The following is a 144,179-nucleotide window of genomic DNA, read 5'->3' as shown; positions in this document are numbered from 1 at the left end:
CACACATACTACCACCACCACCACACACACACCACCACACACCACCAACACCACCACCACTACACACACACAGCCACACACAAAACCACCTCACACACCACCACTACACACACCACCACCACACACCACCACCACTACACACACACATCACCAACACCACTCACATACAACCACACATACCACCACCACACACCACCATTACCACCACACACCACCACCACACACACACCATTACCACACCACACACACACACACACACCCACACACACACACACACACACACATCACCAACACACCACCACCACCACCACCACCACCACCACAACCACCACACACACCACCACCACACACACCACACACACACACACACCTACACCACCACACACACACCACACACACACACCACCACACACACACCACACACTCACACACATACACACACACACACACCACACACACACACACACCACCACTGCACACACCACCACTACACACACCACCACTACACACACACCACACACACACACACACACACACACACACACACACCACCACCACACACACACACACACACTACACACACACACACACACACACACACACACCACCACCACCACACACACACACACACCACAACCACCACACACACACACACACACACACACACACACACCACACACACACACACCACCACCACACGACACCACCACTACACACATCACCACCACCACACGCCACCACCACTACACACACACATCACCAACACCACTCACATACAACCACACCTACCACCACCACACACCACCACCACACACACAAAACCACAAACATACCACTACCCACCACCACCACCACCACACACACATATCACCACACACACACCACACACACACCACACACACACACACACAACCACACACACCACCACTACAAACACCACCACTGCACACACCACCACTACACACACCAGCACTACACACACCACCACCACTACACACACACACAGCCACACACAAAACCACCTCACACACCACCACTACACACACCATCACTACACACACCACCACTACACACATAACCACACACACCACCACCTCACACACCACCACTACACACACCACCACCTCACACACCACCACAACACAACCACTACACACACCATCACTTCACACACCACCAAACACACACCACCATCTCACACACACACACACACACCACCACACACACCACCACTCACATATCACCACACACCACACACACACCACCACCACACACGCCACCACCACCACTACACACCACAACTATACACCACCACCAACACCACTACACACCACAACCATACACACAACCACCACTACACACACCACCACCTCACACACCACCACCACACACACCACCACCTCACACACCACCACTACACACACCACCACCACCACCACCACTACACACATCACCACACACACCACCACCACACACACCACCACCACACACACCACCACCACACACACCACCACTACACACACCACCACTACACACACCACCACCACACACATCACCACCACACACACCACCACCACACACACGCACATGCACAATCATATATAAACACACAATTTGTATACATTAAGATTTATTATCAATATGTGATTCCTAATTACAAAAAGTTGACGTTTGTTTAATTGTTTTTTGTGCTCACAACAGCCAGGACAATGTCAAGACGGCATACACGGGTAATGGAACCACTATAGAACGCTTATATAGTGTCATCATATTGAAATGACATAATCTGGGTACGGTAGTATGACACCCTAACACAGTAATGCTATTCTAATAATGGACGAATAATCCCTATAACAACCTATTCATGCTGTGCGATAGGCAGGGCACACAAAGTACAAGTTCAATGACATGATTGTTACCTTCTGAAATTTTACAGAGTGTTGCAGACATTTCGATACTTCAATGTAAACAATATGAACAATTACAGCAAACAAAGGGGTCCCCCATGGTAACAATGGCCGTATACATGGTTGAAAAAAAGTCTTGAGAATGTTATAAAACGTTAAATACTAAGCCCCTTCCAACGAACATCACATCTATATGTCAATATGCTAAGGAAAGGAACCGTTTAATAACCTATCAAGGGCAGGCTAGGGAATCACCTATCAGAATGTAATATTCTTTATGACTTTCGCAGAAAACTCAGTGAAAATAATGATAAATTCTCATACTATTTTATTGCATTGATATGTGTAGTCCTTACCGGGGAAGCACTACCAAGAGGAAACAATGTAAGTTTTACGAGATATCATTTTTTACGGTGATTAACGTCTTTGCAATAGTCTGGGTCATCTAAGGGACATTGAAAAGAATAGGCAAAAAGAGCAGTCTGCAGGGCAGCAGATCATCGTGATATCGCTTAGTAGAAGATACAACAGAAATCCTGCATTCTGCACATTCTACTTTTAGTTGTAGCACATGATCAGGGTGTTGGATATAGCAGACCTTACTTTCTGACTCCCATAAACATAAAACGCACGAAAACCACTTCGAACTGCAAGGCGGACACCGCAATTTGTCATCCACTCCGACATGCATTGAGATTTAACAGGCGTATTATTTCCTCACTCCTTCACGGGTCAAGTTGAAATACAAATACGATAATGCAGTTAAACAAAGCAAAAACCAATAATTCTTTTCGATCAATTTTGCGCAGTTTCCCTATACGCTGCGTTACTGATTTATAGATACACTTTGCCATAATTTAATAACCACTCATATTTAAGATAGAACTTAATTTCGTTCGCTGTATTTAAAGAAAAATATTCTACAACACCATAACAGTACAGGAATGTTTTATGCATCAAAGGAAACTATACACAGACGATAGTCTAGAGTCTTTTCATTCGAGATGTGCTCCATCGGGTTCATGTAAGGTGATATTGCAGACAAAAGGAACGTCTCTATCACTTCTTCTTAATTAAAGGTCTTGAACAAGGCTGGCTCTTTGTGGTTAGGCATTTTCATCCATTTTAAAATAAGCCGATCTGTAAATGCATGGACATCGAAATGGAGAAGAACTAAAGGTCTAAGGATCTGATCACCGCACTATTGCCCATTTAAATTACCATCAAAGACGAGCCATGTTAACAGTTTAGAGAGCAAGCATATGTCCAGAATGTGATTTGTCAGTCTTCAAACATGGATTCTGGTGTCTGTCGAACTATGTAAAAAGTGGCCTTTATCATACTAGTCGACTCTTCCTCAAAACATTATATGCCATGTCCGGTGATCACGTGCCTATTGCAGCCTTGCTTGTTTGTGCCTTCCAGTGAACAGAGGACTTTATACTGGTCTACCAGAGTGAAGTCGCCTGTTGTTTAATCGTTTGTTGACGCGGATGTTTACCTGTTACTGTGGTGAATGGAACTCTCACAGGCAGTATGCATAGGAGTATATCTTCTTTATCTGTAGTGTGTCGAGGTCTGCGTATCTCAATTTACAAGGTGACTTATTCTAACATATTACTGAATCATTTATTATTTCTCAGATCTATGTTGATAATATCTTGTTGTATTAGTGACTCACACACTGGTTATCTGCGTATTGTTCCACATCATCCAATGTAGATACATTAAGGTTAAGTTACATTAGGTTCTGTTTACAACTGATTGATGAAATAAGACCACGAACTTCCAATGTTGGCGAATGTATTCTCTTTAAATGGAAACAAATTAGATTTTGATTTTCCCTCGATCACTTTGGATTTTCCCCTATCGCCTCCTACTGTTCACAATTTAGGCCCTTTGCATCACTGTCAGGTCCGAGAGGAATGACACGTGTGTATGGCGCAGTTTAATTCATTGTTAAGCTATTTTGAATCTAACTCTAAATTGTTTTAAAAATGCTATTCACTTGTGTGCCTTTTGTACAATCTATATCAAGGATTATTTTTTGTCAAAGGCTTGGTTATTCAGGCAAATATTGTAGAAAGGGACGTTTCTGCGTCAACATATCTCCATCGTCCGAATGGTGACGTCACAATGCAGTCTCTGAATATGAAAGTTAATTCAATTATCTAAACTTGACGTTATCAGAAGATACATTACATATGTACAATACTCACAAACATTGCATTGTTATGTATGATAAGGTACATAAGTAAGGATGCTTGTTAAAAATAAAAACATATTAAAACAAATTGCAAATCTTGGCAATGAGGGATGCATTGGTTTATTGTTTAAACCAGCTTCAATACTGATAACTTTCACACTCCTGCAAGAGAGAGAAACTACATAACTGGTGTATCTCAATGAAAGTCGTTAGATACTATTCTGACTAAAATATTTTCATAATGTTTGTTTTTTTCTGAGACAACAATTGACCTGCTGCCCGGATTTTCCAAGCCACCCTATCTTAAATGTCCGTGACGTTTGCTGTCTACCTAAACACTCGCCTACATATGACCCGCGCAGTCTCCTAACATATCTGTTCTTATATGATACAGGCTGTTGATGTTTCTCTACACGCCCTATCTCGAATGACTCTAGTGTTGGTGGCTCCATACACAGCAGTCATCACGAGACACCCTTCCTTAAACGACCTTGTTTGGAAGAAATCAATTCTTAACGAAACGAACAAATTTCCTTCCATATTTCAAGATATGCATTGCCACATCGAAGCGCCATTCACCTGTATTGCTTTTCCACAACCCGTAGACAGGATAGCAGCGACACACTTCCCTTACACAAAATATGAGGTCATATTTATACGTTTTCTTGTAAAACATCATCATTTAGTTATTTGACCATGTTTACTTATTGATAGTCAATTAAAGGATTTAATTGTTAATTTGACAGTACAAATAAGAACACAAGCGGACATTTACAAGCAACTGCTAAAGAATAATTTAGGGATTAAGATTTAAAATGCATTTCTTTGTTTTTGTCTTTTTTTTTTAATTTGAGTTTACTTTTTCATTGTATTAGAAATCTGAAAGGTGGTAAAACATGTTTATTTCTTTCAACCGACACACAAAAATCACATCGTCCATCACATGATAAACACAGACCCGTCAGTGATATGAAGAATGAATGAATCTGATATCGGTGCTGAATCACAACCACAGTCCTTGATTACAATACGTGCGATACCTACTTTTCTGAAGACATCGTCTACATCCGTACATTTCATTTGGCTGCTACAGGTGTTGTCAAGGATATACCATTTCGTTGTCTTTAGTAAGCTATTCACTAACGCGCCGATTCATTGCTGGAATGAAGTTTTCGTTCGATCCTTTTCACACTTGCAGAAAGTAAAGTCCGTCGGTTGGTGAGTATAAAGTAGGGGATGGTGGAATACAGAACATTTTCGTCCTTTAGATTTAGTAGAAAATCTCAGGACTCCGTCAAATATTTGTCCAGTTTTTCGTGGATATTGTCCTCCTCATTAGCCTTATCGATAAAGGGCATAATCCCAGCAAAATGGATGCAACTTTTACGATAAATACATATGCAAAATTTACGATTTTATCTTTTACGATTATGATTGAATTGCTTAATTTCCTCCAAAATTAAAAAAATGCAAACTTACCAATGATAAATTAAGATCGGACTCGCAATATATGCAAGGTATGTTCATGTGTTCTCGGGAGGCTGCTATATGTTCGCGTACGCCTTTTTGCGAAAGTGCAACATTATGAACGACTCTTTAGCGCTACCAAATAGAAATATGTTACTGAGGGCCCCTAACAAGACACCCCTACTCGGTCACGTGATACTGACATCAGTAAACGTAGTTTGTACACTACCACAATGTTAAGCATTTTGCTAGGAATCTTAAATATCATTCTACATACTCTGGTATGTCATGAACAAAGCAACAGTGTGTCATATGAATATGTATTTTGTTGCGTGCATGCCATTTCATACCTTAATTCAGCTTGCATAGCTATTGAAACAGAGCTACATTTGTATGCACGTGTACACACATATATTGTGATTTGTTGGGCTTGATGAAGTCATATGTCATGTAAATCATATATCACTTTGTGGATTACACTGCAAAAAAAGACCAGATGTTCAAACAGGTTCGATACTTTTTGAGGAATTAAGGTTAAAAATAACTACATGCACAGCTCGACTTGTGGCATATAACCAACGGAAATCTCATTAAACTAATGACAATCCCCTTGTACATGTACAACATGTACTCTTAGGGGATGACATGGTTTCGTTACATAAGATACAGGTATTGCAGTAGGCAACCTTGCACATCGCTAATCAATTTTTAAAATTGTAAGTAGGCATTGACTAAGGCGTATTGATGTATAGTTCATCGCTGTTATTGTTCCTGACTCGAACAAAAGAGTGTTTCTAAGATTTTGATCACAAAAGTGTAAACATCTTCAGATCCATGTTCTTAGTCTCAAACGTGCATGGATAAAAGACATGTAGTAATGTTTAAATTGAAGGTTTCTTTAGATTCTATTGATACATTGTACACGATCGCTATCGCGTTCACGATGGAAATGTTGAAAACCGTGCGAATACCTTGTCGAAGAGATTGAGTAAGTTCAGTTATTCCACAAGCTTTGTTAAGATAACAAGACATTAACAAATACAGATTTGACGGTTCTCCAGAAGTGATGGTGTAGGATTGATAACGTCAAGTTCATGATGATGGATAACATAGAAAGAACGATAAAACCCACCAAACTCTCCAGAAAAGAAGTTCTTCTTAAACTTGGAGATGGGAATATTTAAAACAAACATGATGTATAGTTACTGCTAAAACGTTCTAATGATTTGACCTTGAAGACAGCATACATTCTTTACAACTTCACGTAACATTTATATTTATTGTTTAAAAACTAAAAAATTATAAGGACCGTTTAGTGATACTGCAGCCGTCTATGTTAAGTGCAGATCTGTTCCCAAGAAAATATTGACAAAACATTACGCCTGTATGGTCACAATGTATTGACATCAGATTAACCCGTTCTTGCTGCAGTGTATGGTGTAGATTTAACACCTGTATGCATGTGCTTTAATTTCTGATGTTGCTAATTTTGTTGCCGTTGTCGATAAATAGAATGAATAAACAGAAATGTGACCAAAATAAGCAGTTGATATTTTCCGCTGTAACACTGTGCAATGTACTCAAATGTAATCGACAAGCTTCGGTTGCTCAAATGTTGGATAAAGTTTATTTGATTAGCGTGAAATAAAAACAAGATAGAGAAAAATTCCCACATTTTCTTAGCTTTAGATTAATTAAGAGCTTGCATACGTTTTGATAATGATGTTTAGAAAAGTAATTCTTTCTATATACAACAAACTTGACTATAACCATGGCGAAAACACGAACACACAGGCTCTCATAAACCACACCAACAACAACAAAAAAACAATCCTCAGAAAAGTTGTCCGAGTACTGAATACCGTCCGCGAAAAACGAAGTAGGGTTGCCTGATTTTCAGAGGAAATATTTGGAAGCGAGACCACGTTTACATTGATTATAATTTGAAAATGTACTCTTTACCTAGTCGATGTCAAATACTTCCAAACTCATTGTAGATTGGTAAATATTCTAGGAAAATCTCCCAGACGTAAACCTTGCTAGGATGGAAATTGATTGGGGTTCGGAAGGGATCCATAGTGAGGAGATCGTTTTGGGTTTGGATGTCAAGCTACGTTTTCAGCCCAAGAAAAAATAGGTAAGTAAAAAGTAAAAAGCAAGATTTTAATTTGATTTGGCATTAAAATACACAGTGACGATGAATTCGCTAACTATTGACAACTCCATCTTTTGGTTGAACTTGGACATTTTACTTAATTTTTTTCGACTGCATTTTATATGCCTCGCGTGCGATTCTCGGGGAAATTCAAATCCCTATCCATTTCCACAATATATTGAATTTCAGCAAACACGTTGTACACTATACAATTAATGTTAACTATTCTCGTCTGAACACCAAATCCTGTTAGAAGATTGTGACAATATCCCAGTGGTTGGATTAGCAGGAAATTCCTCGCATTATCGATATATGTATCATGTCGGTATCCACGCAGACAAAATCGACGAGCTTCGCTGTTGATAATCTCACTCTCCATTCCAAAACTTTAAGAAACATGAGATGGTCCTTTATTTGCTGGGCTTTACGATACTATTGATGTACTCAGAACATCGTATTATTGGGAATAACAGTCGACACATTCCCATCTTACACGTGGTAAATGTTTAATTGAAATGAAGAGCACTCGGCAAATTCTTGTAGTGTGATGATCGTGAATTATAATGGATAGAATTTCGGGGCTACAGCCTATAAATCCGATATTAAGACGTTTTTACCGCTTTTAGCAAGTAATCGCCCTGTATACATCTGGTTATAGATATTTAAAATCATTATAAGATCACCGTTCAGGAAATCGTGTATTCGCGAATATGTCTGAAGAGGCAAGCTCGCAAAATAACGTTTTCGCGAAACCTAAGTGATTTAGAGTATACAATCAGCGTTGCGTTTCGACTATATACATCATAAAATGTGTACGTGTGTTTTAAAAGCGTATAAAAAATTGTGTGTACATTAACTTTTGCCCTTCAAGTTATTCAGATTACTTTAGACAAGCGATTTAGCAATTTGTCTTAAAGTTGGACATCCAATGTGTCCTTTGTGAATCCTTGCGTTTGGACACGACATTTTGTTCGTAATAAGATCCAGCTTGTGTCCTCGAGGGGATCGTAACCTTGCTCACTCTTTACTCACTAACCTATGAAGAGATAATTCGCCAAGCGTTGAGCACCGCATGCGACCATTATACGTTCTGGCTTCTTGATTTTGATAAAATTCGCGCACCATTTATGCTCAGGGGTAGCAAATGCTGCCTTTGATAAGCAGAGCTCTAAGAGAAAAAAAAACGTATCGGGCTCATAAAATTGCAACTTCTTTGGGGTGATAAATCGGATGAAATACTACCTACGACATCAAGCCACAACTTTATATATTTCCCTAGTATTTTCATTATACCACCGACACGATTCTGTTTTATTTGTTACGTGTGATATATATTTTTATGGTTGCAAACTTCCAGACAGATGTCTCTCGGCAGAACGCTAGAAATTCTGTACTTCAAATAATTGTTCTAACGTTGCGACTACATGAGTAAAAACGGCTAGTTATCATTTCAAGTAAAACTGCACGAAGACTTATTTGGATGAATGTTTGTCTTCCTAAGGCATGATTGAGACAAATTTATCATAATGTTTTACTATTAAACCATATTGTGATAGTATCTGGCTTCTATCCTTAACCTTTTAATTTTTTTTTTTTTTTTTTTTTTTACAATTTTCTAGGAAATTTTTTAACAGTTGATTTTTTATAAGAATTTGCTTTGTATGTGTCTATATATAAAAATTAACACAATGCACCATCATTATTCCAATTCATATATTGTATGAATGCATGGATTGTATCTACAGCGTGTATATATATATATTTATATATAGACATTACATATAAGGTTTGCTTGCCTTGTTAATGTTTTTACATTTCAGTGCAGTTGCACTATTAAGATGAGTGGTCCGTAATATCATCCCTAATGACCTAAACTATTGTGAGGACGTCAAATCCTCGGTCACTAATGGATATCCGACTTCAATTTAAATCAAAAACCTTTTCATTCCGTTAAGAGCAGTTCATGAACTGCTAGCCGTCAGTAATCACATCCCATACATTTCAAGGAACCTCGAAGTAAAACGTGGCGTTATTACGTCAAATAAATGTTCAATAAGACGTGTCAATCGACTTGTATTCACACCTTGTAATGTGTTAAGGTGACACATTATAGGTGTAACACGTGATAGCACGCGCTGAAACGTGATTGCACATGGGGATAGACTAGTGTGAGTAATGATGTTTTGTGTGAATGGTCAGTCAAGTCCGGCTCTTTGATAAATGACCCTCTAAAATCAGCTGGCTGAACGTGGTACGTGCATTCTTCTTTGCAACACCAGTATACAGTTACAGAATGTTTAAGATGGAAATAGTCAGCTTTAGACATTTTAAGGCCGACTCTCATACATGTATTTATTTTCTCTTAAATTTCGAAGATTAAGACTTGTAAAAATGAATGACATCGCTCTTTTTGTAGACTTTCTAGGATACATCAGCAAAGCCAAGAGTTTGAAGCTTTAGAGGCAAACACAACTGGTCAAAACCAATGTTAAGATATGCATGATTAGTTTCAGTAACACGAACAATTCAACCAATTTAATAGGTTTTCATATTTGATGAGTTCAAAAGATCATGTGTATATTTCAATCTGGTGTTTAATTGGCATGTACGACCATTGTAATCCTTGATGACTTAAGTTCACCAGCAGAGTCATCCTTTTCAATAGAATTTGTTTTCCTAAGAGGTCTATATAACAGAATCGTGTCAGTAAAAATTGAGAATTGTAAATCAGCCTTTACTTGGATTATGTCGCAATCTAACCTTGCTAAATAGCAATAAAACATACACCTTATATTATCAAAGATAAAAGATTTGAAGATACATGTACAGTTTTTATTACAAATAACAGCCAAATATTACATTATTTTGAACAGTATATCATTGTTGAATCAATTTCTGAATAAACTTTACGTGAAACCTGCAATTGTCATATTGCCAGCGTGTGTTGATACGTCTGCTCTGACGGAATAGTATTTGAGGCTGGAAAATTGCGTAGGTTAGACAATAAACGCTGGCTATAGCAATCGGGATACAAGAGTGTAATACGCGATGTGTGTAGCTAATGTGAAACCTTTTTGTATAAACAGTAGTGCTGAGAAAGACTTATATCCAGGCAGGTTGGATAAATATGGCTAAGAAAACATAAAGCCTACTTCCTGAATCACATATCGTAGAAAAATAATAATTTGCATCTTCGATGGGATTTTATAAGCCTTGGAGGAGAATACTGGCCTTGCTCACAAAGGAAACACTCCATGTTTTGCATAATCATTATCGAAAGAAATGCATGACAAAAACAAAAACACACACAAAAAAAAAACAAAAAAAACAAAAACAACAAAAAAAAAAAAAAAAAGAAAGGAAAGGAAAATCGAAACCAAATAAATAAATAAATAGCAAAAAATAAAGGATAAAAATCCGCCCAACTGCGATGTAGTGATTATATTACCAAAGGCCATCTGAATGGTTTCAGATCTCCCAAAGAATCGATATTCCGGAAAATGTATAGAAGACAAACGAGTAAATAACGCCATTTAATTCAAATCAAATTTACAATTATACAATTACAGCCAAATAATGAATTCACTTGCATCATACCGCTGTCTCGTCCGTACTCATCCATCATTGATATTCTAAGGTGATGTTGGGCGGGAATTGCACAAACCACATTATTCTAAAACAACAAGATAATACCAACGGGTATACCCAATCATCATCTGAACTTAAATTTGATAAAACGAGGTCAAAATAGAAACAAAAACAGAAAAAAAGATTTACACGGGGACTCCTGAAAAAGTGCAAGGGAATAAGACCAGGTGTCTGTAGGAGACGACAACAGCTGTTTAAATCTCGGTCAATTCTAGTAGGACATTAAAAAAGAAAAACAATGACAAACTAACAAGCTTGAAACACTTTCCTCAAGTTCATCGACCTGCATCTTTTGAAACTCTGTGTTATCGGTTTAGGTAAAATTAGGTAAATTGAAATCATCACGCTTATCATATAGCTTGTTGGAAAGTTGTCCATATAGGTTTCGTTTTGGGAAAATATCGAGATCAGCAGCTGATGTAAAATAGTCTGTCTGACTGTCTGTTTAGCTGTCTGTCTGTCTGTCTTGATTTTCAATTTTGGTCGATGCAATGTATACACTATTCTGTTGTCAACTTTAGCATGCTTGTTCCTTGTGACAAAACCTTTCCGGTATTTTAAAAAATGTTGACCATTTGACCTTGACCGTGACCTTTGACTTACATTTGAAAATTATCTTACCTATTGCTACATAAGAGGTATGGCTTGCAAACTCAAGTCTTATGTGGTGCTTATTTGTAATGAATTGAACATAAATTCATTACCACAATGGACATGCAAGAGCATAGTATTTCATGACCACATCTTGTCTCTTTCGTTATTATCGATATTTTTCTCTTGTTGGATGGCAAAAGCACAGAAGAATCATTTCTTTTTCCTACCCATAATACTTGAGTGTATTTTCTCGATATGATATAGAAATACAATAATACATTTGAGTAATGTAATAATACTATATCTTCCCCTTAATATTTAGAATACCGAAAAATGTTAGACTCGGTCAACAATTGGGGACATGAACTTATTCCTGATATACAAACACGGGACAAACTGGACAACGCGTTAAGCTAGAAACAATTTAATGAAATAGCAACAGATTAACGTTTACATGGCTCTATACTTTCTCAGGAATCAATCCATTGAGTACAACATGGAATACATGTACTTACATATAGATAGCAGATTTTGATATGTCAAACATGACCAGTATCTATGTGTTAATCAGTAGCAAGTGGTGTTTGATGTCAGTGCGTTGTTCAGAATAGTTTAAAAGGTGCTATTCAATCTTACATCAGGTGAACCAGTGCATCTCGGACAAAAGTAGTATGCAATACTACAAAGTTTAAATATGGAAGTATGTATTTGAATTCAAATCACTTAGAGCCACGGATAAAAGCAAACCCTTACATTTAGTCTCTTAAAGAAAGACAATGGACCCTGTTGGTCCAATGTACGTATCACATTAGATAATACATAGAACAAGGCTTGACCTACCAGAACAAATCATAACGATGTCATGTTACATTGGCAACGTTACACGATTCCTCTGCCGATCCCAGACATATCGATTTTAGCCTGAAGATCAATGTTATCTATCTCTGCAATCTCAGATATCGATTTCGCTACTCTCTTTAAGGTAATTAACTTATCGAATGAATTACCTTCCGTGTCTTGTTTGTTTAAAACCGTAGAGATCTTAAGATATTATTCGTTTATCCACTTAATCTGAAGTCATGCTTGGGATGTTAAATTGATTACTACACTTCCATTACAAACATTAAAATTAAAAAACAAAGTGAATAAAACATGAAAATCAATGACATTTCCATCCTCTTAGTATACCGACGTTTAGCTAGAAGACGACTGTTTGCAGGCTGTATAAAGGCATTATCGTATATCATCACCGACAAAGGTACAGTCGACCCTGTCCCCAGACAGAGACGTACCTTAACTATTCCTTCAGTTCTTATCAAATGCATATCCTTTCTTATTGGTTCTGTATGTTGTGGTTATCACACATAGAATTAACACTTACGGGGACCGGAAACGACGCCTCATTGAAATAAACTTCCGGTTTGTCTTTTGGTACGCAATGAAATGTACATAAGTATAACAAGAGAGAAGCCTTAGGAAAAACAGTAGCATGCCTCGGGTCGTGAGATTCATTGGAGGCATGTTAATGATGTGTTATTGGAAAAGGAACGACTTTGCCACTTCAAAAATAGCTGAAATCAAATCAGTTTATATAACAGAAGATGTTTCAAGAATAAAATGTCAGGACGAAATTTGACATAATGTTGGAATAGGTTGTCTGGTATTGAGAGTTGGATTCAACCTTGAGGCAGACTCATCTCTAGCGACTCTCACGCAAGGTTTTAAATGCCAAATGCCGCCTTGACGATAGAAAAATACAAATTATCATTCTTATTTCAGAATTTCTTCGATTTATTTTGATATATGCGTTTTAATCAGATAAGAAAATACTCACCGATTCACATTTGCAGATGACATATGACATTAAACACCCTTCCAATATATTTCATTTTCCATGGACGATTCATAAACTTCAACTAGTTATCGCTAACAGTTGCATGATAAAAATTTTAAACAAATAATTACGATAATTTTAATTCTAATAAAAATTTTGATTTCTAGATATTTATAAAAATATAGGTAAAATTACGAATGATTAGGTGTTAAAATATTATATTATTTCAATATAATCACGTAATGATCATATCGTCACATGACATACCTACCTGTCCAGTATACTTATCTTAGGCCTCTAATTCCATGGTGAGCTTCTAGCATTAAACCTAGTTATACAACTGTACCATTTCAAATGTATGTTTTGAACAATCTTTGAAATAGCAGACTGTAGAACCTGCTGGTGAACTTACAGTCCCCGATGTTTACCGTAACTTGCATGTCACGTTTTGAACTCCTTGGAATAAGGGCACTGTTAATAATATACACAGGTACTTGATGCTGTTCTAAAAATATCAGTTATATGGAAATTACGAACTTTATCTAATTTTGCGGTTGCTGCACCTCCTCGTCTCGATTTTGATTTTTCTTTCGGTTACTTTGAATTTTCCTTAGTCACCTTCCACGCTTCAAAACTTAGATCCTTAGCATCAATAACGGGCCCTAGAAGGACGAAATATCTATAGGATGCAGTTTGTTTCATTATTTGTCTCTACCGTATCTAACTCTAAATTATCAAAAGGTGCTATTCACTTGTGTGTTTTTTGTACGATATTTGATATCGCAACATGAAGACGCAATCATATCACTCACGCAAGCAAACATTGAGATAAAAATATGTATCAATCATTCATTAATTCGACACAATGGGGCACTTGACGTTGTCTGAGATTATCAGACATATAAAAATTACACAATCTATTGAATTATGAGAACAGTTTACCAACCAATCTAGATTTCGACATTTCTTTGGATTACTAGGCTTCAAATTTAGGCCCTTATCACCACTGTCTAGTTGTAGTACGGCAAACGGCTGTAACATACAGCTTAAATCATTGTTTGACTCTATTGTATCTATATCAAAAATACAATACAGTTCGCATATGGTTTTCTTACCATTTAATTCTCAGCATGGGAATATGGGAAACAGTGAGTGCCTATTTCAAACTATTAAAAAACTACCACTGCCTTTTTTTTTTTTTTTTAAATATTACACCTGGAATGTTTCAACCGTCATTCGGGCATAGCATACGCCATAGTTGATTTGGTTTTTGGGGATTTGATGCGGTCATTGATAGTACTTTGATAGTACCCTTGAATACCACATCGTGGACAAGGTGTAATGGCATCTGTCCTAGTCGTATTATTCTGATGTGTTCAAAAATCAATGTACTGTCACGGAAATGAAAACTGAGCAAGGTTACATGGAATGACTGATAACAAGCATCACTGATTTATAGCCAAGCCGTCTGAATTATAGTTAGATGTTCCATCTAATATGTCTCCTCATTCAGTATATGTTATCAGAGCGGATTTGGTTTCTTGGCGTGAACACATATACGTGAGGAAAAGTATCGAAATTTTGTATAATATATTTGACTTTTTACTGGTGTATTCCCAGAGATTCACCGCTAATTTCAATATTGCACTATTGTTAGTAACAACTGTCTGTATTACGTATGAGTGGTGAAACAAACTGGCCATGAAGACATCGTCAGTACATTCGGCATCCTACAAACCATCTGGTCTTATTCTCCTGGTACACTTACAAGAGTATTCGTATAGTCTTTCTTTAATTTGTTTTATCCCCTAGTTTCATTGAATTTGATTTCAGTATTTTCTTGTGTTGTATCACTAACTGTTATTTTCAGGAAAAGATTTGAAAAACGGATCAATTATTTCATTAGTTTTAAAAATTAGCAACGTTTAGACTTTACAATATGATGGTGAGATGGAAACGTTTAGTAGATATTTGCAGGTAAGACAATTAATATGCAGCAGCGTTTAAATTAATTTATTTGTATTTGTATTCACGGTCAATGTAGAGCATGCATTACCAAGAAAAATTGACAATACGCAGACGAAATGATGAGAGTTAAGGTGACCATATATTCAAATCTATCTAATATCACAGTTGTGTTTATTAGGGCCATCCATTAAGATGAGGGTATCCAATAGCAATCTGACTGCCAGCTGAAGTTATTTACTCAATAGGTAACCATGTACAACGATAATACAACCATCCAGATTTTAGATAACTTTGTCACCGTACTTTTAGATCTTCGAATTTTTTTTATGAAACTTGCTTACTACATATATATCAAATTGCACAAAGTTACAGGTATGAATTTTTATTTGTTCGTCAAATTCCTCACCAATTCGACTGCTATTGTATCTGATTCCTTTGCATGCAACATGGTAAGATTTATACGCTGCTGCAATCTGTAAGCAAATTGGTATTTTTTATTGTTCTTATTAAATATTACTTTTTAGCACGATTCATTATCCTTGGAAGGAGGCATATGATTTTCAGGAAAGGAGCTCTTTCAGGAACAAGGGAACTTTTTATTTTTTTAATCCTATTCCATGGGTTCCTTCAAATATCACCCACTTTTATTAAATTTGGTGCGTGGGCGAATTTTATTCTTACCGAGAGAGATCCGTAGTAAGTATGGTTATAACACTGATTCCTCTCACAGATTATTACATCGGAAAACACATACTTAATGAGGCTGTTATGATATGACTGACTGGTTATTTTCTTTATGAAATCTGATTTTTCTTCTAAACGAACAAAGCATACATCGGGAGGTAATTTTTCAAAAACAATATATGACCCAAGATCTTGTCATTTTGTTTTGTACCGACTTGCAAGTTTCTAATTTGTCCTTTCTTGTATCCACACCCTCAGAAGGACATGAATTTAACCTTAGCAAAACTATGGAGTCAAACTCGCACCTGGATCAGACAGTGGTAACGCATTATGTCGCAAGCTGCTGACAGATGTTTAACGTTATACATTTACGCTCAAATATACTCTGATTGAACTCGTGTTTTCGGCGGCACGTTCATTTAAATCTCCGTACGTTACTTAACAAAATCGTACAAGACAGACTATTTATCGACCACCAGTGTGAAAACTGAAACGAAGCCAACGACAAGATCATAAAGAATCACACCAAAAAAGTCCTCAATTACGTCGGAATTGCTTTTAATCCCCACCAATCAGACTGGTTATACTCTTAACACGCTTTTGAACTAAATATGACAACAGTATCGATGACAAATACATATTTTCTATCGCTGTTACAGATTATTTTGTAAAGAACATCTTACAAGAGCGTGAAAAGAATATATCTGGTGTATCTCATCAAAGGCGACAATTGAACATAGAAATTCTCCGATATCATCTTTTACAAAATAACAGAGGACAAGTATGCTTTGAAGTATGCGAAAGAGTGTTCCCTGCAGAACTGGAGGTTTTCCTTTGTGTCTTCTAACGAGGAGATACTGATGAAACTACCAATAGATATGCGGCTAAAATAGCAACATTATTGATCTTCCTTCTTGACAACCATCCTCATCTGATCTTGGCTGTGGCGGGGAAGTTCAACAGTGTCAAGTTTAAGAAGAATGTTCAGGTTATCGTAGTCATGATTTGTTTGATCCTTAGATAGAAAAGACTAACAACGTCCGTAGAAATGATTGATATTGTCGAAAGTAAAAGGAAACACAATATTTTGTTCGTTACTTATGTAGATACTCATTTGTATGGCTTCAGACGAAAGGGTTTTCTTTTGTCCTAAGTGAAGATTCCTAGAAGTATAAAACAATGTCGTTAAGTCTAACTTATTATTAATCTCAGCTGCGACTGATTTTAGATTTATATTACAATGTACTATTTGCTAGTGTGTCTATTGTTTAATATCCTAACAAGGACAGTAACAAAGATATCAAAATAAACTCATTTGGCAATTATATTTTAATCTGATGGTTACATATCTATATCATTAAACACTAGCCACGTCCCCATGGCAGACCTGAATCTAAACGAGAAGACAATACCATGTCTATCAACCTCCTGACCCATGATGACTGGCATGGACAAGTAGGATCTTTCTGAGAGGCTGGTGGTACGTTCGCATGGATACTCGTCTAGACAGAAACATGCAGAGGCATTTTACCATGATCGTACTGTCTTCCAGCAATCGTGTGATTATTTCTAAAATCAGAACGAAGGTCTGTACTCAAACGACCGTCCTTTACTTTAAATAGTCTATTGTTAAAACAAACATTACACCACGTATATTGTAGTCGCAATGTTATTGTAAAATTTATAAACATATACAAACGGATTCAATTTAATTAATTTTGTTTATTTATTCTCGCAACCCTACTCACTCCAAGATTGCCATTTTATTATGCAGGGTCACATATCAGATTACGTAAAACCAGCTGACGTATTTTGGTATGATTTCCCTTCGTTTTTTTTTATGGTATTCGACATATGTTTCTTTGGTTAACCTTTCTTTGAACTGTATCAGGAACGGTTTAAAACAATTGTATAAATCAGCATTTATTTTTCTGTATTTCCGGATTTGAAACAAATCACATCATAATATAGGTAACGAAATAATCATGAACAACTTGGTTTTGTGATGTTCATAAAGTTGTCTGAGTTTTGTACTAGACAGGGTCAATCCGGTTCCAAACATATAAAGGGTTTTGTCTTGGTTATCAGTCGATATCGCCTGGCCGTTCACCGTTGACCCTCTACCAACAGTATATCGACCAGAATGGAAAATACTAAGTATGGCTAGCTTGACCAGGATTTAATATCACTTAACTGAAACGAAACAAACTTTTGTCAGACACAGAATTAAGATGAAAACAAAAGTTTTTATATAAAAATTCTATCTTTTGTAAGTTCCTTTATCGTTTCACTTGCATACATTTTACACGTGAGAATATATAAACAATATATATAGTCATAGTACTTGCCATCTTGTAAAACGCAGGACGGAAAGGTCAATAGCTCGCCTGAATGTTCGTCTTCAGGGACACTGTTCTATACTATGCGTAGCAGTGTTAGACGATATGGTTGATAATGTGTCCTGGCGGCAAATGAAACCAATATGAAGGTAATTATGCTGAAGAAATGTCACCAAGCACCAGTAGAATTAACATATCTCATCATAGATCCGTGTCACTGATCATGTTAATGTTCGATGCTACACACCATTGACCACGTCTGTCACACATGTTTCGCTTAACGGCGCGTTTGATATAGATTTCATCACAAATATCGTTCTTATGTATTAATAGTTATTGACCTATTTTACCGATGGCGACGTTAACAATGAATACTTGACTATCTATAAATTATCCAATAAATAAATCAAAATGTTCGATAAATCATTGACAAAGAGGATACGAATTATTTTCTATATGTATATTACGGCAAATATTAAAGAAAGAAATGCTTTCATTTAATCACTATATATTGTTTACATATCATACCAGATTAATTGTCATACAAATTATCTTAGTGAACAATAGTCCAGTTCGTGTTATGGTACTGTGTGGTTTTGGTTTTAATGAACGACGTTTGCTTGTATACAATGTCATCTTTATAGAGATGTGGAATGTTTTGACCTCCGAATGTGTAGAGTAATGGAGCGAGAAATGGGTCTACCTTTAAATCAGAAGGAGACGCCTTTTATGAATCTATAAATTAGCCTGTGTTCATTCTTGATGTATTCTATTATATCGACCTGTAGATGAGACACAGGAATCTAATCCAACATAGATCATCACAGGTGTTTGTAGCGCTACTTGTGCAGTAGTCAGTTGAGTAAGTTCCAAATTGATTGTGATGTCTTTGATACCTCGTCATTCCTTTGCGACCAGCATACACTGTATAGCACGTGACAGTAGGAATCTGAGGCAAAATATTTCAAAATGTCACTGAAAACCAACCAGTATTTTGAAGAGGTTTAAGTTTAGTTGTGAATAGTTAATGTTTGATTTATGACAGCGAATGTTAATACTATTCACGGAAAAGATAGTGTAGATAGTCAAATGTAGTGTGTAAATGCTCCAGAAATATGAAATGAGATGAAAGTCAAGCCTACTAGATATTTAGCCGCCGAGGTAAAGGATATTGGATGGTGGTGATATAATTTACGGAATCATTTGTGTTTGCAACAATTCAACGAAGCTCCACAGTTTTACTTTTTAGCAAAATAGCATACAATATAATATATCAATAATGATGACCTTGAACAACCCAGCAACTCGATGGATGAAGCCGCTAGAGTACAGACCGTACTGTACCGCCGAAGTTTGGGCCCCTGTTTCGTTTCACCATTTTTGTCCATGAACAAGGAGAGCAAATTTCGGGAGGCACATTTTTTGTCACGTATATCATGTTCTTATTATATCCTCATAGGGCGAAATGAACATATAATATAAACTTTATTATTTTACAACAATTTCGAAATAAGCTTTAAGCGTATATCAACCGCCCGGATGGAAGCCCGCGAGGGTTTTTTTTTTCTGTGGGTGAAAACCGTACTACCCGGTGGTCAAACACCATACCTTTTCAAGTCCGTTCCGGGAATCGAACCCCAGACGCCTAGGTGGAAGGCGAGTGTAATACGTACCACCGCGTCACCTGACCACCCAATTTGCGAAATCGTAATTATTGGTACATTGGTACATAAAGCATTAAGCATCAAGACATAACCATTAATTATGCGCTATATGTAGTTTAGAAATTTTGCATTTGTTACATTAACATCATCTAAGTCCCTTATCCGAACTTCGGAGAAGTTGTAAATATTTGATGAAATAACCCTACGCGTCTGTTTGAATTAATCAGTGCATCTCAAACCGAGATATGTGATCATATATTTTGTTTTTCAATCCAATGTTCGAGATATACATGACATTGTGTCTGCTTTTCGATTTTTTCCAACACTGCAACCAACAGGTTTTTAAAAAAACCCTCACTATTTCCGTAATCCTATCGGAATTTGTTTCTTGTGTTAGTAGCAGCATCTCTTCTTCACCCTATCTATTACTTTGTAGTTGATTCACTAACCTATGTCCTGTTTCGAATCTCACACTTTATTATTATTATTTATTTTTAAGTTTTTTTTTTAGCTTTTTTTCCATAGATGAAAGAAGAGACATTAATAGAGCTGTTTGCTATATCTAACACCGATTGTTCCTTTGGTGGTGGAAGTTTTTTCCTGTGAGGTAACGATGGATACTCCAAATAGAAAAGTTTAAACCCGCCACACGCAAAGCTGTCTGTCATCCTGCAAGGTTGAGTACCATCAAATCCATCTCGCCGTCTCAAGATCATTTGTGTTTTGTTAAAGTCGATATTCCATATATAACGACATTAAAATTAAAATTTAAAATTCATTAGTGGAAACGCGACTATAAAAACGGAGACAAAAGTCTTACTTTACTGTCAGGAATAAGTCTCTGCTATTAAAAATGCATGTGATTTCGCCTTTACACATGTGCAAAGTGAAGAGTGAATGCCATTATGAATAGGCCTCGAAGCAAGGGTGTTTTTTTATAATGCTAATCATACATCAAACGCTAGGATTCTTTCTAAAGTGGATTTCTGTCACTTCTCAAGATCTCTTGGCTTCATTAAAAAACATGACTCCCGATGAAGAAATGTTCTTTGACTAATCTAGGCAATTTCCAGCTCAGCTCTTCAAATATCAGGGTATCAAGGAGATCAATCCAATCATTGTAATACTTTTTTTAATCGAATGGAACAAATACATAGTTTGAAACAACATAAGCTTGGATGCATTCAGCTATTCCAAGAAACGTGAGTAGTTTTGAGGTTACCGTAATTACCAAGAGGCTACCACATCTTTCACTCGATAATCATTGTACAATGGAACTAAAATCGCATCCTTGTTGTAGACATTATATGGTCGTAGATTGAGCCATCGTCTGAGTGTAAAGTGTTACAACAACTGAAAGTATGTTTAAAGTAACGCATGCTAGGTTAATTATGGAATTTAACAGTCTTTACAATAATTTTTTAACAAGACATGTTGTAAATAAAAATCGGAGCGACCAGCGACTTATCCGTATCCGTTTCAGTGAGAAAATTCATCATTTCACCAATAACTTCTGTTCGAAGCAACGCCTCCAGATGAGTATTGGTGAAAAGGATTGCTTTATGACACTCTTTAAGATGTTTGAATAAAATATGGCTTTTCCAACAGAATGTCTGCAAAAAAAAAGCTTTTGGTTGATCTAGATTCAGAAATTGACGGATGCCAAGGACAGATGGTAACGCCGGCTTTCGGAGTTGACAAAATAGATGACCATGTGGTTAATCGAAAATTTCGTTTTTACAAGTTTACTTCAGGGTTCCTTGTCGGTATCATGTTTATTATTTATTTCAAATGTGCACGCACGGGATTCCACAGACCTTCCCTGCAATCTTGTTTGAAGTACTTTTACTGTATCGTTCACGACTAAAAGGGTAAACAGACCCATCCTTAAAACGTGAGCAAAATACAAGTAATTTAATGTTCCCAACTGAGAACAAGGAACAAAAACATGATGTTCTTATTACAACAGTTATCACATGGATATATATTTTTTCCTTTCCATGCTTTGTGGTTTTTTTTTTTTTTTTTTTTCTAATTTTGAGTCCTTTTCAACACCAGCACTCACATGACCCACACTGGGGCAAGGATGTGGAATCTAGGACAAAATTGTAACGAAGGCATTCCGTCAATTTTATGAGTGATGCAGATAGGGAAGTTCAAACACTCCGGTAAACGTAACATCATTGAGGAATTTTTTAAATGACACGTCCAAATATCTATAGAGTTCTTTTTCATCTTCTATGGATTCCATCATCAAAGTTTCATTACTAGATTAAATCTGCGAGTTCAGCATTACATTACTCAACATGTAGCTTCAGGCTATAGGTTCTATTGCTAAAGAATTGCTACACTGGATTTCCGATTTTGTCACTAAAGTGCTAAAGTGTTAATATTGATATGTAATGATGTGGTTTTCGTTGTCTTTTTGTGAAGTATTTTATACAAGAGTAAAAATATATTCTGTGAAAGTTTACACTGATCAATAATGAATTTACGAATTAACAGTTATGAGGTACAAAATGACAGTGACTTGTTGATTTAAAAAAAAACAAATGAAGAGTATAAAAACATCTCAGACCTTCTCCCGATGTCAAGTATGATTTTATTGAATATTCTGTTTACTCGGAAATATTAAGATTTTTTCTGTAACAAGAATGAAATTATAAGCATTGCATTTGTCTCATAAAAACAAACATCTGGATAAAGAATGACAAAAACGTTGTAACTGTGATGTACAATCTACTGTACTTTACATAAGAAATGACCGTCCGGAAACCGGTACTGTTAATAAACAAGTGTGAATTCGGTGTTCTAGACAGTGTAAACAATCCCGTTGTTAAATGAGGATTCTAAGACTATATATCCAAATATAGGTGTAGTGTAACGAATCACTCGGTACATTCAATATGTTATTTCGTGATTCCACGTCTAATTGAATTTTCTATTTTGGTCAGAATGTTGTCTCTTGGTCGTTAGTAGACTTAGGTCTTTGAACAATAACCATTCTTATCTGATTGAATGAAATATAGGTATGTAGTGTGAGCGAGAGGCAAACCACGTCTTCCCCAGTGTGCTTCAAAGGAAGAGTTTCATTTATAACGAGAAAGAACTATTTGTTCGTGTAGTTACACTGAAAAAGACGTCTATTACTGAATGTGTGTTCAACGTCATTGGTTAAGATCACGTTACTTCCATTACAATATATATATATATATATATATATATATATATATGTGTGTGTGTGTGTGTGTGTGTGTGTGTGTGTGTGTGTGTGTGTGTGTGTGTGTGTGTGTGTGTGTGTGTCTGTGTCTGTGTATGTATGTTATATATATATATATATATATATATATATGTTAGATATCTAATACGAGTATAAGAATTTGAAATTAACCTAATATCTGCAATATTTTCATTTCTTTGTCGTGTCAGTACTTATATTTGACTCAATATATTTTCTATCATTGCATTTATATTTATTGTATACACAATTACCATCTAGTGTAACAACACAGTTTCATTAAATCTTATGTCATTTTAATGACAGCAGCATGTTAAAGACGAGTGCACTGCAAATAGAATGGACAATTTTTAACTAAACTATGCAATAAATGTGATGATTTCAATATCCTTATCGCGAAGTTTACATTATAGATAATAGCATATTATTTCCCAAACCTAGACCGTTTACATGTCATAGGTGTTTCAATACTTAAATGTTTGTTTCGTAACTTAATGATTCCCATGTCGTTAACAACACATAGTTACCAGTGAAAAGGGTTGATGAAGACGACTGGGAAGTTTAATGGTCTCCACAACGATCTTACAGGAATGAAGATGGGTGTGTTCGATTAACGTAAATACTGTTCGGTTGGATGTTTCGTGGCTGTGAACATGGTTCTCATTTCAGAACGTGCTGATATCGTCGATGAAGCCAAAAAAGGGACATTTTTTTCCGGAAAACCTAATCTCATTCTTGTTCATATGTAAAGAAATAATTATCTGACTGCATATCTCAGACGCTATACCGGAATCAAGAATTTTCCTGTTAAATAAAACAAACAAATACATACGTTTTGGGGAAAAAGTTACCTTTTTGTAATAATATTTGTACCTACATGTATGTAGTTATCCTTTTTGACAGTCGATCACACACATCGCACACATTCTCATTCCGACATGCTACATTAGAGCAACTCTCTTTCCCTAACATTCCGATGCACATTTAAAATTTGAATTTAGATGGAAAGGCCACATTAAAAGCCTGAAACTATTGATGATTGCTATCTCCTAACGCCTGTATTTTTTGTCCTGTAATATGGATCGCCTAGCGCCTGTATCACTGTCTTGAAATGTGTTGGTTTAATGAAAGCAATTACTAATTATGCTCAGTAAGGGGAATGGAGAGCACTGAGTTCGTTCCCTGGTGGCCTTGGAAAAACGCCGAGTGTTTTCTGAATTATCCCAAGAACAGTAAAAAGTAAAGCTGTTTGAAGGAAAAAGGATTTTGTCATAGCTTTAAATGTTATGTTACTAAAGAATCTGCGCGGGAAGAGTTTTTTTTTTTTTTTTTTGTTCAATGCAACGAAACAATCTGACGAGAAACTTTTTCGTTCGAAAAACAATCTTTAACAACAATTTATGTTCTCGGAAATATGGATGTTTTTAACGAAACCACAGCGATATTCAACATGCACTAACAGCTATTCCTATATTGCATTTCACACTCTTAAAATACATGACGTATGACTTCACGAAATCACGGCTATTCATAGAATTGTTTTTAAATGTTTTTTTTTTTCTCTCTCTCTCTATTGCAAGTGTTCTACATCAATAAACAGTTAGAACGGGACACGAAGTCGTTAATATCTTCATGTTCAATCCCAAAGGTCCGGTTTTCTTGGTTATTGAAGTTTAAGAAATAAAAGCAAATAGTGTCACCACATTAGCTTTTAAACAAATAAGCTCTATTATTATTATTTTATTTGTCCATCATCTTTGCTTTGAGGTTTTACATAATGATTGGGAAAAGCGAGCGACAAAATTAAATTAATTCAAAACAATATAAAATGGTTCAGTACACATAATGGACGTAAAAAATTCAGTATGCTTTATCTGAATGCATTGTCCGAAAATATTGCGCAGTTCAGAAAGGCCATTTATACCTATTCATACGACAAGAATAGTTATTTCTGTTAGTGCCCAGAGCTCTTTAATGATAGAGCGACTGACGTGTCATTAAACTAAAACGCTAGAGTAGAACAATTCCCAATGCCCTAACGACACAGGTTATATTCAAAGAGGATGCATAATGTCAAAATGGACGAAATAGATAATTCCAATGACGATTGAAATAGCGATACTTTCAGAAACTGGCTAATATAATTTAAAGACGGTCTGATATCTTAACGGAAAACTTTAATTTGTTAATTGGGTTTGGCGATATTGTACAAACAATGAGTCCTTAGTTATGTGTATATCAGTAGTGTAACAGAGAACGCAAAACCAGTATTATACAATAACCAGCGGCAAGTGAGACTGTGAAAGATTATACAAGACACGAGGAAAAAAAGCGACATATTATTAATAGCAATCAATAGGTGACATGAAATTGATGTCCTAAGGTCATGTAGTTTTACATTTTCCAAGGACAACTTAACTCAACTTTACCAGAGAAAACAACATCAATCTCATTTAAAAGCAGCTCAGCTCAATGTTTTTTCATGTTTGAACGTATATAACTATCGCGTCTATTTTTCATGCTATCATCCATGCAATTTCTCCAAATAAATTAAGAGCAAGGACTTTAACAATGCCGCCAGCATGACACATGCAGTCAAACCAAACTTCAAAGTATTCAAAATGTTGTTCAGCAACAATGATATATAATCAGTTGACCAAGGCCTTCCCACTTTACTTACAAAATTACCCGCAGTACACCGTCCCCTGAGGACATGAGGTAACGGTCCGACAATTACCGCTGACACTATAAACGACAGCGTACCTCGGAGACTTTATAACATTATCGATACCATATAACTAATGACACTTTGCTGTACCGAGAACAGCGGTGTCCCTCTATTACATAATATTACAGTTGCCTTCAGTAATACTCCCTCCCAAAATTGATCAATAGTCTTAATAATGCAATCTGCTTATGAAAAAATAAAATTCAAGCAGGCAGTATTCCAGATGAAAAGAATATGCTCGGGGTGAGGGGGATATCGGGACGTATCTAATTGTTGATTAATATGTCATCTTGTTTTTTTTTTTTTTTTTTTCGTAAAATACTGAAAAAATATACAGTTATGATAAGGCCATGAAATTGTATCAAAACACCGAATTGGATTTATACTGAGACAATCTACGACAAGGTATACAACAATGGCACCAGCAAGCAAACTAATGACCATCAAACACGTCCAGCTTCATATCGCACAAAAATTGAGAAATATAACAACAGTAAACCTTCCCATAATTTTCATTATCCAGCCTCTTTCGAAATCCTGGGTTGCGAGTTTCCCTATTAATTAACAACGTCTTGCATGAAAATCTCGATAATGGGAGCAGGCTCCTGAATATCGAACCAACTGCAACATGTAAACACCATAGGATACGGATGTAGAAAAAGTTGCTATCCGGGAAATCACCATGCTTATCGTATAGCTTGGTGGAAAGCTGTTCATGTTGGGATATGGACAGGAGACGTAAACATATTGACGCATGGCCAGACTCTTGTATTAACTCGGTGGCATGAGTGAGAGGGCGATGGACCCTTTCTGGATTCTCGGACTAGTAAGAGGGACATCGAGTCGTGAAATTGGCTGTGTTTGCGGAGGCAACATATAATTTGAAATAGGAACTATTGGGGGAATAGAAAGGTAATGGAAATAGAAAAGAAAATATCTAAGTACATATAGATCCGAACAGTGATTTTGTTTACAATCAAAAATTCATTAATTCATAAAACAAGGTTTGAATCATCAAGCTTAGATAGTACAACTCGATTTATTCCTTGACTGGTCATGACACATTGGGCCTCTGCTTATTACAATTGATTTAATAATTTTCATTAATTACATATACACATTTTCTGTGTCAAATGATGTTCAAACATTGCCCATATATATATATACATAACAATACCAAAGAAGTGGGTAATGTCAATTTAATTTATACATATTTTTTTTTAAATATCTGTAAAGAATGCATTGAATTTTTTTTTCGTTTTTAAGTGACCTGTTTCTTTATGATTTTCAAAAACTTTACAAGTTAAGTGTTGCAATCAATAAGAAAAGATCTTTTAAAGAAATTATCAGGTTTTTGGCGTTTCACCAAAAAACTAATTAGTCGTTGGCATGCTAAAATTTTCAACGTTCACAAAATCTTTTTTACATAGTAGCGTAATCAATATGTAAAAGCCTCAAGAATAATTTACAGTTTAATTGTAAAAGGGTCGAGCCTTTTTAAACCAACGAAGGTCATGTAACTACACTTTGCACCTGCTCTCACGAATTATTGCGATCTGCATCCGACATCTTACACTTTTTTCTTCCTACTGACTCACTGATCAAAACGTTTCCTAAAGCAATACTGTTGAGTATTCGCCTTGGCGAGAAAGGTCATGATTTCTATCTCATGGTGGAGACAATTCCAGATTTATAAATTATCTAATTTGAAATTAATGGCAAGAACTCAATAATCCTCCTGATAATATGGAATATAATGTGACTTAGAATGATGCCATAGTGTCAAGATTTTCGATATATCATGGTACTATAAAACAAAATATCAACATATCACATAATCATAACCCAAGCTTAAATTTACTAAACAACAACAAGAAAATATCAACATGTATGTCAACGTAATCATAACCCAAGCTCAAATTTACTAAACAACAACAAAGAAATACCAGCATATCAACGTAATCATAATTCAAATTGAAATTCCACAACATCAGGGCAAATATATACAAACTAATGATTTACACGGAGACTCCTGAAAAAGGTACAAGGAGAATGAGACCTGGTGTTCCGGAGGAGTAAGCGTCTTCTGCATCATCAATGACACCCGCCATATAAACCTTTGTCAATCCAAGTATATTATGTCACGTTCTCAAAAGGTAACAAGGTATACAACAACGGAACCAACCTGCAAACTAACGAGAATGAAATACGTCCAGCTTCATGTCGTACAAAGAAATGTAATCTCAGTGATAGATTTCTATGGGATCACTATGACAACCATAAATTTTCCCCGTAATTTTCGTCGACTTGCATCTTGTGTTACGAGTTTGTCAGTCAGTTGACAATTTCTTGAACGAATATCGTGATACTGGGAACAGGCACTTGATTATTGAATCAACTGTGACATGTAAATAGCATAATTTGGAGATGCATGGATACCGCTATTCAGAAATGGAAAATTCACTATAGACAAATTGAAATCATCCCGTTGATCACACAGCTTGATGGAAAACTGTCTACGTGCCTACTGTGTTAGTTACGTTGTAAATTGAAATAAGCAGCTGATGTAGAAGTGTCTGTCGTATCTTTGATTTCCTGTTCTGGCGGATACATGCTATGTACGTAGTCAATAAATTACGTGTTATTTTAGGACAAAACGTCATTAATATATCAGAAAATGATATTAAACGACTGTGCAAGGTCGTTAATTCAGCCTTGTATGAAAACAAATATTAGCCAACCAACAGAGGGGCATAGTTATTTCCTATATGTATGCAATGGTCAGTTGGAAGATCTTACTATCAAACTCAACGAATATGTTGTCAACCAGGCATTTGGTCATTCTTTATGATTACGCCCTGCATCTATTTCATCTTTTATTTGAACGCAAATAAATCGTTTGACCAATTCATCTCTTCAAACTTTCTGAGATTTTCGAGCATGTAAGAAGTATTGTATAAAAGCTAAGGTAACAATCTAGAATCCATCTAATGCATAAGCATTCCTGGCTGGCTATGGCAATGCTAATCTTGCAGCTACAGTCATCTTTTCTAGGGGGGATTCTTAAGCAGGTAAACATTATGTTGCCGGTTCTTGCCAGGTTGACCCTAGGGTTAGGGTTAGAATGAACGCGAATTTATCTATTTCCATATATGTACAAATGTAATATTGTTATCTGAGGGCTTACTCAGCATCATTGAATTATTGTGGTAACGTCGAACCCTTCTCTTAACAGGGGAACTCTCCCCTATGGCATGACAAGGAAATGGCATACAGGTAAAGCGTGGGCCTACATATCCAGGATAAAAGAGATATGTCTCTTTGTATAATACTGATGCTTGTGTGGATAATGAAATTTCACTGCAGAAACATACATTATTCCCTAAAAATCAAATCCATAATTGTTAATAAATGATTCACAGGCAACATTAATTTTTTTCGGCAACAAAATACAAGTTCAAGCAGCGGTTTTGTCGGATAGGATTGAAGAAAAGTGACTATACTAAATTTCAGGATCCGTAAGAGATACAAGAGACTTAAATTCGTATAGAAACTTTGGTAACGTCACCAAAATGGAATAGATATAGGGAAGTGTTCTAAGTCTCTCAGTTAGAATTATAATCGTCCGTTATTGGATTACATAAAAGGAACTTTAAGTACATGTATATTTTATGAACTGCGTCACTATTGATATCGATGTAAACTTGATCGGATCGATTCGGGTGCCGCTATAATCTAGATATATAAATACATATACTGTAGATATACAAGATAATTATACTACATAACTATATATCAGAACCGTTGATAAATGCAATAAAATACAGCTAATATTAAGTAAGTTAAAATTGTTTTTATAATCTAGGTTGGATTTCTGTGATATACGTTTACGCCTGTTCCTAAAGATGTTTATTTTTTTTACCTGAAAACGAATGGCTATTATCCGGTTTACTTATCCACGTTAGACCAATACCAGTGTAGGACTATACATACATTATATGTGCCTCGAAAAATCAGTAACTGCCCTAGAAAATATTTCTAAACATTCGAGACCTAATTTACGTGTAAACCTTTGGATCTGATATGTAAATAAGTTTAAAACATGGTCTATGCCTATGATAGGTGATAGGAAATCTACCTTTTATGGAAGAACATGAAGTAATCGTGAATCAAGATATTTCGTCGGCAAAGATTAAAGCTTTATATTAGAGGAAAATCTATGCCACTTAAAGTTTCTAAAAATACGTTGCCCCATTCGTAAATGTTTTCTTTAGGCCTTTAAACATAAGTACAAATTAAAAAGAATGATTCTGTTATAGTGTTTATCTAGGTTATCAAATTACATCTCTCTTAAATTAATAATCTAGGTGATAACAGATCAACGCAGTTATCGATGTTTGCTTTCGCTGCCGAGGAACAGCTTCGATGATCCCGTCCAGGAATTTCACGGGAAGATATGTAGAAAAAGTATTAAAGTCGGTGAAATGTCCTTGAGACTAAAAGCTTGAAATCTGACATCATATCTGATATTTCCGGAATTATAAGCACGCCCTAGTACCAATGGTATGTAAACCTTCTCTTCTGTGATACATATAAGGCGAGGTCTGTTGCAGATTACCCGTTTCAGTAACATTGCATTAGGATTCTAAAAACTTCCGACCAAACTGTCGGTTTCAGCACTATCCAATGAACAATTTCAAAACCTATCGTCGAAATGTATTCGTAAGACAGAATAAACGGCAGCCATGTTGTTTCAGTAATTACGAAAAACATCTACTTGAACAATATGATACATCGTATCAAAATAAAAACCAATTATATCACAAAGCAGTAGTCAGACCACTTACACAGTACCTGGACTTTGTCTCCGTGTCTGGTATTACATAATCTAATTGGACTCAGCATTGCCCTATCTGACCTTTAACATTATGGGCTGGAGTTAAATTCCTCCCGAGATAACAGTAATGTCGAAATCAACCGTAACATTCTAAATGTTTCTTGAAAATCAATACGAAATTACATTGAATTAATATAATAAGCAATGTATCGCGTGCCATGATTGGATTTGCACGCACCAAAGTGTTCCCAAGACATAAATTTCGCATATTGGCACAAAAATAATCCGTTCTCCCAATTGCCTTCTAATATTTCAAGACGATAAGCTGACAAGAGTGATATCGCGATGATTTTATTTACTTAAGTGGAGACTCTCTTCAGGTAAGATGGACTTATAAGGTAATTTGACGATTAAGTCAAAGAAGACATTTTGCAACACGCTGGCCGACATGCAATAGTGTACCTCTATTATATAATTCTTTCGTTAGACAGATATGCGGTAGATATCCCGGACCATTTGTACAGTATATGATATGGCTCGTTTTGTGTGACCATAACTTTCCATAACCCTGTTATTACATATAGTTAGGTTTTAGAGTATGCAGTCTTCTAGGACCTATGATATGGTTTAAGTATTGTGAAGAATGTTTTTCAGTGTACTGGAAATGACACAGACGAATCTGTTTCGAACAACTATACAAAACACGTCAAAGCATGTTTTGACACCAAACTACTACTTTGAATGAGGACATAGAATATCAACATGTAGAATAGTAGCGAAGAGAAATCGATAAGACGGAAGAGCGCCAACAGATGAAACTAGAAGGCAAATTACGTCATCGAAAATACTGCAAACAACATTTAAGAAAGATCACCATTAACAATGCCTTATAACACAAAGCTAGAACATGCAAGAATCATATTAAGTGATTGTTCAAGGGCACAACTTCACAAAACGAAAACCATAATGTAAAGTCACAGGCTCAAGGGAAAGTTATTGCTTAACTCGACACTAATAGAAAATGTCGGAAACAAAGGACAGGGAAATCGGTTAAAACGATGTCCCATGGTAAAGTACATATGTATATTTGTAACAGACACGGAGAAAAGTAAGGGGAATTGAGGGCGAGGCAATCGGCACACAACATTAATTAACAGGCACGGTTGACAAGGAAGTTACTAAAAATGGCACCACCAGAAGATGTAACGATCTTGAATGACAAAGAAACCGCTTACATTTGCACCAAACGGTAATTGTAAGGGACACGGAAGACACGAAACTCTTTAACAAATCGCTTCAGTGTAACGACTCTACGTTTGTGCGTTTCGTAAAGGACAAAATCACAAGACGGATGTACATTGTGATCGAGGCTGTACGGACAAGGAAATGACTTCAACTGACAAATCGGCATGTGCGACAGATTGAAAAGTCTTGAAGTTCAAAGAGACACCAATATATATATATATATATATATATATTATACATATTCAGATATCAGATATCACTGGCGAATGATCAAACATACTAACGATTTAATGTCATGAATAAATACTTCAGAAATCTCAACCGTGAAATAAATGTTTGATAACAACTATTCCGTATGCTTATGTCCTTAATTATCTACATTATGTACTTCCATATATTTCATACCTACATATATGTACGATTCAGCACTACGCGGGCACGTTAAGAAGACAACAGAAGACGGGTAACCACAGGGGAACACTAGGAGATACTTGTAAAGAAGGTAATGTAACAAGACAGCTGTCGACACTGTAAAGACAGTAATACACTTACTATCACAGAGGTTTGGAGACCTGGGTTTAACGTTGAATCTGAAAAAGGACGCGACAAATTACATGATCATTGTTTCATTCGGAGTAAGGGAATATATTTGTACTTTTGTTTTTCAGAAATTGCACTTTCGAAATTAACTTCTAGATTTAAAAAGTTTAGCTATATATGTACACGTCCAATGTAAGGACACACTGACTCTAATTCTCAAAGAACCGTCCGAAAGATAAAGTACTGCTGTAGTTTAAAATGATTGCTGTGCCCGTGTAGAGTACATCTGCATTAGCAACAGAGCACCACCATTGAAACAAATGCCAGCCCCACTCCTTTCTAGTCATAAAAACAGATGTCGCTTTCTCCATTGCCTCTGAGACTATCCCAGGAGACAGCACACAAAACCCGGCTTTTTTCAAACTATATACCCTATACAAGGCAATACTTTCAAAATATGTTGAAGGATACAGAAGTATTGACTTGTTCCACGGTTCTGGTTTCTGAGGCAAGGTTTTGACCGTTTTGTTATAAAGATACAAATCGGAATGGTACTTTATCAATGACCTATGTGACTCATAATGTACATAAAAATAAAGCCAGATACAAAATTTAACAATAGACACTGACTTCGAATGAACACGTAGGGAGATTCAATGATATCTCCTTGCTTGTACACTTGTCATTTAACCAATTCGGTTATTATAAGCATTTGCCAATGTAGAACGTATTTTACAAAACATTTTGGATGTCCAATCAGATCAATCAATGATCTAATAACGGACTCATTCCAGCCACCCGATTCACATCCCCAGCCCGTCTCACTTCCCCCACCCCGTCCCGATCGCACTATCCGACTCTCTACCAACAGACTCACTCCCCACCCCGTCCCGATCGCCTTATCCGACTTTCTCTACCAGCAGACTCACTCCCCATCCCGTCCAATCATCTATCCGACTCTCTCTACCAACAGACTCATTCCCCCGACCCGCCCCGATCGCCTTATCCGACTCTACCAACAGACTCATTCCCCACCCCGTCCCGATCGCCTTATCCGACTCTCTCTACCAACAGACTAATTCCCCCACCCAGTCCCGATCTTCTTATCCGACTCTCTCTACCAACAGACTCACTCCCCCACCCCGTCCCGGTCGCCTTATCCGACTCTCTCTACCAATAGACTCACTCCCCCACCCCGTCCCGATCTTCTTATCCGACTCTCGCTAACAACAGACTCACTCCCCCATCCCGTCCCGATCTTCTTATCCGACTCTCTCTATCAACAGACTCACTCCCCCACCCTGTTCCAATCCCCTTATTTGACTCTCGCTAACAACAGACTCACTCCCCCACCCCCTCCCGATCGCCTTATCCGACTCTCTCTACCAACAGACTCACTCCCCCACCCCGTCCCGATCGCATTATCCGACTCTCGCTAACAACAGACTCACTCCCCGACCCCGTCCTGATCGCCTTATCCGACTCTCTCTACCAACAGACTCACTCCCCCATCCCGTCCGATCCCCTTATCCGACTCTCGCTTACAACAGACTCACTCCCAAATCCTATCCCGATCTCCTTAATCGACTCTCTTTACGAACAGACTCACTCCTCCACCCCATCCCGATCGCATTATCTGACTCTCTACCAACAGACTCACTCCCCATCCCTTCCCGATCTCCTCATCCAACTCTCGCTAACAACAGATTCACTCCCCGACACCGTCCGATCCCCTTATCCGACTCCCTCGAACAACAAAACAGACTCACTCCCCTACCCCGTCCAGATCTCCTTATCTGTCTCTCTCTACCAACAGACTCACTCCCCTATACCCGTCCGATCTCCTTATCCGACTCCCTCGAACAACAGACTCACTCCCCCATCCCGTCCCGATCTTCTTATCCGACTCTCTCTACCAACAGACTCACTCCCCCACTCTGTCCCGATCACCTTATCCGACTCTCTCTACCAACAGACTCACTCCCAATACCCGTTCAGATCTCCTTATCCGACTCTCTCTACCAACAGACTCACTCCCCCATCCCTTCCCGATCTCCTCATCCGACTCTCGCTAACAACATATTCACTCCCCGACCCCGTCCGATCTCCTTATCCGACTCTCTCTACCAACAGACTCACTCCCCTATCCCTTCCCGATCTCCTCATCCAACTCTCGCCAACAACAGATTCACTCCCCCATCCCGTCCGATTCCCTTATACGACTCCCTCGAACAACAGACTCATTCCCCTGTCCCGTCCCGATCTCCTTATCCGAATCCCTCGAACAACAGACTCACTCCCAAATTCCATCCCGATCTCCTTAATCGACCCTCTCTATAAATAGACTCACTCCCCCACCCCGTTCCGATCTGCTTATCCGACTCTCGCTAACAACAGACTCACTCCCCCATCCTGTCCGATTCCCTTATACGACTCCCTCGAACAACAGACTCATTCCCCGACCCCGTCTGATCCCCTTATCCGACTCTCTCAAACAACAGACTCACTCCCCCACCCCGTCCGATCTTCTTATCCGACTCCCTCGAACAACAGACTCACTCCCCCATCCCGTCCCGATCTTCTTTTCCGACTCTCTCTACCAACAGACTCACTCCCCCACCCCGTCCCGATCACCTTATCCGACTCCCTCGAACAACAGACTCACTCCCCCACCCTGTCCCGATCCCCTTATCCGACTCTCGCTAACAACAGACTCACTCCCAAATCCTATCCCGATCTCCTTAATCGACTCTCTCTACGAATAGACTCACTCCCCCACCTCGTCCCTATCGCATTATCCGACTCTCTACCAACAGGCTCACTCCCCCACCCCGTCCAGATCTCCTTATCCGACTCTCTCTACCAAAATATTCACTCCCCAATCCCTTCCCGATCTCCTCATTCGACTCTCGCTAACAACAGATTCACTCCCCGACCCCGTCCGATCCCCTTATCCGACTCCCTTGAACAACAGACTCACTCCCCCACCCCGTCCCGATCTCCTTATCTGACTCTCTCTACCAACAGACTCACTCCCCTATCTCGTCCCGATCTCCTTATCCGAATCCCTCGAACAACCGACTCACTCCCAAATTCCATCCCGATCTCCGTAATCGACCCTCTCTATAAACATACTCCCTCCACCCCGTCTTGATCGCATTATCCGACTCTCTACCAACAGACTCACTCCCCCACCCGGTCCCGATCTCCTTATCCGACTCTCTCTACCAACAGACTCACTCCCCCATCCCGTCCCGATCTCCTCATCCGACTCTCGCTAACAACAGATTCACTTCCGGACCCCGTCCCATCGCCTTATCCGACTCCCTCGAACAACAGACTCACTCCCCGACCCGTCCCGATCTCCTTATCCGACTCTCTCTACCAACAGACTCACTCGCCCACCCCGTCCCGATCACCTTATCCGACTTTCGCTAACAACAGACTCACTCAGCATGCTTAAATCGAACGACAGATCGGTGTTGATGCATTGTATGTTTTTAGATAATCATACTTATGACTACAAACTCACACAACCTGGAACTCCCTAGAAGTTGTATGGCGACAAAAACAATCGTTTAAAAGATATCAACTGTGACAGTTTGCTTTCCAGAAACCAAGCCAGATAATAGTTACCAAATACAGAAAACCAATATATGTGTACATCGATTTGTTTGCCTCCTGCGGAAGTGATCAGAATATTAAATGATTTAGCCCTCCCCATGGACTAGAGGCAGATCCCTTGCCATACCCTTAGCGGTTTTATTTCTTCTGTCCTTCCTGCGATACTGAATTCCACGTATGATTTCGACTTGTCTAATCATGAATTTGATTTCTAGACAGAGACATGTTCCTGGTAACGGTATGACGAACATCACACGATGTATACCTACATCATCTCGTTGATTTCCTTGTTATTCCCATGAGTACTTTTACAGGGTTTTCTTTCATTAGACATTTAAATGAATATAACTGTAGAGCGCTCCATATAAAAACACGCGAGGATGAAGTGTTTTGCTAGTTAATTCCGCGCCAGAAACGTATTTAGTCTTAATAGATCATTTCGAATTCCTGTGTCGTTGTGTGAAAATGACATCTTTGTACTATATTTACATGGAAAGCAAATTTAGAATTATAGGACTTGAAGTTCAAGTAAAAGAATTTCTTAATAAAACGATTCTGTAAACCATCCGCTGACGATCAATTATTGCTACCATTAATTACTAAATCCAAACTTTATCAAAGGATGCCACGTACTGAAAAGGTAACCACGCAACGATCTTCTCTCTCTAAACAACGCAGCCCTTAAATTATACAGAAATTCAATTTGACTATTTCAAAACAGATTCTGTTAAATTTTGACATTGCATGTTGTTCGTAATAAAATGCGTTCCAAACTATATATCCACGTCATGTTTAATACCGGGATACATAGCCAGATTATATCTACATGGTATTAAAGTTGACACTCGCAAAAGTAATTTGCTGCCGATGTCTATAGAATGAGAGTTAGTTTACAATCATATCAATGCTTTCTCCCCGTGTGACGAGTCCCGAAAGGATAAAACATTTGTATGATACATTTATCAAACAAGTTGACTCTGCTGTATCTGACTTTAAGTTTGTACTGAAAGGTACTATTGACTTGTGTGTATTTTGCACAATAATTTACCATTAATCATCACATTTGTAAATAGTATATAATAACACATTGATTTTTACATGATATTGTGATTAATTTTATTTTTCAGCAAGATTAAAAAATTTTTGTTACATCAGATATCATACAACTATTAAGTTGTATACCCACACATATTCCTCCTGGTGTTGGGATAAAAACCTTGGTGTTCCCGTTTAGATCTTTCCAGAGTTCTCAGAATGGTTGCGTGATGATAAATAACATCATTGAACATCTTTCTAGAACTTTATAACAATTTTGATATAAACATAAAACCATTTCTTACACGTTGAAGACGTTATTTATATCATTAAGATAAGGTGAACCCTGGCGTGTACATAACTTTGTCAGTATCTCTGTGATTGCTTCAAGCAGCCTTCAGGTTCCTATCATAATTCAATTTTATGGGATAGCATAACAGCTTCGTTTATTAAGATCCAAGTGGAAGTCGTTGTATCTTGTGTAACACAGATTTGATGTTAGCTGAGATTGGGTTTTCCCATAATCACTGTTAATACATTTACGTTCATAAATCCATTAATGTTTGTTTCTAATATGTTGGAATGTACACGACAAGAGAGACGACCACCCATTCGTGTTCCTAAATGTCTGCTAGGTGTATATACATGTGATTGTTAGGAATAATAACAAAGATACTGATAGCGATCAACAAAACCACACAAAAAGAATACAGATCGACAGTAACTCACTGTTATGATGGTAAATACCTCACTGCGAAGAACACATTCTGATGTAAGACCCTATTTATTTAGTGCATGAAATGAATAGACTCTTTAATTCTACACTATACATACTGTATCGGCAACACTCACTAATGTAGTGATGATAATATATAGGTATGACTGATAATTAAATGATTAGGGGATAAAGCTCTATATTAGGTTTGTTGGTGTTAAATCTCTAGTGATTATACATATTGTTATAAATGTCGTATTTTCTGGCTTTTGCCGCATTCGAATCACTATTGACATAATGTAGGAAATTTTAGTTAGGATCAGACTATTCTATTCCATATCGATTCAAACAAATAAAAGGTGTCAATCCATTATAGGTTAATTGCAATATTGAACGATTTTCTCGGAAATAGTCCGTGATGTCGGTAAAATTCTAAATCAACATTTTATTTATTTATTTTTTTTTTTTTTTTTTTTTGTCACATTTTTTCAACGTACTCGAGCGGGTTTTTTTAAAACAGCCTATAAGTATTGTCCAGTACACGCGAAGTACACGGAACATGTACAATGTACACGGAACATGTACAAAGTACACGGAGCTTGTACAATGTATACGGAACTTGTACAAAGTACACAGAGCTTGTACAATGTACACGGAACATGTACAAAGTACACGGAACTTTTACAAAGTACACGGAGCTTGTACAATGTATACGGAACTTGTACAAAGTACACAGAGCTTGTACAATGTACACGGAACATGTACAAAGTACATTGAACTCGTACAATGAACACGGATCTTGTACAATGTAAACTGAAATTGTACAAAGTACACAGAACATGTTTAAAAGAAAAACGTACATACAGGAAAAACAGATTTTAATACAAAGTTAGAGTTAGATGCAGAAAATTCAGGTTGTAAAGCTGTTTCGTCCCTCAAGAACTCGTCTGTGAAGCTAAGTGCTTAATTTTGAAACCAAGGAGGCGACAAGGAAAATCGAAAGTAATCAAAAGATATTTCAAAGTCTAGATAGGGAAATGCAGCAGCTTCATTATTCAATTCATTCCGGAATTTTCACATATCTGATAATTTTAGATGAACATAAAATGCAATCCTGAACAATGTCACTATTCGAGTAAATTATAACGTGGTATGCAAATTAGAGCAAACATTGGGGACACAGGCGGTGTCTACAATGCAAAGCAACGCCTTTGCAATCTCAAACATTGTAAAAAAAGTAGTCACTTAATTTTAGACCATATTACTTCCTCTACATATCATTCTATTGTAGTTTTCACTAACACTTGTAATACTTTTAACTGGTCTTTGCGGTATTCCAAACTTGGTGAAGAAAAAAATACGTAATGTAGACCAAGTTTGGAAGAATCTCACTCCACAAAATACGTAATGTAGACCAAGTTTGGAAAATCACAAAGGGACCAGTTTGACACTGAATCTCACTCCACAAAATACGTAATGTAGACCAAGTTTATAATATCACAAAGGGACCAGTTTAACACTGAATCTCATTCCAGCAAACTGCTCAGTACCATAGTTATGTGTTATGGTGTCTATATATAGACTTCTTTATACATAATGTCATGATACTTCCATAACAAATAATTACGAAACACTTTTTTATTTCTATGTCTGAATAATTATACACTATTAAACCACTATTGTCCCTGGGATAACATGGATTGGTCACTAACCACGCGTTGTATAATGTATTATATACTTGTACACGTGTAAATGTATCTCACCAGCAGTGAAACATAATATATTGTGTATACATGTACAGGTACAAAAAAAAACAAAAACAAAAACAAAAAACAAAAACAAAACAAAAACAAAAAATACTATCCAGTCAATCATAATCATAATCCAAACTCAAATCCAATGAAGCTATGGCAAACTAGGAACAAATGAAAGACAGGGACTCATGAAAAAGTACAAGGAGAATAATTCCAGGTGTTCCGGAAGTGAAAGCGGCTTGTGCTTCATTAAAAACACCTGCTTACATTAACCTTGTCAATCCAAGTGAGTAATGTCGCGTTCTAAAGTGAGAACAAGGTATAAAAATACGGAACCAAACCAACAGGCAAACTAACGACGTTTGTACGATGTTATACTTTAAAAGAACTGTTTTCTTGTTTTAACGAGAATTAGATCGTTCAAATAGAACTGTTTATCGATGTTATCTGCCATTGAAACAACATATATATATGTTTATAGATGCAGTAGTTCAAACGGTACAGACATATCGTACATTTGGACTGACATACTGTGTATTATATAATACAAGTTTATACTGTATAGACATTTTACATGTAGTTTATCAAACGAGACATGCGAGATAGCCTATAAAATCACTTATGCGGTGTATCAACATATTTGATATATCATTGTAGGCAAGTATCAGATATAAGGAATATGTCACTTACCGATCAGTCTCGTGCAATATCCGTGAATGATGATTCGTATCTTAAGGAAATTATTTCACACGCCGTTATAAAGTTCACACCAAATTCAGTGTCCAACAGTGAATTCGAATTAAGTGGACGATTAAGAAAGATGTCCCTGCTGTGAAGAAAGAGAGAAAATCCTCGTTAGAAAGTTCGGACAATGTGCGTTAATGATCGGACGGTATACACACCTATAAATCGTCCAGGCCAATGTAAACCCTACCCGTCTTAGGTTCTTTTGGGGGCGAGGATTATTATGTTTACAAAATGACCATTTATCAAGATATGGACGTCTCTTACCTTCGCGGGTCGTTATCGCGTCCTGTCTGTGAAATAATCGGTCACATGTTTTTCAAACTCGAAATGAAAGCTCATTTATATGATACGTCAAGATTTCACTCTGTATAAATGAAGAACGTTCAATTTTTACAAACTGTTTGTGTAGTAGTATGGACTCAGATATTCGTCTGATGATAAATGGCGAGTCTCAGAATCATCGAATTCTAGACCTTTGCACCCTTCCTCTCTCTCTCTGCACGTGCAATATATAAATATTGCATGAAATATTGCCTGTACTGTTCCATTGCTGTGCTAGGAATAAAAGGAGACGGATAAGTATTATGTACTTATTTCTGAATCCTATCATTTTCTGTAATGTATGTACAACTGCTATGTAATAAATAAAGTTAGAAGAAAATGGCGAGGGTTGACTGCTTGCATTTAATACAGTACATTTGTATATATAATATATATATATAGAAGGGTCTACTTTCTGCAGACTATTGCGCACATGCTTTAGACACAGATATCAGCTATTATTTTCGCATGTACAAATCCTTAAATGTACCTACTGTAAAAAATATCTAAGTTGAATTCCCATCCTTTTCAATTTATACCGATTGTTGATCTATAAATTTAATACAGCATTACATACAATTTCGATGTAAATAGAAAATTTAGGTTGGTGAGAGAAAGTTTTTGTTAGACATATTTTTCTTATTTTCCAGACATGGCTTTAATCAAGTTTACTCCGTTATAATCATTGCATGGTTATTGCGTATATACACACGCAACGTAAACCCAGTCATAAAAATCAGTATTATATAACACCATGTGTGTAACACCGTGTGTGTGTAACACCGTGTGTGTGTGTGTAACTCCGTGTGTGTGTGTGTGTAACACCATGTGTGTGTAACACCGTGAGTGTGTAACTCCGTGTGTGTAACACCATGTGTTTGTAACACCGTGTGTGTGTGTAACTCCGTGTGTGTAACACCGTGTGTGTGTAACTCCGTGTGTGTAACACTGGGTGTGGGTAACACCATCTGTGTGTGTAACTCCGTGTGTGTAACACCATGTGTGTGTGTAACTCCGTGTGTGTGTAACACTGTGTGTGTGTAACACTGTGTGTGTAACTTCGTGTGTGAAACATCATGTGTGTGTAACTCCGTGTGTGTGTAACACCATGTGTGTGTAACACCATGTAACACAGTGTAACTGTAACAGATACAGAATTGTTAACTTGACTGTGTGTGTGTGTGTAACACCGTGTGTGTGTAACTCCGTGTGTGTGTAACACCGTGTATGTGTAACTCCGTGTGTGTAGCACCGTGTGTGTGTGTAACACCATGTGTGTGTTACACCGTATGTTTGTAACAATATGTATGTTAAACCATGTGCGTTACATGTAAGTAATAAACGACTTGATGACTTTTTCCCACATTTGGACGTTTATCATGAAATATATGGTCATGGAAAGACTTTACAGTTTAAAGTACGTGTTTAATGATGTTTAAAGAGGCTTTACAGTTAATTTTAAATAACTTTTACCTTTTGAGATGCAAATCCAGCTGTAAGTACTCATTATATCAATTTAGCTACAGAGGGATTCACGTGGGGTCAGAAGTGATTACAACTGTAACAACAATCTCTGGCTGGTAATTTACGAGATATCAGTCAGCATTAAGTCCATTTTCACCTAAGTCCATCACAATTTACAGCTTAATTCTTTCGATACGGAAAACGAAAGTATTCATCTATTATATTCACTACACAATGGATGAAAAGACTCTGTTTTGATTGATCTTCAAGAAAATTCAGTTGTGTTTACTTTAAAGACGGGTAGATCAATAACTAAGGAGAATGGCTAAACACACCTGATATACCATACTACGTGTTCTATATAACAGCAATCACTTCCTACTTTATCAAGGATCGTGACGAGGTTTATTTACAGACAGGTATCTATATAACCTACACCCGTGTCATGTGCTTCAAACAACACTTTATTATGTCTATCTATATTACATACACCCGTTTCAGGTGTTACAAACAGCACTTTATCATGTGTATCTATATTACCTACACCCGTGTCAAGTGTTACAAACAACACTTTATCATGTCTATCTATATTACCTACACCCGTTTCAGGTGTTACAAACAACACTTTATCATGTGTATCTATATCACCTACACCCGTGTCAAGTGTTACAAACAACACTTTATCATGTCTATCTATATTACCTACACCCGTGTCAGGTGTTACAAACAACACTTTATCATGTATTACCTACACCCGTGTCAGGTGTTACAAACAACACTTTATCATGTATTACCTACACCCGTGTCAGGTGTTACAAACAACACTTTATCATGTCTATCTTTATATCTACACCTGTGTCAGGTGTTACAACAACACTTTATCGTGTATCTATATAACCTACACCCGTGTCAGGTGTTACAAACAACACTTTATCATGTATCTATATAACCTACACCCGTGTCAGGTGTTACAAACAATACTTTATCATGTCTATCTATATATCTACACCCGTGTCAGGTGTTACAAACAACACTTTATCATGTATATGTACATCTATATATCTACACCCGTGTCCGGTGTTACAAACAACACTTTATTATGTATATCTATATATCTACACCCGTGTCAGGTGTTACAAACAACACTTTATCATGTATATCTATATATCTACACTCGTGTCAGGTGTTACAAACAACACTTTATCATGTATATCTATATATCTACACCCGTGTCAGGTGTTACAAACAACACTTTATTATGTATATCTATATTACCTACACCCGTGTTAAGCTGATTAAAACAACTTTTCCCGCATTACCTTTGTTCTTAGATAATGAAATGAAGATGCTGATTATTGCGTTATTTTGTACAAAGTTTATGTTAATGGTCAGCATTCTGGAAAACATAGACGGGAATTAGTGTGTTATAGTAAAAAGGTTTCAGTACCGGGGTGTACAGATAATGTAGTACGTATCGATTATTATATTAAAAAAAAACTCACCCCTAGGATGATAACGAACATCTGCTACAACAAATAGAGATATTTATAAATTGTTTTATGATTTGAAATGTTTTTGGTTTCCCCTGTCATTCGAATTAATCCCTAGAGGAATGTAAATGATATATTTCGCGGGCAACTTCTCAGCGCCATTTCTGCTCTTAGGGAACGCACAGGTTAATATTCGGCCTACGTTAAGGATGTGAAATTATATATGTATTACCCAATATATTTCATGTTTAATGAATTAAACATTTTTCAAACACAATCAATACAAAATGTACGTCATCACACTGCCGGCATACTACTGTACTAAGCGACAATACGGAGCCAGTATATACATGTACAGTGTACATCTCTTTATATAGTCACAGGCGTCATGACTTACAGAACATCGTGGTGTAAAGTGTATGTTTTATAAATATGTACTGTAGAGAAACGTATATAACATAAAGTTCTAGAGGTGTGACGTGTATAATATATTATTACTGAGGTGTTACGTCATAATATATAATTACTGAGGTGTGACGGGTGTATTATATAATTACTGAGGTATGACGGGTATATTATATAATTACTGAAAGGTGACGGGTTAATCATATAATTACTGAAGTGTAACGTTATATTATATAATAATTGAGGTATGACGGGTATATCATATAATTACCGAGGTGTGACGGGTATATTATATAATTACTGAAAGGTGACGGGTTTATCATATAATTACTAAGGTGTGACGGGTATATCATATAATTACTGAGGTTTGACGGGTTTGTTATATAATTACTGAGGTGTGACAGGTATATCATATAATTACTAAGGTATGACGAGTATCTTATTTAGTTACTGATCTGTGACGGGTATGTTATTTAGTTACTGACGTGTGGCTGGTAGGTTATATGATTACTGAGGTGTGACGAGTATATTATATGATTACTGAGGTGTGACTGGTATGTTATGTAGTTACAGATCTGTGACGTGTTTATTACATAGAATAACTTGTAAGTGCTTGAGTGGATATTCGATGGGCGTTGTGGTGTTGTGACGTGTATGGTTCAGTGTACCTTACACCTCTAACACATCGCATCAATGTGGGATTTTCTTTACAAGTTTTACTTCATTACTATTACAATTGTACATTGATCATATATATGTATTTAACGTAGGTGCTTCTTTCGATGCTGGAAGTGTAAAAAATGACCTGTCGTGGAAAGCATTGCCTGAACATAAAAAAGGTCGTTTTGTACAACTTTACGAGGAAATAAGAATATAGAATTTATATAGTCGAGAATTTACGACTGTGTTAAGTCGTATCATCCCAAAAAGTTGTGAAATAATTGTTCCACAGTTCCAAGATCACTTTAACTTCTCAATAAATTCTCCTTTGTGACCTTTTAGGTTATAGATGGAGACAATGAGAAGAATAAATATATCACTTTTGTACCAAAGGTTCATGAAGGCGACCAGAATAAGCAACCTATCACCACTAGTATGATCCACATCTCTGACGTCTTTACTTGGTATACATGTGTCCACTTTACTCATTCAAGTCATATCATGATATATAATATATTGTAAAGTTAATAACACCGTCCTGACAATCAGGCCACAACTCGAGCGGTTTTAGGGTACATTACATATACTTGTGTATATTGAGAACAAGAAATAAAGAAACATAGCCATGAATGTTGATTGATATGACAAACAGTTACTGAGGTGTGACGTGTATATTATGTAGTTACTGAGGTGTGACATGTATATTATGTAGTTACTGAGCTGTGACGTGACATGATATGTAACAGCATTGACAACCAAGTGGCATAAACATTTATACAGCATTAACAATATCTTTATTATACCAAAACCTTGGACCAGAAATACCCCTGTGACTGCATAACTGTTAAAGATGGCAGTCCCGATCCAAATATCCACTTGTTTAGGATGCTTACAGATTCTATTTACATTTTACTTTTAAGATATTACATAATGATATGGCAGTTAATTAACTGGTGAATTACATCGTTGCGATATATTGGAATTCTGAACGGATTTTTCGCTGATACTGAAAGAAGTGTTAAATAAAACTTTCATGCCTCATAATCATCCTTGAAAATCATAAATATTTTGTTTTCATTTTTTTAATTCAGTAACTATTCTTGTTTTTGATTAATGTGATAAGGTACAGCTTATTTTGTTGTACTAAATTAACTTGGATAATATCTAGGGACACTGAAACCGGATGTAGAAAGTCTTTCTATAGCTCAGCGTGTCATATGATCATTACCAATGCAGATATTAACATGACGAAACGTAGGATAACTAGCACGTTATACAGGACGATATCAAACTGATGGACATTTGGTTCTTACAAAGAAATAATTTGATGCTCTTTTCACCGCAGGATATGATAATTAATATATTTGTAAACATCAGCTCCTATCTGAAACTTCCCTCCTCCACAGCTAAGCGCAGTTTTGTATGTGTACTCAGCGGCCTTTAACAATTTGTGTCTTGAATAAACGATTTACAATACAATTATTGAATTACCTCTGGCTTTGTTGAAATTGCCAGTTTTTTTTTTTTTTTTTTACCTAGAAAGTCTTGGATTGTACGATTTGGTTTAGCGTATATGATTGGTAGCGAAGTGAAATCAACAGAACCTAGTTCGTATGTAGTTTATACTGAACACGGACATGCAATCCTCGGGTGACTTAAAACACAAATTACATACAACACTACCAGTCAATTACACAACGTGCTGAAATATTAAAGGCTTCCAAACTCCTGAAAGCATTTTCTTGTAGACATAGGTATTTTCTCATAAATATTCCACAGGAAAGCGTGCTAACGGACGGTGCAGCTGTGCAGTGTTAATCAACAAATTCAGGCTCCCTGAAACTCAGTGCAACAACAATTTAAAAGGATATTGTTATAAACCATTGGATTATACTGTGACTTTATACTGTTGTTGGAAGCTCTCTAAAACGTTTCTATGTTAACGACAAGTACATGTAATGCACATTGGTACATGTAGCTGAAACTGACCAAAATTAATTTAATAGGAATCGATTTGTCTCAATTTTTAAATCCATACGTCATGTTGTTGAAAAGACACCTCTTGTACATGTATCAAAATAAACCTAATGTACACAATAAAATACACCATCAAGTCTCCAGCGGAATTAGCAGTAATATCCATTCTAAAAACATTTTGCATTATTTCCTTATCCTTTATTTTTTTAAAAGGTGACAAAAAAGGACTATATCAACTTGACTTTTTTATACCATGTTCTTTTTATTAATCCAATAACTGTTTATTTGATTACAGATCTGTAAATATAGTTAATTCTTGCGCTATATTCCCGTAGGAGACGAACAGGTTGTAAAGGAGCCCCAACCCTAATACTTGTCTATCTTGTCCATCAACATTAAATGTAAGAAATATAAAAACTCCTCCCGAGAGAGCTTATCGTCAAAACAACGTAACGTTACACCGTGGCCAACCGCTGTCTACAGATGGTGCGTCTTGTCTGCAGCACGTGCAATTGTAGGAAAGGCTGTTAAGTGTACGGTGTTTTATGGCAATTTATACAAAAGCTGCACATTAATCACACATAATATGTACTGTACAAGAAAAATCTGCAACACGACATTGTATAGCTAGATTCGATTACGTATTAAAAGCATGACGCAACATACGAACCTACTGAAGAACGAGAGCATGCCATATGGCGCACTATGTGAGTCCATCACATTTACCAATATGTCGAATTGATTAATTATCGATTATTTGATAACCACTGCCAACTATTCAGCCTGGGAATTCGATAGCCATTTGTATGATCAGGATTCGAGAGAGGTTTGTATGATGAGGATTACAATGATGTCTGTGTGGTGAAGTTTCGAGAGAAATTTGTAGGGTGAAGTTTGGGGAAAAGTTTGTAGGGTGAAGTTTCTTGAAACACTTGTATGGTTAGATTTTGAGAGGAGTTAGTTGCATTTGGAATTAAAGTGACATCCTTAAAATAATCTTTATAAATATAAATATAATATATATATTTATATATATCTTCAGAAATAAACTATTAGCCATCTTATTTTGACTGACTAATTCGTAAAACGATTCATCTACTATGTGAAAATTAAATGTCACTTAGAGAAGAGCACAGCAAACGTATACTTTAAAACAACAGAAAGCAAATTAAGAAATCAATAGATACGAGAATTGTATATTTGTCAACATGCCAATGAAGATTTTATCTTCACTTGATGACTTCATAACTAATCGAAATATTTACTGACGAGTCTTAATTAGACAGATCAACACGTATTTGTACAAGTGTTTAAATAAAAACACAAATCAAACACATAATGTTAGTCTGTGCCAATGATTCATCCTTGAAACGCCTGTTTTTTTTTTTTTTTTGTTTTGTTTTTTTTAAGTGCTGTCAATTCGCTCCTGACAAGGCAGTGATTACTCTTACTAAAACCTTACTAATTCCGAATGCCGTTTGATGAAGGTGTTGATAATTACTATCAAGGTCGGTGGTAAACAGGATCTTTTGTGTGGAAGAGATGGTTTTATACTTAACTTTCACGATATTTTTCGATCGATGTAACTTGGATCATGACCTGCATTACATCATTACATTTACTCTACCCGTATATACCCGTGTAAACTCCATCACCATGGCAACGTTTGGATACACATAGGTATGACGAACATTTGCTTGATTTTAATTCCTGAAAGACAGAGCTTGAAAATGATAAAACAAAATCATACAGATACTAAATACAGTAATGATATTTTTTTCTATTTGAGTTAGTGATTAAACACGTATTTTTTCTTTATGCGATGACAATAGAATACACATGACGCGTGTTGCTATGAAGAAATAAATTTAATCAGTGTCTATCAAATATGAAGGGTTATAATAATTAGCCCAAGATCGCCCACAGTAGATAGAAAACATAGGAATATCAGCATTAATTATTGATTTTTTGGCATGGTATTCAAATATCACAAAAGATCATATAGAATTCAAATTACATTGTTGTAAACAGGGGTGAAACACGATCAATGGAAGAGTGGAAACTCAAAGCATGGTTATTGTATGTGGAATTTCTTTCAATGATTTAGTTGTGTGATCTATTTCAAAACTACATATTTCGTATCTACGTATGCTTTTACGGCAGCAGTTGTTGAGTAATTATGTGATTTGTTGTAAAATGCCGCTCATTTATATGTAAACCTGAGAATTTCAGAAATACATACAAAATATTAAATTAGTCCGTGTATTGCCCTTCCGGTCAAAGTTCCCTTTGACAGCTAATTAAAACACGTCTACGGTTTATATCAAGTGTGATTTAATTGTGTTTTTAACATAGTCGCAATGATAAGTGAATGGCTTCGTAGACTGATGACACCTTTCTGTTGTGAAAGAAATAGTGAAATAGATATTTGTAATAATACACGCATCTGTCTTTGTTCCATTATCTCTAAAGAATAGGAAAGCTGCATTTTACCATACAAATCGTTCATACATGTATGTCGCGGTATAAGAAAGGGATCTTTCCAACTGAAGGTTCACACAATGTCGTAAAACCCGAGGCTTAATAGAATTTACCATATTCTGTGACCTCGATGGTGAAATCTCCCATTCTTCATCCCAAATATTAATGAAAGAATCTCTCATTTCTCATACTAAAATATTGTAGAAAATATCTTCAAACGTCGACGATGTACGACAGAGGACGCCATAATAAACAAAAATAATATTTTTCATTACAGAATTAATTGGCAAATTGGCATAGAAATTCAATTTTCCTTACATAGATTTGGCAAAGAAAGTTTGCCCTAAAAAATTAAAATGAAATATAAATAGAGGTTCTCAAACGCGTAACCATTGTTTATAACGTTTATCAAAATCCAATTAGTTAGCATTGAAATCTAGGGATGGCAGGAGCAGTAGTGCTTTATAATGTTCTGTTTGGGTATAAATTTCCAATAAAGGTACACCTATGTTAATTGATTTGTTAGCAATTATACTAGATAGTTACTAAACCTTACCATGCGATACAGTACAGGTATCCTACATTAATTTGTGTGTACCAGTATATTTCTTCGCTAAGTTGTTAGTTAAAAGCTTTACAACGTGCATGCTTTTTGAAAATATTTTCACGTGACTTCTGACAGAGTAAGACATGGACAAATGAAACATCTCGGTTCAAGCTAACACTGCAGTAATCTGATGTTAAGTAGTTCAATGACAGAGTTCAGAGGTTAACCAATCAGAATTGCCGGAGGTCAGAAACGACCAATCGGAGGCTTTCGAAGTGTTTAAACACCGGGCTGTGTAATACAAAAACAATAACTCTCTGCTACTAATTTTAACACGTGTCATATCAGTTGTGAAGCATAAATAGTTTTAGGATAAACAATCATTGCAAATAACTAATTGTAAACAAATGTGTAGGCATTGTATCAGGCGATGACGCCAAAGAACACGTCACATGTCTACTTGCGCATGCCTGTATTGTACGGGTGGATGTGTATTACAAGACCAGAGAACCTTGATGTATTGACATGCGCAGACCAGTACAACATGGCTAGTGATGAGAAATATTTAACTAAACGGAAATATCTCTCATCTTCTTTATAAATGTTTCCCGAAATCATCAGACATCGCCATTGGAAGCCGAAACTTGACCTCTCTATGATATCAAATAAAAAACATTTCAATATTTTCCGATGTAAAATATGTACTGTGATGCATTTAGTATTAAGCAGGCGTGTAATCTTGATACTACATGTATGTACTGTGATGCATTTAGTATTACGCAGTCGTGTAATCTTGATATTATATGTGCATGTTTAATTATTAAAACTATTTATATACAATGAATTATGATATACCCATATTGCTGTGATATTATTTCGATTTTCTCGTGTAAACATTTACCTCATCGATATGACATATACACCCGGCCAAACATCTCACGTGAGGTCGAGGGATTGGCTGAGGCCAATCTAAATACTGCATGCACTTGTACGTCTTGAATCATTGATGATAATTTTTTGTAGATGTAATTGATTAAGGAGTGGGTTTGGAGGGGGAGGAATATATGTTAGATAAGGCCTGTTTTATGACAAAATCTGGGTGTAATGCGAGTGATCAGCGATGTTTGTGGAGACATAATAAGGAAAGGTCTTATGGTAATTTTCAGCAATAAGATATAAAGAAGATAACGACTTTTTGACCTATACACAAACAAAAAATGTTATGGTATAATTCACTTCTTTCACTTCTGCCCTTTAAGAGTCTTTGTACACCTGGGGGCATTATACTATACAATGTAATAATACAGATTAACCAGCAACAGTACGAGTGGAATACGTGATGAAAACGACGGGTCATGTACCTGTAAAACTTTACTTAGTGCAAGTTATGTACGGAAATGTAGCAAGGGGAACATAAAGTCACTTATAGAAAACAGCGTTTTAAGCTAAGGGTTCGATTGTTATCACTTTTCTCGGTATAAGCAAAATATCCACACATTACTGTCGAATAAGTGCTTGCTGAATCCAAAACTGCAAGTGTGCTATGCTTAAAGACTCCGCAATATTCCCCTACTCATCCATACGCACGCATCTTTTACGTCAATGGTTTTGAAAATTTTCAAAATCATCCATACACATGCACATTTATGAAAGTCCCAAGGAGTATCGTTTATTTGTCGTGTTGTAATGTCACAGATTACAATGGACACGGATTCTGATAGACTCTATTCGTTTGCAATCAAGAAAATCATGTTAGCTTTATAATCACGTTGACGTCATCATCACATGGTATACATAAAAAGTCACTTTTGCGAGTACATGAATTGGAAGCAAATTTAACACATTTCAATATCATATAGATTACGTAAAACGAAACTGTGACTGGTATTTAAGTCGAAATGAGGAGGACAAAATCAAACAGAAGCTGATTTTTTTTTTGTTAATTCAATACTTACGTTGTAACGTCAGTGCCTATAGTTTGACGTAATAATCAAATAATGATAGTTGATGAATAACCAAATATATTGGAAAATCACGTGATAACAGGTCAATCACATGATCAATGATATAACGATCAATCGATAATTTATCGTTACATATGTGCATACAAATCTTCAGTAAACTTAAACGTTTAGCTTATTTTCAGTATTTTTTAAATGGGGAATTACATTTATCTGAAATCTATCGAAAACAAAACTTTGTTATTCAAGTGTCGAACGGCATCTTAAATCCATTTCATTACAGTTCATTGGCTACGAAATTATGTGCAATTTTCACAATGTGCCACACGATTAAAAAAAAAAAAAAACAAGAACATACCGACATGTTAACGGAATCACGATCAAACATCGAATACGATGAAACTAGGGTAAAATCTAAACAGAGAGATTTACGCGCAGACTTCAAAATGTCCACGGAAAATGAAACCATGTATCCGCAATAGTAAGCGTCTTTTGCTTCGTCGATGACACTTACCGTGACCATCTAGGTCAATTCTAGTAAGTCTTTCGAATTTCACAAATGAGATCAAGATAAACGCTACAGAATCACCAGGTATTACTTGTAGTGTCTTATATGTATCTGATAAAGAAATAGAATCACCCGCAGTGAGATGATCATTACGTCTGCAAAACATAATCTTCATCAACCTGCATCTTTCAAAACCGTTTCTTATAACTTTGTCTTTCAGATGTCGACATTTTAAAATTGTTGTAGTACAACGCACAAAGAAACTACTTCCAACACCGTTGCTAATAATGTTATATATAATGTGTATGAAATGTCTTGTTTTCCGAAGTAAATTTACAGGTATGCGAAAATGATATGTTAGTGTATCTTAGAATGTTGTTACTGCTATCGATCTTTACGTTTGGTGACAAAAACAGTGTTTCTGTAACAAAATGCGACCGTATTCCCTTAACGTTCGGTGTCACGTTTAATGGAGGACCAGAGACTATTTGAACGTAAAGATCTATACAACAACAGACTCCATACCGGGACTGAAGAAAAACTCATTCAGCGAGCATCTTTAAACGGCATTAAGGATAAAATAGTAATTTATATACATTGGAAATATTAGAATTTACGATCTCAAACGCTGGTCATTGTGTTGCGGTGTCATATTGACTGACCTTCATTCTCCCAAGGTCACTCTACTGGCGTCAAAAACCGAACCGCCCTACCAGGATAAAACGATCATTTATATGCAATGGACATAACATAAGCTAACAAATTAATCTGTGATTTGATGTCGGAGAGTTTACGCTAAATAACTGTCATGTAAAAACAGGATCTTGTTAAAATGGCGCCCACCTACCGCTATACACTACCGTAAACGACTGTAGCTCCGCCAGGCGTGTATCGCTATAGCCTAATAGATCACACGACCGATGGTAGATGGCGCCTCTGGAGAATAACTTGCCTTTACCAAATCAAAATTTCGCAACTAATCGTTTAGCATTCTAAGAAAAATAAGTATGCTATCGTAAGCAAGTTTCATCTATACAACTACCTATCTGAAGGGGAAAAGTATCGACAGGATGTGACTCAGGAGGAAATATGTTGGGTACAATGTTTATCTCAAAGCTGAGCAGACTTGAAATGGGAAGCCATTGACGTTTAACTTCAATCCAAGGACATATAACGTCAGATCCTCGGCTCGCTCCCTTCCGATTGGAAACCCACAAAACGCAGGAGTCTATATCTCCATAGCACACTCGGCAGACGACAGTTATTGCATCGTCCTTCCGTGCCACATGTAAAATGGGATGTGGTAGGTTGTCTTCTCTCTATAGGGCTGTCAAGGGACCGACTCGTGTAGATACTGTCTTGTTGTTAAAAGGGCTGAAGAGAACAAATTATCACCGTTCTGGTTAAATTCACAGATCAATGGGGTGTACAATATTACAAGTTACATATGTGTATTATACATGTTCATTTTATGCATTGCATATACCAAATCAAGCTTGCTTTTAATCTATTGTAAATAATTCAAATATTTGTCAACAGATAAAAAAAACAGAAATCAGCAGAAATGAACTGTGTCATTTTCATCCATCGCAATAGCGAGATTTCGCTTTAACGATGACAAGAGAACGTGAAAAATCATCTACATCGGATAAAACACAACTGATAAAATGGCAATGATTACTTATACAAACTGTTTGTAGGTATTTCTGAGTTTCTGTGATACACTGATACATAGGGACGATATTACGTAATTCTGTAGGCCATGTTTCACTTATCTGGACACAGCAGTGGAAGCACCCAGCCGTGAAGAGCCCCGAGACATGTATAAGGAAACCCGTATTCTCAAATCACGCCAACAAATGGCGGATCTAAATGTGATTCTCTCCGAGTTCAATATAGTAGACGATACATGATTACATTTAGTCTGAGAAAGGGAAACTCAGCCACGGTATAATTATTTGTCCTATCACATTTTCTTATTTTATAGACTTAGATGTACGTAAACAACAGCACAGTTGGAAACTGCTCTACAACCATATACAATGTACATCTACATTAAAGTGTACCCTGAGAGGTCAGCTATGTTGACCTTGAAAAATAGTTCTGCACATAAAATACACTATGCCGAAAACGCGAATGCCATGGAATGTTCCGTTACTGAGAAATTGCGACTTTTCTAAAAAAACACACCTTTGACTGAGAGGCGTTGACCTCGTTTTCGGGCACCCAAACCCGTGACGTCATAAGTTCAACGCTTTTGTTGATGCAGCCATATTGTCTTTACTGTGCTACATGTGATTGTGATCTATTTTGGGATTTTCCGTGGTAATTTCTTTGTTTATTTACGTGAAAGTACTTCACATCTTCGCAATATCTAAGGTAGTGAACGAGGGGTCGGTGAGTTAGCGCTTAAATCCGCTAAAATGGTTTCCTATCGAGGAGGGAAGCGGTGTGTATGGTTGTCCTAACACTAACACGGATGGGGTGTCGATGCATGACGTCGATAAATAAAACTGATTGTTGTTTAAATAAAAGTATATTTGTTAGGTTGATATTTTGTTATTAATTCTACAACTAAACATTTTAAATTGATAGGCTAGCCTATGACTTGGGCGGTCATAGGAATATCATTCCTTCGTAATCGTGAACGCCTAATACTCGGAGAAGGCCTAGTCGTGAATGGGTCACGGGAATTTTCACCACGAGAATTTTCATACTACTATTATATAGTATAGAATAGAATTATTAGAATTTATAGAATAGGTTATGTGTGTATGTTGTTTGTATAAGGTGTATTTGGTTTTTAGATCTTCCAGCAGACGATGTTGTTAAGTTATTAATTTTGCGATCGTAAAAATAACAATAAGATCACCTATCTTGATTTGAAAACACAGTTCACAGTGTAGAGATGTCATCTAAACTCATAATCACACCTGTGCCAGGTTAGGTAATTAGCACCTCTGTGGCTGGAAAAAACAATTGTGACCCTGTGAGGCGACAGGCCTGTCGGCTAACAACAGACGCGTACCAGTGCTAGGGTAAAAACCAGTCAAATAATTGTTTAAACTTCTAAAACATCAAATTATTATTATTAACACAGCGGAGGGTGTTATAATTGGTTGTTGACACCCTATCTATATATATCCATAGTGCTACGAAAATTCCCTGGAAAGAAAAATTCCCCTCGGACGAAACTTCTTCGGTAAGAAATTTCCGACACCTCGTGAATGTATGCATAGTCTTGCACAAACGCGATTTCCCGACGTCAGAAATTGTTGATCGAGACTTAAAATTAGTCCAAAACCACACCCAATTTTATTTTGTTTCTTTGAAACGACGATTCACTGTTCGACTACTTTCACGACTACTGGTGAGACCCAGTGAAGCGATCGTCACTTTTCGAAGGGTCATTTTCCTCCTCACTGGATACATCGTCTTGTAATTCCAGTTCAAATCGGTAGGGCTGGATTCCGTCTTCAGACATATCATTCACACCATAATCAGACTCCTCAAAACTCATGCTCAAATCGCTCTCAGTTGCGGTGTCCTTGTCACTGTCAGTCATGTTGACTGCCATTTCTGTTGAACTTATGACGTCACGAGTAGAAGAGCCTCGATTCCGCGGAAATGACGATTCGGCTGATTAGGTCTGGGCGGACAGGTGAAAATCGACAACTTTGAGCTTTAATAACTCGACACTGGGGCGACGGATTTTGACGGGGTTTTCATTATTATTATTTTACGGCATTCTTAACATTATATCTAAATATAAAATTACTCTCAGGGTACACTTTAAGCTTCGGCTGTCAGCTTCTACTGATCTGTTGTACTAAGCTCGAGTACATCCCAAGTACAGATGTACTAAATGCACATTTTATTGTCGCTATGAAATAATTACTAATTTAATGACAAAATCATTATAATGTAATACCATCTCTGTCCGTAAGCTTTGAATTACTGAATTCAATAAGATTTATTGTTTGACGCTCAGTACTGAAGCGGAAGCACAAGAAAACCAGCTTAGCCAGTGAAACAGGATGGAAGCTTGTCTAAGTTCTGACAGTTCCTTATAAAGCTCTCTAATGCGCTATCACGTGACCCTAACCATCTGTCGATATCTTGAACTGGACTCATTTAAAAAAAGCAAACAACAACAGTTTTTCATGAACGTTATTGTATCAAATACACAACCTCACACAGAAGAGAAATACACAATGATAAAAAAAAGTTATAAAATTGGACAGTCTTGACAATGAGTATTTTATCGCCTCGCCATCATCTTATGTCTATTTTCGTGTACAATTAAGAAATGTTTGTTGACTATTTTTTTTACATTCTGTTATTTCGCTATACCTATTTCATTTGTCCTTTTGAGTCGTAAAGTAACATACTTAAAAGGGATGGGATTATGATGACGCACGCGATTCTACTCCTTCAGAACATTTATTTTTTTAAAATGACTTTTTATGCAATAAAAACAGATGTTTCAAGCAAGATTAGAATTCACAATGTGGTTTCCACCACCAAGAATACACAGCTATTGCTTGTAGAATAATTACATTGTAATGTCGTATTCTGAGAATACATCTATATCTGTTTCAAATGCCAGGCAGTATTGAATATTGTTTTCAACACCTGGCCAAACGCACAGATCGTCGTCGCAATGAAAGAATAAAACTGCAATCAAATGTCTACATGTACACATGTACCCAATATTCGCGTGAGCTAAATATAGTAGTGAACAATAAGATATAGGGGTGTGTCGTGAACACGTTGGAACATTAAAACGGAGGTCCGCAACTACAACAAGCATGTCTTTTAAAATCAATCTTGTAAAACAATTGACAAGGAAGTTTTAAAGCGCTGTGAATTTAGTTATGCACGTGAAGCACGTACATAAATGTACGTAGTTCGTATGTACAGAAAAGTATGTATATACGGCACCCTGCTTTGTTGTGGCACTAAACCCCTACCATACTATCCGGTCTCCTTCCTGTATTCAAATTACCGCTACATAAACCTAGGGATACTACAGAACAATGTAGTTCAAACATGTACAATGTACCTACCAAATCTCTCAGTAAATTGTCTCGATGCTTCGTGTTCAAAATAAGAAGGTGTAATATATCTGAATCCATAGTCTATTATCACTTCTACGTGTATCTTGGCATTCACAGGGAACCAGACGGAGCGCGTGCTGTTATGACGCAATCCCTGACGGTATACCGAATTACATGTACGTTTCTATTAAAATAATGAAAAAAACCACGGCGCCATCAAAGATCAGTGGACATTTTAATCAAAGATTTGATGTCACGCTTTACACATCTGCGATTGCATCTGTTCGTCTCGTCTCGGCATTTATTTCCACAGAGGGGTTACACGTATCAGCATCACTTACACCGCAGACAGAGATCCCCTCTAGCAGGAATTCAATAGTCCTACCTCTTTGATTTGAAATGTCTATCAAACAAATTCACTTCATTGGTTATTGTGTACAGCATATTTTCTTTGAGAAATATGAAGACGCTCCTCTCATCACAAGTTCAGGACAATGTCGAGGTCTCACCACACTCCAATGCTTGTCTTGGAAACTGTCACCAGGAAGCGGTCATTTTGTCGTCTATGGCATCCTGATCGGACACAATTGACTGTTTTAAAGATTTCGCTTAAAACAATTAATCACGACATTGATCAGGTACCTCAAGAGAGAAACAGGGCAAATCACATTGAACAATAAGATAATTTTGTTCAGCACAAGTGAGTACTCACACGTCCGTAATATGAATATGGATTATTCTAGATATTGAATGTAGTGGTTGTTTCGTGGATATAAGTACTATATACTGTGTATGGTATTTTAGGGAAGCAATACTGATGCCGATATCTCGCTCTTATCAACAATTGGCAATGACACTCTTGTTTACATCGTTCGTTATTCTGCAATCATGACGATTTCTGTGATTGTATAGAACTACATTTTGCATGGTGGTCTTCCATTAACTCGGTTTTAATCTGGATTGTAGTTACAAGAGAAAATATCAGTCTGAACAACCAGACAATAACATGACGTCATGTCGCCATGCTGACTGACGTTACGTCAACGCTTTGCATCTCGCCTCATATAACAAGCAAAATGACGTTTTTCATTAACCATAACTGACTATGACTTTTAAATGATATCAGATAATACCAGAAATGTGATTAACAGATAATATCAGTAATGTAACTATCAGATAATATCACAAATGTAGATATCAGATAATATCACAAATGTAGATATCAGATAATATCACAAATGTAGATATCAGATAATATCACAAATGTAGATATCAGATAATATCAGAAATGTAACTATCAGATAATATCACAAATGTAGATATCAGATAATATCAGAAATGTAGATATCAGATAATATCAGAAATGTAACTATCAGATAATATCAGAAATGTAACTATCAGATAATATCACAAATGTAGATATCAGATAATATCACAAATGTACATATCAGATAATATCACAAATGTAGATATCAGATAATATCAGAAATGTAACTATCAGATAATTTCACAAATGTAGATATCAGATAATATCAGAAATGTAGATACCAGATAATATCACAAATGTAGATATCAGATAATATCAGAAATGTAGATATCAGATAATATCACAAATGTAACTATCAGATAATATCACAAATGTAGATATCAGATAATATCACAAATGTAGATATCAGATAATATCAGAAATGTAGATATCAGATAATATCACAAATGTAGATATCAGATAATATCACAAATGTAACTATCAGATAATATCACAAATGCAGATATCAGATAATATCACAAATGTAACTATCAGATAATATCACAAATGTAGATATCAGATAATATCACAAATGTAGATATCAGATAATATCACAAATGTAGATATCAGATAATATCACAAATGTAGATATCAGATAATATCACAAATGTAACTATCAGATAATATCACAAATGTAGATATCAGATAATATCACAAATGTAACTATCAGATAATATCACAAATGTAGATATCAGATAATATCACAAATGTAGATATCAGATAATATCAGAAATGTAGATATCAGATAATATCACAAATGTAGATATCAGATAATATCAGAAATGTAACTATCAGATAATATCACAAATGTAGATATCAGATAATATCAGAAATGTAACTATCAGATAATATCACAAATGCAGATATCAGATAATATCACAAATGTAACTATCAGATAATATCACAAATGTAGATATCAGATAATATCAGAAATGTAGATATCAGATAATATCACAAATGTAGATATCAGATAATATCACAAATGTAGATATCAGATAATATCACAAATGTAGATATCAGATAATATCACAAATGTAGACTATCAGATAATATCACAAATGTAGATATCAGATAATATCACAAATGTAACTATCAGATACAAATGTAACTATCATCACAAATGTAGATATCAGATAATATCAGAAATGTAGATATCAGATAATATCACAAATGTAGATATCAGATAATATCACAAATGTAGATATCAGATAATATCAGTAATGTAAATATCAGATAATATCACAAATGTAACTATCAGATAATATCACAAATGTAGATATCAGATAATATCAGAAATGTAGATATCAGATAATATCACAAATGTAGATATCAGATAATATCACAAATGTAGATCTCAGATAATATCACAAATGTAGATATTAGATAATATCACAAATGTAGATATCAGATAATATCACAAATGTAGATATCAGATAATATCACAAATGTAGATATCAGATAATATCACAAATGTAGATATCAGATAATATCACAAATGTAACTATCAGATAATATCACAAATGTAGATATCAGATAATATCACAAATGTAGATATCAGATAATATCACAAATGTAGATATCAGATAATATCACAAATGTAGATATCAGATAATATCAGAAACGGCAATATCACGTAATACCAGAAATGTAAATACCAGATAATATCAGAAATGTTAATTTAACTTGATAACTTTCGGTTACAGACGTCAGGATTGTTTATCTGATACTCAGATTACATTCATATTTACAAGAGATACAGTCTGACAGATGTTTAATGTTCAAATGAATTCAACATGACCACATTAGGGAATTAGGATACATCAACTGTGCATTTGGGATATCCAAGTTTGGATTGTACTAAATCTTTTTACAGACATTTTCTGTCCCATCGTTTTAACAGTAATTTTCTGTTGTTTTCTAAGTTTAATATTTTAAACTATCCGGTCGTTCGTTAGTGTACAGTAATAACGTATAATTGTACACTTGTAATTTATCTTTCTATGGCTTAATTTGACGTGTTCCTAGTTAATTCAATATAAGTGCATTTTCGGTCTGGTTGCTACCATTCGTTTGACATCAGGCACGTTCTCTTTACTGTCAATCACTTGTCAACAACAATACGGAAATACCAAAATATGAACGTAATCATAATCCTTACTCAAATACAGTCAAATAGGCCAAGATAGGAACAAAAGCCTCCTGACTTCGTGCAGGCAGATAAGACGAAGTGTTCCGGAAGAATAATTTTGTACAGACGACGTTCCTATCTTTTAATTTTTATTACACACTTTTAAAAGGATGAACGCACAAAACTACTAGCCATGAGTCTGATTTGATGTCTGCGATCTATTAACACTCCAGAGCTAAATTACAGCCGATATTTGTCTTTAGATAAGAGTTTGTCACCGAGGCGTTTCAGTTTGATGTCCTCGTCGATTGGGATTGATATTAAACCCTAACCAGCATATTAGATGTGTTTGTTTGAGGAGGCTTGGGCTAGCCTCGAGTGGACAGCCGTCACATCAAATATTGGGACATGAATGATAAGATATATAAAACAGACATAGCGGTCAACGATAAGGAGGGCTGGTCACTCACAATACCGTTCATATTGATAGTGGCAAACGATGTGTTTTAAATTGGCGCCAGGTTGCCAAAAGTTGATCGTGTATTTATTAAACGGGTGGACACGCGACGTATAAGTTGATCGGGACACTATCATAAATATAATTCACAAAAAGTGTTACATCATGATAAATCTATGGTCCTCTACACAATTACATATCTATAATGAGTAGTAATTCGATATTAGTCAAGGCTCGCAAAAATAATTATAATAGAAAAAAACTTCGTTTCATGAAATTACATATGAAATAAAAAAAAATGATCAAATATCTTTAGTCATATAACTAAGAAAAGTTCCATTTTGATAGTTTCAAAGTAACATGGCGAAGGACAAAACCAAACAGAGGCTATCACACTGTTACACCATTTCCAATAGATGACGTTTAGGCTTCACGCTCCGGAGTGGCGCAGACAATGAAACATTACAACACACTCCAAAAATATTACATTGGTAAACGCACAGGATTACAAGCTGCTTAAGTGATGATAGTAACGAGCTTGGTATAAGGGACTGAATATTGAATATTTAATCATCCATCACAACATCTGCTGTCGTTAACCATATCTCAGCAGAATAAAGAGATTACTGTCAATATAAAGTTTAAACAACTCTAGGTTGAGGCACAATGTACGTCTCTGTACATAACCTGGCGATACAGCTGTACTACATTTTGCTAGAAATGTGTACCATAAAGAAAAAAACAACGGCCTCTAACTTCCATGTATTTAATAGACATTGTCATTTAAATACAATATAATGCATTATAAATCGGCAAAACGGAATGACAACACATTGAATTGGAATTACTTCATGTTTCAAAGATTACTAAAATATTTGTGCATAGCATAATTGTAAAAAAGTTTATGCAACTGTTTGCAAAACAACAGCAGCAGCAGTAATAACAAAAACAAAAACGAAAAAGTAAAGAAAACAAATCGAAAGTAGACAATTTTGGCTATGCCTCCATTCATACATCTTTCATAATTTATGCTACAAAGTGCTTTTGTTTTCAATCAAGATTTTGTCCAGTCCACTCCACTAATACAGTAGGTCAACGCTGGAACGCTGACGAGGATTATTCTTGAACAACCGACTGATGACTTTGTCTGGATATGAACCCAGAAAGGGTGGCATTTGACGATGATACACAGGTTGTTGGAATGTCGAGTGGTTACTCTGGAACCACTTCAACTCAAGTACGTGAACATTGTCAGTTCAAACAGAGTCGTGTCAGATTGTCCGTGACATTGTACATGACAACTGGACACTGTCTGCTCAATGTCTAGTGGTCAATATGTCATCACGAACCACCCTATATCATCAAACAGAGTACACTCTCTGGGCAACAACGGGATCGAGTTGTCTATAAGGGATTACAAGGCGCTAAGGATTTAACGATTCAGTGAGTCATTGGAAGATCCTGGTAAAACAGAGAATTATTCTACTTAAAGACTGATAACATTCTGATTACAGACAGATGTCGCATACCTTATCATGGACAACAGGTGCTATATTGATATGATCAAGTGTTGGCTATTATCAAAACATCATTATTTTACGAAATACTCATCATCTCTGTAACGAGTTTCAGTCTAAACGTCTCCTACGTCACACAGTTTCATGTCAGCATTGGAAGGCTGTACCACCTGGTGTTAATCTCATTGGACTTTTACAGGAGTCTCCGTGTAAATATTTCTTTTGCTCACATTTGACCCTAAATTCATTGAAGTTGAGTTTGGTTTATAATTAAGTTGACATGTTGGAATTTTGTTGTTGTTGTTTTTATAAATACAAGACAAGACAGACGAGATTTGCCAGAGGCACCCCGGTTTCCTCCAACGATAAAATCCCTGCTTGCTTCCATCAGGACTAACGAATGTTATTAACATAAGTTTGAAAACTTGTTTTGCAATTGTTGTAAAATAGTTAGATTTTTTACTCTATCATTTATTAACAAAGCTTTGGTATCCGATTAGATGCTCTAGGTTATGCACACACTAGTTTCTGAGTATGTAATTATTCCCTCTCTGACGAGCGATATACCTCTCACAAAATTGTCTACTCTGATGGAATGCAATTTCATTTGATTATATTTTCTTTTAATGCATGGAATGATGTTGAGTTGATAATGTGATCACGTTTGAATGTACCCATTATTGTCATCACCATACTGCTGAATGATATGTTGTTTTAAAGACTCTGAAGCCAAGGGACAGAACCGGAAGTCTTTCATTGAGGCGAATGTTCAGCTTAAGGCATAAGTTGGTGCAGTTTTAAAGATAAGTGGAACGATCCTTCTTAGTTGTCTCGTGTAATGGGCACAGGCGGGAACTATTCTTACGCCGTAACAATATTGCTTCACAATATTTTCTCATGATATGCTGTCGTTTGAACAAGACTAATTACGATGATAATCAGTGGTTAATGCTTCAGATAACCAGAAGTTCGCAAACCGGAAATCGAATTCCCGGTGAGTGGTCAACTGTTTAAAACACAAAAGTGCTACAAGGATGTGATATCCAGACGTTGACTAGACGCGTCGATGTTTACTTATTTTTTGTTGCTCTGGAAACGGTCATAATCTGAAAAGTAAAATCGATTTTAACGTCCGTTTTGTGATGCTATCGAGATACGGCTATATAGTAACTACAAGTACCAGAAATAGTATACAAAGTTAAATCTTGATATTGTACAATAATTGACAGATTCTGCGTTGTAACTAGGATTGTTTGCAACAATAAAGAACAATTAAAAAAAGAAAATGAGTTTTCTAGGTTGTATTTTCTCGTTATCCTAAAGTTTTTATTTTCTCGTTAAGTTTTTAAAACACTATTTCAGTGTTATTTATAGGACGTATACGATTTGTCCATATTTTTTATCATACATGTATATATATTATTGAAACCCGCACTATCTAATAAGTTTGTCCTACTCTCTCAATCTCCGTCTGACTTCCGGTCTCCGGTTTCGATTATAGTCTAACCTCAGCCGGACTCCTGAGCTTGACGGTAAGTTTAACCCCGCAAGTCTGCAAACACAGGGATATACATGTCGATTCGGGTCAGCTTTAGCGCATCAACAATTTCAACATGAAGTGTGTATCAAAACGAACAAAATATAATTGCATTCTTTACATTTTCATTTCATATAACAGTAACACGATTTACACCCCCCTCCCCATTCATTAATCACACAGATAATATCACAGTGATCATATTTAGATACATATATATTTACATTATAATGTATATGTTCTGCTACAATGTATAAAGTTAGGAAAAATGAATCCTCAACAGAAAAAAAACTAAAACGGCAGCAGCAAATTCCTTAAAGTGCCAATATACGTAAAAATCACTATAAAAAACAAACTTTATCTTATTTTCCCCGTAATTTATGTAACAAAACAAATACTTTCCTTTAATTAAAGAAAATAAGACTGACTGTTTTCAATTTAAGTAAAAATTTAAAAAATCGGAAAATAAACAATGTAGGACCCGCAATAATTCATACATTACCGCTCGTAGCGATGGCATTGCGCATGCGCATATTCCGCGTGTGTAAACATGGCAGACACAGCACAGACGTTCACCAGTCGCTTCCTTTTTTTCCAATCATACATCAGGCCAGTTCTGAATTCTTACGTTATAATTGTGCGTCGTATCGTTTCTAAACTAATTACTCCTTCTAATAATTTCTCAAAAACTTAATGTTTATCTCAGGAATACCTCAAGTCTACGACAAGACTTCGCAAACAACGTTTGTAAACAAAAACTTACCGTAGACATATCTGCATGTGCTTCCTCTTTAAGTAGAAACCTCAACTATCGCGAGATCAGGTCATGAACGTTCCGACGTGGTTCGGCAACAATCGTAATTTCGATGGCGGCGTGTTTAAAATGGAGGTGTGTTTACAAATAGCGAATTTCAACTGCTCATATATCAATACTTTTTTGCACAAAGTCATGGTGACTGTTGTTTGAATAACTTAATTTTAACTACATCCTAGAGAATATCTCAATAATTAGGTGTGATTCTACACTAAATTTTTGGTGAATGTTACGTATATTGGGGCTTTAATTTCTAGAAAGTGACTGTACAAAGTATAACGATTGATGTCTATGAATTCTCATAAACATATCATATATACAATCACAATTAAAAACAGTTAAAGTGAGTGTCCCGTTCGAATGATCTCCTGTGGTGATTTACTGTCTGGTGTCAGCCTTGATTTGTCTCTGTTTACTTATCTTCGCTGTGATGCTCAATTTCTTACTCCTTATGTCTACACCTCGCATTGATGATATGCCATAGTTTATTACATCAAAGATAACACTCTTACTGTTTACGATATGTGGGTATCTCTGATTAAACAAGTTTATGTAATATTGGTACATCGTCTGTGTCTCATAGGGTTTTATGGAAATGTTGATGTTGATGCCGTTGCTAAATGTTTGTCACTTGTCTACTGTTGATGGTATATTCTGTTGTGATGATGAAGGACTTTTCTCTCTGTCAATAATTTTACTTGTTTGGTTGACAGATGTATCTCAGGTCTTACAGCTACAGCAGATCATAATTGTTTATCATTTCTAAAGAAACCTTGGGTTATGAGCCCTTCGTTTTCCTCTAATTTCTTCTGACGCTCCCATATAGTTGTCTGAGGCGATCAAGCGTTGTTCTTACATTCTACCTTGCACTGTACAGAAAAAAAAAATTGACGTTATATTTTTTGTCTCAGATTTTTCCATTTAAATTCAAATACTAGTGTTTCATTCCCTCCAAAAGACATAGCGCCATATATGTATCTATGTCCATCTGCAATAATAACTTGTGTTATCTTGGCTATTTCATTAAGTCAGTTTTATCGTTATTTAATCTAGATACAAAAGACAAAACATTCAGAACCGTCATTCGGAGGCTACGTCATGACCAAGATCTATCGCAGTACTTTTGAAGGTATAAATAGGATGTATTACGTATCCTTACGAAATAACATGTTTCTTGTATGTCAAAATGACATTAGTATCAACAAATTATTGATATATTTGATAAACCAGTAGATTATTGTAAGTAGATATACAATGTAGCTACACGATTCAATAGGATAGAGATTCCGTAGTTATACCGCTACAAGGTTATCAATACAAAAGCCTCTGTTCTTTTGATGTCCCCATCCTTATTGAACATTCTCTGATGTCGTGGGAATCACGTACATTGTATATAACATCACTTCTGCAATCCCGCAGAGTCCTCATGACCCACCAATGATCTACAAGCTGTTGAAAGTCTAGAGGTGACGATATCTGAATGTTTGTCTAAAAATAGCACAGCGTACATAAAGCTGCACCAAGTTTATAATCAAATAAAGATCAGTATTAAATATTTTAACGAGTGCATCATCACGGGTTATATTATTGTAGTCTTCACAGCAAACCAACTCAGGAAAGGTCATGATGAATTATACCAGGTGAATAGAAATAAAAGGAAAAACACAATATCATAAAATATCAATTCTGTTACAATGCATACATACATAATAGAACAGATAAATTGTTGAGAATCCTTAACTGTAAAAGGATCTGGCCATTTACTGTATCAACACTTGGTTAGTGGTGTGAATATGCACCTAAATACAATGGTGTTTATCATATACATACAATTATATTACAAAATTGCCTAATTTGAAATGTGGAGATAGGATCGGCCGGTCAATATTACGAAGTGAAAAATGAAACGGAAAGTTCATGTACTAGAGATTGAGTGGGCGATCAAAACCGTCACGGTGATGCTCTGTGATAAAGGAACACATCAGTTATTTGACAGGAACAATCAAAACACATCCGGGCCCTTGTTGCTGTAAGGACATTAACCCCTTCAGAATTAAGCAAATACCAGGTAACAGTTGACCTTAATATGGGACTATGTAATTAATGTAAAATGATATTGTAAATAAAACACTGACAATAAAATTATCATAATTCCTACGAATGTATAACGTACAAATCCATATACCTAGGGCTTGTCTCCAAACGGTGCATGGAGGTAAAAAAAGTACCTTCTCACATTTAACAAGTTCCGCCTATTAAACGATATTCCACTAGTAAAGCTTAATTGAACATGTTCTTTATTATTTCGTATTCATGTACTCTACATACCGACATGTACACAAATCTGTGAAGGAGTTCCATTTGCTAGCTCGAAATTTCCTATATTTTTTGCAGACTTGTGCGCCAGGAAAGTCTATAATTCAATTTTCTGTTCTGACGATTTTTGTATTGTTCACACAGTTAAGCTGAGCTTGTGTCAGATTCCCAAAAGAGAACCGAAACAGAAAACCTGATTAGGCCACGATAAAAGAATAGGATTGCAGAGACATTTTGAAAGATATCGATTTCCTCACCACAATGGCGCTGTCGACATGGATGCTTTGTCATGTTAGGAGAAAAGTGCATCCTTCCGAGTTTTAATTATTCTTCTTTTTCTATGTCAAAATGTTTCTTTGTCCACTGTTCCACTGTTCAAATCATGTTTGTTATATCCCATAATTCACAAACAAACAAAATGAAGAGGTTACTCGGACGATAACGCATTTACCATAGACGAAAGATCCTGTGCAGTTTGAATTCGGTTGCCGTCAGTACAACAAGCTTATTCCGCAAGGTTTTCTGTATATGTTTATACCATGATGTAAAACGAGTGTGTCCTTTACAATTTCATAAAACAACAAAAAATTGCTTCAATCATAAGATTAATGTCTAGGTATGAATTGCGAAATGGCATCAGGTAACGTGAGTTGTATACCTCGGTATGCCATCGACACAGAAGGATACATCTAATGGCTATTGTTGGTGAACTGTTCATTTAAATTACCCTTTGTTACTTAAGTTTACTTCATACACATAGAACCCAAAGTGTCTCGTTTAGATTTTTTTTTTTAATTTATGAATGCTTACTTCAACGCTTTTCTTTGATGAGACACATAAGTAAACGTTTTGCTGTTATTTTAGAGTTATTATTTACAACAAAAGCAATCTATTTAAGGAAACATATAATCAAGTTTAAGCTAAGACCGAAGAAGAAAAACAAAAACACGTTTGGCAACGAATGGAAGGTTTATTTTACAGTCCCATGCTAATTTAAAAGTTTAAAAGTATTTAAAAACCTGCTTGCGCACTAAATAACTTTATAAACAGGTGATTAAAAAGTTAACGAGTTAACGTCTGCTATCAGCCTAATGTCGATGTATGAAGGGTAGTCTATCTTTGGAACACCTAGAGTAAACCGTGTCGTTTTGTACAAACAATTAATTGTTCCTTCCGTATTCACATTTTCGTTACTGGTGCACTCTCATTAAATCTAACACCAGCTGCACTATTAATCAGTTCAGTACGTTAACTGTCTGTGACATATCTGTTTATAAAGTACTCGTACGTAGTGTGTTCAGTTGACGACTTACGAATTTGTGTAGTTTACATAAGTCAAAATCACATCATTAACCGTACATTATTAACGGAATGAAATCAAAATCACATCATTAACCGTACATCATTAACCGTACATTATTAATGGAATAAAATGCCGCTTTCCAAGAAACAATTGGGCCTAAATCGCTTTGTGTCTAACACAGAAGACTGTCTATTGCTACAAACTTGAAAGTCTATTTCAAAAGCATGCTACTGCACAGATACTATGATAAGGGTTTTACTACTCATTGAAAGAAGCTTAACTCTATTCTAATTTCCAATACAGAATTATGTACAGAGACAATTAAAGGATTAAGCTAGGTGATATTGCCTCTTCGGCTTTCTAGGACACGTTAGTTACGCTCGGGACCTAAAAGATTTACACCTAGAAGGCGACTGAGGAACCGTATATTAATCAATAAGAATGTCGAGATCTAGATGGTGAGGAGATATTCTACTCACAAAAATAATTTATCAAGCATCTTTAATTCTTTAACAAGACAATCCAATTTTCAGATATATATATATATATCTTTTTTTCTAAACCCAAGATACCAGTTCTATTGGTTTGGGAATTTACAATGATTTTTTTTTTCACTGAAGACGTGAGAAATTGTATAATTCGGGAAAATAGCAGAGACGTTGTTGCTTTAGTAAAACGTGTAGTTATCTTCCTTATCTGTCACCGGTGAAAACTATTGAAGCATTTTACATAAGGTAGGGTAATAAAAAAGGCATTCTACAAAGTGGTGGATAAGAAAAAACTTTAACCGTATTGTTGGCGTCCGTAAACAACCAGTATCAACAGTTCTGCCAGGAAAAGTGTTACTGTGCATACATTATTGATAATTTTGGATGAACTTTTTATTCGGGATGTCCTTGTAGATCAGTACACGAACAAACCGTATTTTATAACACTTTGTTGATTAAGACTTCTACTGTTCACTGATATGCTAGATACTTCTAGTTATTTACTTTCTGGTGGTGTTTTTTCATGCCTCTTATCCATGTTTCTAACGATATTCTGTAAGTTCGAATTATATATTTTAATCATAGCACGCCAATGTCGATTATATACACAAATAAACGTAATCTCATTGTCTCTAATTCAGAAATAACGACTCTACTGTTATAATTACCTTTTGTACGAGTTATGATTGTTTTGACTAAATCACTGAGTTTATTTGTAGAGGCCATACATTTCAGTTTTCTCGTAGAAACGCGAACAGTGTATAAAGAAGAGGGAATTATTGCAATTAGTTATTAATGTTGCACACTAGAACATAAAGCAGTCCTACACAGCAGACAATGCAATGCTTTTTTTTTTGTCTGTTTTCTGGGTAAGAAAGAGAGCGTGAAAGTTAAGACACGAGGGTCTTAAACTTACAGCGACTCACAGAGGTTGTGGTCGAACCGATAAGCTTGGATTGTTTTTTTTTATTCTTTTTGACACTTCCGCACTTTCTGCGTCTATGTTGAAGGGCATCAAACACACAGATTTTTACCAAGAAAAAGACGATGTGGAATAAAAGCTTTTGGCTGAACGTGTAATCAGCAGAAGTAGAAATAACAATTTCTATTATTATTATTTAATGATAATAATTACTATTATTATCATCATACTCCACATATCAAACAGAGAGCAGTAATTTATTTTAACATTTAATGTATAATTAAGATTTCAAATGATGAAATGATACAATTACTCGCATTCAATACCACTGCCTTTGAAGTTGTGAAAAATATAACGATACATCAATGTCAGAATGCATCGCAAACGTCTTATTCCTTAACGTATGTCTGACAAGCAAACCCTTGTGTATGTACATAGCATGCAATATGAAAGAGATGCTTACTCTGGTATTCCATATCGAGAACAACGTTTTACTGGTAAGATCTGCAACACTCACCTCTACTTGTATCATACTGCATCTTGGTAGAACATTTTTTTTACTTGTATCAAGCTGTATCTCAATAGGAATCTTTCATATCTATACATAAAGAAAAGATTTCAGAATGTTTATTATGAGTGTATTCACATGATGTTCACGTATTTTTACAGCATAGAGTGCTATTTTGTTCGAATAACACGCTTCTGAACTTACTGTTACAGTCAAAATGGTTTTAGTGTACCGCAGTAGGTGTGGTTTAGCAGCGAGCTCGCTTTGTCCTATTAAATTGACCTTTCTAGGGTGTTAGTTTACCGTTTGAGGGTACATATAATCAATGCTTTCTTCTATATAATTTGAAGTTTGTGATATAGAAATATCTGGTGGTAATTGTTTTAACTATCTTTAGTGAGTACTTACAGTTTTCAACTGACAGTCAGCATAAGAAAAACTTATTTACACCAACTAGTCTGTTGTGAAACAAATTACGATACAGTTTCTGACGTAACAATTAAGTAAATGTGATGAAATTGGCGCGAAATATAGTAATGAGTTTTTGATTTGTTTTTGCAATTCCCCAATTTAATCAACCTACGTGCTCCCATTCCTAAATTTGTATTACTTGTATTCAGTTCTAATCTCAGATTGCTGTATCTTACAATCGTCGCGACATTCGGAGACGAAATAGTATTAGTCAGTTGAATTCTCAGCGATGGTAGGCCTATTGACCTTGGGGTGCAATATATTATTACTATTTCACATTTCAATCTAATTGTTTCTATAACTAGAAGAAACCAACTCACTTTGATTCGTCATTTAATGGTGCCGAGTTCCCGCATTGTTTCTTCGTTGCAGAAATCATGCTTATTCAATTATTGTCCCCCTGTAGTATATGCGTTAATTTGATTAGTCGAACAATATATCAACGCTTACGTACATAAATTGTATTCATTAACTAAAAGTGCCCATAACAACGAATCACAAAACCACAGATCGTTGTAATCGTTTCATGGCGTTCAGAAATATCACTACACGATACTTATTTTAATTTTGTCCTCGACGTCGCTGAAAAATACCACACAAGTGAATATCAGCTTTGAATATAAATTTTAAGTTTTATACAGCAGAGACACATAAACATACAGCTGTTTCGTCCATCTGAAGGACTCGCCAGTGTATCCTTGTCTGACAATAAGCATTGAATCAAATCGACTGTTACCCGCTGTCGGTACATGACAAGGACGGATGTGTTGTCATTCTTGGCGATGACACTTAAAAAAAGTCGTCAGTCATCTGCCGATACTGTCTCGCTATGGCTGGTGCTTCGCATTTGGTGGGACTAGGAAGCTGTATTCCCGGTGTGTCATTTTAACGTGTCTATGTTGTTATTTCAGTGAAACACCCTCGGCAGGAATCTGTAAGTTGTCCCATTGCCCGAGTTCGTATGTTTGTGTCTGTTTCTAGTTTGTGCAACCCTAAAACACGTATTCACTCATACAATATGTGTTACGACCCATCAACACAGAATGGGCCGGTTGTGCCAGTATATGTCCAAAAGGAAACGACATTAAGCTCACAAAGTGATTAGAAATTAATGGTAAGACACTCTTAACTAAATCAACCATATTCTATGGTACGAACTTAAAGATTTCAGATAACATTTTTATTAGTGACTCTTTCAAAGAGAAAGGATTCAGAATGATAAAGTTTATTCACGAATGCTGCAGATCAATGCTTCTCATAAAATTCATACACAGGATTCCTCTGATGACGGGCAATGACAACTTCGTCTCGGCACATGGCTCTTTAACAAGGAGACCATTCACCAACAGTGTTTAAATTTAACATTAATAATCATATCAACAACTACGGTGATTCAAGTAAGGAACTAAATGCAAAAATATAGTGCTATCACACTATAACAGGAAACGCAACCTGGTTATATTACATGTATATCGATAGGATACATACTAAGCGTCAAACAAAGATTATTAGTCGAGGAATATTATCAATACCGTTTTAATTTCCAAAAGTAGTCACTGTTATTATTAAAATGGTGTTCATAATATGTGATTTAAAATAAAGAAAATGACGTTTAAAAAAGTGCCTTTTCATTACCAGGTATTCGGACATGAACCGGATCCAAGCAACATACAATGACAATTTGAGGTAAATCTACATAGACTTGAACAGGTTCAGAATACCGGAGTCAATATGAAAAATTAATCGACAAGAGAGAACTCACAGACAATGTTTTGATGGTGTATTTAAGACAGGTATGGTGTCCTGCTGGGGGCTTTATACGTTTAAGTAGTGAAACTATCGGTTTCAGCTCCGCACTACCACAACGAGAGGTATAAAAACAAAGTCACACAAATCCACAAGCACTTAACAAATACACTCACTTTGTTTACACGGGGAGATCAATCATGTTTATCGTTTTTATTTTATGATTAATCAACTCAAACTTGTACAGTACATTATTAACTACAACTACCTAAAATATCAACGTTACTATTGTAGAAAACATACGAATAAAGACATGAAAATTGTTGTATTTTGTAAATTAATCGTCTATCGACAATCTATAATCAATACTGCTAGGCTAACATTTTACAAGTCCTTCATTTTCCCCGCCTGATCCCGGATAATTCTCCTTTACAAACATACCAATGGTGTGTCAGTTTTGTCTTTGGATGAATATCTATTGATTTTGTGTGATTCCATCACGAGATTACATAATCAATCTCAGATTCACGGAAATAGGGTTGTTCTGTAATGACATCGAAACACAAACGAAACAAAAAAGGACCAAACAAAGTGTAGAAAATCGGGAAAAAATACGGAAAGATGTGACAGCTAAAATCGAAAATACAACCGCCTGCAATGCAGATATATGTTGTTCTTTTTTCAATGGCGAATACACAGGTCGTTGGCCCTGTATGGTGTCGACTTGTGCTTTACAAAAGATTTTCTGCTGATTCTTAACACAAATTACACGTATAGCAAACGCAATAATTCATTTACTTTGAAACAATGTTTAAAAGTTTGTCTTTAGAAATAATAATAATAATAAAATTAATCAACGTTGAAGTATCTTTGAGAGGAATGCTTCCTAGCAACATTATTGATATGTTATTGTGTTATCAAACAAATGTTGGGTGATACAGTGAACGAAGGTTGTTCAATGTCAAATCTACAGGAAGGATGGACACATATCAAGGATTTTGTCATTCAAAAATCAATTTGTTGTCGTGTTAAACATGTAAACACTTCATGAAGGATTATAATTCTGCTAGAATTATTCAGCTGTAGACGCGACAAAATTCATTTGGTGTTTGTTTGAGATGTAAACAGTCGTTGATGATTCCCTTGAACCATAAGCACTTGTAACACCCCTTTTTTGTGATGTTTATTACTGGATGACGAGTCTTAGTCTGCTTGATATGGTGGTTGGTACATCTTTAACTCAGAAAACGTTGACCATAAAGGTAGGTAGTAAAGAATTGATTGTAACAACAATTTTTTCACCCCTTTTTTGTGATGTTTATTACTGGATGACGAATCTTAGTCTGCTTGGCATGGTGGTACATCTTTAAACTCAGAAAATGTTAACAACAAAGGTAGGTTTGTAATCATTAATTATAACAACAAGTTTTTTCAACGTCTAGCTACGCCATAATCTTAGTTACCAAATAATGATTTCCAGCCTGTGATAAAACAATAGGGTGATTGCAGCCTTTTTGGGCTATGGCCCTCTTCAATTTTATTGCCAGGAAGTTTCTTAACCGAATCGAAATGTCGGGGAAAATTCTATCGGATCATATCATATTTTAAACTTTTACATAGTTTAGGCTGGTCACCAGGTCACGCGTCATTGAATTTATCTATTTACCTTTCCTCGTAACGACATTGCTATATGTATTTTAATACAAGTTACGTGTTCAATTTGACTTTTAATGGGTGTTTATATTTACATGTTATGTTACTCCTATTGTTTCCAGTGAGAATTCTTTTTCAGTGCATACCTGAACACATCATCATCACTGTTATAAGACAACATCCTTTTATCAAACGTCTGGCGATATCATACAATACCATCCTGTCACGAGGCGTCACAAGCTCGTCTTAAAATAGTCAATATCTGTCCTATTGCTACATAAAGCGACACCATTACATATTTACTGACGTCAATCTCTACATTTGAGATCAGCTCTCTGCCATTAAGAGAAGATAAGTGTCGGATTGACAGAGTTTGATATGTGGTAAGGGGCACAGGGACGTGGTTTTGTCGTTATAAACGTGCTACATGTATCAAAATTATTCTCGTCAGACCATACTTAGGTAAGATGTAGACAATAGCTACAGGCTTGTATCTACGTTACTGTCGTCAGACCAAACATAGGTCAGATGTAGACAATAGTTACATGCTTGTATCTACATAACTGTCGTCAGACCATACTAAGGTCAGATGTAGACAATAGCTACAGGCTTGTATCTACATTACTGTCGTCAGACCAAACATAGGTCAGATGTAGACAATAGCTACAGGCTTGTATCTACATTATTGTCGTCAGACCAAACTTAGGTCAGATATAGACAATAGGTACAGGCTTGTATCTACATTACTGTCGTCAGACCAAACTTAGGTCAGATATAGACAATAGCTACAGACTTGTATCTACATTATTGTCGTCAGACCAAACTTAGGTCAGATATAGACAATAGCTACAGGCTTGTATCTACATTACTGTCGTCATACCAAACTTAGGTCTGATATAGACAATAGCTACAGGCTTGTATCTACATTACTGTCGTCAGACCAAACTTAGGTCTAGATTGTATCTACATTATTGTCCTCAATAGCTACAGACTTGTATCTACATTATTGTCGTCAGACCAAACTTAGGTCAGATATAGACAATAGCTACAGGCTTGTATCTACATTACTGTCGTCAGACCAAACATAGGTCAGATGTAGACAATAGCTACAGGCTTGTATCTACATTATTGTCGTCAGACCAAACTTAGGTCAGATATAGACAATAGCTACAGGCTTGTATCTACATTACTGTTAGGTCAGACAATAGCAAACTTGTATATATTACTGGTCAGACCAAACTTAGGTCTGATATAGACAATAGCTACAGGCTTGTATCTATATTACTGTCGTCAGACCAAACTTAGGTCAGATATAGGCAATAGCTACAGTCTTGTATCAACATCACTCTGATATCTTGATTTCTTTATTACACTTACCATGGGGAAATTATTTAGAATTTTTTAAATTGCAATTCAAATATGAATAGACAGATTTTAGAGAACGTACAGAAACTGCGAGAACTGTATACGCTATCAAATCACAACTAAGTGAGGTCTGTCGACATCACTGCACTTTATCAGGTTTCTTTGACATATGTATATTTGATAATATATACGCCATATCAACACGTCGACATTTTAGACAAATCAGTTACATGAAGTATATAATACGTGTACATTGTAGGATAGGACGACTAGCTTGGTTTTTTATTCTTGTTTTTTCGTTTATATTGGATCAGTTTTAGATAAAAAAAATTATACATGTACCTCCGGTGACTGCTATCTATTCCGATTATATCTTAAACATTCGTTCCTTTCTTTATATAAACCCGTAAATGTATAAAACCTTCTAGCGATAGAAAGGAAACTTAACTGTTTCTGTACGTTCTTATTATACAACAGAAACAGTTCTGATATGACAAGATTATCTTAGTCATTCTGCAATACCATGGAAACACTTCCGGAAACCCTCCTGCCTTATTACCCCATCCGTCTGTGCGTCATTTCTATCTCGAGTATATGACGTCATCTGATGTACCCTTTGAATTGCGGAGTTCTGAAAAAAAGAGACGAGAAGAAAGAAATGGCTAAGATTACTAGGGGAAGGTTTACTTTTGTTATCAGATTAGCCCTCATCACAGTTGTTTTATTTCGTCTTTTTACGTCTGTTACATAGTACGCTGCCGATATTTCAATCTCTCCTTTGTATTCATATCATTGTATGCTACCAGAATTACCTTCTCCACTTTGTATCTATAACGATGTATGCTACCAAAATTACCTTCTCCACTTTGTATCTATAACGATGTATGCTACCAGAATTACTTTCTCCTCTTTGTTGTCATAACCCTGTATGCTGCAGATAATGATTTCTGTCAAACTTCATTTGTTGCATTGGATGCTGTCGAGATTTACTTCTCTCCTGCTTTATCTGTGTTACAGTACGCTGCCGAGATTTACTTCTCTCCTGCTTTATCTGTGTTACAGTACGCTGCCGAGATTTACTTCTCTCCTGCTTTATCTGTGTTACAGTACGCTGCCGAGATTTACTTCTCTCCTGCTTTATCTGTGTTACAGTACGCTGCCGAGATTTACTTCTCTCCTGCTTTATTTATGTTACAGTACGCTGCCGAGATTTGCTTCTCTCCTGCTTTATCTGTGTTACAATACGCTGTCGAGATTTACTTCTCTCCTGCTTTATCTGTGTTACAGTACGCTGCCGAGATTTACTTCTCTCCTGCTTTATCTGTGTTACAATACGCTGCCGAGATTTACTTCTCTCCTGCTTTATCTGTGTTACAATACGCTGCCGAGATTTACTTCTCTCCTGCTTTATCTGTGTTACAATACGCTGTCGAGATTTACTTCTCTCCTGCTTTATCTGTGTTACAGTGACCTGTCGAGATTTACTTCTCTCCTGCTTTATCTGTGTTACAGTACGCTGCCGAGATTTGCTTCTCTCCTGCTTTATCTGTGTTACAGTACGCTGCCGAGATTTGCTTCTCTCCTGCTTTATCTGTGTTACAGTACGCTGCCGAGATTTGCTTCTCTCCTACTTTATCTGTGTTACAGTGACCTGTCGAGATTTACTTCTCTCCTGCTTTATCTGTGTTACAGTACGCTGCCGAGATTTACTTCTCTCCTGCTTTATCTGTGTTACATAGTACGCTGCCGAGATTTACTTCTCTCCTACTTTATCTGTGTTACAATACGCTGTCGAGATTTGCTTCTCTCCTGCTTTATCTGTGTTACAATACGCTGCCGAGATTTGCTTCTCTCCTGCTTTATCTGTGTTACAGTATGCTGCCGAGATTTGCTTCTCTCCTGCTTTATCTGTGTTACAGTACGCTGCCGAGATTTACTTCTCTCCTGCTTTATCTGTGTTACAGTACGCTGCCGAGATTTGCTTCTCTCCTGCTTTATCTGTTTTACAATACGCTGCCGAGATTTGCTTCTCTCCTGCTTTATCTGTGTTACAATACGCTGCCGAGATTTGCTTCTCTCCTGCTTTATCTGTGTTACAGTATGCTGCCGAGATTTGCTTCTCTCCGGCTTTATCTGTGTTACAGTACGCTGCCGAGATTTGCTTCTCTCCTGCTTTGTCTGTGTTACAGTACGCTGCCGAGATTTACTTCTCTCCTGCTTTATCTGTGTTACAGTACGCTGCCGAGATTTGCTTCTCTCCTGCTTTATCTGTTTTACAATACGCTGCCGAGATTTGCTTCTCTCCTGCTTTATCTGTGTTACAGTATGCTGCCGAGATTTGCTTCTCTCCTGCTTTATCTGTGTTACAGTACGCTGCCGAGATTTGCTTCTCTCCTGCTTTATCTGTGTTACAGTACGCTGCCGATATTTACTTCTCTCCTGCTTTATCTGTGTTACAGTACGCTGCCGAGATTTGCTTCTCTCCTGCTTTTTCTGTTTTACAGTGACCTGTCGAGATTTACTTCTCTCCTACTTTATCTGTTTTACAATACGCTGCAGATACTTGCGTATCTCCTGCTCTATCCGATACATCGTGTTGTACCGAGATCCTTTTTTTGTTTTGTGTTATTTTGTTGGTGACTGCTATGTATTGTCATCTTACAGATGTAACCGCTATATCATCCAATTTCTGTGCAAAAGCAGAATTTCAAGTTTTGCATGAAAAGTATCATTTGTAATGTTTTTTTTTAATGTCATGCAGGTTTGAAATGTTAATAAGGTTGTTTTGTCTAGCGATCATAGACACGACTGTGGTATGAGATCAGGTGCGATTATTACATTCGGCTGCCAGCAACTATATTTTAGACTATAATTCAATGACACCTTCTGCCGTATCCAGATGGACTCTAGACTGTGAAATTACTTTTGGGACTTCAAACGGCCTTTCGGCATTTCAGGTTCATTTTAAAACAGACGTACAACCCTGCTACCATCATAACGTTTTATGATGCAATCCAGAAGCGCTTTGTAGGCTTCCATATGTCGATTTAACAAATAATTTTCATTGCAATAGAAAATTGGATTTGTTAGAAGGTTATCTTCAGCACGAAAACAAATGTATCGACCCGTGAGTACGTCGTCCGTGGCTTTCCCTCTCTTTAATGCATACCAATTACTCCCCACTCCCCGCTGAATAAACTGAAGAACTCAAGAATTTTTATAAACAGTACTGTTGACTTTCAATTAATAAATGATCAAATTGGTAACGCAAGAATGAGTTATTTGCTGGGTAAGGTCATATTGTTTCTTCGTACATATAATTTATTTCTACAGACAAGCGTTGAATGTTGCTTATGTCACTCTTAGTTGCAGTGACTTTCTCAATATTATTCATTAAGGTTAACTTAAAGTCTCCAGCGTTCGTTCACACTAACATCACACACAACGTGACAGCAGGTATACTACATCATCACGTAGCTAGTCTGTTTCCAACGCTCAACATACCCTGCATAAATTGTATGGTTTAAACAGACAAATAACACAAAAGGGCTGTGACTGGCTGGAGTTTTGTACACTGCTACTGTCACGGAGTTGTACTCGGTGTGACGTTATAGTGCTAAACAAACAAACAGATAAGTAAATAAACAAACTTATATGCTAGTCTATTAAACCATTTCACGAATCCCTACACAGAAAAGCAACATTATACAGAAGAAATGCGAATTTAACTGCTAATTTATAATTAAAAACAGGTGAGTCAATTAATCAATGGAATTCATGTATATGGGCACAAAACCTTTTTTTTTTAGTTTGTTTGTTTTGTTTGTTTGTTTGTTTTTTTCATTTTATCATGCCAGGCGCTCGTTAAGATAACAAAGTCTTGCTTGTTTCATAAATTTCATGAGAAGTCGACACTCCCGTAAGATCCTATTCCATCTGAGATCCACGGAAAGGGTTAACATAAAAAGATACCTTCTTGATGTCGCTGAAATGTTAAGTTTGGTTAACATTCTTTTCAAAAGCCATGGTTATGATTTAAACTATTTGATCTCTAAAAGTTTACTCATTTTTCATTAACTATTGAACTTTTGATATAAGAACATGTCTTATAACGAATTTCATTTAATGTCGCTGAATATCCTATTTGACTGCTACTCTGTAAGAAGGGTATTGAAAACCCTATTGCATGATCCTTAGCGGCGATAACAGGACATTACCTTTGTCTTTTTTTTTTAATGTCAGAATTGTGTCCCCTAATTTATCGATTGACGCTGCCTTACTTTAAGCCTTCAGCTGAGTTTTCGTCCTTGAGAAGAAGTATGTTGCTTCTGTCCGCAGGCCGATCCATGTTTGAATGGTATGTGGTTATCAAAATAACTCTTTCCTATAGTTACATATGGTGATTCAGGACAGAGCTAGTATTATATATATATATACATATGACACGTAGATGTTCTAACAGAATATGCAATGTTGAACAAAATTACAATATTTTTTTTTTTTGTCGTGAATGCCATGCTGTCCGTCAGATACAGCATAAAGGGAAACAACCCGTACTACCTGACGGCCCTCGTGTATAATATCCTATAATTCGTCCACATTTCCTGCAAACTTTCGGATTGTATATAATGACAGGTAACATTTCCGAGAAAACCGCCTATGCGTACAAAAGTGACCAGAAATATGTTTTCGCTAGCCTAACGTTAGGAAATATAATAAGATATCCTTCCACGAAGTATGAGCCATTGGGCCACAAATTGTTTTTGTGGTCAGGTGTCTTGGCCCTAAATATCATTTGATGTGATAAAATGTCAAAGCATAGGCCAATATTGTGACAACTTACATCTCCGGAACTAATTCTATAGGATTTCTGTCACTTTCATTGGTTCAGGAGCAACTCTCTTACGATATCATAAAGTGGTATATTCTTGCTCAACACTTGTTATTCCAAGGATTATACAATGTACGTAAAGTCAAAATCAGAAGGGGATACTGGTAACAATCACTAAATATCAGATGAATTGGTGGTAGTTATGAGAAAGAACTCTTTCTGTCGTGACTTTTCGTACCAATATTTACTCCAACACCTATAACGATATGTCATACCCGGTTTTAAACTGAAGTTCCCCGATTTCCATTGTACACGAGGCTTTTTATCCATGAAAATATCATCCATACGAACTATTATTTTATGTTCAGCTAGATCTGGTAAGAAAAGTTTAGATAAAGTATATGATCGGTTTCCTAATGGGCTTGTGGGCTATAGTTTCACTATCCACATTTGTGAGTTCCTTCTCGTATTTAATGAGATATATTTTGCATACTCCGTGGCGCTGATGGAAGTTCCAAAGCAATGTATATAGGACATTGTCACATACAAGTGTGAAGAGAATTTTAAATCGTTCGTTTTTAAATCGGAAGATTATCTAGTGTAAATGTCACAATGATATTGGAAAAGTTGTGAATGTTTCTATGTATGTTTTAACGACTTTTCTTCCGAAAGGCTTTCTATGTAAAAGTACAGGACACACACCCGATGTATGAGATGTCGTGAATTGCCTTTGCTAAAGTCGGTAATAGCTCCGCACTAATCAAAAACGCCTGATTTATTGATTTGTTCTTAGTTTCTAAAATTATGCCAATAATATATTGATGATGAGTTGTGTATCAATTATCAGACCCAATAAAGGCAGTGCTAAACCGGAACCATCAACTGGGCCTAATGGGTGGTATCATTTTCTTACTTAATGTGACGCGCTCTGGGCTGTATTTCACAGATGAGTTTGATAACACATATCCCAATCCGCTGTTAGTCTTTACATGTCCATAACACAAAGAATCAATTGATGATGGCTTTATGGTCAACGTTCAAATAAAATGTCAATCAATGCGTTATTTGTGTTATATTCTATGGTACAAGTATAAGTCGTTATACTGATTATATAAACGCACATGAAGATAATATAATTTGATTGTAGTGAACGAGCTATGAATGTCGTATTTGGTCGTTGGTGGTGATAGGAACGATATGATCTCTAGGTGGTAACAGTTACCTTACAGTTCTCGTCTGGAATTTACGATAATCAACACATAGTCCTGGACAAACTTTGATATGTACACACTTTGTTTTTGCCTGAAACATTTAGAGTAATATCTGTGTGTAGTCATCTGGTGTAAATTACATGTTCGTTTCATCGTCAACAGAAAGAAACTTATTGTCATGCTTTCATGAAATAAAACCCATAATTGATGATGTTATCTTGTCCTGTCTGTAGCGAAGCTATTTGCGTTGAGAATATTCACAGCAAATACATTAAGATTTTTGTTGATATATCGCATACATTTAATGCAATTAAGTCAATATCTGTAAACATTGGGATCGGAACATAGTTCAAAGATTGGATGCCGTAACAGAAAGTAAGAACGGCAGCGCGAGGAATGGAAAGGCAGCACGAGGAATACACGTTAAAGGCACACGATCATATCAATAACATATCTTGATATGTTGTTTTTCTTCGTTACTATTTAGTACCTCTTACTTATAGGCCATATTTCAAGTAAGCACATAAAATGATGTTCGACTGATGATCATGTAGCACAATTTCAACACCAAAAAGTAGAGAAAGCATTCCCGACATATTCAATAATAGCCGAGGGAATTATGAAAATGAAAAGTTGACAAACTAAGGAAGGGGTATCTTGTTTACACTATCATATTCGACCAACCACTGGCTTAAATGTCCTGTTATTGATTCCATGATACCGCAAAGTTATCCAAGTGAATAACAGCCCAGACTTTTGTCAATCGTTCACCATGAAATCATACGTGTGGTTGCGTTAATCACAAACTTGGAGAGTACAGATGTAAAGACAAAAGTGGTAGGCTTTTCTCAATACAACAATAACATTGGTGACAGGTGACTTCCGGTAATGGCAGTCTGTATCCTTAAAATGATTACCCAGAATGCAGTAAAGAATTTGTATAAAACATCATCATCTTAATATGTTTTTGTACACTTCAATCTTTAGTTTCCTTTTGACTTACATCTTGCTGTTAAAGTCGATGATCATATCATATACGCCAAGTCAAAGAAATAGATGTGTCCATACGCATCTATCTGATAGAAATATGACATACATGAATTATCTACCATGGTTTACATTGGTGTTGTCTATATACAGAATTAATCACAACAAAATTCGTGAGATTAAGCGTACAGTTTAAAGTGAATTAATCACAACAAAATTCGTGAGATTAAGCGTGCAGTTAAATTTCATCACGACAAAATTCGTGAGATTAAGCGTACAGTTCATACTGAGATGAAAAAGGATCTGTCAGAGGTTCGGTCCGATTTGGAACTAGCTGATCGTATAACGACGCCGTTTTCCTTATTTTGAAGGAATGTGTGCAATGTAAGGAAATGGAAATTGTAGCATTAGGATCTACAATCAAATAATATTAGTACCGTCTATCAGATACAAGTACCGTGCAAGGACAATTCCATTTTTCCTATATTATAACATAATATCATTAAAACTCTACATCTTATATCGATCTGATATCGATATATACCAATGGTTTATTGAACGTCGCACAGATGTCTGACTTGTTACACAAACATACACGTAAAAAACGCACAGTTGTATTTACTATGGCCATTTAAAGATGCCACTTACGCATGGAAGGGGATGTCAACGGTTATGCTGTCGATTTTATAGTGCAATCACACTGAACTATACTTCTACACTCAGTCCTGTTTTAACGACGTAAGGTATACGGTTGCTATGATGCCATGATGCTGAGTATTAACATATTGTTACTACGTCTTTTAGATGTCAGGGGAGAGAATTCGAAACCACAAAGAATGAACGCTCAACTAGAGGCCAAACATGAAAAACATATTGCCAAGGGAGACACAGTGGAATGAGGGATATTTGTTAATGCATTGTATGTTTGCATAGCAATGTACGTCCTGAAATGTTAAGGCTGACTTTTTGTGTTAAAACCATTGCAAAATTTAAATATATTGGATGCGAAATGTATTGTAAAGAGGAAATAATCTATTCAACATCAAATGTTGGGCTACCCATTAATATGGATTTGACACTTAATGGTGTAAATGGTTTCAAAATTCTATGTGTACATGAATAAAGAACGGGTCGTTTCTGAGAATAGTATATCTTTCTCCGAGACAATAAATAAATACGAGGTCTCGATGGGAACCATCAAAGTTGTTCGCACCAAGTTATATCGTGACGTAAATGCCTGTAATACATAAACATGATGTTAAAGCTTGTCGAAAGTCACATTAGAAAATTAATTAAACACAGAAAATTTTACAGAACCCGAATGTTAATGTTTGAACTGGAGCAATGATCAATTACACCAAAATGTAAAAGTTAAACGGCAAAATATGGTAATTGAAATAAACATTATTTGCAATATTTATTTTGGCGTTTTTTAGTTTCTTATGTTTATTTCAAACGTTTTATATATGACCGTGATGTGACAGACGTAACTGTAGGAGGAGGATGTAAAATGTATCGCTGTTCGTTAACCTTATTAATAGGAAATTTATTGACTATCAATATGATCGTGTAGATTGTATTGGCTTTATTTGTCAAAAACCACACACCAGAAGTTATCGAGTATAGTTTTGTGATATTCATGTCATTGGGGGGGGGGGGGGGGGGGGGGTTATATTATTTCGACCTTAGTGTAACAGATTTAAAGTAAACAAAAGCGGAACGTAGTTTGGCACTAAGGCAACACAGTATTTCCATACTGTTTTTATTGTTGTTAACCTAACTGTCTGGTTGACGTGGACGTTAAGTGTATCAACTTGGTCCGTAAAATTCTCTTCTGTGATTTAAAGCCGTCAAAGTTACGTGGACTTATCGTCAAGGAGAACGGTTCCGTAACCTTAATACCTAGTTGACGTGGACGTTGAGTGTACCAACATGGTCCGTAACTTTTCTTCTGTGATTTAAAGCCGTCAAAGTTACGTGGACTTATCGTCAAGGAGAACGGTTCCGTAACCTTAATACCTAGTTGACGTGGACGTTAAGTGTACCAACATGGTCCGTAACTTTTCTTCTGTGATTTATAGCCGTCAAAGTTACGTGAACTTATCGTCAAGGAGAACGGTTCCGTAACCTTAATACCTAGTTGACGTGGACGTTAAGTGTACCAACATGGTCCGTAACTTTTCTTCTGTGATTTATAGCCGTCAAAGTTACGTGGACTTATTGTCAAGGAGAACGGTTAGGTAACCTAGAGGTCATATTTACGTAGGGTTCCGGTGTACTAACAGTTTGGATGGTTATTGAATTTCCGTCTGTGTGACCCTTCATATTTCTAGGCGTTGTCTTACAGACGAACATCAATGAATGATATTGGTGTCTAGGCGTTGTCTCACTGACGAACGTCAGTGAATGCTATTGTTGTCTAAACGTGACATACTTCTAGGGGTTGTCTCACTGACGAACGTCAATGAATGCTGTTGTTTTCTAAACATGCCATACTTCTAAGGGTTGTCTCACTGACGAGCATCAATGAATGATATTGTTGTCTAAACATGACATACTTCTAGGGGTGGTCTCACTGACGAACGTCCGTGAAAGATATTGTTGTCTAAACATGTTATACTTCTTGGGGTTGTCTCACTGACGAACGTCAATGAATGATATTGTTGTCTAAACGTGACGTACTTCTAGGCATTGTCTCACTGATGAACACCAATGAATGATATTGTTGTCTAAACGTGACATACTTCTAGGCGTTTTCTCACTGACGAACATCAATGAATGATATTGTGTCTAAACGTGACATACTTTGCACGGGGTCTTCCCCGAACACCAACTCTGCTTACAACAACATGTGATCAGTTGTGTTGATAGTGAGTTCTAGTCCAATACTGAAATGTCACACAGGTAAATTGCACAGGTAAAATCTATTTCTACTTCTGAAAAGTAGTCACATAATCAGTGACTTTTAATCTTTGATATTAAAAATAACTGATCTGATAATCACTAAATGTTAATGATTTATAAATTCAATTATCACACTTATTTCATTATTAGAGTTCCAAATCCAAGCTGTGAAATGGTTTATGCCTATAAAACAGCTGAACATTTCAAAGAAATCATCATATTTTGCTCTGTACTTGAGACATTAACTACTTTACATTCAGATTTTCTGAATACTTTTTGTCACTTGTAGTGTAAAAAACTTTAAACATCTGTGTACATTTTATTTAATTATTGTTGTTAAATTAGTTGTTAAGTTAACTTTGTAATTTCTTCTATAATTAGCTAAACTTGTAATTTCTTTCAGATTTTGTTTACATTTACTTTAATTATTGTAGTTAAGTTAGTTAAACTTGTAGTTTCTTCTAGAGTTGTGTTAATTTTCTTAAGTTATTGCTACTGTGTGATTTGATAAGTCAACTCCGAGATGGTCAATGCTCAGATAAACGTCAAGTTCATCACCAACAGAAGAGGCGGACAGAACCTTTCCCATGATGGATTCGTCTACAGACAGATTCGTACCAATGGCAACAGAACTTTCTGGAGATGTTCGACATCAGGTTGCTCCGCATCCCTCTCCACGGTGAACAACATACCAGCTAACTTTGGAAGACATCCTCACACACATGCCACATGTGTTGTTGCCAAGCAGATTATTAACCAGATAACCAACCACTGCGCAGAATCCATCAGACCGATACCTTCCATCTTTGAGGAGGAACTGAACCAACTCCGAGACAAGGACTGGGATGATGCTTCGAAGGCCGTGGTGCAGCGACTGCCAACATTTTACACAGCCAAATCATCACTTTACCGTGCTCGCCGCAAACAGACTCCACCACTACCAAAGACCATGCTCGACATCAACTTGGAAGGAAGATGGACAGAAACATATATAGGCGAACACTTTCTCCTCTTCAACGACGGTGTACATAATGACAGAATTATAGCTTTTGCTACATCGGAGAATCTTGCCGAACTTGCAGCATCCGACGTTTTCTTCAGTGACGGCACCTTCTTCACTTGTCCAAGCCTGTTTCACCAGATCTACAGCATCCACATACAGATTGACGGCGTCATGACTCCAGTTGTATATGCACTACTTCCTGGAAAGAGCCAAGCTGTCTACAACCGTTTCTTCACGCTACTTCAGGAGCACATGACCGACTTTCAGATTCCATTCCGACCTACTACAGCCTTCGTCGATTTTGAGATAGCAGCACACAACGCCATCCGCAACATCTTCCCTGGTATCATCATCAAAGGCTGCTTCTTCCATTACACTCAGTGTATTTGGCGAAAGGCCCAGTCAACTGGACTCCAGACTCTGTACCGTGACAACGATGATGTTAAACTACTCGTCCGCAGGGCTGCTGTTCTTCCCCTCATCCCATTGGATCGCGTAGAAGACGTTTGGCTCCAAACTCTAGAAGATGCTGATGATGCCGACATCCCTCATCCCATTAGACCCTTCACAGACTACGTAACTGAGCAGTGGGTGGAAGGAGACCGACCAACATGGAACCATTTTACAACAGAGGGACCCCAGCTTCTTCATCTTGGATAAGACCTTTTGGGCTAGAGTGACACTTCGCGACATAATTAAAGAATCATTGTGACTTTAGTGAATGTACAAGAATATTTAGTTGTTTAAGCTAGTTAATATTTATGTTTAATACGTATCTTTGATTGTGATATTTAAATGTGTATTATTATTAATGTATCAATTTTGGCTTGAAATTAAGAAATTTATTTATTTATAAACTAGTTACAGATTTCTATTGCTTAGTGCAATATTAACAGGCGTCTCTATATAAAAATGTTATATGTTAATGAAATCTATTATGTCTAAATTTTATGTTTAAATATTTACAAATTTAAACATTGACTTAAGTGTGCATGATACTAAAGTCAGAAGAAATTACAGGTAAAAAAGTTCTTCTACTGGCACTTAAGGAAACAGATTATAACCAAACTTCAAAGGATTTCCTATAAAAACACCTCCCATTCAACTTATCCAGAGTTGGTGTTCGGGGAATGAGCCCTTTGCACATGTTATAGTACCAACTTGTAACTTTGGAGTGACCTGTGCGGGAAGGACGACGATGCCGGCTGTTTTGATTTTCCGATGCCGTCATACTTCCTATCACACATTCCTATGTACCAGTGTAATCACACTTACTCTTCACGGAAACGCCATAGATGCTGTTTATCGAGGACGGTAAACTCAGACGAACGTTAAAAGTTTTGTCCTTCAGTTTATATGTCAGTGGTTAGACACATGCCGTTGCACTTCCTTTTCATACACCGCAAAACGTTTCTGCGAGTGACATGAATTTGGGCCCGGTTCGTCTCTGTTTGCGTCCGTGCGTCCGATTGTCCGATGGTTTTTTTCCCGGGCATCTTTGGTGTCTCATTATGTCTTTTCACATTCCCTTGTTCATAGTATCTTTCCATTTGCATAGACTTTGTTACAAATTGAATACATAACAGGAAAAGGGTGTGTTGACATCATCCACATTTTACCAGCTTCGTCAGTTAAAAATCCCTAAAAGGCCCGTAAATAGTTCATAATGACATTTTAATGATGTAATATACATGTACACACAAATCGATCTATCACGAGAAGTGCCCCATCCTTTTTTTTCGTGCCCTACGTGTGCAGATTTACAGGAAGAATAACCTGCCGTGTTCCACCATCTGGGATTAGATCAAGGGTGTGTTGCCTGTGTTGCCTAGGGTCACGGCTGTTACCAACAGCCGTGATCCTAGCGTCACAAAAAAAAATTGTGCCATGCATGGTAACAGAACCAAACAATCTCATTAGTTTGCTATTTATATGTTATCAAACGTTTCCTGTAACAATGTCACCGCTCTTGAGCTAAATTGGAAACCATTTTTAGTAAACATCGGACGCCTTAGGCAAAAAGACGAATTATCGACCTTAAACTAACAAAATGTATCAGAAACCCTGCAAATGATAATTTATCATTGTTATTCATTGGATTTGGTTTTACTCGCCCTAATTGGTGAGGATTTTACAAAAGACACACAAATAGATAGCACATTTTAAGCAAGTTTAGAATTTATATACAATAGAACCAGATAATGACTTAAGTTGCAGCATACAGCTGTTTTTTTTTTCTCTTAGACACATTAATGATGATAAAAGCCTCAATTTTGAAACCAACTTGGTGACTTCGGAAAATCAAAAGTAATTGAAAGAAATGTAAAAATTGTGATGAGAAGATACAACAAAAAAGGAAAAGATTTTAAAAAGTTCGTAATTTTGATATGTCGGTTTATTTCTGATAAATGTCGGGGTACACGTGTGTATTCTGAATCTGTCATATCTCCGTGCAGACATCGTGTACCACCGTGCAGACATCGTGTACCACCATGCAGACATCATGTACTATCGCTGATCGTCCGTTCACATTGCAGACACCGTGCAGACATCATGTACTATCGCTGATCGTCCATTCACATTACAGACACCGTGCAGACATCATGTACTATCGCTGATCGTCCGTTCACATTGCAGACACCGTGCAGACATCATGTACTATCGCTGATCGTCCGTTCACATTGCAGACACCGTGCAGACATCATGTACTATCGCTGATCGTCCATTCACATTACAGACATCGTGCAGACATCATGTACTATCGCTGATCGTCCGTTCACATTGCAGACACTGTGCAGACACATTGTACCACTACCCATCGTCCGTTCACATTGCAGACACCGTGCAGACATCTCGTACCACCGTGCCGTTATCATGTACTATCGCTGATCGTCCGTCACATTGCAGACACCGTGCAGACATCCTGTACTATAGCTGATCGTCCGTACAGTGCAGACACGGTGTTCCACCGTGCAGACATCACGTACCACCAATCATTGGTCATATACCGTGCAGACACCGTGTTCCATCCTGCAAATATAAAGTACCACCATGCAAACATCACGTAACCTTGTTCATCTTTCGTTGAAAACAAAGCTTCTACGGTTTTGAGTAAAATATAATGGTGTATTAAAAAGTGTGTTCAAGATTGTTTAAAAGCAATTTGATGTTCGCTTCATTCTCATAACATCAACTTCACTACTCAAATAAACAGTATCACACTATTTGCAAATTGCATTCATGATATATAAATTGGACTTTAATGACAATATGGCGCATTTTTTAAACAAATGATTCTAAAAAGGTAAACAGAGAGAAATTATATACCACACGGAAACCAGCCAACCGTATCGGAGATGGTAATTGGATTATGTACAGGCAGTTACAGGTATGAAATCGACAACACACTTTGAATTAAGAATCCATTGAACCACGACCAGTTAATCTAGATAGAGCAAACTACTTTTTAGATCTCTTTTATTTTGGCTCCTTGGAATGTAATGCAAAAATGTATTCATGCACTCATTTAGATCAACCACTCTCCGTGAATACAATAATGAATAGAATAAAAGATATTAATAATTAAGATCGGCCCTGGAGCGTGGTGTCAATGTTTTTAAGTATTTGGTAGCATGGACGTTTTTTTCTTTGAGGTTGAAGTCTCCTGACACAAACACCATCTCGTGTATGGTTAATGTAGTGTGCTATAAATTTGCCTTGTAACAACCTATTATATTTCTCCATTAACAGTAGGCAGACGCAATTAGTGTGTCTATCCGAGGGGCTGATGCTCAAACCTCGGATAATGGCGCTTCGTAACATTCCTGTGAAGAAACGGACTAACCGAGACAGGAAGCTTTCCAGTTTAAGTAATAGGCCTCCAGCACGGGAGGAGATTTTTTTTAAACAAGTACCTGTAATGTAAATCCCATTTAAGACATCCGATCAAGGGTTGTTCCCAAGCCCTCTCGTATTTAGTCATCATTAGTATATATCCCAGCTCTGGCGTTGAGTAGATAATTTGAGCAATTTCAGATATACGTCGATATTTTCTCCGTTTTAAAATGTCATTTTCAAGAATATGACGATGTCAAACAGGAAATCCAGCAGCGACCTTTTACAATATACAAATGTTTCTGTCATATATGTTATTAATTAGAATGATTTACGGGTTTGTCGCTACTGTTGTTTGTTTTTAACACACTACCACCTCCTTCATAGACTTACAATGTGAAATTTCTCTTTAATATTGTAATGTAAATATTTAAAATACATGACGAGGTTGTGAATCTACCATTCAATATCCTATGTTTTCCTTACATGTGCGATTATGCTGTAAATCAACGCAAAGTGTAAGGTAAACCCAGCCTATTTCAATTTTAACTCTACTCTGGCACAATTTCAGCATTTTTGTTGAAGACCTATTTTGAAATATCGACCTTTACGTATCAAATATTTCAATTCTGCGGAAACATTGCCTCATCACTCAGAGAAATAATGTGTAAGGTACATTGTGTACCATCCTATTTAAGTTATTGTTGTGAAACATAACTATATTTCGTACACTGGTCAAGACTGCAATTAATGATATTTGTCAGTTAAATAGCATCAAGGTTTGAGTATCAGTCAGTTATACAGTGTCAAGGACGAATTCTGTGTGACATTAGGGTGGAGTATCAGTCAGTATCAAGGACGAATTCTGTGTGACATTAGGTTTGAGTATCAGTCAGTGTCAAGGACGAATTCTGTGTGACATTAGGGTGGAGTATCAGTCAGTATCAAGGACGAATTCTGTGTGACATTAGGTTTGAGTATCAGTCAGTATCAAGGACGAATTCTGTGTGACATCAGGTTTGAGTATCAGTCAGTTATACAGTGTCAAGGACGAATTCAGTGTGACATCAGGTTTGAGTATCAGTCAGTATCAAGGACGAATTCTGTGTGACATTAGGTTTGAGTATCAGTCAGTATCAAGGACGAATTCTGTGTGACATCAGGTTTGAGTATCAGTCAGTATCAAGGACGAATTCTGTGTGACATTAGGTTTGAGTATCAGTCAGTATCAAGGACGAATTCTGTGTGACATCAGGTTTGAGTATCAGTCAGTATCAAGGACGAATTCATTGTGACATCAGGTTTGAGTATCAGTCAGTATCAAGGACGAATTCTGTGTGACATCAGGTTTGAGTATCAGTCAGTTATACAGTGTCAAGGACGAATTCAGTGTGACATCAGGTTTGAGTATCAGTCAGTATCAAGGACGAATTCTGTGTGACATTAGGTTTGAGTATCAGTCAGTATCAAGGACGAATTCTGTGTGACATCAGGTTTGAGTATCAGTCAGTATCAAGGACGAATTCTGTGTGACATTAGGTTTGAGTATCAGTCAGTATCAAGGACGAATTCTGTGTGACATCAGGTTTGAGTATCAGTCAGTATCAAGGACGAATTCTGTGTGACATCAGGTTTGAGTATCAGTCAGGTATACAGTGTCAAGGACGAATTCATTGTGACATCAGGTTTGAGTATCAGTCAGTATCAAGGACGAATTCTGTGTGACATTAGGTTTGAGTATCAGTCAGTATCAAGGACGAATTCTGTGTGACATCAGGTTTGAGTATCAGTCAGTATCAAGGACGAATTCTGTGTGACATTAGGTTTGAGTATCAGTCAGTATCAAGGACGAATTCTGTGTGACATCAGGTTTGAGTATCAGTCAGTATCAAGGACGAATTCATTGTGACATCAGGTTTGTATCAGTCAGTATCAAGGACGAATTCTGTGTGACATCAGGTTTGAGTATCAGTCAGTTATACAGTGTCAAGGACGAATTCAGTGTGACATCAGGTTTGAGTATCAGTCAGTATCAAGGACGAATTCTGTGTGACATTAGGTTTGAGTATCAGTCAGTATCAAGGACGAATTCTGTGTGACATCAGGTTTGAGTATCAGTCAGTATCAAGGACGAATTCTGTGTGACATTAGGTTTGAGTATCAGTCAGTATCAAGGACGAATTCTGTGTGACATCAGGTTTGAGTATCAGTCAGTATCAAGGACGAATTCTGTGTGACATCAGGTTTGAGTATCAGTCAGGTATACAGTGTCAAGGACGAATTCATTGTGACATCAGGTTTGAGTATCAGTCAGTATCAAGGACGAATTCTGTGTGACATTAGGTTTGAGTATCAGTCAGTATCAAGGACGAATTCTGTGTGACATCAGGTTTGAGTATCAGTCAGTATCAAGGACGAATTCTGTGTGACATCAGGTTTGAGTATCAGTCAGTTATACAGTGTCAAGGACGAATTCTGTGTGACATCAGGTCCGAGTATCAGTCAGTTATACAGCATCAAGGGCGAATTCTGTGTGACGGTTTGAGTATCAGTCAATTATACAGTGTGATGAACAAATTCTGTGTGACATTAGGTTTTTTGTGTATACTTATTTTTGCCACAGAGTCATTACCTAAAAGTACATAGAGATGATATCGAGGCTTGGAAATGGTATCTAATCTCCCTGACAACGTAATAAAACCATGTCCTTTTAGAATAATTCTGCTTTAGTACATTTTCATCACGCTTCGGAGGGCGACCTTCTAGGATAGGCGACAAATCTTCATCAACCTTTATTTTCAATTTGAAAAGGAACTGAGCTAGAAACAGATTTGAGCTTGGAATAGAATTTCAAATCAGGTCAGCCATCTAATTAAGGGCGAAATCCTATTGATGGTTGCTCCTAAATTTAATCATATCTTAATTAGTTTTCAGAGGACCTTTTCCGTTTTCCTTCTTCCTGTTTTTTCCCTTTTGTGTCAATTATTTTCATCTCATAAATATTATGTTGTGGATATAAATGAATTGCGCAGTTTAAACGTTCGACAGTTATACGCATACAATAAATATCATTACATGTATTGAAGAAATGAATGGCTTTCCCTTCCTGTGATGATTAGACAGTATCTATCATAGGGATCACAGACAGTAGTTTATGAAATGCACGTTAACGACAGTTTCAGAAACATATTAAAGTCTTCATCAAAAAATTTAGAAAAAGATCGAACTCAAGCTCAATATATTTATATTTCTTTACCATGCTGCTTTAAATACTGAGTACGGAGATAAAACATGTAAATAGAAATGAAACGCGAATGAGATGAATACAATGTGTCCGAAGGTACGGGCATGCAGGTGCACACAGCGTTGTCGAAACAAAATTACACACTTCTTGTAAAGTCATGGAGGCAGAAAATTGCACGAGGGATTCATTTTTGTCTAGAAAGTTTTCTCCACTCTGTATCCATGTTTTTTTTCTTCCAATATTGATTGCTGTAATTAATTTTCGTTTCGTTTCCAAGCAAATCAGTGCATTGCTATACACAACAGGATATTTACAGACATTCTCCAAGTCGTGTATCTGTACAACACTAATGGGTAACAAACGGGTCTGCAAAAGGTTATTCAAAGAGAAATGTAGTTTGTAAACGCTAATGGGAACTCCATTTCTTCACTTGTAACATTCATTCAAAATTCATCGGGTAGATGTTCTCAATTGGGATCTTCAATTGGTTAACCGTCGGACAATGTAATTAGGGATTTGGACAAGCAGCTACAGTTGTATGTCCTTGTCTGCATTTAAAACAGCTTTATATACGCCGACTCAGAATTTTCACGCGGCAGGCTTTATAATTATGACATGAACAGTAGATCAGTTTTAGAACTTCTTAACTTTACGGTTTTTCTGCAGTTTTTTATTTTGTACGGAGATTTTCTCTCTCTCTGTCGGACAAGTTTCGCTGAAACAAAGGCTGGTTCTAAATCAATAAAATGAGCACGTGCACTTCGAGTTAACAATTATTCAAATGGTTATCTCCCTTTTTTAAACATTATGATTTTATCATGTTTCTTCTTTTTAACACTTGGCTTTTTTACCAAACCATGCAGCAGTGATTTCCCTCTGGATATTTTGACTTGAGATTACAATTTCCATATTTATATCATCCCTGTATAGTAAATCATGAATACATTATATTTCTGTAGCATGGAAATGACGTATTTATTCCGCTCCGGAGACTTTTGTTATCATATCATTACACTGTACGAGAATTAAGACATCAGTAAGGGTAAGATTCCAGTATACCTAGCGGGTCTATGACGGACTGAAAGATGTCATTGTGATGTCATCCGTATTTGCCTTCATCGTGTCACGTGCATTTTGACGTCATCAAATATAAAGGCATAAACTGAGCGTCTCACCAATCTAGGTTTTATAAGGCTAATGAAATGTGTAAATCAATGCTGTTATATAATTAACAGTATTCTACATGATTCCTAATTCTCACGAAATGTATCGATTGGCTTATTTTGTTTAAGTCCCATCAAAAATCAGGGTCATTTATGGGCGGTGTTTGAGACAAAGGAAGTGAGTACATGTGTCTTTTTGGAGGCGGTGAGATATTTGTGTAAGCGTCATTTAGATATTGCTTCAACTCTGAAATGCAGAGTAAACTGCCGAAAGCCCCTGATAGGACATCCAACAAGGCCACATTAGCTTTTAAAACTTATCAAAACCATTTAAAGCGAATGTAAAACCCATTTCACCATTCTCGTATATTCTACGGTTATGGCAGACGAGGCCGATATCTTAAGATACTGTACATATGTTCTGGCATTTAAAATATCAATGTTTCCTTTCCAATGTTTCACTTAAAATCATTGCATGTTCTTTTTAATCAAAAGAATTCATGGAATATGTATAATATTCTCTGACGTCGTACAGTAATGCCGAGATCTACACGGTCAACTACACCAGACAAATGACCAGTGGAGCGTACTAGCACTGACGTACGTAGTGTTCGAGATCTACACGGTCACCTTTATCAGACAAATGACCAGTTGAGCGCACTAGCACTGACGTACGTAGGGTACGAGATCTACGCGGTCACCTTCATCAGACAAATGACCAGTGGAGCGCACCAGCACTGACGTACGTAGGGTACGAGATCTACAGTCACCTACACCAGACAAATGACCAGTGGAGCGTACTAGCACTGACGTACGTAGGGTACGAGATCTACGCGGTCACCTTCATCAGACAAATGACCAGTAGAGTGTACTAGCACTGACGGACGTGGTGTACGAGATCTACACGGTCACCTTTATCAGACAAATGACCAGTAGAGCGTACTAGCACTGACGTACGTAGTGTACGAGATCCACACGGTCACTTTCATCGGGCACATGACTAGTGTGGTGTACTAGCACTGACGTACGTAGTGTACGAGATCTACACGGTCACCTTCATCAGACAAATGACCAGTGTGGAGCGTACTAGCACTGACGTACATAGTTTACGAGATATACACGGTCACCTTTATCAGACAAATGACCAGTAGAGCGTACTAGCACTGACGTACGTAGTGTACGATATATACACGGTCACTTTCATCAGACCAATGACCAGTGGAGTGTACTAGCACTGACGTACGTAGTGTACGAGACCTACACGGTCACCTTCATCAGACAAATGACCAGTGTGGAGTGTACTAGCACTGAGGTACGTAGTGTAAGAGATCTACACGGCCACTTTTATCAGACACATGACCAGTGGTGTGTAGTAGCACTGACGTACGTAGTGTACGAGATCTACACGGTCAACTTCATCAGACAAATGATCAGTGTGGTGTGTACTGGTACTGACGTATGTAGTATACGAGGTGATAAGGAACCTGCTTGTTCGGCTATGTACACTGTTGATCAGTATTATTAACTATGACTTACAATTTTAATATTTTGTTATAATATAAACATTAAATAATTTTAGCATTTGTCTTTTGTCTTTTATTTTGTTTGATGTTACTTCCTTTTTGGATCGCTATGTGCTTTACCGGTTGATGGCCCTAATGACCTTTTATGTGTTGATGGGCCGTAAAGAATGTCATGATAATAATGATAAGGTCGAAAATATCGTGACGAGTTCGTAAACAGATTAGAGACCAAAGATTACAGATGCTATCAATGTACTCTAGTCAATTCGGTTCCGCTTTGTTTAACACTTCGCTATAGATGTCCCCCCCCCCCCTCGTCCCTATTAAGTACTGGTTCGCTGCGGTGTATCCAGATGGATTCCTTAACCAACCGCCTGAAAAAGTTGTTTTCCCTGTCGAATATTTTGGAATTTCCCCAATGATATCATTTTGCTCTATCGAATGGTATGTCAGTGCAGATTTATTGATCTTGGACTGGGATTTTTTTCGCTCTGATCTAGTGAATGTTTTTGTCTTCTTTGGGATTCAGTGTCTTTCTGGTGTTAATTGAATCGGACTCCGAATCTCATTTTCTTGTTCTTTTCAAGTTCTTGTATATTGCATTCGCATTCTGCGATGTTCTCTGTGAGTGACTTATCCTTAGGGTGGACTACGAGTCTTGTGAAGTTCCATGGCTGTTATAATGCCATCACCATGATAAATGCTATGAATGGTTTCTGACAGGCCTTTGATGTAAGGGATAAGAACCTTTCGTTTTGGTCTTTACCGTGGTTTTTCGTCTTTTTACTTACATTAAATTCATTGTTCACTTTCTGGATTGCCCAATCAGGGTATCCACATGTTTTCATTACTCTATGGATGTGATTTTAGTCTTGATTCTTGTCTGGCTCATCTCCGACAATCGTTTCACATTTGTTGAGCTAGATTCGTACAGATTGTCCCCTCAGGGGATCTAGAATGTCTGCTGGTGACCTGGATACTGTTACATAGCTTTGTACTACCCTATTTGTATTTCGCGCGCATAGTTTGTACGCGCACGGGATGTGCCGACATGTATTCCAATCTTTGTGGAGAGAGACAATGTGCCGGTGTAAACAGCATGTGAGGGTTTTCTGCAGTGGGATCTCACCGGGGCATATATTACCTTTATGGGACCATTTTCTGCAGTTTGCAGTTTAGATCCACACAAACCCATATGTGGATTTTTATATATGTTGTTCAACTGCTGTGTAGATAAACAGCGAGGTTTCATATTATTGTCTATTTATAGATATCCACCCGATACGTTCTCGGCACAGGTGTGTACAGGTGCACGTGTTGTATTGTTTAGGGTGTATAGGGCATTACATGACCTGTAGGTTACATTGGTTGTATTATAATTATTTATTATCATATATGTAGTTGTAAATATAGATATAATATATAATAAAGGGTTGTATTTGGCTATATACAGTTATATCACTCACGTGTATGCACGGGTGCATGCCAGCATGACAGATATTAAGGCGTCGTGTGGCATACTTTAGTGAACTTTAGATTGAAGTTGATTTAGCTGTAAATATGTATTATACCATATTATGTATATTCATATATGTCCATATTATTGCTGTAAATTGTTGGGGATGATTTAATAACTATGTAGGGTTATATTTATATCTATTGTAGTTTAACCCAGTAGAGAGGGATAACTGCCAGAGGTGCACGCATGTCTTACTAAGTGGTCTGGGGTACTGGGTTGCCTGTTGAGGGACACAGCCAGCACTTATGACGAGGATAGACTGTCCACCTTGTGTTCAGCATTTGGCTAATGTATAGCTCTGGAACTTTTCTGGTTGTTGTGTTCTTTATGTGACGGTGACCACATCACATGTGTACTGACACTTACTCCGTGGTGGATATCAGCCCATCAGTATACGGTGTCACTGTAGCAGGAACATTTGGGAAATAATGGAATACTGCCCATTTATAGAGTGTGACTGTTACTTTGTATATATCTTATGCCTTTAATCTATGACCTTGTTGAATGTACGAGAGAGAGTGTGTATGAAGTGCAACCATTGTTAATAGTGTATAGTGTAATTAAATATTGTAAATAATGTAAATACTCTGTGTTGTGTTGCTTTACCGTCATCAGAGTGGACAATATGCTCATCCCGTTACACCAGCATAGTTCACGTAGTGCCGAAGTGTATTCCAATCTTTGTGGATCTTGGGTGTGCAGTGCATTCTAGATGGGTTTTCTGCAGTGGGATACAGGTGTCTATATTGTGATTCGGTGAACTTATTTTCTTGTTTCAGTTTAGATAAAGTAGCTGTCATGCGCTTTTTTAACATTTGTGTAGGGTTGTTCTTGAGTTTTTCATTTGTTTTGTTGTCTTCGAGCATAGCCATGACTTTGTTCTCGTATCCATCGGTGTCCATGGCGACTGCGTCTTCCCTTGTCTGCCGGTTAATCTTGAAAGGTCATGTTGTAGATTTTAATACACATGTCACTTGTGATTTCAGTTGATGCCTCGGCGTAACTCAACTTCGTACGTGCCTCTTCCATGGCTCCAATAAAATTGTCAACTGGAATAGTGTCTGGGATGACAGCATAAATTAGCTGTTTGTTAGATATTTAAATTACCTAATTATTGAGCATGATTACATTGACATTCGCATCTCTTTTTGTGCTGTTATTGGTAGATTTCTGTATCAGACATTTCAGCTTCGTTAAATGGCGTTCTTTGGTCATGTTAACGCTGTTTCCCCTATCCGTTTCATATACATGTTTATGTCTCGGAGAGTGTCACTCGATAACCGCTCGGTAGTCCCCCAGAGTGTCACTCGATGACCGCTCGGTAGTCCCCGAGAGTGTCACTCAATAACCGCCCAGTAGTCCCCAAGAGTGTCATTCGATAACCGCTCGGTAGTCCCCGAGAGTGTCACTTGATAACCACTCGGTAGTCCCCGAGAGTGTCACTCGATAACCACTCGGTATTCCCCGAGAGTGTCACACGATAACCGCTCGGTAGTCCACGAGAGTGTCACTCGATAATGGCTCGGTATTCATCGAGAGTGTCGCTCGATGACCGCTCGGTAGTCCCCGAGAGTGTCACACGATAACCGTTCGGTAGTCCCCGAGAGTGTCACTCGATAACCACTCGGTAGTCCCCGAGATTGTCACTCGATAACCGCTCGGTAGTCCCCGAGAGTGTCACTCGATAACCGCTCCGTAGTACCCGAGAGTGTCACTCGATAACCGCTCGGTAGTCCCCGAGAGTGTCGGTAGTCCCCGAGAGTGTCACTCGATAACCGCTCGGTAGTCCCCGAGAGTGTCACTCGATAACCGCTCGGTAGTCCCCGAGAGCGTCACACGATAACCTCTCGGTATTCCCCGAGAGTGTCACTCGATAACCGTTTGGTAAGCTTAGTTGTGAATGGCATTTTCTCACTGATCAATGCGTCATTTTTGTTGTAAATAACGCCTTTTTTTTCTCTCACTAGATCTTTCTGAACTTTGCTTATAATCTCTCGGACATTGATGGTATTAATCAGACATCTGATATTGAGACCTGAATGTGTTATTTCTATGTCCCTACATTGCAGCGTAAACAAAAGATGATTAAAGTGTCTCGCTTATTTCTGTTCAAGGCCATCAAGCTCAAGATCTTTGACAACAACTTGTCCTTTGCTTAGCTCAGATATTTTGTAACATTTCCTTCCGTTTGGTAAAGTCAATAGATCATATAACGCTATCAGTGAAATGTTAGAGTGTGACGTTTCAATGACTACACGGTCACCGTCATCTGATAACACAACCAGTAGAAGATTAGAGTGTGACGTTTCAATGACTACACGTCCACCATCATCTTAAAACACAACCAGTAGAAGATTAGAGTGTGACGTTTCTATGACTACACGGCCACTGTCATCAGACAAATGACCAGTGTGGAGCATACTAGCATTGTACGACAAAATAAGAGATCGACCAACTTTTCGGACTGTAATATATTCCTATGTACACTAAGGTCGAAAATAGTGTAACGAGACGGTAAACAAACTATAGACCAAAACATACACCAGATGGTAACAATGTAGTCAATTCGGTCACTCTTTGTTCAACACTTGGTCGTAGATGTCTGTGAGAAAAGGCAATGATCTGACTATTACTACATCAGTATGAAATCCGATTAGAAGGAACATGAATAATACATGTATTATTAATACATGAAAGATATTACATGACGTCATCAGTACAGAGAACGATACATACATCCTTAACATATAAATAATTTATATGAGCGTCTACCTGATCTAGTCTATGTCATTTCTGTAGGGGTGTTCCCAGGAGGCGTTCGGCAGTGTGATAAGTCCACCTTGTGTTACTAAGATAATGATTTACCCGCACGTCATCACCGATAATTAGATAACTGCTACATCTAACGTGATGACTTTTTTACTTCAAAATTGCAATCTTTCGTGTCTCAGGCGTATGTTTTATTCAGCTGTAGTTTGTGTGTTATTTAGTTTATGTTTACAGGCACCAAATTTCAATATGTTTCTGAGGCAATATTGGCTGTAGATGCTGATATATATTCAGATAATAGGGGTCCTGGTAGGTTCACAAAAACAACAAGAAAATATCATAGTGTCAACATAATTATAATCCAAACTCAAATTCAATAAATTAGGGTAAAACATGTAGAGAAGGAAGAAATACACGGAAACTCCTGAAAAAGTACAAGTAGGAAAAGACCTGATGCTCTGGAAGAATAAGCGTCTTCTGCTTTATCCACGAAACCCACCATGTTAATTAGATCCATCCACGTAAAATATGTCAAATTCCTAAGAAATATTGTATGGAAATTGTGAGAAGAAACAGGGCATTGGATACCGAATCAACTGTGACATGTAAATACCGTAGATTTGGGATTTAGGATGTTGAATCAATATATCGGAAAGTGAAATTCAACTACCTTATAATGTTTTCTTATGGTCTGTTTCGATAAGCTATTCAATGAATCAAGACTTGCATCAACAAACAAACAACAACAACAACAACAAAAAATCAACGAATAGATATCAGAATGTGATGTTAAACATATACCCCAACATCAGTCGATTACGTCAGTAGTTATCTAAAATGCATGCTGCCTGCATGATTTGCACTTTTATAGCTAGAAAATACCGACATCTTCACAAAACAGTAAATCGAAACCCAAACCGACGAAACGATTGTAAACAAAGTATACGGAAACCCTTAAAAGACATATTTAATCAGATCAGGTGTTCTGGGTTAAACGTCTTCCACTTGATCAGCAAGATGTGCCATATTTATATTGGTCAATCCTAGCAAGTGAAGTCGACGAGTAGAAGAACATTATCTTAACACCTGTGTTTACTCGTACTTTGTTCACGATTTTATTTGTAAATATTTCCTTTGTTCACATTTGTTCCTTGTTCCTGTGAATTTGTGTTCTTGTTTCTGTTGACCTGTTGGTATTTTTATTGTTATGTTTAGCAGGGTTCTCTTGATTTCAGGTTAGTTTAGATATCATTGTCAAAGTGTGGTCAAATATTGACTCACTTGTGATTTCAATAAGTTCGATTGTATAACGAAACATGAACAAATGAATGAGGTAAATCAAGGTGTTATACAGATATCATAAACAGCTATTTCTGAGAGTTAGACACCCCTAGCTCAATCAACGAGCATCCTTTCCAAAATGAATAAAGGCCAGGCTAATTAAAACCAATCTTTCCGCTAGGAGTCGAACCCAGGATCCATGGCTTACTGGTCTGACGCTCAACCAATCGAGTAGTATTTTACCAGAGTTACATACCCCCCTCCAGGAAATAAATCGTCCTCGAGTTTCCAGGTGTTACAGCGATGCTGGTGGGGCATAGCTAAGTACTATTCCCGGGTCCCTACATGGAAACAGTTGGACAGAGGCACAATGTTTCCTCCATACTGATAGTCACATCAGAACTGCACATCACAAACGGATTAAATAGCACAAAATAAACAAGTGACAACATAAACTCAAAATAGAAAAGGACAAAAGGTCACATAAATAATTCACCTTATTGCAGGAGTGTCACAGTTTATTATCCATCTTCAGCACAGGTCAAAATTCCAGGTAAACAGCAGTAGTGAAGAAATGTGTCCACGGTAGACTATCGGCCAAAAAGGAAACACTTGTGTGACTGTCAACAACATCCGGTAGCGGTGGCTTTCGGTAGACGTACCCCGTGTAAAAAGTTCCGGCGGAATTTGGTTACGACGATGTCGTTAATAAGTGCAAAGTCGTGTAGACCCTGTGGTGTCAGTACCCAATGTAACAGAGGTCATTATTTGTTTCAATGTTTCCGCTAGGAATCGAACCGAGGACCCCTGCCTTACTACTCTGAGGCTCAGCCAACCGAGCTAAAGAGAAGTTCTTTCTAGCCGAGTGGTATATTGCGGCTAGTATTTTACCAGTGTTACATAATCATTTCTGATGCGATCAAGAGGCGACAATCGAAGGTCGTCATTAAATTGTCTACGTCTCAGGATAGATATACTATCATTTTGTCAAATAAACACCATTGCTGGTTATATTCCGGCTTTCAGTAGACATTCATTGTCATTATTAATTTATTGATATCATTCCCACAGAGTTATAAGGACATTTCGCCATGATATATATCAAATGTGTAATTACCTTTTCTCGAGTCCATTGAAAAACTCCATGACCAAAGTCTTATCCGACCCTTTTTATTAAATTGCGAATGATATACTTTTGGATACAGGACAAGGTCCGGGGGGAAGATGAGGAACTCTAGTGAAAAATTTATCTGCCACATTTGAATTCCCGGGGATACGTTGCTGTCTATCCGTCATCATGACAAAGCGTACCCGTGAGCATATACAGGCAGGGATGTCATTGTAATCGATGTTCACCCTGGACTTGGAACATAATTTACACTTTATTCTGTCCCTATAGTATTCGCAAACATGATTCATCTCGTATTAAAATTCCTTTCATAAAGAACCGATTGTTTTATGACTGATGTGCACTATCCTCGACGTTTCGTATGATTCACCTTAGGAATGTTTGATTATATAAGTAAACGAGAGGTATGTGATACCAAATAATGTCACTTAACACAAAGAAATAATGTCAGAAGGAGGCGAGCAAAAATATTATCAACAGATATATCTCTGGTAATCAATTTATTCAAGTAAATATTTGTTAGCATGGGGTGTGGATGAATCTTATGCTATCAATGTGGTACATACACAATAGACAAAAATGTCGCTTAAATCGTCTCCACACACCGGAAGTAGAACACATACTTTAACGGAAGTCCAGTGATCACTGCGGTCACGTCTCTTTGAAATCAGATTAGGATTTAATATCAGATTCTCAACTGTCTATTGAACTTCATTTTCTCCTAAAACACAGAGTTGGGTTTGATTTTAAACGGCTTAACCTCATACCAACATCACACCTTTGTATGTGACAAGTATATGAGTTGAGAGCGTTTCGTTTCGATACGATGCAGTATATTTGTATAAGTCTTTTTGTGACATCAAATTCCGGTTCATCTGTTCTAGAGAAACAATCTTACATGGAACTTGCTCAAAAATAACTGTTAGGCCTATAATGCTTTGTAAAACAAAAGCAACACTTGTAAACAAATGTAAACCCCAAGGCGTCTGCGCATGTTTCTTTAAGATGGTGATGTAGCCTGTTTCGATGAATAGAAAAGTGTGCAAACACCTCTTTCAATATTTTATTAAGATAAAGTACTTTTTTCGTTTTAACATGCATTTACGCATGGCCTTGATAACGGACGGCGTGTACACTGTTTATATACACCGTTAAAAGCAAGTGAGATAAACTACCCTAACATGTATGAAATAGTATACATTGTGTATGCATATGAAACGTGCCAGTAATTTACGAGTGTTGGTCCTAAAGCTATTTATTGGAGTAATCTAGCCAAGTCTGGCCAGGCATTGTGACCCATTACTAATACGAGACATATGCATTTGAGAGAATATTTGCATTTCCTTTCTCGTTTAATAAAACTACAGGCAATATCATCTATAACGCTGTCCTGGCCCAAACGTACGCCAAGAAAATTATTTCTCACATCCGTAACGGGCTTCTCTGATAACAGTTGGCTTTAATTCTCTCTGAAATTGGTTTGTCGTTATTGATTAGTCTAGTCCCCCCTACCTATCAATCCACGTAGACGATGGCACCATGGTTCCAATCGAATCCGTTCAGACTTATATACCGTGTCCAGTATGTAGATAAAACAGAGATTTATTGGGTTGCAAAACGGCGATATTTATCTGCAAATCTACAATTGTTCTAGAGTTATTGCCACTAGACCATCGGAACAGTTTTGTTTGAGAGTTTCGATTGTGTTTGTGACAATTTATTTCATCGAGGAGAGCTAGTGGACTGGAGGTGTCGCGATAGTGTGCTGTTTATTTCCAGGCAATGCCCAAATAACGCAAACACCTTCAGACTAGATTCAAAATTGTTGACTCCATTTTTGCTTATTCATGAAGAAGAAAAGCTTTTATCTAGAAATGAATATTATCATTTGGCTATATACATAAATAAATAAAATTGTATCAGCACCTGATGTGTATAGAATAATGATTTATCGTAATATGATCTGTGTTACCTTCCAAGGCGTCTATTAATCATTACTACTAACAAACAATCAAAACATTTCAATCCTTAGTTAACGCTTTTTTGATTTTGATTTTTGTTTGATTTGGAGTGCATTAACCGGGATGACTTCCTGCTCGGCGACATCAAAATGCCATTGGTCTATAAGGAGCATTAACTAAAGTGATATTGGCAATGAATGACTGGCGTGTGAATTATTGATGATTGACGTGTAAAGTATTTATGACTGGCGTGTAAACTATCAATGACTGGCGTGTAAAGTATTTATGACTGGCGTGTAAAGTATTAATGACTGGCGTGTAAATTATTGATGATTTGCGTGTAAAGTATGAATGCCTGGTGTGTAAAGTATGAATGGCTGGCGTGTAAATTATTGATGATTAGCGTGTAAAGTATGAATGACTGCCGTGTAAAGTATTAATGATTGGCGTGTAAACTATGAATGACTGGCGTTTAAAGTATGAATGAATGGCGTGTAAAATATTAATGGACTGGTGTGTAAATTATTGATGATTAGCGTGTAAAGTATGAATGGCTGGTGTGTAAAGTATGAATGAATGGCGTTTAAAGTATGAATGAATGGCGTGTAAAGTATTAATGACTGGCGTGTAAACTATGCATGACTGGCGTGTAAACTATGAATGACTGGTGTGTAAACTATAAATGACTGGTGTGTGAAGTATTGATGATTGGCGTGTAAAATATTTATGACTGGCGTGTAAAGTATCAATGACTGGCGTGTAAAGTATTTATGACTGGCGTGTAAAGTATTAATGACTGGCGTGTAAAATATTAATGACTGGCGTGTAAATTATTGATGATTTGCGTGTAAAGTATGAATAGCTGATGTGTTAAGTATGAATGGCTGGCGTGTAAAGTATAAATGACTGGTGTGTAAAGTATGAATGACTGGCGTGTAAAGTATAAATGACTGGCGTGTAAAGTATTTATGACTGGCGTGTAAAGTATTAATGACTGGCGTGTAAACTATGAATGGCAGGCGTTTAAAGTATGAATGAAAGGCGTGTTAAATATTAATGGCGTGAGTGTAAATTATTGATGATTGGCGTGTAAACTATGAATGGCTGGCGTGTAAAGTATTTATGACTGGCACGTAAAGTATTAATGACTGGCGTGTAAACTATGAATGACTGGCGTTTAAAGTATGAATGAATGGCGTGTAAAATATCAATGACTGGCGTGTAAATTATTGATGATTGGCGTGTAAAGAATGAATGGCTTGTGTGTAAAGTATTAATGACTGGCGTGTAAACAATGAATGACTGGCGTTTAAAGTATGAATGAATGGCGTATAAAATATTAACGACTGGCGTCTAAATTATTGATGATTGAAAAAGGCAAAGACAGAAAACAAACATCCGGAACAAACAAACAATACAAACCCAAAAATCAAAAAAGAAAACCCCAAAATAAACACACAAAAAACTACAATCTATGGGTGTCACTACTGCTTTATTGACAAGGATAAAGTAACGCCACACAGATATGCTAAGGAGATTATTTGCATGTACGGTACTCGAAATTACAGAACGGATAGGTATTTGATTCAGTTGCACAAATCTGTGAATAAATAAAACTTTGAAAAGAACTTGTTTTAATGAAATAAAAAAAATATTAAAAATAAAACTGTGGATGACAAAGGGACACACGTACGTAAAACTGGTGTAACTAAAATTTCTGGTATATAGAAAATATACCTGGGGTATTGTTGAAACCGACTTGTACAGTTCGCCAGGCAACGATAGATATTTTTTTCCCTATCTAGCCGTCTTTTTGTGATTCATTTCGTTGTTAGTGACCCGTTGAGGGGAGGTTACTCCCTAAAGTAATCATTATCAAATCACGTGTTGTATATCACATGTGTCAATGTTCATAATGTTAAACAGACCAAATCGGCGGCTGTCCAACTCACACAGTTAACAGTACAGAATGATATTTGGAAACATTTGTTGTTAAAATTGTGACAGCGACCATATCAAAAAGGTTTACAGTGAATTCGGATTCTAACCATTCTCTAAGCAAGTTTGTTACGTCACTGCACCTATCCGCCTATCATACCGCTTGGTGGAAAAACTGTCCATGTGCTGTTGCGGAGTCCGATATCTCTCTTAAATTCCTGTAGTTTTCCTGCAAAACAGAATTGAGAAAGACATTTGATTGCTTTTCCGTCTCTGGACAATAGTAAAGATATTTGTCCTGTTCGTGTATCGTTACTTTACACGCGACCTGGCCGATCTTTCAATGTTATTGCCCCTGCGCTCGCGCGCATAACACTTGAAATCAAAAGTTTTATGTCTAGCGTAAATTAGTTGCAATACAACGTGTCATGTACTTTTAGACTTTAAAGTTAGATAGATATGAACTCAATAGTCATTGCCCTTTTTCGGACCGATTCAGGAATGTTTGTGTAATATTTTTTCTATGTATCATTACTACTCAACATTGCATTTGATTTATAACTTATGTAATCGATTATGTATTGATTTGGTGTAACCTACTGCCGGCGATAGTTGCTGTCCTTTTGATGCCAAAGCATTTCAATTCGTATACTTGATTATATATTCATCGTCATTTTTTTGTAAATCGAATCCGACATTAAATCCTGAAACAGGTGCATGGTACTGATGTAAAATCTTGTTAGTTAAAAGTTAATTTGTTCAAGAGTTGTGTAATTGCCTTCTAATGCAGTCATCCAGATAACCATTGCGATATCACATGGACATGACATAACCACGATACAGTAACATGGAATCCAAACCAAAGACGTTATACATTGTACTGACCACAGACATCGTCTACTAACCCCTTTGATGTTTTACTTACTTTGTTTCAGTCAATGAACAGATATCATTACACGATTCATGGTGTGGGATTGGCAAAAGCTAAATTACACAAACAAACAAACAAAAAAAAAAAAAAAACACAAAAAGCACACACAAAAAAAACCCAAAAAAACAAAAAAACAAAAACAATAATAATAATAAAAAAACAAATAAATGAAAAGGCTTAAGTTCTTATAGAAATCATACGCCTCATTTCAATATCAATAAATATACGATATTAAATGTTATGGCAATTCTATACAGATCCATCTATCATGATTGAGCCACCACAGACGAGATTTTGATGAGCGGATCTGTGTAAACCATTTGTATTTAAAAATCGGTGAGATATATAATTTAAAAAGGTAACCAAATTCCAGCATAAATCATAAATGAACTGCATTTAGACCTGTGTATTAACCCAATAATTTGCCTATAATTTACGATCCAGTCAGTAACTGAGTTCAAGATCATACAGGTTGCTATGTTTAGACATTCTAATTTTATCTTATGGAGAGCTATTTTCACCAACTTTGCCTGCCCAAAACAGCCACAGGAAGGATATTCTGACGCTGAAAAGAGTTATAGCAGACCTTAAAATGAGTTCTAAAAAGGTAGGAAAAGCAGCAAATTGTTGTTCGGAATATCCCTTTCAGGAGCCACATCATATTCACATATGCTATTTGTCTGTAAGTAACCCATTTCAGATATAATGTGACATAAAAAACCCAACTTGGATCGGGATATTTACCAAGATGAACGTACGTATATGAAATGTATCTTATCCGAGCAAACCAGCTGTAAAGAGTTTGCTATGCTGTCAAATATTCACCTTCTTCCCTGATATATTGAATGTAATACAACTCGTTTACGATCGTGTTAAACAATTTTATTATTTACAATATTAGTTCAGAAAAAAAACACTGCGGGAGCAGTTTTACAATACCACTACTGGAAATGTTAACTACGTCTCATAGCTGTGCTACACATAAACACACGTGATGCCTCCTCACGTGATGACACACGATGACGTGTAGCAGTAGTTGTTGTGCATAGTTCAATGCATATCTATTGGAAATTAAATATTTGTTCCATAAAATACGCGGAAATGTAATAATACCCTTGAATTAGATTTCCCACCTGCAATACCAGTTGTTGGTTTTCCTGTCCCGAACTGATGATAAATCACACTGTGAAACAATTTGGCGTTGACAGGTGGATTGTTAATATAATCAATTGAGATAGAGTTATGGCCCTGTTAATTCCAATTTACACTTCTCTATATCTGATACAATAAATTATACCTAATACTTAATTGCTGCACAGGACTGAATCTAATCTCAGACTTGTGTCATAGTTGTCGGAATTCATGATAGTGCCTATAAAGGTAAACATGATATTATCTGTTAAACAAATATTGTCCACCTGTCTATATTTTTGTATGTTACGTTAGACATGTTTTTTTCACATGCACATGACTAATACATGTATTAGCAGACCCATGAACGACGACCAAATATCTGTCTCGCTTGAATTCGATTACTAAAGTTTAATAAAGTGCAATAACTTTACCGTGAAATATAATACGCTCTACTTTCAGTTCTACTACGTAGTTTTAATAATCAAAACGACTTGGACGTGCTCAGTATAATACTTGTACAGCGGTAAGTATACCTGCTTATCAAGTTAATGTTGACCGTGTTCTCATTTGGGTAACGTGCCATTATCTACTTGGATTGAGCGAATTCATATGGTGGAGTGTTTGATGAAGTAGGAAACACAAATTCAAAACACGTGACCTTATTTTCCTTGTACTTTTATAAGTCCCAAAATAAATCTAATGCTCCTAAATTTAAGTTAGAATTAAGATTATGTTGACCTAGCGGTATCTTTTTTGGTATTGTTATTTTTTTGGATTAGTTAATATTTTTCGTATCCATAAGCGTTGGTCCTTGAGGAAAACATCTGGTAGATTTACCGTCAGGAAGGAATAACAATGGAATGGTTATTTGATGTTATCCTTTGAATATACAAATGATTTTTTCTCCTGGGAAATGAAAACTCGTCTTTGGTGTAGTTGGGGAACACACAACAAAAACATCTCATACACACAATTAATTTGAGAACCAGATATAAGTAATCGCTTTAACTCACTGGATAATGAAGTTCTACATGCTCGCTCTTGTGGAGAAGGCTTTGGGTTCTATCTTATAGCCAAGATATACCTGTCTATAGAAATGATAAATATTACTCCGTGCACGACACTGGACATTGGAATGTGTTGTGTGCTGCCTGGTACCTGAGGCAATATACTTCATTGTAATAACGCTTTAGAATCAGAAAGCAAGTTTTCTGGTCGCCATAGTGATTTCATTGAGAAATATTCCAGCTCTTTGAGAGAAATATAGCTGAATGTGATCGACGCTCGTTACTGCTGGTTCCATTGTTGTATACCGTAATCTTATTTGAGAACAACAAATATGTGAGAAGCTTATCTGCTTCTGTCTTTCATGAAGCAAAAGACACTTTCTCTTCTAGAACACCTTGACTCATTCTCTTTGTATCTTTTTAGGAGTCATCCAGTAAATCGTTTTTTGTTTATGTTTTGCCCTAGTTTAATTGAGTTTCTGTTTGGATTATGATTATGTTGACATGTTGGTATTTTCTTGATGTTTTTTTTACACCTAAAATATTTCCCCAGTTTGTCAAATAATGTTTGAGTCGGCTTAAGTGATTCGATCTTTGGATATAAACATTGTACACTCAGTCTGCATTTTCGCTCTGTCATCACTGCACGTATTTGAATTTTTTTCTACCTTTTTTCTTGCCTTTTTGTTTACGTCTCATGCCGTTTTATGACGCCGACTTTTGCCTGAGCGTCGAACACAGAACGCACAAACTTAATGTGATTAACACTCTCTTGTTTTTGTTCATAATTACATAATTAGTTTCGCTTATGGGTTGTATTTTGTGTTGTAGTTTGATGTATTCACTTGCAGCATGTTCTCGGATACGGTGCTCGAGTGCGGACTACAATGTAATGACAATCTTATTCGTAACGCATATAGTCCTAAAATGAATAAGATATAAGGAATGCAGGTTTTTGTGAATGGGAAAGTGTACAGACTAATTAATCTCGCTTTATAGATTCAGGAAGGTATACTAAACCGCTCGGGTTGGACAGTGGGTGGTCATATATTATGTAAGACTTTATAGGTTTAACAGTTTATTTCACCAAATGTAGGTCTAAGATATATCCTACAGTGCCTAATGTTAACATACAGGTATAGGATATGTAAAAGCGTGCACCTTTTTATCATCTGTAAAGATACAAGTTTGGATCATCACAGCAAGACTATGACGGCCAAAAACATATATGTATATTCGTTAAAAAAAATCCAGATATTGGCTCAATTTCATTAGACTAACCAGGATCGAAAACCTTACTTCACTGAGCACGAGTGACATAACATTTCACATATTTGTGATCATCAAATTTAAGATTTTTGCGAGTTGACATGCCAAAACTATGTGGTGGATAAGCTTATGCTGGGGACATTTCCGATACAAAGCAAGGACATTTGAATTGATCGATTAGAACGGGCATCATTCAAACCTTTAATAGATGACTCGTCGAAGGGTCATGTACCAAATGGAAAAGTACTAAGTGACCAACACATGATTAATTCACAAATTCAACATAACTTGTTCGTGACCGTACACCATTCTTTTTTCGCATTGCATGGTATGAGTTAATGACTGGTAACGCCATCACACAGCCAAACATAACACAATTAATTAACTGACATGTTAGCAGCAAGTAGCCCTGCTAGCGAATACTAAAACTTCTGCCTGTGCTGTCAGGACTTAATTATACATAAATAGGTACGGACAATACTTGGAATTATCGCGTGACATATCTTAGAAGACTGGCCTAGATCAGACTAAGGTTACGTCTACATCTACATGTGTATGAACTATACATTAAAATGTTTTATTTAATTTAGAATAAATAAGGCTCCTTATTGATACAACTTCTGCTAAACTAGTTTGAAATCTCAGTTCTCGTTCCTCTGTCCACAAACAAAGATTAGGTCAGGTGATTTATATTCGATACCATCATCAAATAATCGATTTTAATGAATGAACGATACCCAATTCACTCCACACAGACACTCGTCTCGCGTATTCAACAGGAAGGCCGTCCCGATATGACCACTAATATTGCTAGAATGTCCAGCAGGCCGAAACCATTGCTTTGATAGTAGGTGTTGTTGATTAACTTGTCATGTCGACATTTGACAAAATTTACTATTCAGTACAGTATGAATTTATAGCAAAAGGATGAAAACTGCTGACTTCTGTTTTACTGAAGTCATAACTAGCAGTTACATAATAATAAAACGTTATTAAAATAAATCGACTTAAGAGTAGAACAGGACGCCAAATTCGGAAATACTTTGTTGAAAATGACATGTTGTCAAAGCAGTACCACGTCGTACAAGCAAAATAATAATAATTTAATAATAAAAAAAGCTTAAGTGCCACCAAACTTAAATGTCATCTCTAGATAGGGAAACCAAATCACGTTATACAGATAACAGGCTTCTTGGTCATCGGGCATCCCAAGCAAAACGACTACTGGGAGGCATACATTACAAATCCAATGCGTCTGGTATATCATGGCCGAACTCATAGCCTTCATTTTAGCCACAGAAGACACTTGAAAGAAACATGTATGTTTATCTATTGGGACAACAGGTATACTTTTGATGTTCAACTGACTTGCAGTTTGGGTCGGTAGAACATAACACATACTGAGTCGGTTATATATTCTACAAAATGCTCTATTCGTTATACATTGTAAGATACTGGTAATCCCCACGTTCATGATTTAATATGACAAGGTAACAGCAAATTTCACAAAAGACACAAGTGAAAAGCAACAACAACAATAACACACACATTTTGATATAAATTTAGAACCAGATACACCAGAGCTAAATGATCATTTTAGCGGTGTTATACATCACAGGAATCTAGACGTGTATTGAAGACATTTTTGATATATATGTGAAATATAACCTTTACCTGTACATTTCAAAACAACTTAAAGCAGTCACTTTTACTCTTATACTGTCAGAGTTTCAAGGCAAAACCAATATTGTTGGGCAGTCTCACACTCTTACAAGCCCAGATTAATAGACAAAACCACGGTCGACTTTGGTATACTCTGATTGTGGTATGATCACAACATTCATCGCTTATTCATGTCGATAAATATTAATGCTTTGAGTCATCCTTAAGGTCAGGTAGAAGGTGTATCTACCATTAGCTTCGTCAGGAAGTATCATCAATTAAATGGGTGATAGGATAAGATAAAAACGATGTTCCGTAAATATTGACCAAATGTCGCATTCCAAAAATAAATAATGTACATATCACATGTCAAAGAGACAGGAGACGCCAAGGCAATGATAAAAACATTCGTTATAATAATTGTCTACATTCGACATATAAATGGAATTATCTTTTTGACTTAGTTATTCTTAATCACCTGTTACACATATACGTGAATGCGTGAAACGGAATTCCATGTACAATCAGAACAGATACTAATGGCAGTTTATCTTCTGTATATATCGTACATAACCAAAAAACAAAGACCGATTGTGGCGATCTTTAGTTAATATATTAAACGACACATAAATATTCATGTATAGATAGCTTATCAATGGTACCTGCGCAGCTGATTCGATATTCAAGGGATTGATCCAATTAAGACGATTTCGTGCAAGAAGTCGTTAACTGACAGACACACAGGGTTTCGGAAGGCACAGGTTTGCATAAAATTACAGGGGAGATTTTACGGTCGTCATAGTGATCTCATTGAAAAAAAAGTTTATTTCTTTGTATAATGGGAAAATGGATGTGTTTAATACTCGTTATTTTGCCTGTTTTTGGGGTTTTTTTTTTCGTTGTTGTATACCTTGTTCTTATTTGAGAACGTGACATTACTTACTTGGATTGACCAAGATTTACAAGGTGTCGTCGATGAGGCAGAAGACGCTTTTCGAACACCTGATGTTATCCTTGTACTTTTTCAGGAGTCTCCATGTTAATCTTTCTTTTGTTAATGTTTTGCCGTAGTTTTATTGATGAAGTTTGGATTATGATTATGCTAACATGTTGGTATCGTCTTTTTTGTGATTGCAAGAGGCGATATCAAGGCTTGACTACTGACTCATTTTCCTAAGTACTGTTTCATTACTTTCAACCAAACAAGGAAGACTGGGATTTCTCTAAAAGTCGCGACATACCAAAGTTATTAAAAGGACACCTGGTGGATCTGCTTGTCGTTCATTATTACTTGTGATATAAAAGAAATGTTTATTATAATGTGACAGGGCATTGCATTAAACAAGTCCGTTAGTTGCACGAGTATCCATAAACACTTTATGCATATAACCATAGCTTTTGCGAGGACGTGAGACACAAATAAAAGAAATTTATTGCAAGAGAGCAAAAACACACATAGTCTCACACTGCTCAAATAATTAGAATATTTCCCAATGAGATTACTATGAATACCTTAAAACTTCCCTACAATTTTCATCTAACTGCATTTTTCGTAACTCTGTACTTGTCTGTCAGTTAAAATCATTTTAAAGGCAAGATATTGAGGACAGGCCCGTGAATATCAAATCAACTCTGACATGTACATGCATACACTATGGGTTGGGTGGAAAGCTGCCCATGATAGATTTGGCGTTGGATTAGGCTAAGATGATTCTCCGATGTCGACGAGTTTGTTGCATACTTGATTTCAAACAAATGTTATCGGTTATTATTAATCGTAAAGTGGTTACTACATACCGTGATATTTAAAGACGTAATCAGTATTTCTCAAAATAATATTGAAATACTTTATTAGGTCTTTGCCACCTGTTTTGATAAGTTCTTCGATGAAGTAAAAACATGTCTGTCAACAGAGGGGTACAGTTAGCTAACGTGTTGTTATACCAAATATATGTTGGAAAATCTTAACTCGACAAAGATGTTGTCAACCAGAAACTCGATTATTTTCATGATTCCACTTACGTTTATTATTCACAAACCTATTTATTATCTTTCTATCACATCATTTTGCAGGTCTAAGGAATATGCATGCGATTTGCATTTATTTGTATCCATACTGCTACCATATGGTTCCTCTAATGTGATACATTATCATTCCATTATGTGTTTGATATCATAAAAGTACATGGATAGCAGTTGTTTGACGTCATAATGGGCATTGATGAAATTATTTCAGGAAGTATTATACATGGATAGAGGAAAGTTACGCTATATTTATCAAGTAATAAAGGCCTCCAGTACCTTATTCCATCAGATGCAAATGTTTAATTAAGTAATCTGTTTAAATTATATAGGCATAGCCATACTCAGTCAATGAAGTTGCATATGTGTGTTAGTGATAAAAACCCAAGTATGAACTTTGTAATGGGCAGTCTATCGAACGATATAGGTACGATATAAGATCTGAAAGTAATAGAGACTTCGAATCAAACAAAAACTATATCTAAAAATACATCAGTTATCATCACTCTTGTTTCTACATCGCTGAAGAGTTTCACTTGGATTAAAGGCGTTTCTTAAAAGATGTCAAACTTCTGTCACACATTGATTTTAATGCCTAAAATCACTCGTATCAGTACAACGTTTGTTAAGAACAAATGCTGTTAGTGCTACTGGTAGATCCTGTTGAATTATACACTCATGTATTTACCACAAAATATATCTTATTGAAACAATATACATACACTGTACCTTACATCAGATCTCGGAACACTCTTAAACTGTCCACAATAATAACAGTTACATTTGATACGTTAAAGATGTGCAACATCGCGTTATATTCAGTCTGATACATACATTCTTGCATAAGTTTCAGTTATTTAAAAGTGATTCGAACTTAATCTCTAAGTCTGACCTGTAACTAGGTCAGTATCCGATGTATCCTTCATCTATTTCTAAGTGTTGTCTGGTAAAGGAGAAACTAAACAACTAGGTATCAAGGTTTAACAGGCTTCACTTGACCCAATGTGGAGAAACTAAACAACTAGGTATCAAGGTTTAACAGGTTTCACTTGATCCAAGGTGGAGAAACTAAACAACTAGGTATCAAGGTTTAACAGGCTTCACTTGACCCAAGGTGGAGAAACTAAACAACTAGGCATCAAGGTTTAACAGGCTTCACTTGACCCAAGGTGGAGAAACTAAACAACTAGGTATCAAGGTTTGACAGGCTTCACTTGACCCAAGGTGGAGAAACTAAACAACTAGGCATCAAGGTTTAACAGGCTTCATTTGATCCAAGGTGGAGAAACTAAACAACTAGGCATCAAGGTTTAACAGGTTTCATTTGATCCAAGGTGGAGAAACTAAGCAACTAGGTATCAAGGTTTAACAGGCTTCACTTGACCCGAGGTGGAGGCTTTACCTGATAAATCTAGTTTAACCATCATATCGTAAGAAGCTCCCGAAAACTTGTTTGGAGAAACACTTCGAGTTTTCCGCCAATATTGAATGCATCTACATATACCTTACACACGCCCATTAACTGTGTACACTGCTCTTGTGTAGATAATGTCTCAGAAAAATCTATACTGAATCCATTGCTTTACTCCTAGGGAAACCCGATATATATATATCATATTCAATTTATCAACATTGTATATTTCTTAGCTTAGATAAACTTTAGTTTGTTGTACAAGAAATACCAATGCATTCAAATATTTGGAAAATAATTTTAATATGCTCACCATGGTATTACCCGTTATCATTTCTCTTCCCTATCACCTCTTCTGAACTTTTGTTATACATTGTATCAAGTTTTATTTTCATACAGTCATTTGTAATCCAAACACGGTGTCAGTTTGGCTGGAAATGTCACCAGACTATAAAAGTAATGCCATCGTATCATTATTCTCACAAATACATGTCGGTACTCATCACATGTTCTATACAACATCTCAAGTTCTTTTGTGGTTACTTTCAGTAGATAGCATACATTAATGATGTAATGCTCTTTGGATAGCATGATGTGAGGTCATCAGAATGTACTACATGTTGTAATTACAATACAATGACAACTAGGCTCTTTAGGAAATTTACCGATGGATAACTTAAAACATGAAATAGTTATTGACTGGCTTCAATAACTGTAATTGAATATCAAGATGATGTCTTCAATGCACACATTTCTCTACTTTGCCTTGGGACAATAAACATTACACGTGTTTGATCACATGCAAACAAGTGATAATGTGCATCACCAGACATTGTGTGACGTAACGCATAATCCTGTAGTCATAAATCAAAGTGCTTTACAAGCATGACCTTTGATATGAGGATTTTATTCTATCAATGAATTTAAAGAATTATTCTTTTCATGTACTGACAGACACATATTTGATTACGTAGTGGAGTACATGTGTCACTGGATCGTTCATTTAATCAATTGTGTCTCCTCATGGACTGACTCATTGCAACAAGCAGAGCAAGGTTACCCGGTAATGAATCGATAAGATCAGCATCAAACACAATTCAGATTACGTTCTATCTTTAATCAGATACGACTTTTCCTCGGACGAGCAAAGCAGACCTGGTTATACGCCGTTGTCTCCACACAACCGTTGTTCTAATACACATCCACTGGACCAGCCAAAAACGTAAACCATTTATTAGTAATGTGGCAAAATTACACCAGGACATGTATTGTATTTCAACTGGAAGGAGACAAAAGAAACATTGTTAGCTAAGATATCTGAAAATCCAATGAATTGTTTAAAAGGTAATAAATACAAGCTGCATCATTGTTTTTGAATACTTGAATACTAAAATGACGAAACATCTACCAGTTAAGAGGGCAAGATTTGGACAGTCACTCATTGAAGGTATGGTATAGAAAGTCGATACTTCAATCAAAGTTGTGTTTCTTTGATACTTCAAATTCCATATGTTCTAAATCGAAAATACTAGTCACAATACGTAGTGTTCGTGGTAAGACAACTCTTGGGGCCATTATCTTAAATCTCGTCAGCGAGGCAAGGATCATGACTTAGTGTTGAAATATAAAAGACGTGCTTGACAAATCAACATCGAACGGTATATATTTGAAAACATTTATTAGAAGGGGTACTTTTCTGATGATTTAATGGATTTCCCAACATTTGATATCAGACGCTTTAAAAAAAATCCCAAATGCACATACATATGTTAATACTGACCCATTCAAACTAACATTAAAACACAGTATTTGAGGAAAAGGTACATGTAAAATATTGGAGGCTAGGTCTACTAGCAATATATAACCATTAATATCTAATAGAACCTTCGGAATAACCTCAGTTTTGATTATACACATTTTTCATGTAATCGTTTTCTTTCTTACGTCATTATTTGATTGCACTTTATGCAATGGTGAATGTTATCCGATGGTAAATACACTATGCTTTTTATCCTTCAACTAAGTATTAAGGGGACTCTAGGATTACTTTGGTATATCAGTTCCTTCTAAGGCGTTAATATCATTTTTCCATTGTGATTAACGGCGAGTTTGGTTCCAAGAACTGTATGAAATAAGCTTATGGTCATTACATCGGTGCGACACACAAATAAAATATATAAAATGATAATATTTTAAATGATTATCGTAATATCAAAGTTTGGGCAAGTGAACGGAAGCTCTATCTAAATCCTCATAAAACAGGATATCTATGTTTTCTACAAAATATAAAGATAATCATCTGTCCCTCCCCTCTGTACAATATTATTGAGCCTTGTCGTCCTGACCGCACGCTATCAAGACATCCCTTTAGACCAGATTATGTTTCCATCATGATGAATGAATTCAATCATTTGGCTCCTGTTCTTCAAAATGTGCATTCTCTTGAACAGTTCAAACATAATATACTCCTTCTCAAATATCTTTATTCCTTTTAGGAAAAAGAGAAGTTAACATGATAGTTCTCCGTCAATTGATGATAATTTAATAATGACTTACATAAAGACCATTTAGCTCACTCTCCTCCTTGTTCATGTAGCTATGATTATTGATTATGAAAATTAGCACACACGTGATGATCAACTTATGATCAATCTATAATTAGATATAATAGTGACAAAAACGCATTAAACTGTATCATATAGCTGTTTCATGACTCGTCAGTGACGCTAATGGCATATTTCATTGAAAAACTTGGAGAGGGATGAAGGAAATCTTAAGCAATTGAAAAAAATAGAACTTAGAAGTGCATGTGTACATTAAAAAACGTAACAATACCAATAGCTCGGAAATGACCAGACATCATTTATAACAAGGATCAAAGGAACAATAAAGGAAAGCAGAACAAAGTATCCTTAGATAGTAGGGATCAAAACAAGAAGGCAGAACATAGTGCATGGCGTAGATAGGTGGTTTGAAAACTAGTTTATGTCATCAGCTGTGATACTCATCCAGGACATTGTACCGACAATTTTGTACTAATTATTATAGAAGGAATTATACAAGAAAGATTCATTCAGTCGACCTTTAGAAACAAATGTTAAAAGGTCATATTTAACATCTGCTAATATTCGTAGGCTGATTTACATTATCGCAAATATTGTGGTATCACAAAATGATATCTCTGTTCGCTTCGCTTTTAAACTAATGTGAGCAGTTGTTATTCCTATCATGGCAAAGCCATATTTGTCTCGTTCATTACCAGATGCAATATATTTAATCCAGGCAGTATTTATTCAAACAGGATTTGCTGTACATATGTATTTGACGTATTCCAATCACACAAAAACGAAAATCTTACTGCACAAACTAAAAACTATACATGATGTGGGGTAGGACGTGTGTGAATATTCAGATTACTAGCAGCATGACTATATAATTTTTTTTTTTTAGTTTTCACTCTGACATTGTCAATTATTGTTAATACGTGCCTTCCAGATTATTGCACTGTGTATTTTTAATCATCCTGCTGCATGGGATGCTTGCACAATTAACGACCCTCGTGTCGATAATCACGTGCAGACGCTAGTTTCTGTCATTAATGGTGGAACAATTGATATGCAACATTACCATATTGATTTTGATTAAATGTGTATGATTCATCTCAAGGCTGGTAAATTAAAACAGAGTGATGGAGGTGAATTGTATGTTAAAAAGGACATGTTATAATTATGCTACTGTACAGGTATGTATGTATAACCTTGTACTCATATACAAAACCATATTTTGGATATTATGGCAAAATCAGACAAATTATTACAGCGTGTACCCTGTTGTGTATCCTGGCAGCCAGTGGGATTAGTTTATTGCTAAAAACACATTACATCTATGGTAGAACTGTAGTGATTGTTGTAAAGGTAAATCTGAAAATTCATTTGATTTGAAGATAGATCGATGATGACTGTGACCTATTTTATCATATTTTTTCTACTTTATTCTGATTTTTATTTAGCAGGAAACATAAACTGTACAATTTTAAATCATACGTTAACAAAAAACCGTTCATTTTATATCCATTCTCTCCCATTGTGACCCCACATCTTCTTTGCGCCCGAACTTAATGTCCCTTCGTTGCGTTGTTTTTTACTTTGTTTTCATTTGGGAACTCCTTGATACACAGGTGTCAAATAGTGGCTGCCATACTGTTCTTTCATACAGTGCAACATTTACTGGATTATGTGTACTAAGGGAGCTAACTCGAACAACAGCAGTAACCGAGATCATACCGAAGTCAAAGTACCCCATAATACTAATGATTTGTCGACTTTATCTTGACTAAAAACACAACTGTTTCTTTATACATTCTTGATAATTAAGTATTTATTTTGGGATGAGTGTTATCAATAAATAGTAAAAAGGTTTAATGAAAAATCTCTTTTGTAGATGTATCTAACAAATATAAGCCCCCGATATCTTTTATTTTATCACAAGTAAAACCATATGTCTACTTTTATCCGTTGAGGGTATATATGTTTGTATTAACTATCGGTGATTTTATGGTAAAATTTCATATCAGAATCCTTGTCAGGGTTTGACGGAAACTTTGAATTCTATTCTTCCTGTAACATTTTGCTTTCTCTTTTATTTCATCTCTGTATGGTAGTTACATCACAAAACAGAGATACAAGACTATTCACCTTTCGACCTCAGTATGTTTAAGGTTCACCTTGGCAATAAGTTTTGTTTAGCTTATTTTGTTAAATGAATTAACTTAATCATACAGCTGTTTCGTCCTTCTTGGATTCTGCGTTTGATGAATTCATAACGAAACCAATGGCAGACATATCATCATTTTGGTGAGGTCAAGAGATCACACTGCAAATGGCGTTAGCACGTTTCTCCTAAATGATGCTGGTCTCAGTTGCACGAATTTTTTTTTACATCAGGAAATCTTAACTTCCGTAGAAAAACATAATCTTAAGGAAAAACTTAATGTCATGGTTTCCTTATGTGCAAATTTAAGTTAAAGAAAATTCATTACGTTAAGGGAGATAAAATAATAGTATTGCATGGAATCATATGAATTCATCATGTGGGTATGTGTGTGTGTCGTCATCAGAATTTGTGTATCTATGACGCGATCAATAATGATTTTCAGTGTATGACGTCATTTATAACATGGACAAAATTAAACACGAACAACGGTAAGGGTCGCCGGGATCATTATAGTCGGGGCTTTAATCAGAGGCCAAATTGCTCATTGTTGCCTTTTTTACACACATGTGGTCTTTTTGTATGTTTTTATCTGATATTTTCGTTTCTTATGATTCTTGTAGTGTTATTTATCTTTCCCTCTTTCTTGATACGTACTTGGTCATTTATGACAGTAATACCCCTGCTGTTGTTTTTATCATGAAACGATGAACTGCATACGCATCTGACGACTTTGTCCACGAAATACATTGGTATTTGTCTATAACATTCGTGAATTGTTTTTTTATCTGTAGAAATCTGAATGTTCGTCTGTGTATACTGATATCCAGTGTTTCCCTCCAGCGTATCGAGATTCTATCACACATAACTACACATGACGGTTTAATCATGGCAGTAACTTCTGGTGGACACACCTTAGAAATGAGGTTTGATGTTTGTTTCAGACCGAATCTTTCTCTAATGGAATAACATTTTATGTTGTCAATCTCTACACACAAAACGACGTTGACCGTCGTCAACAGAGACGGCGTTAGAATAAAGATCTCAAATGTTTCCAATAGTTTTATGAGACGGAAGGTGCCCATCTCTGACAGGTCTGGCGTTAAATCGGATTGGAACTCCTAGCGAGACACTTTGTTATCACCGTTGGTGATATGTCCGGTTTTATCCGATTTGTGTTCTGCCAATATTCAGACGCATGTAATCTATTTTGTGGTGTTTAAAAGTAAATGGATTCTTGGTCAGGGAGTCGTTAAATGTGTCCGCGTCGATCAGCTGCAGGACCATCCTAATTGACATCTGTTCTAGGAACAGGTTGTCCTTGGTGAAGTCCATGTTGCCTCGAGGCACGAACGTTGCCTTCATTCTGTTTTGTGTATAAGACATTACCCTGGAAAGCCACGTTGAACTTTTTGCTCTAAATATTGTCCACTTTTAAGTTGTTTATTAAACTTACTAAAAATGTGCTGTGAGAATAGACCCGAATGGAACATCCCCGTCTATTCGCCGTTGCGGCCTCATGTCGTAGGCTATTTTCTTGCGAGAGTCCATCTCCCGAGTGGTAGATTTGAGTCATATGTCACCCGAGGTTGAGGCTCTCTAGCAGGGGGTTAGTAACTCAACAGGGTCTGATGTACGCTCTGTGCAGATACGTGTTGGCTGGTGAAAACGCAAGCCCTTCGGTTACGTTATTTAACAGCGATAATAAGAACACATTAGTAGAAGATACTTTGGAAACATCCATCAGGTGTGGATCGTCAGTTTTCCCTCTTACTTCACTTTAACGAACAAGTTTCAAGAAAGTACCAACATGTCAACAAATTATATTCCAAACTGAAATCCGATAACACTAGAGAAATATAGGATCAAAAGAAACATTTACACGGGGACTCCTGAACAAAGTAAAGGGAGATTAAGACCAGATGTTCCAGACGAAACACGCCCTGCAAATCCTGGCCAGTCAGAGTAATACCAGGTTATCAAATGAGAAAAAGGTATACAACAATTGATGAATTAGGCAAGTAATCTCACAACCAGCTAATAAACATCAAATACCTCTAGTATCATATCTCGGATAGAAATAGGCTACTTCTTACGAGAACGCAAGGACAATCGTAAAGATTTAATCAATCTGCGTCTTTGGAAACCCCACGTTACGAGGTTGTCCATTAGCTGGCGACATGACGACTTCTTGCGTGATAATTGAGGCAGGCCCTTGACAATTTACTGCCACAAATTAACGCCGTTTTTTTCGGGCTGGCTGGCTGTTGTTATCGAGATAGGTAAAATGAAATATTCAAACAAATCATATAGCTTGGTGGAACCTGTCCATGTTGGTTTCGATTTAGGAAAAAATCGATGTACACAAAATTTGAATATGTAAGAGGTACATCAAAAAAAGTATGTCATGTTTACATTTCCGGTTCCGGTGGGTATACACGATGATCGTGACAAATAAACCTGTTGTTGTCTAAAGACTACACTCCATCAGTATATCTGAAAGTGGAATTGAAGGAAGTTAAATGGTCCTCATGACATGTGTAGAAAACACTTGTGTATTCAAATATTTATTAAATCTACAATATTGTCAAATAGCATTCTTGCTGAGCTTTGCCGTGTGGATAATATGAAGCTGGAACGTGACATTTCTACTTAAGAGCGACTTAAGTTTATATGGCACGTGTCGTTGATGGAGCAGAAAACACTTACTCTTCCTCATCACCTTGTCTTCGTCTTTCCAGCTTTCAAGAGGTCTCAACGTTGCTTTTCTCTTGCTCATATCATGCCCAAAGTTCATTGAATTTCATGTTTTAATAATATTGTTTATAAATCTATATGTTGTTTCTTTTGTTGTTTTTTTTTTTTTTTTTCGTGTTCTACATCTTTAAGATTTTCTTTTGATAAACTCAAATCAACCCGACAGAGTGGCCGGAATTAATCTTATCGAAAACCCAGTGTTTAGAAACCGCGACGTGTTCATGGTAATGTTAGAAAGACTTCCGACCGATTATTTTCCATATGTAATTGGCTCAGCTTCCTTTGTATATTTTACTTCACGTGTTGTCTTGTCTGGTTTATATCACGCTATTTACAAAACTTACCCCTAACTCCGGACCTCTCGACCAAAGTCACCGAGGATTAGGCTGCTACCGCCGACCGATTTCCGTACGTCATGGCAACTGCACATTTGCTACAAGTTTCAAGAGTTTCACAAAGAATCAGGTCGTAATAGGGAGTGAGTGTGTCCGTTTCTGGACAAAACAATGAATGTTTTTCTTCATGACATTTTGATCTTATCCATTGACTGTGTGACAGGTATTATCTTTCGGTTTACTTACTGGTAGGGCGTAAAATTGTACCTGTTATATCATTGAATGATCGTAAGAGGCGGCTACTTTTGGATTCTGGAAAGTTTCTCCATCTTCTAATTGTCTTTTTTCTGTCCGTTTGATGAAGGCTCCGGGATCTGTCATCTGAGAAAATTATACCGGAGTTTTCAAAAATAGTATTTACTTTCTGAAAGTGCACCATAATGATATCAGAATACCGCCTGGTTACCATATAATGTGACTAGTGTGTCTTCAGTGTAGCAGAATACCGCCTGGTTGTCCGTATAATGTGACTGGTATTTCTTCAGTGTACCAGAATACCGCCTGGTTGTCCGTATAATGTGACTGGTGTGTCTTCATTGTACCAGAATACCGACTGGTTGTCCGTATAATGTGACTGGTATTTCTTCAGTGTACCAGAATACCGACTGGTTGACCGTATAATGTGACTGGTGTTTCTTCAGTGTACCAGAATACCGCCTGGTTGTCCGTATAATGTGACTGGTGTGTCTTCATTGTACCAGAATACCGACTGGTTGTCCGTATAATGTGACTGGTATTTCTTCATTGTACCAGAATACCGTCTGGTTGTCCGTATTATGTGACTGGTGTGTCTTCATTGTACCAGAATACCGACTGGTTGACCGTATAATGTGACTGGTATTTCTTCAGTGTACCAGAATACCGCCTGGTTGTCCGTATAATGTGACTGGTGTGTCTTCATTGTACCAGAATACCGACTGGTTGTCCGTATAATGTGACTGTTATTTCTTCATTGTACCAGAATACCGCCTGGTTGTCCGTATAATGTGACTGGTATTTCTTCAGTGTACCAGAATACCGCCTGGTTGTCCGTATAATGTGACTGGTATTTCTTCATTGTACCAGAATACCGACTGGTTGACCGTATAATGTGACTGGTATTTCTTCAGTGTAGCAGAATACCGCCTGGTTGTCCGTATAATGTGACTGGTGTGTCTTCAGTGTAGCAGAATACCGCCTGGTTGTCCGTATAATGTGACTGTTGTTTCTTCAGTGTAGCAGAATACCGCCTGGTTGTCCGTATAATGTGACTGGTATTTCTTCATTGTACCAGAATACCGCCTGGTTGTCCGTATAATGTGACTGGTATTTCTTCATTGTACCAGAATACCGCCTGGTTGTCCGTATAATGTGACTGGTGTGTCTTCAGTGTAGCAGAATACCGCCTGGTTGTCCGTATAATGTGACTGTTGTTTCTTCAGTGTAGCAGAATACCGACTGGTTGTCCGTAGAATGAATGTGACTAGTGCTTCTTCAGTGTACCAGAATACCGCTTGTTGTCCGTATAATGTGACTGGTATTTCTTCATTGTACCAGAATACCGCCTGGTTGACCGTATAATGTGACTGGTATTTTTTCAGTGTACCAGAATACCGCCTGGTCGTCCGTATAATGTGACTGGTGTGTCTTCATTGTACCAGAATACCGACTGGTTGTCCGTATAATGTGACTGGTATTTCTTCAGTGTAGCAGAATACCGCCTGGTTGTCCGTATAATGTGACTGGTGTGTCTTCAGTGTAGCAGAATACCGCCTGGTTGCCCGTATAGTGTTATCGTTGTATTCCGAGTGTGGACACACGGCTTCACACCTGCATTATCACAGGGAGGCTTTTATCAACATATAACAGCCTCTCAAAAATTCATGCATTCAACGTACATACTCACCTCACGAACAACGAGAAGCATTGCGTAAATTACTGTTGATAGGACGCTAGGCAATATAATCTCAACAAGTAATTTTCACTAATTCTGACGGAATGCCTGTCGTCTTTTCCTTCTGAAATTTTAGACATGTCAGCATCAGCATTTTGTCTAGCGAGTTTGACCGTCAACATTGAATTTGTAAAGCGTTTAGTACGAGTGACTATGAACACTTTCCTATTGTCATTATACATCATGTCAAACACCTCGGTCACTTTCTATACAGCCTTGGTGATTTAACGTACTTTCAACACATTCGTTCCAATCAAATCAATTTGCTGATTTGACATCAATGCGTTTGTGTGACATGTCAGGACTGCGAGTGTATTCCGACAATAAACTGGCCTGTACTGTACCTAGGGGTATTTTATCACCAAAATCAGTGATGACGTAATGATACTATGTAACTTTGAGTGATTGCCCCTTACTGAGAATTTCAGGCAATATGTTGATTTTTTTTATATCATTACAAATCAAAACGTATCCATGACTTTATTGTATTCAAGTCAATACATTGATCGAAAATATAGTAAGAACACAACTAATTGTTAACTACATGTAGCCAGTTTTACCATTCGTGATAGCCTAAACTGTTTCCAGTCAAAACGACATAACGGGTGTGGTAATTTGGTCAAAGGTCATCGAGTTATCCAGTCAAAACGACATAACAGGTGTGGTAATTTGGTCAAAGGTCATCGGGTTATCCAGTCAAAACGACATAACGGGTGTGGTAATTTGGTCAAAGGTCATCGAGTTATCCAGTCAAAACGACATAACAGGTGTGGTAATTTGGTCAAAGGTCATCGAGTTATCCAGTCAAAACGACATAACGGGTGTGGTAATTTGGTCAAAGGTCATCGAGTTATCCAGTCAAAACGACATAACAGGTGTGGTAATTTGGTCAAAGGTCATCGAGTTATCCAGTCAAAACGACATAACGGGTGTGGTAATTAGATTAATTAGGGTTATAATGATATCCACATACTGTGGTAGAAATCGTCAACAAATCACGAACTCATTAGTGATGGTGATACCGTCTTGATAATACTATTTATCGTATTCCGATTGAGTAAGCGATCCGCGAGAATTTCATTTCTTATGCAAAAATTCATGAGAGTTGCCTCCCTTTACACGAGTTTCTTCTAGACCTGTTATCTTTTAAATGATAAAATCAAACAGGACAATAGATGCGATTAAAAAAGCTCTAACTCATGGAAAATAGGTTTAAAATGAAAAACATACACTGTATACACGTATGTACATTTCACGTGAGATATGTACACGTGTGTCAGCCCTCGTTTTCATTACAAAGTTCTACCATTGACCTTTTAAAATCACACCCGTTCAGCAATAAAACTTTGAGAGTTCGTATTAAGAATGCCAGCTTTATAGTTACTGGTGCCACACATTGCAGTTTTCTCGATTCTCTGTAGGAGTTTAATATGTATATTATGTTTCAAGAGATCCTCGGTTTTAGGTCACAGCTTACATGTCGGTTTAAACATAATAAAAAAAAATCTGTTAAAAATTTTATGACGTTTTCTAAGCTACAACTCTGTAGGTTCATTGGCTGTTTAACTTTTAGATAAACAAGACGGGTTTTTTTTCAATACAGTGTCGATGATTTATTTTCCAATGTAGACTTGTCAGATTATAAAGTATAAGAATGACAGGCCTTCGTGTGAGGTAAATGTACACAAAAGGGATTTAGTACTTACTACATATAGATACAAGAAACTGGCATGTTAATGTGTACTAAAAATACGATTTCTGATAATGTATGTGTGTCTGTACATTTCAAAACATGTCAATACACATCTATATTTAAACACGTAGGATGGTCACGGGAGTACAGATGAAGTACCGGGAACACCTCTAGTTCGTACCAAAATTTTAGAGATACCAGAACTTCGGTCAGAAATACCCGTTACGTATGTACTCTGTTAAACATATTGTACACTGGTACAGTAACCTATACTCATGTACATAGATCTTATTTGAAAATATCAAAATACATTTACTGCCTAAGGACTTCGTCAGACATAGGGTTCTCTTTGGCTAATCGCCAGCCGCAAGTCTCCGTACTGAAATCAATGAGTCACCAAAAGAGGAGTAAACCTATCTGTGCAGTTTCCTCTCAAACAAAATAAAAAAGTCCTTCTTTAAAATTTAATTCCATCGGAACGAAACCGACTTTTCTGAACTTGCATGAGAAATTCATTGCTGTTTTTTGTATGTCACTTCAACAATTACTTCAGAATTTAGCTTGTCACTCGTCGAGCTGCGTGTTGCATAATACCCAGAGATTTCATCGTGGACAACCTGGCTGTAAAATGTCTAATGGTCGAAAATGACAGTGTATTAAATACTCTCCCGGTCAAACACCACATTTTTTTTTATCAATTAATCTTGTATACATTGTACTGATGATTCTAATGCAAGTGAGGACATTTCCGTAATAATTGTTATCTGTAACACTTCTTGTTCTTTACCTAGTAGTGTCTTTATATACACACAGTGTTATCTGTAACACAACCTCTTCTTGATCTATACCTAGTAATGTCTTTATATACACAGTGTTATCTGTAACACACACGTCTTGTTCTATACCTAGTAATGTCTTTATATATACACAGTGTTATCTGTAACACAACCTCTTCTCGTTCTATACCTAGTAATGTCTTTATATATATACAGTGTTATCTGTAACAAAACCTCTTCTTGTTCTATACCTAGTAATGTCTTTATATATATACAGTGTTATCTGTAACACAACCTCTTCTTGTTCTATACCTAGTAATGTCTTTATATATATACAGTGTTATCTGTAACACAACCTCTTCTTGTTCTATACCTAGTAATATCTTTATATATACACAGTGTTATCTGTAACACAACCTCTTCTTGTTCTATACCTAGTAATGTCTTTATATATACAGTGTTATCTGTAACACACTCACTTTTCGTTCTATACCTAGTAATATCTTTATATACACAGTGTTATCTGTAACACACTCTCTTCTTGTTCTATACCTAGTAATGTCTTTATATATACACAGTGTTATCTGTAACACACTCACTTCTCGTTCTATACCTAGTAATATCTTTATATACACAGTGTTATCTGTAACACAACCTCTTCTTGTTCTATACCTAGTAATGTCTTTATATATACACAGTGTTATCTGTAACACACTCACTTCTCGTTCTATACCTAGTAATATCTTTATATACACAGTGTTATCTGTAACAACCACTTCTTGTTCTATACCTAGTAATGTCTTTATATATACACAGTGTTATCTGTAACCCAACCTCTTCTTGTTCTATACCTAGTAATGTCTTTATATACACAGTGTTATCTGTAACACAACCTCTTCTTGTTCTATACCTAGTAATGTCTTTATATACACAGTGTTATCTGTAACACAACCTCTTCTTGTTCTATATCTAGTAATGTCTTTATATATACACAGTGTTATCTGTAACCCAACCTCTTCTTGTTCTATACCTAGTAATGTCTTTATATATACACAGTGTTATCTGTAACACAACCTCTTCTTGTTCTATACCTAGTAATGTCTTTATATATACACAATGTTATCTGTAACACAACCTCTTCTTGTTCTATACCTAGTAATGTCTTTATATATACACAGTGTTATCTGTAACACACTCACTTCTTGTTCTATACCTAGTAATGTCTTTATATATATACAGTGTTATCTGTAACACAACCTCTTCTTGTTCTATACCTAGTAATGTCTTTATATATACACAATGTTATCTGTAACACAACCTCGTCTTGTTCTATAGCTAGTAATGTCTTTATATATACACAGTGTTATCTGTAACACACTCACTTTTCTATACCTAGTAATGTCTTTATATATACACAGTTCTATACCTAGTAATATCTTTATATACACAGTGTTATCTGTAACACACTCTCTTGTTCTATACCTAGTAATGTCTTTATATATACAGTGTTATCTAGTAACTTTATATATACACAGTGTTATCTGTAACACAACCTCTTCTTGTTCTATACCTAGTAATGTCTTTATATATACACAGCGTTATCTGTAACACAACCTCTTCTTGTTCTATACCTAGTGATGTCTTTATATATACACAGTGTTATCTGTAACACACTCACTTCTCGTTCTATACCTAGTAATGTCTTTATATATACAGTGTTATCTGTAACACAACCTCTTCTTGTTCTATACCTAGTAATGTCTTTATATATACAGTGTTATCTGTAACACACTCACTTCTTGTTCTATACCTAGTAATGTCTTTATATATACACAGTGTTATCTGTAACCCAACCTCTTCTTGTTCTATACCTAGTAATATCTTTATATATACAGTGTTATCTGTAACACACTCACTTCTTGTTCTATACCTAGTAATATCTTTATATACACAGTGTTATCTGTAACAACCTCTTCTTGTTCTATACCTAGTAATATCTTTATATACACAGTGTTATCTGTAACACAACCTCTTCTTGTTCTATACCTAGTAATGTCTTTATATATACAGTGTTATCTGTAACACACTCACTTCTTGTTCTATACCTAGTAATGTCTTTATATATACACAGTGTTATCTGTAACACACTCACTTCTCGTTCTATACCTAGTAATGTCTTTATATATATACAGTGTTATTTGTAACCCAACCTCTTCTTGTTCTATACCTAGTAATGTTTTTATATACACACTTGAAAAGTGTGTGGTTAGAGCCATTTCTAACTAATTTTCTGTTAAAAGTTGTCTTACAAAATTTGACCAAATCGAATCTGCCTTTGCGGTAGGCAGGTTTTCGAAAGTTTAGGTTCCTAGCACCATTGACCAGTCCAGCAGGACAAAGCATTTGTATCATTTTGAACAACCGAATCCTGTTCTACATTTGTACTCGAATGTTTCATTGATGTATATCTTAAACACTACTTTTTTTCTATCAGTATTACAAGTTAACATCTCAACTTGTTTACCGTGTCACAGATTTTTTTCAAATCAATATCAAATTTCTATATACAACATCTTAAGAAAAGAAGTTCGGAAGCATTAAATAGTTTTCTCTAAACAAATCATTTATGACATTTTGTCAGCATAATTTTCATTGAATCTCAATATTGTGGAAACGGATGTAAAATGTAGATAGGTGAAATGTCCACACGGACATTGTACCGTGATTGTTCTAAAATGGATAAAACTTCATTCGGACTCCCTTAATTCATATTCAAATGATCTTGTTTTATGTCGCTTATTTCTTTTTAGACCCAAAAAGTCGATAAAGTTTTTAAGGCAGTGCTTACCCTACAGAAGAGCAACATCAGGCAGTTTCAGTCAAATCTTAAAGGATTAGTAACATTATTTTCCATGACGTTTGGCTCCAAATTGATTGTCGATTGATCGCAAAAACAAAATATCGATACCTGGGATCTTGATCCTTTTCTTGATTTCCTGTTGGTGTTTTCCTTCTCTGCTCTGTTTCACTCGTCCGAACTTGACATGTTAGATAAACTTCTGGACACCCGTCCGAACTTGACATGGTAGATAAACTTCTGGACACCCGTCCGAAATGATATTGTAGGTAATCTTCTGGACATCCGTCCGAACTTGACATGGTAGATAAACTTCTGGACACCCGTCCGACATGATATGGTAGATAAACTTCTGGACACCCGTCCGAACTTGACATGGTAGATAAACTTCTGGACACCCGTCCGACATGATATTGTAGGTAAAATTCTGTACATCCGTCCGAACTTGACATGGTAGATAAACTTCTGGACACCCGTCCGACATGATATGGTAGATAAACTTCTGGACACCCGTCTGGACACCCGTCCGAACTTGACATGGTAGATAAACTTCTGGACACCCGTCCGAGCATGACATTGTAGACAAACGTCAGCAATTCATCAGTGATGCTAAATCAATCAATTCTACGAGACGAAAGAAAATCAGATTGGTCAAAATAAAAGTCAAAATGCGGTTGGAAGGGTGTTCTAACCTCTCCTTCGGTCCGCCCAAAAATCACTCAGATTTGTCATAAATTGAAAAGAACGTAAATGTATTTTCCACCAACGTGCATTTTCTATCGAATAAAAAACATGGCGTGCGGGTTACGGCAAAGTCTACCTACTACAATAGTTTCTTAACAATGATTCCATCGCAGATGGCGACCGTCCTCGTACAACCTTGTATACTTCGAGGGTTTAAAAATCCTTTATTATTACATATTCATTGTCGGAACGCGTCCTATACGACTAACCTTTATTTGTATACTTGATTGAGGCAAAACACCCGTACATGAATGACCTCTTGGAGGATGCGTATTTGCTGTCAGAGAACAACATCTCTTCCATATGGGTGCAAGTGTTCAGAGAATAAACGAGCTTTAGAACGTCCTTTATGTAGAATTATTTGGTGGAGTGGGATGTTTAGAAATACATGGGACTGTTCTATACCGGGAGGTTGACTTTATTTGAGCCTTTATTAGATTGCCTATTCACGTTATAACTAGCATTGTAATACCCTTTATGACAACGGTGAAGGTATTCGGAGGATTGTTCGCTGTATACACGAGGCTAAGAAAGATCAAAGTTTGGATTTATGTATTGCAATGCAGCAGGGCGAGGAACCATATGCTTTCTTGAACATCACGTCTACTCGCGACATTAGCCAAATAGATGTATGTATGTAACTAGTACACTATATACGATTTCTTAATCCCACTCACGATGCTATCAGGAGTAAGAAAACGGACTTGTGAAAGTTGTATGATTCAGATTTTAAATAAATAGGTGATTAAAAAATACGAAATATTATAACACTGGATGATATCTGTAGGAGAATTAAGAAACCTTACCAATACGTGTGCTTTTACTTAGTACGAATGAAATCTTCAGTTTTATATATCATCTGTTACAATAAAAGAGCGGCATACTAATCATTTGAAATTGTTGGTGTAACATAGCTTAACAATGACGGTATGTTATAACGACAATGATAATAAGTACTGTTTACAAGAAATAAACAAAATAAATCAACTGAAAAGCGACCAAAACACTCGTTGCTGAACTCCGATATGTATGTACCTACTCAAAATTGTGCTATGGTTACTCACGTGATTTCAACCGTATTGTTTCTGTTAGAATAGTTGTCTTAGGATGTCAATTGAATTTTGTGTCTGTACGTTCCGGAAACGCTACTATGTATGAGCCATCATCAGTGTGACAGGTGAATGCCTAACGCAGCAAATGGCTTCACACTGTGGGCATGTCATGAATAGTCTCAACATCTTCGACGAGTTGAATGGAATTTTGCTGAATTAAGAATTTCGAAATTAAATCGCCTAAACTTTTCTACACTTTTGTAAAAAGCAATGAAAATTAAAATGAATAATTTAAACAAGCGCTTGTACATACAATGCATCTGCAGGTGCTGACTCATTGCATTGAAAAGGAAGACTCTTATCTGCTTGCGGTTTCCAGCAAGTCCAACTCCGGCGGCAGAAAGCAGACAAGAAGAGAATCGACAGACTCCATCGCGAGCGTTATTTATCTGTCATATGCATGGCATCAGAGTCTCTCCCTTTAAAACGTATGGGACATATTCACACCGGGAACAAAATATGACATAGCTTTAACAAGAATAGCTACCAGCTGGAAATAATCTTCTCTTCACATTTTATTGTTTTTGGCGCCAAAAGTCAGACGTGTTCTGACCCCCAAATGATGTTCCATCCCAACATGCTCGACTATAAAGCGACAATCAACGGGAGACGATATTACCGACACTTAAGTGGAATCGCCGTCTAGTTTTATTTCTAGTCCGCCAGATTTGATGTTCTAAGTAAAAGAGGCTCTTAGCAGGCTTAAAGATTAGAACAGGTCAAGGGTGATATGTTTAACAATGAAGATTGTTCATTTTTCTTCTTTAAAAGATGCAAAAAGATTTTTTATAATCGTTCTTTCATATTTGTTTTAAGTAGAATGCATTAAGCACGATTTACTGTTTTATCTTGGTTTGACACCCTGCTGCAGACCCTCCGCCCTGAGAGGCGAGTTGAAGTCCTACCACACCAGCATGAAAGTGTCTTTGACAAGTAGCCATGATAGCTTTAATATGATTGCTACGCGATTTCAAGGATATTACGTGCTATATTTGCCTAAGTGACTATTTGACAGCTCCGTCAGACATAGTCGTCGTTGTATATTCAGTATACATTAGTTTAACTTACCTGTTTGTCTTATTTGACCTTTACAATACATGACTTCTGTGTCTGTAATGTTACTAGCCAGTCTGTTTTAACCATTCAGAAAGTACCTCGTGACTGCTAATCCAATAGACCATAGGTGTTTGCGGTCGTTTATCTAATAATGGGTGCGCACCTACTCTCCGGACCTACTTTCAGTTTGACTTTTTTATTCGAACAAATTTGTGACCACATGGCTATGTTTAACCTTCGTGCACCAACGTCTGATTCTAAAGTTCTAAAGTTTGGACAGTGATCACGTGATCATGACGTGATCAGTATTTTAGGGAGCTTGGTTTGTCCCGATATGAAAGGTTTTTTTTCTCAAAATTTCCCAAAAATGATCATACAATAAATTTCATTTCAATGATGGGAAATAATGATATCTTTTATTTAATCAAGGTTACATATTAAGACAATGTCTAGATTACAAAATTGCCCTGAATCAAGGATAAATACATCAGTCAATGTTATTTAATGTTACTAAGTGACATGGCTAAATCACTGTTATAGTGGAATATACATACAATACTAATAGAGAACTTGCTAAGAATTGTACCGCAGTACATTATCTGTTTCTTCCATGATCATTTATGTACCGCAAACTAAGAGGTGACCACTTTCAAGCGTTACTACATACGATACCCGAGTGCCTACACAGCTATACTGACTTACAAAATGGCGTTAATTAGAAACAAAACAATTGTAATATAAAGCAGTATAGTTTATATAGAAATTGAATTCATTTTCTCTGTGAATATGTTTATACATGGTTCATAATTTTATTATTACATTGCCTTCCTATTGTAAGAGGGTGTTTTGTTATGTTTTAAAGGGTTAATTGTCCTCGCTACAGTCAGGTCATATAAAAACAGGTGTCAAGAGAGGCACCAAGATTAGAAAATAAAACATGAGGAGCAAACAGGAAAGAACGCTAAAAAAAACAAACAAAACAAACAAGGTTCCGAACGCTGTAATGGCAGCATATTTCTTACGGTCTTCAACGCCACCTTGAGAGCAGAAACTGTAGAAAACTCTCGAGTTTTCTCTCATAAAAATGCTCGAGTTTCCTCCCATGAAACTGCTCGAGATTCCTGCTTTGTAAATAAAAATACTTGAGTTGTCCTGCCTCGCAAATGCTCAAGTTTCCTCCCACGAAACTGCTCCAGGTTTCACACACGAAAATGCTCGAGGTTCCTCTCATGAAAATACGTTTGGACAATAGGTCTTATTATTGACTTGCTATGTCCTTGAAAAAGACATCGAAGAAGTCAACATGACTGTCATTGGGTTCTACACGAAGAGTCGCCCCATATTTACATGTACGAGAACTGTTAAAGCTGTAAGCCTCATATTTAAAGGTTGGACTTTTGGCAAAGATATTGCGCGTTTGTCAGCGATGCTTTAGGGCCTTAATAATATTTTCAATTTAACTGCTTAAGAAGTGATGGATGATATATGTTATTGATTGATTGCTCCTTTTGCAGATAATCAGCATCCCTGAAAACCGAAGCCATAACCTTCCCAGCTGTTGGAACAGTTCTTGCTTTCTTTAGCGATGGTGAACCAGGGTGCTTCCCTTGTTAAGACTGTTGCTTGGCGTCTGTGGTGAAATGTTGGACCCACGTTTCATCCATAGTCACAAACCTCTGCAGAAGCTAAGCAGTATCTACATCTAAAGGTTCAGATTAGTTCACCTGGAGTGCCGCTGATCATCTGTCAGAAGTCGTGGTATCCAGCGGGATGAGATCTTTCTCATCGCGTAAGAATGGAACGTATTTTTATGTGAAGTCTCAATTGTGCTGGCTGTATATCTCTCTGTAACTCACATGTAAGCCATAACAATATCATTGACTTTATTGATAAGTTCCTGGGTTGCAATAGTGTAAATCCTTCCAGGACGGGCGTCATCCCCAAGGCTCTGCCTGCCAGGCATATACTCCGCCATGCACCATTTCACTGTAGCATATGACAGAACGTCACACCCAGTGTTGCTTCCATATCAGTATAAATATCCATAGGTGCTAAACCTTTTTAACTCTTGATTACTGTTGAGTGTTACAGATGTATCTCTTCAACATAAACTGGCCTAAGGAAACATGCCTGTGGGTACACACACTTTAATAACAAAACTGAAAAAATGATATCCTTGCATAACTTCTTCAATACAATGATTACACCTGTCAATCAGCCCTCGTACCATTACTGATATATATGTGTTAATTGAAGAAGATGTAGAATTTTAATACTTTCTGATGCCGAAAGTATTATTTGGCAGCTTATACCTCGCCAAAGGCACCTAAAGGTAATCATTAGAGAAACGGATAGTGTACGGGCCTGGTTTAAATGATTCAGGGATTACAGCTGTATATTAGGTGAGTGATGTGTTGACGGGCCAAGCATCATTCATTGTTCTGAACCTGAGACGACTTTATAGTACTAACATACCGATGTGTATTGCCGGAGGCCTTCACCAAGACACCCCATTGGTCACTCTGACAACGGTCATGCTGCCATAATGCTGAATGTTAAGCTGATCATGATTGGTAACTATCATTTGATTGTCTCAGGTATGTCTACATCAGCAGAAAGAGAACTGAGTAAAAACAAAGCCTTTCCTCTGGGGCAAACACGATACAAAATGCCAAAAGTAAGCAGGTTCAAAGGAGACATTGGGAGGGAGAAAGTGTTTTGATAATAATAATAAAAAAACCATAAAGATATCAAGTCACGTCGCCCCTTATGATCACGCGATGTGGGGAGCAAGTACAATTATATATAAAAGCAATTACATCAAGTCCATAGCCATACTTAAATGTACCCTAATGACCTTTTCTCGAAAACAGTTCCCAGTTGTTCAATAATTAAAAGTGCCAGGGTGACAAAAATACTTCAGCTGAATGAAAATATGTCAGCTGGATGGTTGAATCCAATTGATGTCTATCTTGTTTTTTTTCAAACTGGTACATCTTGTAATTATTTTCCCTCTAATCACACTTCAACTTACCGCGACCGTTCAAATATCGATTTAATACAAGTGTAATAAATATTCGTTTTCTGATCTTAGGTATTTTCTCTTCGTTTTTAACTTTTATCGAAAAACGTTGGACAGAAATTACTGCATCTCCCATCACCGGAAGGTAAAGAAGTCTAGACTACGAACATCATAACTAAGATCATATGTCACCCTCTCAGTGATTGGAACATGACGTTATTGATTTTAAAAAAATACATTTATACAGCTACGGTCATCCAAATTTCTCTCTACCACGAAGTGAACATCCTACATGTAAAATCATTATATATCATATATATACATACAGCCGATAACAACTTCCTTGAGACGAATGAAATTAGATTGTCGATAAATATACGATAAAATTTGGTATATTGAAATTTTACGAATATCAACACAAGATTTTTTTCTGGTGCAATAAAACTGACTGCATATCCACATAAAGTTAAGCGATTAGCTTTGTCACATACGGGTCCCACAGACACATGGAAAGCGCCTCCTGGGCAATTAGTACCAAGTATACGGGAACTGGTGAGATTTATTTTACGTCACATCTTCTAAATTAACGTCGGAAATAACATTGATGATACCCACTGTAATAGTAGTTTTGTCCTTAAGGTACATTGAAACATCTAATTATTGGCAAGAAAGAACACAAAATCAGAGCACAATTTTTGTTGTATCAAGTCGACATCGTACAGTTTCATGTCAGCCATTGCTGCTGATGTCAGCTATTATGTGTTTACAAAACTGTTGTTATATTCTGTTTGATGCTAGTATCCGGACAATTTACGCATGGGGCAATTATGCTGACGCTGTGAAAATAAAACATCTCCGACAGGCCCGACAAAAGTCGCCGTATGCAGGAGAGTTTAGCTAAAAATAATGATTGTGTGAACTCTTAACGAAAACTCGGAGGTCAATGACCGTTGTCTGGCGTGAGTGATTGGGTAACCTATCTGTAAAGGGAAGCAAATGCTTATACTAGCATCATCCACGTATCAAATCAAGTTAATTGATACAATACCTGTATATAAGTTTACATATATAATCAACAGATAAAGCACTATGATGAATTCTGAAATTTCTGAAATAAAACGTTTTTCATACGTTGATACTAGAACGAGACAGGTGTATTCTTAAATGTATAAAATTTAAATCTAAAAATAAATAAGATAACATACCTCTATCAAAACGTTTGCCCATATCGAATGGTTTCGGAAATAAATAGTCTATACATTATACTTTGCTGACGTCATTTTGGGGCCAAAATATCCCCTATTTCACACACGTGGGAATTGACGAAATGAATGCCATGACAGGTTTGACGATTACCCTCATCAATCCAACCTCTTGTCAACAAACGTAACATCAACAGTTACCAGAGGGCGCCGTCGTCGAAATGTCAGGTAAAGTGCAACCGGTAATGGCCACATGCTATATTTGGATTTCGCCATACCTAAGTAAAAAATGAGATAATATTTGGCAGCTGTTAGATATGAAACGATTAACACGATAAATTGATGGCATTATTTCAAAGGCATAACATACTAGAGTTGAACATTATCATTAATGACAGGGTGCTACAATAACCTTCCTTAATGGATATAAAACAAATTATGTACTGTAACATTACACACCACATATACACATGCTAATAATGTAAACTGTCCAGAAATATATGCCTATACAGATGATATACTCTTACTATCCATAGTAATTCTATTTTTTTTAAAAGCAGTTTTACAGTACAATGTCATCCTTTGCCAACCGTGGCTTTGATAGACAAAATTATGTGTTCGTTTTCTTGGAGACAATTCTACCATTGAAGCCCAATAACAGAATGTATAAAACAATCTGAAACAGTGTGCCTTCATTATCTTTATACCCTTTTTAGGGATTTTGGCAAGTAATTTGCTGTCATAAATTTGTACAAAGGAATTCCGTTCATTGTTACGTAAATTCATCTGCATTAAGTTGCATTGGAAATATATGCTGCCAAGTGCAGAATTAAATTGATGTTTTCATCGGATTGATTTCCGTTTTTGGCAGGTTATTTAGAAAACATTTTCTCTTCCTGAATGTAATATTTTGCTAGCCCTTCAATCGGTAGTTAAAATTCCATGACGTTCTGTCTTTAGGGCTATCTTCGTATGGTTCAAATCATGACATGAATAATTTCATTAAAATTTCTCGGGATATTTGTATATCAGACTAGCTGGTAAGAGAAGAACGGAAATCCGAGGACATTTTGCTGGCTCGCTTTAGCAACTTGACCATGGACCACTGAAGGCTGTTTGTCGACAGAAAACAAATGATATAATGCACATGATTTCTGATATAAGATGACTCGACACCTTCACAATGCCATGATAAAAGCTAAAGTGGCTATTGCAGAAACTGTTTTTAGAGTTATACCTAATTGTGGAATTAATATATTGTAGTTGACATAATCGACCTCTTTCAAGATACATGTTTTCTTTTGTTAATATTTTGCCCTAGTTTTATGGCGTTTGAGTGTAAAAAATAAGAACAGAAACAAATGGAAATATTGTAAGCGTCATTTAAATTGTTAAAGAAACTATCTATATGTCTTCAGAATAACTTCCAATTCAAAGTCGGTTCCATGGACACCCAAGAAAAAGTACAAAGAACTATTTGCAATAACACTAGATCTTAACGATGGGTACGATTCTGCTCGACAATACTCACCATTTTAAGTCTTGATCAATAATAATTTAAAATATCACGTTCCAAAATAATACTTTTATTACACAGGCAGCGTTTTAAAAAGGTTGGAGAAAGCGATGAAAGCTTGTGCATTTTCTAATCAATTTTCTGTTACAATTCACACACATATATATATATATATTATACATGTATACTATTTAGAAGGATAACTTGTTTTAACCAAATACACATTTACCAGTCCCTGAGGGAGAGAATGGCCAATTTAGCAATGTATTGCTGTCCCAGAAGTACCTATCTGACTGAATACTATGGTTATAGGTTATCTCTTCAGATAGCAATCTTTCATTGTTTTTATTTGCCCAGTGCTCTTCCCCATCTAGATTTAGACATTTCTTTCCATCACTTTGAATTTTCCCAAATCGTCTTAAAGGTTTCAAAATGTAGGCACTTGGCATCACTGACGAATGCTAAACTGACGGAACAGCTGTATTATGCAGTTTTGTTTTATTGTTTGGCTCTACTCTATCTAACTCTGAAGTTATATTAAAATATGCGATTCATTCGTGTGTCGTTTTTAAAGTATTTCAGATAGCAGGTGGTAGAAACTGCCGGTAGACTTTTTGTCCCAGAATGTTACCATTACCTGCATGCCCGTTTGAATTCATCTGAAAAGTGGCAGGGTTATTCAAAATATTCACATGTACTTGACGTTGTCCGTAAATTATCAGATATTTGGCAATTACAGAATTCGTTGTGTAATGATGCTAGTACATCGCCCCATCAAGATTTGACTCTTCTTTCGATCACTTTGGATTATACCATTAGCATTACTGAACAGTTCTAAACTAGCATCGGTATGATGCAGTTTAATTCGTGGTTTGGGTCTAATTTACCTAACACTAAAGTTGATTTAAGATGCAATATTCACTGGTGAGTCTTTTGTACAATTTTAGATACAAATCCCTTCATTCCAGTTAGTGAATCTCCCTGTGTAATGGCATCATTGTAATCTTTCTATAGATTTATAGACACTTGGTTATATCTCCCCTGACACACCACAGATGTTAGCTTTACTGTCGATTGTCCATCTAAACATGTGGGTTTCTGTCCCCAAACTCTTATATACATGTATAGGAGAGGACCAGATACACACGAGTCGGTTAGCCCGCATCAGTGGAACCATCTTCAATGAACATTGTCTTTGTATGTTGAGAGGATTTATTACAGAACTATTGAGCTATTAGTACCATTGCAACTTGATATATTAGATGATTGTATAACCTAACATGTGCTTGTTTCTTAAGTGGAGGAACAACTGATTCTGAAGGATCAGCAGTTAAAATCATCATGATAAGGTATGAACCTACATACAACAAAGTAGGGAAAAGTCTCAATACATATGCTTACAACTGTACAAGGAAAAAACCCAATAGTTATACTGAGCACGAAATATTGACATGCTCATTTTAAAAGACAACATAATAGTCGGTTCTTTTTAGAGGCAGTTGATAGCAGACTTTCAGTGCTAGGGCGGACATTGAACACTTGTCTCCAACTACTGTGTAGGACGCAGAGAATAGAAGGAAATCTGATTCAGCAAGAACAGTATTTCGCAAGCAGACACTGGATATAATTAACTTTGCCCGTAAAATCTGTCATCATGGGGACTGTACGTACTTGGTAAATAAGTTTGTCAAGGTCTACTGCAACCCTTGTCAATCCGGCAGTATAAAGGACAGCTAAATCTAAATCTTGATTAACAGTGGGATATTCAAACACTACTTCGATAACGAAGCTTGATGCGTGAATCCACAGGCAGAATACCTTATTTGATGTATTGTTGGCAGAACCAATCACGTATCGCTCATTTATATATATGATCGTAACAAAACTGTGTACAGATAGCCATACATATATGGTACAATACATATATACATACATGTATGAGACGAAATGAAATTGATAGTTATACAGCTTTAGCTGTGAATACACAACATCATCGATAAAAAGACGTCATGCACTGGCATATAATATATAAAATGTACTACAAAACGATTTTTGTCAGTGACAGATGTTAACTTACATTTTTGTTTATAATCATAAAGCTTGTACTACGATAAAATAGTCTTCAACCTATCCATATATGAAACAGTTTCATCATTAGATGTCGGCTTCAGGATACCATAACATCACGTTTTGTTGTTGTTCTAAGCTGTTGATTAGTTCGGTTTGATGACTGCCCCTACATATATTCAAGAGACTGGTATCACACAAATACATGTACTCATTATTATGTGTTTTATTTGTATCCTTATTAGGAAGCCTCGGTGTATTCGTGTGAGCCTAGTTTTGGTAAAGCAAATTTAAAGTCTACTTTCTAGTGTCAACAGACTGCGATATACCGTCGATGGCATCCCACAGGACAACCTGATAGGCACAATCACACAAACAGCTTTTAGTTTGGTTTCATATTGTGTAGCATCCTGTCAACAACCATTTAATTATTATGAGATGTGAGTGCACATGTTATGAGAGGCTGCAATAGATATGTATAAGTACGCTTAAACCTTCTTGCGATGGTGTGGAACTGAAGTCGACTTTGTAATGTTACAATAGGATAGTGAACAGATGACCATATGACTCATTGCAAACCAATCATTGTATCTAGAAAAACGTTTTACTGTTAACGAGTGCAGGACAGATATGGTGATCATTTAAAAGTCATCATGTCGATTAAAGTAATGGCGATCATGTTTACTGTTAGCGAGTGAAGGAAAGGTATAGTGATAATGTCACTGTAACGGAAGTGAGACAAATGTGATTAATATTGTGTCCATGTGAGTTATTGTGATCATTTCAATGTTATTGAGTGCAAAAGAGATATTGTGATAGTTTTACAGGTATAGTATGAAGGGATGGAATGGCGATCATTTTACAGATATAGTGTGAAGGGGAGATATGGTGATCATTTTACAGATATAGGTTGAAGGGGAGATATGGTGATCATTTTACAGATATCATTTGAAAGGGAGATATTGTGATCATTTTACAGATACAGTGTGTAGGGGAGATTTGGTTATCATTTTACAGATATAGTGTGAAGGGGAGATATGGTGATCATTTTACAGTTGTGTATCATTTTACAGATATAGTGTGAAGGGGAGATATTGTGATCATTTTACAGATACAGTGTGTAGGGGAGATTTGGTTATCATTTTACAGATATAGTGTGAAGGGGAGATATGGTGATCATTTTACAGATACAGTGTGTAGGGGAGATTTGGTTATCATTTTACAGATATAGGGTGAAGGGGAGATATGGTGATCATTTTACAGATACAGTGT

Source organism: Ylistrum balloti, unplaced genomic scaffold (assembly GCF_031769215.1).
Source record: "Ylistrum balloti isolate Yb309-2 unplaced genomic scaffold, AGI_CSIRO_Ybal_v1 Utg370792, whole genome shotgun sequence".
NCBI classification, from domain to species: Eukaryota; Metazoa; Mollusca; class Bivalvia; order Pectinida; family Pectinidae; genus Ylistrum; species Ylistrum balloti.
This window is presented reverse-complemented; position numbering follows the sequence as displayed.